We start from the raw sequence: 144,179 nt of genomic DNA on the forward strand, positions 1-144,179 counted from the left end.
GGGTGTGTGTGGGCCGCTCTTCCTACGGGCCGCTGCTCAAAGGCATCTGGGCGGAGGTCACTGAAATAGCTTTAGAACCACATAGCGTAGCACAAGCAGGACGCTAATGTGTTTGGGCAGGCTGTTTCACAGAGGAGACGGTAGCTAGGGCTGAGAACAAAAAACACCTAGGCAAGCAAGTGAGGGTTAAAACGGCATGATTAGGGCGGCAAGAAATTGAACGGGAGACCACGGACTGCATACTGTCTCTCTTTATGACTTGCAAATTAGAGTGGAAATTAAAAAGCTTGAACACAGAGATCCCCACGCCTCCCAGACACGGACAACTGAGCAAAAGATTGTCTGCAACTGTCTTTCATTAAGTGGTGTCGGGCTTTCCTTCCCGTGACCTTCACCAGTTGTTTACAGGGGGGCTTTCGATCTCCCCTTGGAGAGCAGGGTCACGAAGAGGCAAGGGACTGAGCCAGAGCAGGCCTGACATCAGCTCTGAGCCGCCAGGCCCAGGTGGTGACAGGAGAGCCTTTGCATCAAGCTGCTTTACCCAGCCCTCCCCTACAAGGCAGGCCACGACCTGGGGCTTGCTTAGACCCCTCCTTTCCTCCAGACTCGTGAGATCCACTCTGCAGCCTGAATCCCTCCGAGTGCAATGGCTAAATTTCCCTCCTTGCCACAGCAGGGAGCCCAGCTGGTGTGGTGGGAACTGAAAAGGGGTCCTGCAGGCTGGGCTGGACCCCCTAGGACCATAGGGGTGTCAAGTAAGCGCCAGTGAAGTGAGCAGAGGGCAGAGCCCCAGTGTTGCGGGGAAGAGGCACCCAAGGACAGAGCTGGAAGGAGAGCTGCCTGGAGGCAGCGCAGAATTGGCCCACCTCACAGACAGAGAGGATTTCAGCCACGCTTCTCCGTGTGTCCTTGCTGGCCCTGCTACTGCAGAGGCATCCCACCTGCAGAGCCACCTCGGAACCGGCATCTTAGAATCATAGAATGGTTTGGGTTGGAAGGGACCTTAAAGATCATCTGGTTCCAACCCCCCTGCCATGAGCAGGGACATCTTCCACCAGACCAGGTTGCTCAGAGCTCCATCCAGCCTGGCCTTGAACACTGCCAGGGAGGGGGCAGCCACAACTTCTCGGGGCAACTTGTTCCAGTGTTTCACCACCCCACCCTCATGGTGAAGTATTTCTTCCTAATATCTAATCTAAATCTGCCCTCTTTCAGTTTAAAGCCGTTCCCCCTTGTCCTATCACTATACAACCTTATGAAAGGTCCCTCTCCATCCTTCCTGTAGGACTCCTTCAGGTACTGGAGGGCTGCAGCTGCCGATCGGGAGAGGGCCGGGGGCTTCTCTGCGCCCCGCCCCCCCCGGACCCCCGGGGCTTCCCCAGTGGCCGGTCCGGCCCTGCAGCCTCCTCACCCGGGCTCCCCCGGCGCTCCGGGGCGGTGTGAACACCCGGGGTAGTGGGGTGGGGGGGCCGTGCTCTCTATTCACGCCGGTTTCACCGATACGATCGTTATTTTCTCCACAGCCTGCTGCGAGGGCTGAAGCTCCCCTTGATGCTCTCGACTGCCCGCCCCGCAAATCAATTAAACCCAGCGCCGGCAACCGGGCCTGAGCGAAACAAAAGCAGAGCCCACGCGGCAAGCGAAGCAAGCAGCCAAACCAACCCCAAACAAACAGGCGCCCCCGCACCCCCCCATCCCGCGCAGCCCAGGGTGGGGAGCGCCCGGGAACGCCCCGAAACCTGCAGCAGCGTCCCGGAGGGCGAGGGGGTCTCCGGGGGTCCTGCCCGGCCCCCCCCCCCCCCCCCCGGCCAGGTTTGGGCCGAGCTTCGGGTGCCCTCGGGGCCGGCTCTGAAAGGGGCCGTGCCAGCCCCTCCCTCCCCCCCCCGGCCCGCTCCGCCGTCTGTCTCTTTAAAAAAACCCCACTAATTTATCGTGTTTTCCTAATTACGTTTTATTTAGCTTTTCGCGAGCTGTTTGGTGTTTGGGCGTCTGGGGCTATTCCTGCTCTGCTTTCCTTTCCCTCCCTCCCCCTCTTCCCCCGCTTTGATGTCCTCTCGCATATTACACAAACAAGATCAAAAGCTGCGTTTACCACCTCCGCCCACCTCACGCAATGTTTGTTGGAGGAGAAGGTGTGTTTCGGGTCGGAACGCTGCCCTGTGGAAAGACTTACTACCGAGCTGAAACTTGGGGGGGGGGACACGGCACCGAGTACACGGACTTTAAAGCGAACCCTATTACCACGTTATTTAAAGGTCTGGTCGTGTCAGGTTTAACACTGAAGAAAAATGTTATGATGTCGGACAAAATGCTTATATTTTCCTGTGGTATGAATGAGCAGCTTGCCCTGGGCTATTTCCCCATCTCAGAGGGCAGCAGATGCAGAAAGTCCTTGGGGAGCGGATCTTTGAAATTTCATCAGCATTCATGGGTGACCTAGCCTTTTCAAGCACAATGATAGACATGATAAATCATCTTTACAACGAATTCTAATTATCCTTTATATGGCCGGGTTGCGTCTTGAAAAGCGGAAATCTAACGCTTTTCCATCTTGCCTCCAGATTTCAGCGATGGTGTCAAAAGTCTTGTGCTGTCGCTCTCCCCCGCTGCGGACTGCATTGCGTGACATTAGCCCTAAACCCGCGAGTGCGCAGGAGTCAAACTACTCTATTAAGTTACACGCTTGCCTGTATTGAACTAAATTTAATTCCTTTCCTCTCTTACCCAATGAAATTACGTGGCCCAGTGTAAGATAGGATTAGAAGTATATCATTATAGCAATTAATACTATAATGCCTCCATGATTAGTGTGCTACATTGAATTTCATGGATTTTTGCTCACTCTTGCCTAGATTTCCCTTGGGTCCTCTAGCCCAAACCATTGTATTCTTAGTAAATTAAATGTGAAATCACAGCAATATACTTAATAAATCCGCTATCACCTGTATGGTGAATTAATAAAGGAGTCCAGTGCAACCTGTACGGCATCACCTTGCAGCCTGGGATGCGCACACCGGGAAGGCCTGAGGAGATGGCAGCTGCCTGCTGTGTCCCTGCTCTCCTGCCCAACCTTCTTCCCGCTTGCAGAGCAGGTCAGGGGAGCAGAACTGTGGGAGCCCGGCACGACTCACACCAGCGCAGGGCACTGGGCGGGGTGGCGGATTCAGGCTTTTGGCTCGCTGAGGGGATGCCTCGCTACATGGTTACTTACGGAAGGGACTGCATTGCAATGCTGTGACCCCCCACCCTGCTTGGGGACGTGGATGAAATCCCCTGCCCCTTGCCGGCTGCCCCCTGCCCAGGGAGGTTCAAACCTCCCCACCTCCCCTCGGGAGCCTGTTTGAAGTGGCCCTGATGGAAATGGGGTTATTTCAGAGGTACAGTAATGGCTGTCTGGTTATCTGCAGCCGGGGCTCTGTGGCGGGGAGATAAGATATTTATTAAGAGACCCGTTTTAATGCTCGGGGATCGCTTTCAGAGGGCCCAGGAAAAATGGACTTTATCTAGTCTATTATTATGTACAGTCACCCCGTTGATGTCTTACTTTAGTTTAGACACCATGAATAAAAGCTAATAACTTTCCCTTCAGCTCGTTTATCTGCAAGACACCTGAGGGCAGTGGGGTGGGGAGATACTTGCTTTACTAGGGGTGATTGAAGAGAGACTTTCCAGGATGAGGGGTGAGGTTGGGGTTGCACAGGGACCCTCAGTGTCTGATATTCAGGGCATATTTTAGACCCAGACCTTCCCAGAGTACTTGCCAAGGGCTGGGAGAGAGGGGAAGAAGGGAGACCTGGTGGTCTGGAGGTGGCCTGGGTGCAGGGACGAGCCAGGCTCTTCTTGAGGCCAGACCAACGCGATATGAGTGCTTGAACTCGGGTTGAGCTGAAGATGTTGGGGATGGGGACAGAGGGCTCAGGGCTACCTCAGAGCCTGCCTGGACTGGCCATGCTTGTCTCTGCCTTTAGATGTTTCCAAGACTCTTTCCCCAATGCATGGGAAGGGACATTTTTTGCTCTGGGTTCTGGTGATGGGCACTGTTCTACCGCCTGCTGAGCACTTGGGCTGAAGGCCTCAGTGGGACGCTCTTTACCTGGACAGCTGATGGCCACGCCACCATTCTGCTTGAATTGCTTTTCTTTCTGCCTGCTGTTTCACCCTCCTTTTCCCATCCCCTCTTGGCACTGTGGCACTTTCCAAGCACAGGGATCTGCCAGGGCAGGGCCGTGTCCCACCTGTGCAGGGGAGGGTGGCGGAGTGCTTTGCATGAGGAGTGGTGCACAGGGAGGCAGAAGGGTGGGATAGGGTTGGTGAGGGATGAGGGGATCAGGGGCTGGATCCCCGCGGATTTCATTCCCAGATGGGGTCAGGGCCCAGCTGACACGTTGGCATATCCCTGCTCTGAAGTGCCTGTATTGGCATTAGTGAGCAGCAGGTCAAGGGAGGGGATTCTGCCCCTCTACTCCACTCTAGTGAGACCCCACCTGGAGTACCGCATCCAGCTCTGGAGCCCTCAGCACAGGAAAGACATGGATCTGTTGGAGCAGGTCCAGAGGAGGCCACAAAGATGATCAGAGGGCTGGAACCCCTCTGCTGTGAGGAAAGGCTGAGAGAGTGGGGTTCGTTCAGCCTGGAGAAGAGAAGGCTCCGGGGGGCACCTTATTGTGGCCTTTCAGGGGGCTTATAAGAAGGATGGGGACAAACTTTTCAGCAGGGCCTGTTGCGATAGGACAAGGGGTAATGGCTGTAAACTAAGAGAGTGTAGAGTTAGACTGGATATGAGGAAGACATTTTTTACAATGAGGGTGGTGAAACACTGGATCAGGCTGCCCAGAGAGGTGGTAGATACACCATCCCTGGAAACATTCAAGGCCAGGCTGGTCGGGGCTCTGAGCAACCAGATCTAATAGAGGATGTCCCCACTCACTGCAGGAGGGTTGGACTAGATGACCTCTAAACGTCCCTTCCAACCTGAGCTATTCTATGATTCCATGGTTCTGTGACTCTATAATTCAATGATTAGGAAGGGAGGCAATAAGGAAGCCAGAAAAATCCTTGCCCCTTCACTGTAAGCATCTCACCATTTCCCTCCTCCTTTCTTCCGTCCCAGAATTGCCTCTTGTGCCTGCCCGTGGCAGCTAGGTACCACCTCCATCGTACAGAGCCACCCATTAACCCACCTCCCTTGTTCAACACACAGGTTCCTCATCAGCTGGAAGCACAGAACAGGTGACCCAGTACATTCAGAGAAACTGTTGTGTCATTTTGTGGCCATAGAGACTTGAGACTTAAGACCTACTCCTCCTCTTCTCCTCTTCTCTCTTCTCTTCTCTTCTCTTCTCTTCTCTTCTCTTCTCTTCTCTTCTTCTCTTCTCTTCTCTTCTCTTCTCTTCTCTTCTCTTCTCTTCTCTTCTCTTCTCTTCTCTTCTCTTCTCTTCTCTTCTCTTCTCTTCTCTTCTCTCTCTCTTCTCTTCTCTTCTCTTCTCTCTTCTCTTCTCTTCTCTTCTCTTCTCTTCTCTTCTCTTCTCTTCTCTTCTCTTCTCTTCTCTTCTCTTCTCTTCTCTTCTCTTCTCTTCTCTTCTCTTCTCTTCTCTCCTCTCCTCTCCTCTCCTCTCCTCTCCTCTCCTCTCTCTCTCTCTTCCTTTTTTCCTTTTCCTTTTCCTTTTCCTTTTCCTTTTCCTTTTCCTTTTCCTTTTCCTTTTCCTTTTCCTTTTCCTTCCTTCCTCCCTCCCTACTCTCCTCCTTCCCCCCCCTCCCCATCCCTCCTTTCCCCCCTCCCCAGTCCCCCGCAGCACCCACGGCCACGCAGCTCCCCCGCGACGTGCTGGCCCCCGGCTGAGCCCAGGCTGCGGGGGAGGACCTCAGCGCGGCCCAGCCCGCAGTTGCGGGTGGGAAGAGCGGGACCGGCCGTGGCTGCCCCCCGCCTCCGTGAAGCCCGGCTGAACGCGTTATTCCGCTCGCTTTCACCGCGGGCGCTGCGAAGCGGGATCCCGCGTTTGCCGGGGGTGAAGCGCTTCTGTTGGGGGCGGGGAGCACACGGGAAGGGATCAGCGCTCCGCCCGGCCCCCCTCGCCCGCTTTGCCGGGGACCCCCATCCACCCCGCCCCGACGGGACGGGCCCGCTCCCCGGAGGAACCCGCCGGTGCCCCGGGCCCCAGGCTGGGACACGCGTAGGGGGCGGCCGGAGGGGCGGCCGGCAGGGAGGGCTGCCCTGTCCCCGCGGCGGCCCTCCGGGAGCTGCTTCTCGGCCCCCTCGACGAGGAGGAGCTCGCTCCCTCCCGCCGTCCTCACCCACTGCAAATAAAATTCGGCAGGGGGAGGGGGAAGCTCTGCAGAGGAGTGAAAGGCCGTATCCCCTCCGGAAAGTGCTTCACTTCTGACCCCTCGGGCTTTCTTCTTCTTTTTTTTTTTTTTTCTTTTTGTTCTTCCCCTTCCCCTTGGTTGTGTTTTTTTTTTTTCTTCTTTTTTTTTTTTTTTTGGTGCTTGTGTTTTTCCCCCTCCCCACCTGACTTGTCGGGCAGCTCTCCGCTCCTTGCGCTCACCCCGAAGGAGGAGGAGAAGGAGGAGGGGGAAAAGAAAAAAAACACCCCAACCCAACCAAACCCCCAAACCCGCAAACCCCAGCCAGCCCGGCCGCTAAGCCCACCCCGCGGTGGATGGGGGGAGGCGGGAGGCCGGCAGCGCGGGCCCCTGGCCGGCGGGCGGTGGGAGCCCCCACGCTGGGCGAGCTGATGGCCGCGGGCGGGGGAACCGGGCGCTGCCGGCCCCGCGCACCCAGCGCAGCGGCGGCTCCGGCCCCGGCCCCGCTCCCGGTCCCGGTCCCGGTGGCGGCGGGGCGCTGAGCCGCGCTCGCTCGTCAGGCAAGGTGCGCTGGGGGGGGGGGGGGGGGGGGATAAAACCGGGGGGAGAGCGGCGGAGAGAGGCAGAGGGAGGCGGGGAGGCTGGCGGGACTGCCCGGCTGCCTCACCCCGGCAGATGAAGGAGTAACTCACCCGAGTCTGGCTTTTTTTTTTTAATTTTTCTTTTTTTTCTTCCTTTTTTTTTAAGCGGTGGGAGGTGTTCGCTATTTTATCCTTTTTTTTTTTTTTTTTTTTTTTTTTTTTTTTTTCCCCCTCTGTGTCTGTATACAAATACATCGCCTCCGCTCAGGGAGCCGGATATTTCCAACCCCAAACTATGGCTTTTCAAAAATCGCTCGATGCCTCCAACGCTACGAGGAAGAACCCCAGCCTGCTGGAGATCGGCGCCTTGTGCTTGGACTCGGAGATCATCTTCGGCTTCACCAGCCACCTCCTGCGGAGGAAAGCCAAGGTGAGGGGGGTCTTACCCCAGCCCCGGGGGGCTGGCGGAGACCGGGGTGTGTGTGTGTGTGTGTGTGGGGATGTCCGGCTGCCTGCCCTGCCCCGGACCGGCTCACGGGAAGGGGGTGGCGAACTCCGCGGTGCGAAGTTGCCGGCGGCCGGGCCGTGCCGTGCCCGGTTTCAGCACCACGAACAGTCCCGGCGGCTCCGGGGGCGACCGGGGGGGAACCGGGGGTGAGCGAGCTGCCGGCCCGCTCCCGGGGAGGAGGAACGGAGCGGGCTCAGGCCAGCAGCGCGGTCCGGCCCCCAGCCCCGGCGCCGGACGGGGTGCGCACCCCTTTACCCTCCCCCCCTCCCGCCCCGTCCAGCGTGAGACTGGGAGCCGCGGGGAGCAGGGGGGGGTGGTTTGCAGCCGTTATGCGGACACGGGAAATTTCCCAGCAAGTTCCCGGAGCCTCGCGGAGCCCCGAGCAGGCGGGGGAAGGGAGCGGGGTAGTACCCCCCGGGTGCCCGCGTCTGCGCCAGCCCCGCTTCCCCGCGAGGGGCAGACGGCAGCCCCCGGGCAACAGCCCCGGTCTCTCCTCCGCATCTCCCCCCCCCAAACTTTCCCCGGGCTCCGGCCGCGCTGCCCCGAGGGGCTCTGCCCGCGGCGGAGGGGCGTCTCAGGGCTGTGCCGGGGGGGGGGGGCACACGGCCCCGGCCCTGCCCCGGGACACCCACCCGTGGAGCGGCCGACTCAGACGCGTGCCGGGACACCCAAGCCGGGCAAGGTGCCTCTTGGGGAGGGGGTTTAAAATATATCTCTATATATGTTTTTGCCCCCTCTTTGTGCTGGGCGCTGCTCGTGTGGCGGCAGACCCCGCCCCACGGTGCAGCCCCACCGCCACCCACCCGCGCGGTGCCGGGGCAGCAGACGAGCCCCCGCACTCGGCATCGCCGGGGGAAGCCACCGCCGCCGCCCCCACGGCCCGGCCCGGCCGCTCCCCTGCGGGGCGCAGGCTCCGTCCCGGGTGGGACCGGCCGCTCCCCCAGCCCCCCCCCCCCCGGCGCGGTGCCGCGGCGCCGCCGGCAGGTGTCGCTCTGGTCACGGGGACGGCGGCCGGGTTGCGCGCGCGGGGCCGCTCCGTCGGGCCCGGCCGGGTCCCGGCTCGGCCCCAGCCCGGCGCGGGCAGCGGGCGGGGGTCACGGCTGGCAGCGGCGCTTGTTGTTCTCTCGGGGGGGGGGGAACCACCCACCCCCCAACCCCGCTACAAAGCAAGCGCTAAATACACGAGCCGGAGCGGCAGCCCAGCAGACAATTAGCCGCGGACGTTAATTTCTCCATCTGTCAGGTCGATTTTCGCGTGTGGGAACATCCTGCCGCGCCCGTCGAGCGGCTCTGGGGGGGTGGGGGGGTGTTTGTGCCCCGCGGCACCTCGCATTTTCCCGCGGAGGGGGGAGGCACCGCGCCCCCTCCACCCACCCCCCCACAGTCCCCGCCGGTCCCCGGGCCCCGTTTGCCGCCAGCCCGGCCCTTTTCTCCCCGCTCCCAAGGAACTTGGGTGTCGGGGCGCGGAGGAGGCAGCCGCGGCAGTGTCCGGACTGCGCTTTGGCACTGTCCCGTAGGGTCACTATGAAAAGGCACCTTTCCCCCCCCAACCCCAAATCTGAACCCCGGCCCGCCCCGGCCCAGGCTCCCCCGCCCCGCTTACCCCCCCCCCGCCCCCGCCCAGCCCCTCCTCCCCTGCCCTCCCAGCACTTTTCCAGCTTTTTTTTGCCGCCGCGCTGCGGGTCCTTCCCCGTGCCGCCGCGGGGAAGCTCACTCCGCCTCCCTCTCCCAACCCAAAACTTCACTCCCTTCTCAACATGGGAGGCAACATCACCTAGCGCGGCAGCCCCGGACAGCGGGGACGACCCGGCGAGACCGCTGCTGGCGCCCACCGACCCCCGCCCCGCCATGGGCCGCCCGCACTAGCGGGGCGGGGGCGCATCCCCCGCTGTCATGACCGCGGCCGCCGGCGGGAAGGGAACGGGGCCCGAGCCCCGGGCGCCGGGGGTAAGTTGTTTTCCCACGCTCCTCCACGCGTTTTTGAACAATTTAATATTTTTGTTGGTTTTTTTTTCCCCCCCGGGAGGGGGGTGGGAGGCGCGCTGCCCCCGGCGCTGAGCTCCGCTCTCTCCGCAGGTAGCGGAGGGGAGCGCGGCTCCGGAGCTCTCCCCGCGGAAGAGGCCGCCGGCCCAGGCCGCCGAGGAGGAGCGCTGCGCCCGCCGCCCGCCGCCCGAGGGCGCGGGGGCCGCCGCGGGGGTCGAGCCGCGGCCGGCGCCCGGGGGCTGGTGCCGGAGCTGCCAGGCCCAGCTGGCCGAGCTGAGGAGGCAGGCGGCCCGGCTGGCTGCCGGCGGCTGCCCGCCCAACGCCCCGCCGGTAAGTGAGCCCGCTCCGCCCGGGCAGCGGGGGGGTGGGGGTGGGGGTATGTGGTCCGCGGGGAGCCTGGTCCCCGGCGGGGTGAGGGGTGCATCCCCGCGGATCTGGGAGGAGGGCAAAGCCGGCGATTTCCAGCCCGGGAGGGTTCTTCAAAAGTTTTACCATTTCACTTTACCAAAATAAACGAAACTGCGCCGCCGGACGCTCGCCCTCGGCTGCCAGAAACTTTTAAAAATAAAGAATAAATAGCGAGTTTGGGGAGAGGAGCGGGAGAGCAGGCGAGAGGCTGCGCGGTGCAGTCCGGGACGCGCACCCGGTGCAGCCCGGAGCCGCTGCCGGGCCCCGAGAGCCCCGGTGTCCGCCGAGCTGCCCGTCCCGCCCCGGTGGCACCGTTCCGGGGATGCGGGGCTGGGCGGCGGGGCCCCTTGGTCCGCCCGACGGGGAACTGCCGGGGGCGGTGGTTCAGCTCCTCCCGCCCAGGAGCCCTTCGGACCCGGCGGGGAATCGCCCGCTCGCGTCTGTGGCGCCGGGGGAAGTCCAAGCCCCGGGTGGTTTTGCTGGGCTTCAGCCGTCTGGGTGCTCGCTGGCTGATGGTGGGCTCCTGCCTGTCCTCAGGGTCACTGGGGCAAGCCGGGGCTGTGTCACTTTCCTCCAGTCTGTGCCTTGCCGTGGCCCTTCATGTCTGGTAGTGACCGGAGAACGTGCAGGAGGATGCCAGCGGTTGCCCTGAACACATGTGCAGCTTTATTTGCGTGTGTTGTAGGCATCTGCACGGCTTGTCCTTTCCATGTTTGTTTGCTGCGTGTCAGAGGTCTTTATTATTCTTGTCCCTTTGCACATGAAGCAGAGCTTCTAACAGGTGGCACAGGTGAGACAATACGAGGCACCTGAAGAGACCCCGAGGATTAGCTGACGGGGCAAAATGCAGCAGAAGACCCTGAGGTTCTGTTTCAGGGCACATAAAATGAAACGCGTGTTGGGTTTTTGATAAGGTTTGGAAGTAACGTATTGTTTTCTAAACAATGCTTATCTGGATGTTTGCAAGAATGGGGGGGAGGGTCTGAAGAGGAAGCCAAACCCTACTGACCTTCATTTTCATTCAAAGAGTTCCTGTATGATCTACAGAATTCCCATTGAATCTAAATATAGTTTTGTTTGGAAGTGCATTGTGGAGCAGCGTCCGAATGCGCGGTGAGGTTTGTATTTTCAGGCGGGATCCAGAGCCCTTTGAAATCAACAGGAGTCTCTCTGACTCGCTGGGTTGGGAGCGAGCTCTTATTTCGGCGGTGTAAGAGGTCACGTATCTTGCCTTGTTGAATTCGGGACTACTGGATCTTTTGTTTTCTGGATTGTTGCGAACGGTGGCAAGAAGTTTAATGTCCCCTTGTGAGGTGTGCACGCGATAGGCTGCTTCAGTGAGGAGCACATAAAGCCCTGTTCCCTTGCTGGGGTGGGCCTCTGCCTGAAGAACAGTGTCCTATCTGGGAAAGGATCTCTGTTATGGGGGAGGGGGGGAAGCCACTGGTGCAGGAGAGTCAGGGGGCCTTGGCCAGGTGCTCAGGTGAGGAGACCTGTGAGCAAAGGCCTGTTTGTGTGGCCTCGTTCCTGCAAGTCTCAGGGGACCTCCTTGATAAGCACTCGATGATGGGTAAATTAATCTCCCCTTTTCTGCAGGGTTTCAAAGCATGCGTGGGAAGGTAATAAAATAGTAGTCATCACTGTGCCAGAGCCTCGGCAGACCTGCTCACAGAGTTACAGATACCTGGAGTTTACTTACTGAGTAGCATACAGTAGCGTTAAATGTTTAAAATCTTTCAAAAATACACTTGTGAGAGCTCTAGCCTAATTGCAAGCTCCCCCCCCCCCCCCCCGGTCCCGGTGTAGCGAGCAGCTCCTCGGGAAGGGAGATGCGACAGCCAACCCCGCTGACCGCCCTCGGAGCGTGAGGCAGGTTGGCGGGAGAGAAGGCTCAGGGGTTCAGCTACTCAGCTGCTGCGAATTGGCCTTGCAGTGGGAATCTGATGCAATATGCTGGCAGGTTGAGCACTGTGTAATGTTTGTGCCAGAAAGCCAGCTTGCCCCCCCCATTCCTTTCTTGTTTAATTATATAACCAGGCATCTGAAAAAGCAGCTCCTCTCCGTAAGAGTTTCGTGCCCGTACAATGAAAGTCCAAAGAGTTCCTTAAAAGCTCTTCTAACATGCTGTCAGACGAAGAGACTGCTGGAGGAGTAAACACCAGAAGGCTATGTCTTGGAGCATGCTGCTCTCAGAGGATTTGCATCCTTTGCCATAATAATTAAGGGATCTTTCAGCACAGATTCAGGAAGGTTTCCACACCTGGTTGAAAACCCTTTGGAAAGGTGGGTGGGTGCCTCGGAGATGAAAGAAGGGCTAGTTTCCTGCTGTTGATACCTTTCCTGATGAAAGAGAGAAGGTGTATTCTCATGCGTAGGGCAGCTGATGAGGGATTGAATTTGCATTAGCATAAAAAGCCAACCCACTGTTTGCAGTCTGCGGGAATAACAAATCTAATTGCTTGTGAGGGCTATGATTCATACAGTTTATGTGTTGCTGTCCTTTCAATTAGACATATTTAAAATATATTTAAATTTAAAGTTTTGGTGCTCAGGTGATGTGCGCTGATTATGGAATACTGTTAGCTGTTTGTGTCTATAAAGTCTTCCAAATCTCTGTGGACAGCTGATAAAAAAACACGCCTCTTTGCTTATGTTAAAACGCTTTTAACAGTTCTCCCAAGTACAAAGTTTGCTGCACCCTGCACTGTCGATTCCCTTCTTTTTACTGCTGCTGCCTTTACAGCTTGCCACCACAGTGAGGCCTGGGTGTAAATAAAAATGTGATTTTCATCAAGTAAGGATGGAATCGAGCAAAGTTTAATCTGTAATTATTCCAGATTAGCGTTTTGGTATTGCAGTATCAGCATCAGTTGCTGGGCTGTGTACTGAACTAGTGGAGGAGGTGGGGAGGCAGAAAGGTGCCTTGTTTTATCCCTAATAAAAAGTTCTGTGTGTGCCTTGCAGGCTGTGTCCCTGGGGAGCTGGTAATGGGATACCAGGATCTCGTACCTCCAGGGTTCTGGCTGGAGTCGAGAGCAGGTTGTTGTGCCTGGAAGTTGTTGCTGTTGGCAGCTGTGGGGCAATCCATGGGAAATGGGTTGGTGGTCTCTGTCTCGCTCCCAGCTGGCAAACAGCCTTGTCACAAAACCACCACAACAATTACCGCTAATTGGCATCACTGTTGGCAGTTTCACAGGAGAGGCTGAGGAATGAATGGGGATGTAGATTAAATTAGTAATAATAATACTTAGCACCTAAAATCTTCGCAGTGCTTCACAAATGCTAATTAGTTAATTTGCGTGATGCCCCTGTTTGGTAAACCCAAATGCGCTGTCATCTCTGGAGGTGTATGTCAGAGCGGGGTGCGCGTCTCGGAAAGGAGGGGGACAGGCAGGGACTGTCCGACAGGAGAGATGCGCTCCTGCAGCTGCATCGCTGGAGGTCAACTCCGCGCTCCCTCTAGCGCAGGCAATAGCCTTAAGGATATATGGCTACCGTAAAATGGTTTTGGCTAGTGCCCTATGAGCAGGGGAAGCAAGCTCTTTTGGTACGAGGAATGCACACATCGATACAACTACATCCACTGAAGGCTTTTATACTGGTATAAATATTTTGGTTGTAGAAGAGTAATAACCATACCCAGTTATACTGGAGTAAAATAATTTTTTATCGGTACTGACAGGAGGCCAAGATCGGAGGAAGTTCGCTTTGAAAGTGATTAGCTTTGAGGATTGTGTTTCTCTGAGCCCCGTTCCCCCTGTCCCCATCCACCCTCACCCCCGACCGCCCGGTCTGAGCAGTGCGTGTTGTACCTACTGCCAGCGCAGGCAGGGGTTGGAGGCAGCGTTAAGGGGGGCAGAAACTCGCATATTGCGCGGTAGCTTGAGTTCAGTCCACTTCTCGCTGCCTGAGTTTTTGAGAGCTTCTTTTCTTCCCTGTTTTTCTTTTCCCCTGTTGCATTATCTGCGCTGCGTGTTACATGAGGCACGCCACTGAAGAGCTTCCCGGAGTTTGAGGGACAAAGGAGCGAGTGTGGGCTCTTGATTGCTGGTGGGATGGACAGTGCTTTTTCTCCAGCACCTAAAAACCTGAGTATTCGCTGTGTTCCCAGTCGACCAGGTAAGCTGTGGTTGGGTGCAAAGAGGCACGCTGCCAGCCTTGGTCTGCAGAGAGTCTTGGTGACCAGGACAGGTCATGCTTTTGGTTGCTAACGAACCATGAATCATTCAAGGGAGCTAAGCAAGTCCTAGCCCGCCGTGCCCTTGGCAGGGCTCTGTGTTACACCAGCTGGAGTTGGAGGAAGCTTGGCTTCTCTGGAAAAAAGGGGAGGATAGCAGTGGCTTTAGACACACTGTCTGCACTGATGTGTCTCAGCTGTGTGGATGCCACGCAGTGCTGCTGGATTGAGCTCCCACCACACCCGCTTCTGATCAAAGCGATGGTCTCTTGGTACACCTGTATGCGCTGCTGATTGCAGCACCTGAAGGGGAGATGAAGAACAAAGTTTTGGGAAGGGCATGCATGCACTTTCCTGTGTGGGCTTCTCCTGTATCCTAAATAAGCCCCACATGTTCCCACCAGCAGCAGAAGTAAGGAAGGATGGTTTGGTAGGATGGATGCTTTGCTCGCTGCCTTTGCTCTCTCCCTCCCTCTGCATTAATGCCAGCGATTACCTCCTTGTCTCTGATGTCTCTAAGAGGCAGCACCTTCTCTGCATCTGTGGAGCTGCACGTATGCTGTCTGGTTGACAGCAAGCTGGTACTCCCTGGCCATCTGGCTTCTGTCAGACAATTAGTAACGGGTGGGTCCTACCCATCTTCTCTCTCTGCCAGTTTGTGGAAGTTGTAGGAACTTGCTCCGAGCCATTTACCTTAATTTGAGATCATTTGACAGGTTCAGAAGCTGTTTAGGAGAGCTGGGAGCAAGGAGGATGGCAAGAAGGGCAATCCAGCCATTCTCATTGCTTTGGAAAACCAGGACAAAAGGACAGGTGTGGGATTGAGGACTGTCGTCCTGAGGTAGTGAGGGCCAGCTATGCTTTGTAATTCCCACCTTGGCCTCTATAATGGCACAATATCAGCCGACCCAGTAGCAAGAAGAGCCTGCACGGCCTTGACTGCCTGTACCGGTCTCCTCACTGTTGGGTGCTTCAGGAGCCTGGCAGAGGGCTCTGTGTCCTCAGCGTTTGCCTGCAAGCTCGCGCTTCCCTGAAAGAGCAAGGGTTCGGAGCACGTGGGGACTCCTCAGCGTTTGAGGTGCACGTGGAGTACGTCTGAATTTGTAGAAGCAACCCCTGACTTTTTTTGTGGACTTTGTCTTCCCATGCCCGTTTTTTTCTGTTTATGTCAGCTCTTTCTACTGAGTGGCGTGGTCACCTGGAATTTGAGAGTCCTGGTGACGGTTTAGAAACCCGGTGCTGTCTTGCCTAACTTTGGGGTCATCTGTTACCGAGGGGCTGTTTTTCCTTTTAAAGGGAGCCCTTTCTGCAACTGGGTTGATGTGGATAAGGGGAATTGAGTGGGAGAACTGTCTTTCACAGATTCCTCTCTAGAGGAATTCAGTTTCTAGGGCTCTTTACAAGCACTAAGTGCATCTTAAAATGTTCTATATTTAACATGTCAGAAATGTATAAGTGGAAAAGCAATGTCTTAGTTAATAAATATGAAACTACGGGGCATTTTTTTGAGATGCACGTTTAATACTTAATTTTGTGAGAGAGACTCTTGCAGAGACTTGGCTGTGGAGTGCTGCAGGCTATGAGCTCAGATGTGGATTTCAGGTACGTGTGCAGTCTAATAACAGGGTTAGTGACAACACCATGTCAAATGTGTTGACATGAGCAGTTCCCTCGTTTCAGTCAGTGCAGGAGTGCCCGTGCTAGATGATAGGCTGCGGAAACTAATGGTAATGAGCTTGCTTTGGACATTCAGGAATTTCAAGCAAGCCTTTTTAAAATACAGGGGAGCGAGATTACCTTGTGGTTCAGATGCCAAAGGCAGGAGACTTTCTCACTGGGAGATCTGAAGTGGGGGAGCAGGGACTGCACAATTAGCTGAAGGTACTGTGGTCTCCCGGGTAGCTGAGGGTAATTAGTATTGCTCCGGCTCTTTCTGTAGCTAATTTCTTTAGCACCCTGCCCTATTAGGGAAAAGGGAGGAAACATATAAACCGTTTCAAAGTCCCAGGGGGTGGAAAAGAGCATCTGCTCCTAACATCTGAGGTTACTTTGAACCTGTTGAAATATGTAGTAGCTGCTTTATTGTTTTTGCCAGGAGTTTCCACCTACAGTGATCCCAACCTCTGACTTCTTAACAGAGAGGTCGCAGGAGGCAGTAGTCATCCTCTTCCTCTCCCCCAGCCCACAGCAGCTGAAAGTGGCTGCTGCTCTGGACCTGGCACCGCACGGTTATTGGAGCAGGGGTGGCTGAAACCGCCAAGAGATCTTTTCTTTCCCAAGACCACAATCGCCCACTGTGTACATGGTTGCTGCATGGGTCTCCTGCTGCTCAGGTGCCTCACCATGACTGCACTCTGTGGGTCTGAATCCTTTTTCCTACAGTGAGGATGCTGATGTAGAGAAGAGCCTTGGATTTTCAGCTGGCAGATGAACATTCTGTTGTGAAAAGCGAGCAGAGATTTTGCTTCACCCTGGCTAGAGGAGGAGAATGTATCTGGAAATTTGTGCATGTCTTACGGAAGATTTTTCTGTGATGGTGCTCTTGCCCATCTCAAAATTGGATTACCTTCAGGAACTAGATCTATTTGGATATTGCTCACATTGAGTGTGGCAGGCAGCTATCCATTTGGGAGCATTGTATCCTCATTTTTTTATTTAATGGAAATCTGTGGAATTTGATTTGTCTGGATTTGTCTCCCTGTTCTTTGACTTCAGACCTGCAGCTCTGTGGAATAACTATTTTGTACTTGCGTGTCCGGTATATCCCCTAACAGAAGGCATCTTCAGGAAGGTGAGAGTCTTGTCTCTGCTGCTGGCTGTGCTCGTGATCAGGAACAGGTCGATTTCTTTTACAGGTGTCTGCTGGTTTTGTATGGTCTTTCAGATGAGTGGCTAATGGGGGAACACTTGGGTCTTACTTTCAGTAGAATCGTGTCTCCTGCTGCCTTTGTTACCAGGAGTAACTGCGTCCTGTTCAGACACAGGCCAGGGATGCAAGACCTGAATTTAATCCCTAGATCTTTCACCGACTTTGTGAATTTGGACAAGCTGCTTAATATCCATATGCTTAATTTCTCCTTTGCCCAGCAGAGAGAAAATGCTTCCATCTTTTGTCCATTTCCAGTTTTTTTTTTTTTGTTATGGGGACTATTGCTGTTGGCTTGTATGGATGGCATCGAGCATCACCGACTGCTGTTCGTAGTGGAGCTGACTGCTCCTGTAACATGCATAATAAAGAAGAATATAGAATACCTCAGGGACACAGAGACCAGTGAAATCTGACTGGCAAATGAACTTTCAGGTCAGGTGTCTCTATACTGGGGATAGGGGAGAGAGTTCTGGGGCTGGGGATGGGGATCTCTGCTGCAGAAAATACAGCAAACAAAGCCAGGGGCTTCAGCTAACCGTGAAAATTAGTAACAGATAGTCCTGAAAATCTGCCAGCTCACCAGGAGGGGGGTGGTGGGGCGGAGTAAAGGGACTGGAGGTGCTGCGGTGTATGTCCAGGCAAAGGGGAGCTTGCTTTACTAGCAGGTATCAGATCAGCTCGGGGAGCATGGATTAGAGCTATACCAGTGCTATCTCAGAGGGATTTATCTGTGTACTGCTCTGTGCCTCCCTATGATGAAACCAGAAAGCTGCCTTGTGGAAATGAGGTGTGGCCTCGTAGTAAACGGGAACTCTTTAGTCGCTTCAGTCCCTCCTACTGAAGCATATGCCAAAGTGTGTTATGTATTAGTTGATCTTTTTTTTTTTTTCATGTGGCAAAAAGTTAAATTTTGTAGAGGAACCCAAGAGCAAAGCTTCAAATGATTGTTCCAAGCAAGGGAGGTGGTCGGGATATGTCACTTTGCAGGAGTAACTTATTCTTCTTTAGGATGAGTTAAACTGAATGTAAACTTTTGGTATATAGTTCTTTGGACTGACTTTGCTTTGAAGCTGCATGAGCTTTTAAGGTGTAGCTGACAGATGTTCATTTTCATGTCGGAGAAGGAATGTTCAACTGGTATAAATATATCCGCCTATTTTAGCCAGCGTAATGCCATTGTTGCATATCTGTTTTATCGCTAGGAGTCTGACTGTTGTATGCATCACCCTAACATACAGTGAATCAGCGAAATCTCGGCACTTGCTCACAAAAAAAGTCTTAGGTGCGCACAATTATCCTTCTTTCTGAGTCAAGCCTTAAAATCAGTCTTTGATCAGCGTTCCTGGAGTTTGGCAGGCAGCTCTGAGTTTCTGCTGGGGCTGGGCCGGCATTACCATACGTCAATACCTGTGCAGAATTGATTGGAACACCAGACGACTGTGGGAAAATGATCAATTTTCGTTTAGCTCTTAGCAAATTTTCCCCTAATGTTGCTGGGGGATTTTACATTGTTTGGTGAATGGGATGGGAAGCCTTCTGTACAAAACTGAAATGTGATCCTTCTGGCAAGGCTGGGCATTGACGGGCTTTCAGCATTAACTGTGAAAGTAAAGCATTAGTCCTAGTTCTCATAGCATTCGAAAGATTATGTTTAAATGTGTTTTCTGTTTTACCACAACATACAATTTGTTACAGCATGGTTTGTGTCGCTGTTGGTGTGTATATATTGATCAGTGCTGATTATACTGTAAATGGGCAGGGTTTGGCTTTTGTATTTTAAGTAATTTGGGAAGTTAGATGTACTCAGTTTATGTTGTACTCTCTTTTTATTGCCTTGTGTAGTACTCACTGTATTGTGTGTTGTAGTATGTATTTACTCTGTTTAACATTGTTGCTGTTCTCCTGGACTTCACATTACAGCAGCTTTAGCAGCTTTAGTGCCTGTGGCTTTATCAAGTGCAGTTTTTTTGCAGGGATTGCCTGCTGCTTTTTCATCTTATGTGGCTCCTGAGCAGTTCAGAGGTGGTGGCTGTGCCCAGGGTACATCACGCTGCCCTCAGCAGAGTGGTACTGCTGAGTGTTTTGGAGGAGGTGAGCCTGCTGGGGTGGTTAAGGTTAATGGCACCGTGCTGGATCAGTGGTACGCCTCTGATTCCCATCCCAGAACAGGGCACTGGGAGCTGTTGTCATCCCTGGACTGTGATGTATCTCCAGGGACTCTCTGGGATGTGGCAGTTTCAACAACCGTTGGAAACATCATGAAAGTAGCTTGTACAATCAAGAAATCTGGCCATCCTTGTTTCAATTGCTTTACTAGTTTTAGGTCATCTGTAGAGGCTCTCTGTACAGCTAGGTGTGGAGTGGTGAAAGCATTCAGCTCTTTCCTTGGTAGCTGTTGAGTCCTCTTTGAGCGCCTCTGGAGAAAACATGCCAGTGTTGAGACAGACCCTCTAACACCAAACTGTCCGGTGTGGAGTGTAAAATCGACTGCTTGTATCTGCAGCCTGGCTCTAGCGACCAGTGGCACAGTTCCCAAGAGGGTTAAGAGGCCAAGAGCCAAACCTTAAAATGTGTTCTGTGCTTTGTCTGTGGAGTGCTTGGTAAATGGTGATATGGAGGTGGCTCCAGAAGCCCAGACCGCTGCCAGGCCTGGGTGACCACTCACCGGCCCAGATTGAGAGCATCCCACGTGGCCTGTTTCGTGCAAGTAAATGATTTTCAGCTGCCATAGATAGTCAGCAAAAGTTGGACAGATCTGGCCTCTGTTCAGCAGGTGAAGCTTGACTAATGATGCCCGAGCACCTGATGTCCAAATGACGGAAGGAAGGGTAGGGAGACGGTTGAGTGAGATAATCTCTGTCAGAGGGGGCAAGTAGGATTTTTCTTCCCATGTGGCGAGTATGCTTAGGATGGGTGTAAAGAGCATGCCAACCACTGCCAGTGTTGGACTGTGTGTTGTGTTGACAGAGCAGCAGTGTTGTGTTAGAGTTTTGGCCCGGATTTAGTAATAGTGATTGCTGAACATTAGGAAAAGGCTGACTCGGGTATTATTTGGGAAATGTTAGCTGTGTTGTGAGAGCGCATCCATTTTGTGTTCAACACGTGTACGTGTGTTTGTGTAGGAACCTGGCTGCTCCACTTGTGAGGACGAGTACTCCAGTAACAGAGAGGAAATGGAGTTCAATATTTGATGAAAATATCACATAATGCCTATGTGCGTGCCCTAATGCTGGGTGCATCGGGAGGGAGAGGTGTTCGCATACTGCTGCCTGGCCTTGGGCCAGCTGGTCCCATGGAAGCAGTCATTAGTGATGAGAAACAAATTTGCTGTACAAAATTTAGCCTTTGAAGGATGGAGGTGAGGCACAAGTGTCTTTGCCACTGTAATTTCAGGATAATGCTGATGCTCCGTTTCTGATGGGTGGTCAGAAGACGGAAGGGCTGGTTTGTCCCAAATATCACTTTTAGAGGAAGTGCCTTCACCTGAATATGAACTACCGGTGCTATGGAGCTTTTGTAAGCTATCTTGAAAACTATGCTGTGGGTGAAACGCAGGCCAGGATTTGGCCTGTAACTATTTTGCCTGTAGCTTGTAATTAAAGTCAAACCCAGAATCTCCAGTTAAAATGTTCAGGTGTTAGTGTAGCTTGTATAACTGTGAGTGCAGAAGTGGGCTATTTGGCTGTCTTTCTCCGAATATTTTGTTGCAAAGAAAGGCAAGTACATTTGACATTCCTCCAACAAGCTCTCACAAGGGTAATTTTGTGTGGATGATTGAGTGGCATGGAAATACTGTACGATATTGTCCTTTTGTGGGTTTTGTAAAGAGGAGATACAGTTGAAGTAATTTATAATATGCAGAGTCTCAGCAGTCTGCTAAGAGACCTTCTTTTAGCAATTGCCTTAAGAATAAAGTAAAAAGCATTTATTATTGATGTTCACATTCCATATATTAAGAAATATTTCTTCTGGTATTGTTAATATTTTATTTGTAGGCTCCAAAGGTGTGTAGAGTAAGACAAATGAGGTCGAGGAAGAAAAATATGAGTTAATGTGTTAAGTTTACATATTTTTCATTTGATGGATTTATGTTTTTTAATTACACCTCGATGTCTTGCATTGGGATCCCTGGGGGCTCTTTTTGGATTTTATGCTTATACTCTTACAAATATGAGATGCTTTAAACTGCCACCTTGTGCAGTTTTACTGCTGCTTGACTGACCTCTGGTAAAGTTACTATTCATTTGAGTTTAAAATTTGAGACCTCCACAAAAAGCTAAATGATTAGAAAAGTATTTGTGTGATGTAGAGAGTTTCTCAGCCTGCCATGTTGTGCTGGTGAAGCACAGATTGTGAATGGGTTTCTCTGATGTTTGTGTGGAAGGGTGGACTTTGTGCTCAGCATTTGCAGTTTGATCATGAGTAGCGAAACGCTGGGCTCAGCTTATGGCCTGACTGGCTCCCAGTGGGGTGTTTGGCAGTGGAAAGTAGTCGTGTCTTCGTTAATAACCCTTTGGGGAGCCATGACTAGGTTTAGGGAACAGTATTTTCTGCAATATGTTGTCCTGAATCTGGCTGTACATGTCTCTACTTCTGTCTTCAGTTACATACAACACTGGATTTTCATTTCATAACAGTTTGCATGTGGTTCTTTTATTGACAGTGGAATCAAAAACTTGTGTTAACAGGTGGAAAATGAAACCTGTTGGCGCTGTGTAGTTTCAGTTGATTTACACTGGTGAAATGAAGAGGAAGCCAGACTGCAGAACTGGGTCAATGTATTCCAAATCCATCTCTCTGTGTAGGTATGATTACCTCTGTCTACTTTTTTCCAGCACATCTCTTCATTTTTCTGTTCAGTGGGAATGTAATTACCCGTATATATGTGTGTGGAAATAGTGTCAGGATTTGTTTGGTATAACTAAGATATAGCTTATCCAAGAGGCAAACAACCCAAGCTGATAAGATTCACTCATTCCAAAAGAAATTTGCCTTGGGACTGACACTGAGCGTGAATATTCAGCCACAACTTGAGCCCCTTTTCTCAGATTTGTGCTGTATATCCTTTTATTATTCCGGTCATGGCTGCTCCTAAGCACATGCAGCTCAACAGCAAAATAGCTCTGATTTGTGCTGTAAGAATTTAGTTGGGTTTGAGCTTCTTGTTGTCAAGTCTCTTGATGACATGAAAGATATGTTATACCCAGGGCTGGCTTTTCTGACCCACCCTGAGTTCTTCCCTGAGCTTTTTATTGCTGTGAGAGGGCTTGACTCTTGTAGGATTGGGCGCAATGAAAAGTGTGGAGCAGATAGTTAAAGAACTGCAATGCAGGATAAACGCTTGACCCTGGGAAGTGAACACAAGTGAGAACACAAAGACATTGTTCTCTGAGGTGATGCACTGGAAGATCTCTACTGCTGTGTTTTCTTTTTGTTGTTTCCATTTTAATTCTTCTTGCTAGTTTGGGTTCAATCTGATTTTTCTTTCTGCTTGCCACTGGAGCAACAGCCCTGTTTGCCAGTGTTGGAAAGTAGTCCAGGGCATCCCCTGCTTTCTAAAGGCCGTACTTCCGCTTGCTTTGGAAGCGGTGAAAGGCCTAGTACAGAAGGTCGCCTTGCTAAGCATAATGGTATAGAAGTGGTTCAGCTGTGTCTAGAGGAGTGAGCTGAAAAATTACTGTAATTGTTCAACAAGAAGAAATGTAGATCCACTGTGTGAAAAATCTGCTTCTTTCTATACCTGGATAGGATTCCTTAAGTCTGTGCAAGAGTGAAGAGTTAAGGTAATTCTCCTTTTACAGAGGAGTTGGTTAACCCAGGAGTCTTGTAGCTCGGCTGAGTACAATACAGGAGTGACATCAGTGAGAGATTAGAATAAGCTTTGTTATCTTCAAAGACTGTTTACTTACTGGTTGAGGTTGTGTTTGTAGGCGGAGGTAGGAAATGCCCTCAGGCAGGCAGGAGCTGATAGCATTAAACAGAGCAGCAGTGTTTCTCCTCAAGCATCCTTACATTGCTTGGGTGCTTCTCCCAGCCTGCTGGCTGCCTCTGATTTTGTGTACACCACTGGTACCGAGGTCTTTAAGCGATTGCCAAGGTAATTTTGGATGCTAAGCACTGAACCCAAGCAGTATCCTTGTAGGTTTTGGATTATTTCTTCCATGCCCTATCGACTTTGGTTCTCTATGGGGTAATTATATGGACAGTGTGTAGCCTCTGGCTTGCTTTTTCATTGTTTGCCTATTTTTTTTTTTCCAAATTCCTGTTAATTTTCGGGGGAGCTATGCTTACAGGGTAGCTTTTGAAAGCATACCCTGAGTTAGTGTAGAATGGTGGGGAGGGAAGGGAGCAGGGTGCACTGCTTTTTAGTGCGCCTGCCTCATGGTGCGGTGCGATGGGTCCAGGGCACGTGTCGCCGTGCAGCGTTGGCTCCGCTGGGAAGCGCATGCTGGCAGGGGAACAATAAAAGTCCCCATCCAACACCCAAATGGTGTAACAACCTGAGGAATCAACTTCTGTGAATTCTGGGGCAGTATTGCTTGTATTTTTTCTCACATATGTACATCTATAAGTTTTCTTTAAAGTATTGGTTAGAGGTATTTTTAAAATCTCAGAGTTGAGCGGTGTCACCTACCCTTGGATGTTTCAGCTATTGCTTATAATCACATGGAAGACAATATGTAGTTGGTTTGGGCTTTTGGAGGATTCTTGTGCAGAGTTCCTTTTGACAGCAGTGGAGTTACTTCTGATATCCAGTAAAAAGGACAATTTGATTTGCAGATTGCTGTGTAAAAGCTGCTATAAACTTAATTTGGAGCCCACTGGGCTACATGTCCCAGATGCAAGTGTTCAGCTCTTCCATTTTTCTCACGAAAAAATTCCTGTAAAAGTGATATTTGAGGCCAATTTGTGCCCCATTGGCTTTTTTTTAAAGACAAAGCAGAGATGCAGTGTTACAGGCAGATATATTTTTGTTCCCAGCTGTTTTGAATGCTCATTTGATGTTAAGTCTTTGTTCAATCGAGTCTTATGTCATTAATGACTCTGGAGTAAGTAGGTATGCAGAGCTGGAGGAAATCCTGTTTTATACGTTCCTATTCTAGGAGAGCCTCAGAAAGACGAACAATAATGCTGCTTGGTGAGGTAATGGGTAAACATAGTAAGAAATAAAAACGTGCTTACTCCTTACTGAAGCAGAAAAATGGCTTATGAAGCATAACATTGCCTTTGATACGTGTAGATAATATGACCTCCTTCAGTCTGTGGATTAAGGCATTAGCTGGGACAGCCGAAATAGCTTCTCATAAAGAACCTGTCCCTCTGGTTGTAAAGGAGTTGTCAGCAAATGCTGATGAGAATTAAAAAGAAGTAGGAGCCCAGTCATAACCCAGTGAAGTCACTTGAAAGGCTTGCCTTGAATTCAGTGGTCAGTCAATTCTTGTCTTGAGGTGGAGGGTTGCGTTGCGCAGCTCAACACTGTTGTGAGTCCAGTGTGGGCCCTGGTTCCAGTCAAAGGGGTGGGTGGTACACAGCAAAGCTCTGGTGAAGCCTTGGGTTTGTACCTGTCCTCTTCATGGTCCTTTCAAGGTGCCGTGGGAAAGAGAAAATGGGGGCATCCCCCAGCATTTCCTTCACTCTGCTGAATGAGTGAAGTTTAGTAGAAGAAAAGTATTTGTTTTTGAGAAGAACTGGGGTTCACGTAGGAGGTCAAATTTCTTCATCAGGTTCTTGAGGAGGTCAAGGCTGGATTTAAAGCTTTTGATCTTGGTCGGTAGATGGACAGAAGATAGAAGAACAGGATGAAATTTTGGTAGCTATTTTGGGAAACTGCCTTTTTTTTTTTGAGAAGAAAATGTGAAGTTGTGTAACTTTTCCATCAGCCAGCTTCCATAGCAGCATGTGTGAGTACAGTGAAACATCTTAGCTCCAGCCTGTACGCACTGTCTGCATTACAGGCTTCCCTAGGGACCTAGGGCAAGTCAGCTAGCATTACATTTTTAGATATACTTAGCCCTTTTGGCATACACATTTTGCTCAGCGTGCAATTATAGACTAGTGAGTTGCATGCATCTATACCAGAGCCCTCCTGTTGGTGTTCCTTATATATGCACAGATTTTATGTGCATTAATCTGGTGCATACACTTGAACTATATTTCTGATCTCTCTCTACCTTCATGTTTTTGACTGTGAAACAGCAGTGTTCCCTTCTCTTCGAGTAAATAGGTAGAGTCATACTGGTGACATATTTTAAGACCACTTAGAAGGTATAAACTTATTTGTTTGTGATTTATCTTGTTTTGCTTTATCTGATTCCTTAAATGCCAGCCACTCTGAACAGTTTCTAGGATTTTCCTCTTTTATTTGGGAAGTGTCAGCTGATGAGAAGGCAGCTGGTGTGCTGAAAGCATCATTCCCTTAAGAATTTGATGTGTGAAGTGTTTAGCTGGGGAGAAAGCCCAATGACAGTTGCCCTTTTGATTTTTTACTTTTTCCCCTAGAAGTTGCTGTCTTGCCCTGGTGGCTTAATGGTAAAGAATGCTGCAACACGTTTAGCTGTGCAGTGCCTTTCAGGTCGTGAGAGATACCTGAGGAATGAGAGAGATCCCGTGTGCATAATTGGCTGGCACTTGGTTGACCTAAGCTGACGGGTCTATACATAGTCCTGATTCCTGCCCGCCAAAAGAACATCTGATGCAGACAGCTGCCGGGCGTGTGACCCCTTTTGGTACCTGGGGCGTGCGTGGGCATGTGCTTCGCTACCTGTTTGGTGGGTGTGGCTACCTCCAACACTTTCTGCTCTCCTTCGGTGCTTTTGGAGAGGACAGCCCCACCAGGAGACTTTGTCCCAGGTGGAGGGAGCTGTTGGACCGCTGATGGCAGGAGGGAGCTGCGCTGCCCGTGCTTATCTTCTGTAGAGGAGCAGATGATTGTGGCTCCCTTATGCAAATAGTGTTTCCTGGTGGAGTACTTAGGATAAGGATGTGGAGGAGTGAATATGCATTGGGCATCATAAGCTTGTAACTGCCTGGTAGAAAGTGCAAAGGGGAGGTTGCTTCAAGCATCTCCTTCCTCCAGAGCCCAATGACTGCGTTACTGGCTTCAGGATGTAGGAGGAGGAGAAACTATCCATTAACAGCTGTTTTCCAGAAACACTTGAGCTCGGAGTCTAATGAGCGTGTATCACCTCAAGTGTATCTTGCTTGTTTCAGATTATGTTGTGATGGCAGTCCTGATCATTATCTCGTATTAATTTTCTAGAGCATGATGTATGTGGATACACCTACTGCGCTCAGAGATTTCACTGCAAGATTAGAGACGTGTTTAGGAAATTAGTAACGAGAGAGAAAAGTGTAATTAAAAATGATATCAGTTTGGGAGCTCATCCATCTTCAGCCAGCTTGCTGGAAGAGAAAGGAGTCTTACACAATGTGTAGTGGTGGGAAAACAGATTTGGCTTTCTACGTTTTAAACAGGAAGGAACTATTTAAATGACAGACTTACAATAGTAATCAGGGCATTTACTTGGGAACGTGTGATCACATCTTGTAGCTGCATAACGTTGAGGTAACTCAGACCGTATAAAATTGAGACAGATCTCATGTTTGTTTTTTTTTAATGATGCCTTTGGACAAATTTTTTTTTTACTCTATTTGGACCCTTTGTAAAGTAATTGGGTCCCTGTACTGAAAGTAGCGTTCACATTTGAGGTAGTCAGATTTACATATGCTGAATATTGGCTGTAATGTTATGAGGTTGCACACTTAACAATTTATTTGTTTCCTGAGATACACAATTTTATGTGAAATGTCTTAAATTCAGAGTCTGCAACAGAATTTTAGCTCTTCATCCCCAATGACCATTATAAAATTGCCATATGCCTAAAAATGTGCTCAGCACAACTGTGATTGTTCAGATCGTGAATTTCCTCTCACTTTATGATGGCATCCTTAGTTCAGAATAAAATTATTCTTCAGCAATAGGAGAAACACCATTTGGTTGTATATAGTTCATTATAAAATGCAGTAACTTTTAAGCATTTCAAACAGTACATATGCTTTATTTGAGTTTCTGTGCCATTTTTCATGAACAGTTAACAGTACCTTGTTGTCATTTTTGTCATGATATGGCCATAAACTCAATTATCTTTCTCTTTGGTCCAACTTACAAACACATGGAAAAACTAAGCAGATGTCAGAGCAATAACCAGGTGTACATTGTAGTACTTTGCAAAGTTTTAATTGCTGCAGGGATATTTCCTAGTTAATGGATGTGTTTATTAAGCTCTTCTATTCATTTTGTCTTGTTCAGGAGTGTACTTTACATAGGGTTTTTTTCAGTCTGAGTCTGCCTGTTTTATCTAGTGATAGCCTCAGAGTAATCTTGCAGAGTGATGTGCTTTTTCAGTTATGCTGTCCATCGTGTAGTTAACAAAACTGCTGAACTGCTTATTGTCTAGAGTACTGTGTAATTTGTGATTTTTGGTAAACTCATTAAATGCTTTAGAGTTGCAAGATTGACACACGGGGTGCCTACACCCAGCTGGGCCTATGTATGTGACCAGTGTGTAAATATTTACCCATATTGCTTCTGTAAGCCCCCTGGGGGTAAGGCTGAGCATGGGCCGTGAAAAATGGTTGGAGGGCTGGAGCACCTCTGCAGTGAAGAAGGGCTGAGAGAGCTGGGACTGTTCAGCCTGGAGAAGAGAAGGCTTTGGGGAGACCTTATAGCCACCTTCCAGTACTTGGAGGGGGCTTATAAGAAAGATGGGGACAGGCTTTTTAGCAGGGCCTGTTACAACAGGACAAGGAGTAATGGCTTTAAACTAAAAGAGGGTAGATATAGACTGGATATAAGGAAGGAAGTCTTTACAGTGAGGGTGGTGAGACACTGGAACAGGTTGCCCAGAGAAGCTATGGAGGCCCCATCCCTGGAAACATTCAAGGCTGGGTTGGTCAGGGCTCTGAGCAACCTGGTCTAGTTGAAGATGTCCCTACTCGTTGCAGGGGGGTTGCACTAGATTACCTGGACTAGATTACCCGGTTGGACTAGATGACCTAGATTACTTGGATTACCTTTAAGGGTAATCTGATGCTGATGGTGGCTGTTGGGTGTTCACTTGTGAGAGATGATGGCTGTTGTCATTTGGGAGGAGGGAGAATGGGTGAGAAGGGTATGGCCAAAATGACTTGCCAAAGACCAGCAGTTCTCAGTGGTGCTTGGGGTGGGGAGCTGTTAGGTTGGCGGCCAAGGGACTCCTCATGTCTGAGAGCTGGAGGTCAGCAGCTGTCATGGAGAGTGTGGGCAGCTCCCTGGTGTTCATTATTATGCTCACCTATGGAGAACCAGCCTTCCTGTAGAAGTGTGAGGGGAGGCACAGTCTGTCTTGGCAGCCACTTTGGGGTCTGTGCTGTTGTACATGGAACGGGGAGGTGTGGATGTGGTCTGAGGATGTCTCCAGTTGCCATGTGCTTACTGCCCAGAAGCAACTGCATGGCAGGAAAAGGAGACCCTTGGTTCATGCCCTGTGCAAAGCTGCAGATTTGTACCCAGACCACACCGTGGAGCCAGGACTGGGTCTTTTATGAGCAATATTATATATTGATGGAACAATGAGAGAGAAAAGCTTTTCCCAGGAATTAAATAATTGCTTTCTTGATGAAAGGACCCAACATCTGGCTCTTGTGTTTCATGTATTTTGTCATGTAGATGTAACTGTTTGCTTTGTTCCTGGCAGTAATGTTAACTTATTAATGTATGAAGCTGTTTCCAGGTCAGTGGAAAACTGCATATAAATCTTTATTACATGTACTTGATTGTCTTTAACTCTTTATAAGTTATGATTAGTGTCCAGTAATCATATTGTGGTGCTGTTTCTGTGATTACACTGGTAGTTAGTGTGCAGTGCAATTCTGGTTTTATAGACTGGAGCTAATGTTAGCTTGATTAAAATAAAGGATAAACATCAGCCTGTGTTGTAGGGCGGTTAATTTCCTCACCTTTCTGCTGCCCAGTTTCATTGCCTCCTGCAGTTCTGAGATATGACTGTCTGCCGGCGAGCAGCCTCTGATTAAAAAGCTGTGATTTTTAATATGTGGTGCTTCCGGTTGAAGTGGAGCCACTTTCAGTAATGGTGTCTGCAATGGGAGGGAAGAAGTGGCTTGCGGCAGGGTCTTCAAGGACAGTGACTTGGCGGGGCACGAGTGCCTAGAAATGTTTTGATCCTATTGTAATGAATAGCTGCTAGTTCCTGTTGTTGTTTCTGTTTTGATTGAGTGCCCAGCTGGTGTGTGGTGGAGATACGATGTTTGGGCAGGGAAAGGAAGTAACTGTCAAAAGTGCATCTCCCTTAGGAAAGCAAGAATGTGGAGGCACGGTAGAATTGGGGTTGAAATAGCAGTTATTTTTCCTTGGTTTTCATAGTGCACTGACTATATGCAATTTTCCACATGCTGGGTAATGGAAAGTTGGCCCCAGAGGAAGTCACTTTGTAAGTCAAGTTTAGTATTATAAAATCAATCACTGTTGGGTCACTAATTGGTGTGGAAGATAGGAATTTCCTATACAGTATAATAAGTTCATTGGTTTTCTGGCAGTGAGTGTGCAGTGAGCTGTTTAACCAACGATATTCTTTCCTGGTTCTGTTGTTAACTCAGGAAAAGCATCAGGTCATTTATAGCTACACCCAAATTGCTGGTTTGTTTCTGAGTAGTAAGGGGAGGGTGGGGGGAGTTTGACGTCATGTAGAATCTACATGTGTTTTTTGAAGTTTGTTTTCATATCTTTGTGGCATAATAGTGAAGCTTGGCAGGCACATGGGAATCGTGAAGATTGATTGCTCTTGGTGTTAAGCATCTCACATCTCCGAGCTTATATCAACACAAGCCTTCTTCCAGCAGCAGCATCTGGCTCATTGGCAAGATCTGTGGACAGTTGTTCTGATCGCTCTGGAGATGCCTCTGGCTGTCATGTGGCTGCTGCCTTGGCTGTGCTGCTTTGTTATTCTAGCTGGTCCCATTTTCAGTTATTTATTTTTTGGCTTACCTTTGATTCTGATGAATTGCTCCTGAGATTGTGGTCTTGAATAAATCTTGCCTAACTTCCTCATGCAGGGACTTCCGTGAGCTGCTGAGGTTAATTTATTTCGGTGACTATTTGCTGATTGGAGCTGGAGCAATAACATCCCAGTCTGTGCCTTCTGTGCAGGTTTTCCCTGTGAATCACAGCATCAGTCTTGTGAAGTAAAGCACACATCTCTGAGCGTGTCCTGCATAATGGGTTTCTCTGAGACTAGAGCTGCAAGCGTAAATCAAATATTACCAGTCAGCGGCACACAGTCAGTGTCTGGGTTTGATGCTGAGAGTCCTGGAATCAACCACTTGGATTTCTCAAGTTGACCATTGGGAGTGGAGTTTCTGGCCCAGCTGATACAAACTGGCACAGGAGCAAAGAATAGTGTGTGTCATCTCTGGATTTACATCACCTCAAGTGCTGTCCCTGTCTGTTTCATTGTATGTTTTTTATTCATATACCTTGTACTTTAAAAACATGAATCTTTTGTAAGTACTGTGGCTTTGGAAGATGCATGGGCTCAAATAAAAAGTGAGTATTTATTAAAATAATAAAACAGCTATTTTTCATTAAATAAGCCTGTCGGGGTCACTGCTTCTTCTGGTTGAAATTAGCAGAGCTGTGATGTGCAGCAGGCTGGACAAGATGGTTATCTTCACTGGCCTTTAATGATCTGTAGAACTGCTTTGGCACTGTCCGCAATGTGAGCTGTTTGACAAGCCATCAGATTTTATAAGGATGTTAGCAAGGCATGATTACATGCAGTTTTCTGTTTTAAAATGTGTATTTACATCTGTAATAATAAGGCAACTTGGGTGGCATGTATGTTTTAAAATGGAGAGGAAAATTTACACGCTAAGATGTAACTTAACTCCTCACCCAACAGCTACAAATATGCATTTCATGGGCATTTCATGAAGCGCAGAGGCAGGTTGGTGAAAGAGTTCACTGCTGATTTGAAGTTAGGAATGGGGATGCTTCAACTTAGAGGGGGAAATACCAACTTTGCATTCGGTGTGAATGTTGTCATGGATTTCTTTAGGGCCCAGGTCTCACTCTGGGGCTGTAATTTTTCATCTTAAAAGAACCCTGTCCTCCTCTGTACTTGGCCTTTTCCAGCAGGTGATGAGGCAACTTCTTTTCCAAGGTCCCAGAACACAAAATAGAAACATCCTTTTATGTCGTAGCTTCAATTGAATGGAAACATAAATGTATCCTATGATGTTAGGCATTGTCTACATTTGTGGAATTTCTATAGAAGCAACATTAGATACAGTAAATGTTTAAAAGCCCTGTAAGTGTGACTGGTAGAATGAGCTAGAGCCTTTCATCTCTTAGTTGCTGGTTTTAATAGGATCTGGCTTGAAGGGTTTTGAAAATTGTTGCCAGGTATTTGATTGCTTCTGTGTCTTGGGAAATGAGGCTTTTTCCTGTGTGTGAGGAGCGTGAAAGGGTTTACAGAGGTATTTTTGCCAGCCATCTGTGGGCATGTCTACATATATGCGTGTTATGGGCAAAGTGAGCTTGTATCTGCCTATGTGTTTAATATGTTCGTATCCCATGTTGTAGAAGAGTTTATAAACACTGTTAATATGGCTTTCAAGATGCTCTGAGCATGGGTGGAGTGGGTTTTTGTTTGCCTGTGGGCAAGGCACATTGATTTACGTTTGTAGAAGAGAGACCTTAGGCAAAGGGAGTTGCTTCTTTTTGGTTACACCAGCCCTTTGGATGGGGAGAGGTTGCAGAGCTTGCAGGTTTCACGGGACTACTGCAGGGCTTCTCACTGTGAGGAGGGAGTGCAGGTGGGTATTAATCACAGGTCTGCTGTTGTCCTGCTCACGTGAGTGTGATTTGCTGGGCTGACAAAGGCAATTCTTACTTGTTCTGTAGGTTGAGTAGAAAATACACAATGCCTTTTGGAGCCCAGTCAGACATCTTAAGGGTTCAAGGCTGTGTACATGCTTATTGTTCACAATGCAGTATGGCCATTGAAAGGCTTGTTACAAGACTGTGTGATCAAAGGATAGCAGCCAACTTCCAAAAAGTCGTACTCTTATGGGAAGTCAAGGTACTCTCATGCAAAGCAATTGATTGATCTGACATAGGACTATTAGAAATGTTATTTTGCAGATAAGGATTATCTAATACTGTTCAGGTAATGGCTGTTTAAGAGCAACAGGACCACCAAAAACAGCAACAAGAGTATCTTACTACTACTACTACTAATCTTGTTCTTGCTGTGTTTCTACGTAGTATCTGACTATGACACTGCTAGTAGTTGATAGTCCATGATGTTGTGGTGCTAGGTGCTGAACTTCTCATCTCAAGAAGCTGTTGAAATAGGAGAAGTCTGTAAGTAAATTATAGCCATAGAACACACTGGGCTATTTTAACTTTTCAGGAGCTCTGTAAGTAACTAGTCCTTATCATTCTTTGTTCTGTGTATATATTTAGGATTTTGATATCTCTGTCCATCTGTCATTTGTGTGGGTATCTGGGGGCAGATTTTTTTTTGGTGATTATTTGTTACTCCTGAAAACCTGATATAAATGTCTTGGAGTTAGAGGAGCAAAAGGTTTACTGAGAAAATTGTTTTGAAGATGCTATGAAATGTGTTAATGACAGAGCCTCTAGAAACATCTTGGTAGATAAGCCTACAGACAGCTATGGATTCATCTTTCTCATGCTATCCTGTTACATACATTTCTGGTGTACCATCAGCAACCCTGAGATGTCTTCCATTTGTAATCTGGAATGGCTAGTTTGCATCCTTCACAAGCCCCTTTTAGTGGGCTTTGCAATGAGTGGTTTTTGAACCTTTTCAAGGAGGTAGTCTAGTTACTGCAGTGCGACTAGTACTCTCTGCTGGTTGTTTTTTTCGGTGTTCCCCCCTAATTTATCATTTCTGAGGTTTTAATCAGTCTTAATTATTATGTTTATTTCCAGAATGCTATGGACGGATAGGAGTGGTTGGACTTACACCATGTAATTTAGTCATCTCATTTTGATTGCTAAAATTATCCCCTGAACCTGTTGGGAATGAAATATAACAATTCTATACTTATCTGCAAGGGTAGCTTGAAAGGGGAATATATATGTAGTATAGTTAATGATAAAGAATGTTTGGGGTATCGTGGTGATGGGCTGTGAGTATTTGGCGAATAAGTATTCAGAGTGATACAGAGGTCACAACTAGGTCAAGAAGCATGGAATTAATACAGAAATTATGCAAGTTGGAAAACTTGCAGTGAGCAGGATAGGGTAGGTTACTGAATAGTCACCTAAGGAGAACAGTATTTTGAAGTCTATATTCCTTGTCTGTCTGTGGCACTTGAATCCAGGCAGCAAGTCTGTCTACAAATGTGTTACTCATCATTCCAAAACTAGGATAATAAGAACATAAGGCTGGAAAAGGATCTTTAGATCTTTAAAAAGTAGTCTAGCTTCCTCCACTGAAATGGGATTGCCTATGTCTTGCTCACCTCCCATGGATGTTTCTCACCTGCTTTTCAGAACCTGTCACGAAGGAATGAGATTTCTCAACGTCATTCAATAGCACTTGCTGGTATTCACTCACCTTTGACAGTTTTTTTTCGGGTGTCTCTGCTGAAAAGTAGGATGATTTCTTCTTTTCTTTCCCGGGTGGATATGGAAAGCAGTTCGTCACTAGTCTCTTTGTAACTGCTTTTCGTGTACTGGAGGACTCTGCTCAGTTTTCTTTCTTCTAAACTAAATAAACCACACTCCTTTGAACTTCCCACAACATTCTTATTTTCTAGACTGCTTTTTGTCCTATAGACACTCCTCAGATGGTCTGTCTCCATCTGCTGTTTATATGGCTGAGATCGTAGATCACCCTAATGAGATTCCATAGGAGGATCATTTGATTCTTAGGGCAGTGTCCCCCCACCTGCAGATGTACTTTAGGATCTGCATATTTATCTTTTGTTTCTAATGCAAGATGGGGCCAGCAGAGTGAGGTCAATTACTTCAATGCACCAGCATCTTATCTGAAACAAAGGGACAACCATAGACCTTACTTCCATCCAAGTCCAGAGATGCTAGAGGTGCCAGGACCTCACTTTCCAACAGGTAGCCAATGGCAGATTTGTGAATTTACTTGCTTAAGTTCCTCTGCTGAAGAGTGGTGTTAAAAAAGCCACCCAAGAATCCACTTTGAAGAGCTGCTGTGGGATGAACAGATTGGAGAGGGAGGTGGTGTCTCACGCATGTGCCACCTAGTAAGCAAAAGAACTAGAGCATACTCTTTAGGCAATGTGTGGCCTGCTTGTGGTTGAGGAGTTAGAAATACACTTTGTCAATCCTTTTCTGTTCGTCCCTGCTTGGAATTTTTTTTCTTCTTTTTTCTTTTTCTTTAAGTCCAAGCAAGGAGAAAAATGAATAACTCTAACCAACTACAGTACTGCTTAAATTCATATGTAAACCCAAGATTTTTCAGCCAAGAAGTCAGTTTTTGGTGAAGCACTTAATCTGAAGCTGTGGCACTTCAATTAAGATGAAGAATAAGCGTAATCCACTTTGTTTCTGGAGGCAGACTGCCTGGTGTGATAACTGTGCATTATATGCAGCAATTTGTAGCTTGCAAGAGGAGCACACAATGGGCAGCTCTTTGGTTGTGAAAGCTAAATCGTTTCTGTACAGTCCTCAAGTATTCATTTACCAAACAAATAATTGATAAAATGAGCAAGTGAAAGAGACACTAAGAGGGTGTGATCCAATGCCAAGCACTGGTTTTGATAGCTGATTTTAAATCTACATTATGCTAATGATGTTCATTTGGAAAATGTGTCCACTCCCTAACTCCTGCCGCTGAGTATTCTTTTAATTGGATTCAGATGGTTGGACTGAAACAGTTGTAGGGTTTGTACACAGATGTCCTGAGTGCTCCAAGCACTTTTTTCCTATCCAGTTTTTCTAAGCCAGAGTTGCTTTCACTGCGGCTGGTGTCCAGACGTTCTTGAACTCCCTCGTTAAAGGTCTGTCTGATAACAAATGGGCACGGTTCTACTGGGACAAATGCAGTTACGATCACTTAAACATGCTGAAGATCTCATTTGGGGCGTTACTCCTCTCCTAGTCCTCTGGGCTGGGTTGCTGGTCTGTGGCTGAGTTCATCAGCGGAGTCCATCTCTCCAGGCTGACCGTTGCAATTTGTCATTCTGAAAACATGGGCTGTTGCCTAAATAACTGTAATAGTGGAAACATCCACTATTTTGTTTCCGATACAAGAGTTGATGTTTCTGAGCCATTTTGACAAGGCAGCATGTTTTCTCTATAGTGGGTGCTGCTCTCTGAGTTTCATCCCTGTGCTGAAGTTCAGAGCTATGGTATCATCCGAGCAGCCTGATTAAACTCCGTCTGTATGTGGAGTAAGGTAAGCATTCAGTTTGCTTTAAAGAGAAAAGAGAAATGGTGACTTTTTATGCAGTCTAATAGGCAGAGTTTCTATAATCTGATTTACTAAGCTCATAGGCAAACCAAAATTTACTCTCTGGTTTCAGGGAGGAAATAATTAAGGATGGAAAGATATTTATCTTTTAAATAAAAGTGTCTAATTTCTATCAAAAGTTTTTGTCTGTATTTCTGAAAGGCAGCTTCTTCTAAGTGGCTGTTTCTGAAAGTAACAGCCAAACAAAGACTTCTCAGACACCATAGTATTGTGTGGTGATGAGTATGCAGCTGTTTCCCCAAACACTTGCTGCTGTTCTAAATGATAATACTTTGATGAAGGCTTAAAAAAAAAAAAAAGAGAAAGAAAAAAAGACACAATGGGTGTTGGATGATGGTGTTTTCATATGAACAAAATCAGTACTGAATTTGCATTGTGAAGTTACAGTAAGCCACAGACCCAAGAGGGAAAATTAAAGGATTACTTAAAACCAACAATAAACATGCAAATTAAAAGTCATCATTTTAAAATGAAGTCATACACTATTAAAAATAAGCACAAAATTACATACTAGTTTGGATATGTAGTTTATAGAATATACCAAATGTTAAAATTGAATGAAATTAAGAAAAACATTTTCCAAAGGCAAGTAAAATATCTGTTTAATTAGATTGTAAAGAAAGGAGATTAAAAGTAATATTTTGTGAAACAGTAATTACTGTTTTTCAGAAGTAGTCAGGTTCCTATGCGTTGATCTAAATTTAACTGTGATAGCAGATCTCTTTGGGGTCTTTTGTTTTGTTTGTGTCTTTAATTATTTTAAATCGCAGCCGTTACCTTTATTTTGTTTTCTTTGCACTGAACACACTACATGGCTGTTTGCTCCAATGCCCTGCCAGCTCGTGAAGGCAAATCTGGGAGATCAGCTCGTACCCTCTGGTTCTGCAAGGTTAAAAGCCAAATCCTTGCAGGGGACTATACAGCAAGATAACAGGAAAGGCGGCTGGAACCACTGGGAGGTGGGTTGAGGTGCTGATGGGAGTCTGAGATGTAAATAAAGCAGATTGCTCTCATTTCCTCTTTCCACTGTATTATGCATTCCAATAGCACTGTTCATCTTTATGACAGACACCTATTGCTTCAACTTTACTGCGGGCCACTGAAGTACATTAAAGTGGGCAGGAAATGGAAATAAATAGAGTTCAGCAGAGGCTGCAGAATAACGAAACATGCCGCAGTCATTTTTAGTGTGGGGTCATGTGTTTTTTAGCAGATTTATCGTTTTGCTTGACTTTTGTTAGAAAGATGGGCGCTGTTTAATAGAGACGTGGTATACTTATAGAAGTTAGAAGATGTGCTCAGATAGTTTTTTCAAACTCTTCATGATGCCAAAGATGAAAAGAAACCGGGTTGAGTCTAGCTGGGTAGAGCCAGTGGCATGTCTGTGTGCGCTGCCTCAGGTTGTGGTTAGAAACAGTACAATGGGATGGGAGATTTGAAGAAATCCTGTTAGCGGACAACGTGGGAGGTGGACCACAGTCCATTGGTTTAAATTAGTTTTGCGCTTAAAGGTAGTGAGACATTCGGGTAGAGAGACCGGCTGGAATTTGGCCTTAAAAGTGCATCTTTTTGTTTTTTAATGTGTGTGCATTTTGCTCTCTCTGGAAGTGTGGCTTGCTCTCTTGCTTATTCAGAGGGCTGTTTTCAAGGACAGCAAAGTTACATTGCAGGTTCCACATACCCTTAACCCTCAGGAGATGGGACTTCTGGTGAGTTCTGTTTTTGTGAAAGCTTTGTGTGTTTGTTTTTCCTTGATTGTTTATATTCCGATAAGGTTAGGTCAGTAAATGAATGAATTCACCACACGAGTTACTCGAAGACTTACAGCTCATATTTTCACTCCCTTGAGACAGTCAGCTACTTGGAAGCTTTTCTTAAAAAAAAAAAAAATAAAAAAAAAATTAACCATTAGCACTGTTTTTTTCCTTGATTACATTGAGCAGTCTGATTTTGCAGAGTATAGCGTTCTCTTTTTCTGACAATGACTGCTATATAGTTGAAAGCAAGGGTCAGCCTTCAAAGTATTTGTCAATATAGAAGATATTATTGGATATTTCACAATGTCATGTAAGATAAAAACTAATTTGTAAACAGCACAGCAGAAATCTGGAAAGACAATTAAGACAAAAAATCATTAACATTGATTCTTTTGCACTAGGAACATACATTCCTTTCTCCCAAAGCATCCTTTAAAAAGGTTGTTTACCTAGGTCTGTATTTAGGTATATATTTCAGTGTGACATTCAGTGATTCATCTTCTTTCTTTTTAATTATCTCTATATCAAGAATTTAATTTAATTCAGAATACTGCTCCAGATACATTTGCGCTGCAGAAACTAGAGCCAGGCAGAATTGCAGGTAATTACTGAGGACGGTTGTTGGCAATTTGACTTTCCATCGTTTGTTCGTCATCGTTTGTTCGCACTCTGTGGATAGTTCCTCACTGAAAGGATTAGGTTACAGAGGGGTGGGTATTATTTCAGGGACTTCTTAAGTGAGAATCCAGATGCTTTTCTGCATCCTCTCCTCTTGCTTAGTTTGGGAGTTAGAAGTCAGTAGCTGCAGGTAAGATTTAAAGCTTGTAACTTTGTTTCTCTTTTGCAATGGAAAAGCTCTCTCTTACTCCTTGTTAACTAAACAAACAATCTAACTGCAAACTTTAAATACTTGAGAAATTCCAGATTGAGCTAAAATTTCAATAGAATCAAAGTTTTTCAGTGCAATATCACTGACAGACTGCTTCAGATTTTCAGAGGAGTTTGGCTCCAGCAAGTTCATTTGGCGTTGCATGCTTTTGAAAACTTGGCTGTGATTTTGGTGCCGAAGCTGTAGAGGGGCTTTCCGGGGCTGGTGGGCTCTGGCCACATCGCGGTTGCTTGGAATGTGTCTGTCATTTCAAGGGCAACGGTCTCAGGCCGTAGTGTTGTACAGTTGTGCGGTGTGGGTTTTGTTTGTGTGCCCTGCATGCAGCGCATTGGTGTCCTCGGCGTAGCTGAAACCCTGCTTGGTCCTCGCTGGATGGCGCGGGGAGGCAGTGCAGCAGTTGAGGTAGACATCAGAGAGGCAAGTGTGAATTAAAATCACAGAATCATAAAAATGACAGTGTCCTTCTTTCTGTTATATGCTCCTGGATGTGTTTTCAAATCTGTGCTCCCTCGGTCTGGTTTCAGAGATAAAGCCTGCAGGCTGACTCCAGGGTTACCACCCTGCCCAGTTGAGTTTGGGAAGACTTGCAGACCGCGTCCATGTGCTCTTCCTCATGCGGGCAGTTTGCACATGTGTGTTTCATCTCCCAGCAGCAGTTTGCAGGCTGGCTTGTGTCTGTAACAACCGCTTGCTGAAAAGCACTCGTCAATTCAGGCTTTTCAGAAGATTTCTGGCTCGTATAAGTACACATAATTATCTCATACCTTGGCCTTGCCGGGGGGCTGCTGGGCTCCCCGGTGCAGTTGTCCCTAGTGGGACCGTTTATTTTACCACTCTAACAGTCTGCGGTGTTTTGATATCTCACATTTGTATGCAAAAGTTAACAAGCTGTGACTGGAATTAGGGTTTTGGTTTCTGCAGCGGGAGGGGTAGCTGTGAATGCTACATCACAGTATTTTGCTTATCCTGGTTGTTCAGAAGGTAAGAATGGCATTTGGAAAGTAGGTCTGATAAAGACAGCATAGTTAATTTATGCTGTGGAGGAATAAAGGAGTCTTCTTCGTAGCACAGCAGACTAAAGTGGTTTTGGAGCACTGTTTGGAACAGAGGCTTGTATGTTGTGTGTTGATTTTTTTTGTGCCAAGCCCTCCAGTGACTTGCAGACCCCCTTTGTCTGGCTTGCCTCTCTGCCGGTGGAGCCGTAACAAGGATGGCTTTAACTGCCTCCCCCCTCCCGCGTGTGTGTCTAACACATTTGGTCACTCAGGTTTTATTTCTTCCCTCTGTAAAACATGAGAGTGTAACTTCCACCCCAGCCTTGTTAGTGCGTGAGCTGCTGAAGCGGGGGCTCCCCGGGACCAGGCATTGTCACCAGATAGTAAAACCTCTTTAATGGGGCTGGCTGAACTTTTAAGTTATGGTTAATGCTTTTAATAGTAACTTGTGTTTCCTCTGCCCTTCGCGCCCAACCATTAGCCAGGTGTTTTTGTCTCACAGAGTGGAAAAATAAAAGTAATCTACCTCTACAGCTGGGCCCTTGGTGAGGTGCTGGAGGAGGATGGCCACAGATGCAAACTGGTATCACAGAGGCTGGATGAGGGGGTTAAAAGGCCCCTTGTAAATGCTTGGCAAAATACAAGCACTGGAAATGAGGTGGCTTTATTTTTATTTTTTACTATAAATAAATTAGAAGCTTTAAATTTGGCAGAGCATGAGCTTATATGATTTGTTCTGTGTAATTTTCAAAATAAATCAAATTTTTTTGTTCCCCCCTTTGATATGGCATCCACTCAATTTCCTTGTAACTGCAAGACAGGCCTGACTCTGATCTGCCTTACACTGTAAACTGTGTTTATGGAGCTAGAATTGGGGTCATTAATTTTTTTTACATCAAAAGAAGTCGTTCTTTTAAATGAGAAGCCTGTTTCACCTAGCAATTCGCTTTAATTGCCTATTTGAAAGTTTTGACATTTGATAGCAATTTTAAACATTGCCAGATGAGGCTCACGCAGTCGGGACCTGCAGGTGCTTCCTTGTGTGCCCAGCTTGGATCAAAGGAGTGAGCCCAGGGAAGTGCCTGGCCGCGGACGGGGCACCCGGCGCTGAAGGTGCTGTTTTCTGGGGCTGTTTGAATAGATGCTGTGTGTCAGCCGCGCCAAGAATTTGCTCAAAAGGCTTGCTCTCCCTTGGAAAGGTTTCTGTGGACCCCGGTGCTGTTTGTTTTTCTTGGGAGATAGATTGCGTGGCCTTTGTTTTGCCTGAGGCTTAATAGTGCTTGATGCACCGAGTCTTCGTGTTTTTTAGGTCTAACCAATAGCACTTTCTGCTGAAGGGTTAGAAAAAAGTTTCAAAATTTTTTTTTTTTTCCCTGACTAATATCTGTTAATTGAGTATTATCGTCTTCTGGGAGGTTTGGAGGGAAAGAATTTTCTTGCTCATGAGGGTAAGCAAATAGTACAACTTCAAAGGCGTTTTTACCAGCACCTAAACCTCAATAAAAAGAAGAGACAAAAATGAAACAGTGTCTTTCTCTTGCTTTTGTAAAGTGGTTCACTAACGTAAATGCAATTTATTGTTCAGTCAGCAGCAGGAGCAGCTTTCCGTAGCCTAAAAAGTATTTTTTTTTTTTTTAAGTCAGTAAATAAACAATAGTTTAGATTATTGCAGAAAGAGCAACTTTTGTGAATGGCTTTTGGCTGCTGAATGATGTGATGCTAGATATACTCACAATGGTTTCTGTCAACACTGTACTGTGTCTTGTGAGATAGATTAAAAACTATTTTAGAAATAGTCCAGCAGCTGAAAATGTGATAAATTCCGTGCTGCTGGCGCAGAAGTTAGGCAGTGATTTAGGACTTCATGAATTCAGAGCAAAGGGAAATAGCGCAGTTGAAAGAGAATGAGCAAAGCCAAAGTACCAATGCTAAGACTTCTTAAAAGAGTTTTGTTGATGTGGGTTGTAATTAAAACCAGAATTAGTTAGTTTTCTAATAGGGCATTACTTTCCTAGAGACCAATTGCAGCTTGGCATAAAGTAATACATTTTTAAAAATGAGTACAGATCTGGGGATACCCCCAGCATATGTTGGGTGGCTGACTTACTAGCTTTGTGTGCCCTCATTATTAACAAGCAAATTAAATATTTTCACTTAAAATAATTATACAAAGAAACCTTTGGCTGCACTGTGATTTCATTAAAACCTTAATTGTTTAGAGAGTTCAACCAGAGTGTGTGAAGTTGGGTCAGTTTTACTGCATGGCATTAGTCTTGATAGCAGATTTATAACAGGACTGGATTTAATCTCTTGACTAATCTTTACAGTAGCAGGCTTGGGATGGGAAGGCGTTTGTGTGTTTTAGGAGATAGGTAACTGTATCTCTGAACTGGAAACACAGAGCAGGGTTTTAAAATGTCTTGGCAGCTTTAAAATGGACTGGTGAGGGGGAAGGGACGGATATTGCTCTGTGGAAACAAAATAGGTGTTGCTTTTAAATCAGCTTCTTAGTGTGCACATTGTCACACCTTCACACATGGCTGTAGGCTCAAATCTATTTCTCATCAAAGCAACTGCAGCGTAAGGGAATATAGCGACCATCTGGGTTGCAAAGATCAGAAATAACAGGCTTTGCTGGCAGAGGAGCCAGCTGTGGGCAGCACCATGTAAACTGTTTTTTATGCCACTTGATTAATGATTTGTGAGGGTGAGGACAACAAAACGTTTACTAGGTCATGCACTAATTTTTGGAAATAGTTTAAAATCTAGTTTTCCTGGGTTTAAGGTGGTGGTGTGCCTTGGAAACACATTATGATATTTGTAGGTTCAGCATCTCAACCAACATTGTCCCTGAGCGTGGGAAGCACAGGCATGCTAGGTGTCTCTGAATGAGAGTTAATTAGAAGAATGAGTAGTTACCAAGTGCACCACAGCTCCACTGTTTAATTCTGATGATAATTTTCATGCTGGGTCTAATAAAAATGAATTCACTTACGGTTTATTAATTCTCTGTGACCTGTGAGTCTTTTAGGGTATTCAGAGGAAAAAAGGCTGAGAGTTGCCAGAATAAAGTACTTCCATGGGTGGAGAGCAACTCATGGAGAACTTTCGTCTTTGTCTTTCTTTTTATCTTTCTGTGTTGTTTTAACTCAGTATGGTTTTTCTGCCTTTCCCCACTTCTTTAGGACCCACGATTATCAACTTTAATTTTCGACAAGCTTCAAGTGCCTGACTATTTACAGAAAAACAGGAATGAAGGAGAGAGCAGATGCGAAACTTGTGCCACTCACTTGAATCAGCTGAAGCAGGAAGCCATTCAGATGATGCACACCCTCAGTCAAACCAGCTACCCAGAAATGCCCGACCTCCCGCCCAGCGCCGGGGCCGTGACCAGCATGGTACCCAGGATGGTCACCGTCTCTTCCCAGAGAGACCTGCCACTCATTGCTGGGCAGGTGGGCAGGCAGCCTGGAAAGTCGCCGAATCTCTTCTCTGGGACAGAGAGGAAGAAGGGACTGGGGTGGTCTCAAGGCGTGGGCGGTTTTCCGAACTCCAGCGTTCAAGTCACGGTGGCCCCCAGCGGTTTCAGCGGTGCTCTGAGCTCGGTCACCATCCAAGCTCAGCAGTACCTCGAGGGCATGTGGAGTATCTCCAGGGTGAACAGCTTCCTGCCACAGGCTTGTCTAGTAAGTAGCGATAATTCATGTGCTTGAGTTTTGTTTACGTGTGTGGATATACAGAGAGATAAAGATAAAATTTGAGATGTGTATATATATTTATCTTAGGGAGGATCAGCTAATGGTATTCTAAACCATATTTCAAGAGTTGAAGAGCTGAAAAAGAGCTTTGAACAATGTTCTGTCAGGTGTCACGAGGCATTTGCTTTCTTATCTAAGATGGTGAGATCCTTCCCTCAGATGTTTTTGCACCTATTTTCACTTCACGTATGCAGGTGATGTTATGTGTCTGTCACATACCTGGTGACCCCTTTAGAAAACCATAAAAGGCCAAGTTTATCACATATGAAACTCTGCGATCTTCATGGGATTATATCAAAGATGAACTTGACCCCCAAGTCTGACGCTGAACTTCTAAGGCTGTGTTCAGTTCAGCAGATGCTGTTGATAGACTGTGATGGAGAGCATTAATCTTCAGGTTAGATGTGCTGCAAAGCAGTTTGCTGGAAAGGAGGATGTTCAGAAGGTTGCTTCAGAGCCACATGCTTGTAAATGTCATTGCACTTGGATTTTAAGCATTGATGTTGATTTCCTGTGTTCTGTGTATATTTTAAGAACTCCTGTGGGAAATGAAAAAGCTTTGTAGAGGTGCATGCTACCTTTAAAAGCAAGTTCATTACAGATATGTGACTATCTATGGAACTGTGCTGAGAAGAAGGGTATAGTGACTGGTTTTGACGAAGATTTATTCCTAAACTGTTTTCACATGGTAGTGAACAGGGGAGTGTGAGTAATGATGAAATGTGTACAAATAGAAGTTGTGGTTTTCACTTAAAGACATTGTAGCAGATCTTGCAAGACCAGGTATGTTGGTGCTAGACAGCTTTAAATTTAACATAATGCCTCATGTGCTGTTGTATATAAACACGACCTAATATTGCTTGGTAGCTTTAGCTGATTGAGCTCTAAGATCATCAGAGATAAATATTTAAATGTGGCTGTGTAATGTTACTTTTACAGGGTGGCTGTTGTGTTTCCTTCCAGAAATATTTAAGTGTTGCTGTGTAACATTACTTTTACAGGGTGGCTGTTGTGTTTCCCTCCAGAAAAGGCCTGGAGACATGATTCCTCCCTCCCATACTTCTCTCTCATATGGAAATTTGTGAATGCACAGACATCCCACCTTTGAGGGGTCCCCATTTAAATCCAGTGAATCTCCACTGATGTCAGATCGCGCTCTCACGATTTTACATTGAGAAAGGGGAAAAAACTGGCCCATTCAGCTCTTTGTGGTTTATGAGAAGCTCCTGCTATGAGTGCTTTTCTCTAAAATTCTGCTCCATGCGTTAGGGATCACTTTGGCCAATGTAAGGCATAGGATGTTACCTTTTAATTATCTTTTAAATTCCATGTATATCACCGGAATGTAGGGGAAAAAAAGGGAAAGCTACTGGGTTGAAAAGCCTGTACTCTCTGAAGGCAGAAGTATTTCCATTTCTCATTCCTTCTCTGGCCTTATTCTTGTCTTAAATAATTCACTAACAGCCAGCTCCAGATTTCTTCCGGCTTAAACATGCTGACTGATAGATGTGGTTTTCCCTAACCACTGCGTTATTCTAAGATAAAACTAAGTTGCCTCATTTAACCTCTGTGAAGGAAAAATGTCTATAATGCAACAGAGCTGAAGTGTGATCTAGAAATATGCAAAGAAACTCAGTAGCCTGGAAAACGGTGACCTTTAATGAAAGGACAAACACTGTTAGACTGTGAGTGTTGGAGGCTGCTTGGATGTGATCTAGTCATCTGCAAGGACAGTTTAGATTTAGAAGCAGTTTTTGGAGAGATGCTAGGCTTCAGTTTGTTGGTGGTGTGGTTTTTTTTTTTTTTTGTACTTTTTGTTTTTAATTTAAGCCTGAATATCATTACTGAAGTCTCTGTTGTGGATGTCTTCCCAGATTGTGCCTTCTGTGTCTGTCTGAATTCTCCTACTGCCTTTTGTATTATTAAAAGCCTTGTGTCTAATGAAGCTGTTTGAGTGGGTGAGGCAGAAAGTGCTTCCCATATGCTTGTCCCCAGAGGAATCACAGGTGTTGAAGGAAATGGGGTTGGAGGGATTTCAGGAATTGCCTAGTCTAGCCCTTGCCTAGGACAACATCCACTGCATCCAATTCTTGTCCAATGCTCATCTCACCTCATCTTACAGTTTTGCAAAGGCTGGGATTCCCTGACTTCTATTGATTGTGAAGTTTGAACTTCCTTTCCACTAGAAAAGTTTTGTGTATTTATTTATTTATTGTTTGATTTTTGGCTGTTGTTGCCTGAAGTTGGAGACAGGATTTAGATTGAAGATTAACCCAGGAGAGAGCTGTGGACGTACAAGCTTCTTGGAGATGTCTGTCTTTAGTAACTTTTCCCGTTTTCTTTTGGCGTGAAGCTGGTCTGGCTAGAGGAATTCTGGAGCAAGAAGAAGAATTGCATCAGCAAAGACAGCATTGAATGCACTATTGATTATGTATGATGTGACTGTATCTTGGAGTCTTCAGCTCCTATTTAGGCAAGATACTGAACAAATGCAGAAGAAAAAGATGGCCCCTTTACTGGGGAATTTAAACTCTCAGTTCTTTTGACCACTCTGTAAATACCTGTTTCACTGGGAATCTGTACTTTTGCCTTGTTTTCTTTCCAGAAGGGAGTTCTTGAAACGAGTGCTGAACTCCCTGGTAGGAAACTGCTACCCAGGCGCCTTACCTCTCAGTGATTTAACTTAGTGCTGCATACAAAAGGAGCATGACTAATTTTCTAAAGATGGGAAGACAGACACAGATGAAGGCTGGGGTTCATCTCAGCTATTTTTACCTGCCAAAAAGACAGGTGTTTATTCTAAACTAATTACCGAGGCTTCCTTTGTAGTTGTGGGAGAACAACATGCACCTCAAAGAGGTGCTTTGTCCTTCTCATCTTGGATATCTTTCTTGGCTCACCTTGTCTGCCAAAAATGCCTGTGGCTTTCTGCTGGTGCTGGTAGAGCCCAGGTGGGTGATACAGAGCAAACTCTTGCATTGGCGACCAACACGGGGTGCCATGTGCCTGGTGTCTTCTGGGCAAGAAAATACACCCCAGTGTACGGCTGCCCAGCCTCAGGAGACCTCGTACCTACAAACATTTGTCCGGGATCCATATTTTTTATTTATGGCTAGTTTTAATAGTGGCGGTAGTGGAACTGTCTGCAGAGAGGAAAAAAAATTACTTGATTTCTGTTCTTCTCATCTCCCTCCCCAAACTCACATGTCTTACCTTGTAATGTCACTTATGGTTTCAAAAACACTTCTGGGCTGAATGTTGGGGGTCAGAAGTGCAGGACATTGTAAATTTTTAATATGTGTTTGGAGTTCAAGTGTGAAAATCCATTATATAGATTATAAATTTTTTGAACAGGAAAATGTCTTCAAAGCATAGTGTGGGTGCTGCTCAAACCAAAATAACTGTGGGCTTCAGGAGCCATGAAGAGGAACAGTAATTAAGGATCTGGAGGAAGGTCCACGGAGGGGAAGACTAGGATTGCAACCAAGGTGCAAAAGGTGAAGATGTAATCAGCTGCTTTACCCAAGTGGCCTGTTGTGAAAAATTACAAAAAATAATCACCGGTAGCAGTGATAAGTAGTCTGACCAGACAGCGTGCACTGTGGAGGGGAGCGCACGCTGTTTAACTGTCGGTAAGACAGGTGATTTGTAGTGGACAACTGACAACTTTAATAAATAGTTTTATATTGATGTGTTTAATTCTAGACCTGACAAGTGAATATAAGGTTACTACTCAAATGAAAAAATGTTAGGGGTGCTCAGCGTTGCCACTCAGTTTAACACAGAAGCAGAGGAGCGAGGGTAGTCCCTACATGTATTGGAATCTGACCGGACGGTAGAGTGTTAAAACCGCTGAAAATACCTTGTACACGTATTAGAAGTATCTGTATGTATTGTGGAAAAAGGTCTTACTGTATGCTTTCAGTTGACAGTGTTACTAGAATGCAGTGTTATGTACTGCATAAAAGTGGTCAAGTAGCCATGCCATGTGCTGCAGACATTCACAGTGAGATAGAGCTTGTTTTAGAAATTACTTTTTTGTTCATCTTATGGGAAATGAAAGCCTTGCCACACTATATTGCTAGTTTGAATATATATAATTGATACTGGTTATAAGGCAAACTATTGTGGCTCCTTGAATTTTTAACAGCTTCTAATTTGCTTTAAAAATACATTAAAAATGCACCGTTAGGAAATTGGAAAGTTGGAGCACTGGAAAACTGAAAGTGTCTTAAGTAAAACTGTTAAAGCATATGTATATAAAATTGTAAATTTGTCAAAAGTCCAATGTACATCCTTGAGAGCGTTCAAAAATTTAAAGTTAGGCATAAGTTTATGGCCTGGTTTAGTGAGGTTCAGAGAGGGAGGATTCACCCACAGCGTGTGTAAATGGGTGCATATACTCTAGAGTTACAGGAGTTACGTTCATTTGTTTCGTGTGAAAGATTCCCAGTTATTTTAGTCACAATTCAAGCTTTCCTGTAGTTCCTAGGAATAAGTCTTCTGCTAACCCTAATGTAAACCAGATGGATTCATCTGAGGGTAGTTCAGCTTCTGACGTTCCTTAAATCCTCTTTGTTTATAGAGAGGATGACTTACATTTTGCTTAGAGGATGCAATAAAAAGCTGACACTGGAAAACAGAAGAAGGAGAAGATTTACTTTCCAGCATTTACTTTTTTACTTTGATGAATGTCAAACCAAATGGATTTTTAAATTAATTTTTAAAATCCTTCGTGATAGCTTTCTCAGTGACCTTTTATTAATACAATGCATGAAATATACTTTGTAACAAAACAATTAAAATATAGTGCTTTGACCATAAATCCCACCAGTGAGACAGCTGAATGACTGAGCTTTGGGACATTTGTCAGACTCCACGTATAACATCTTGATTCTGCAGAAGTCAGTAGCAAACCCCAGACAGGCGGTGGGGCCAAGGCTGCACAGAGGCTTTTCTGTTTTCCCTTTAGCTTAGTGGTGGTGCTGTTACTGCTCTTGTAGAGGAAGTCCATAGGGGAGAGGGGGGGTGGAGGAAATCTTCAGTGTTGGTCACTCTCTGTTACAAGTCTGAACAGCAGAAGGAAACCTTTTAATCCAAGTGACTAAATGCTTGTCTCATACTAACCTAATTCATAGTCCTCATGGAAAAGACCTTTCCTGAGGCTGTTGTGTCTCAGCTGGGCAGTAATGCCTTGCGTTGCACTTTGCTGCCTTAGCAAATGCAGAGGGAGAGCTGTGGTGTGGAGGACGATGCTGCTGTCAGCACCGTGCGTTCAGAGTTGGCGAGGCCCTGGCCCAGCAGCAACCAGCTCAGAGGGTGTGGATTGGCAGTTCAGCCTTGAACACTCCGATAAAAACGTAGTGCTCTGGTTTGTGTAGTTGCTAAGGTCTTTGGACTCTGTTTTTCTAGATTGCTCGCAGTGTAGGATGCTGAAGGTGAAGATGAAGTTACTTTTTAAAGTATCCCCAGGTATCAGAGTGACTTAGGAAAAATGTTAAGAGTTGACAGAAAAGGTATTGGCTACAAAATGGAAATGAGCATTTTCTTAGCCATGTGCAGGCTAGTTGAAGGGTGTGGAGTGCATCTCTTTATGATGTGTGTTTGACACTTCTGTCGTACTGTTGGTTTTACAGTGGAGGACAGGGTAGCTGTTCTCAGGACTCAGACCCTCTTGTGGCTTCAGTTACCACCTGAAGCCAGTTCTGTTGATCCTTCACCCCTCTATGCTAAGCAGTTGCTATTATAGCTCTCCCAGGGAAACAAGTCCATACTTGCCTTTGTTGACAATTAAAGTCAACAAGCAATAATAAAGAATGTTGGCCCAGACTTCACCTGTACTCATCAGGGTAGATTTAAGACAAGCAGACTTTAATGATTATGTGCAAATGAGAATCCACAGGATTTACCTTTGGCCTACAGGTCATTCTCTCATCCAGCAAGTGTATCATAAACCACGCTAAGATAAAAAATCCCCTCCTTTTTTTACCCCAGATATTAACATTTTCTACTCTTGCCTTTGAACTAGTTTCTTTGGGATGGCCTTTTCTGTTCATTCCATGCACTTTCAGCTTCTTTTGCTTCCTGATGGTCCATTTATACCGTGCGTATGCTCCACTATGAATTTGCCAGTGAACTGACTGTTAATCAACGCATCCCAAGCCACCCCAACACTACAAATCACCTTACAAGAAAGGCTTATGCTTTTTGGCTGGAGCTCAGAGGCATCATCCAGCATTTGAGAAAGACTCTATATAGCTGATGTAGAAGTGCTTTTGTAAGGCTACCGTTGCTTTGCGCTGGTTATGTTGCTTGTTAAGGGTGGGCTGCAGCTTCAGAGGTTAATGCAGCCGCGAAACCGGATAAATTCAGGCTGAGCTCAGACCTTAGCCGTGTGCAGGCTGGTGGAGAAAGAGTCTCTGCATACCACATGAAAGGAACTGGTTTGCACAGCTGGATGCAGGTGTGGATTGCACAGTCGTCCTGCTTGTGTCAAATAGGATTGAATGTTGTACATTTTTTGGAAAATGCTTTGAATTTAACATTTGCTTCATGGGCTGTGTACTGGAATGATGGTGTATTGAGGTTGTGGGACTTCACGTAGTCAAGCTGTGCGCAGTGTGAGTGCTGCCAAAAGCATCTCCTGTTGTTTTGTGGCATGAGCGGCTGAGCAGGTGGCAAATATTGATGCTCTTTGTTACTTGCAACTAGAATCAGCAAAATGCCCTGGGTGGTAGCATCTGAAAGGAGGTTTAAAAAGCATCAATAGAAAATGTATCTACTTTTCTGTTTCAGCACTTGGGAGAAAATTTATGATGTGTAGATAGAGTTCATAGATGTTTTAAGCATTTCATATGTGTGTGTTTAATGGAATGGATTGCCACTTTACTGAACATAGCATCAAATCAGCTCTGTTAATTGAAAAAGATTTTTCACATTATTGCTAATGATGTGACACAGTTTTGTTAGAGATGGCACATAAAATAGTGCTACTTGAAATGACATTAATATATGCCTTTAAATTCCTTTTTTCCCATTTACGTGCATTATTGATTTTATTTCATTGTTGAGGAGATAATGGATTTATAATTAGAATACAGTCACCGTAATCAGTGACGAGATTATTAGACTTATAAATAGAACTTTAAAACTACGATGAGGTAATTTCCCAGTGTAGCGAAGGATCAATAATTAGAGGTTTGCTTTGAATCTGAAAGCAGTACTTGTAAGATTCAAGCGTGAAACCCTTCTAGGCAAGTGAGTCCATGTAAATTATTATACAAGCTGATGTTGTGGTTAGGCATTTTCCAGAGTTGACCTGTTATTATTATTACTTTTGTTTGGTGTGCAAATGCTTATGAATTAATTCCTCTGGGTTTTCATAGCTGCCACTATCTCACAACTGGACGAGTTTGTCCTTTTCTGGTACTTTAGTTGAAGGAAGCATTTGAAAGGTGCCACAGGCAGGAGTCCATTGCTGTTTTTTTGGTGGTGTTAGGCAAAGATACCATTCAGAACCTCCCCCCTTTTACTTCTCTAAAGTCACAGTGGTAAAGTTTGGCAGGGCAGTTGGCTGATAGGGAGGTAGACAGCAGTGGAAGGGTGAAGAAGGGGAGAGCGACCCTTGTGATACCTAGCTTGGGAAGGGTCTGGATTTAGTTGGTCTGTGCAGAGCAGCTAGGTAGACATCCCCTTGAGTCTCACCAGCCTCTCCTGATGACTCAAGTACCCTTAGGCCCTATAGGAGTAGCGCAACCTCCTGTTACTAGTTAAGCTAAGAAAGACTCTAGTGAAAACATTGTATGTGAATGATAAGAAAGTAAGCAGAAACCTACTGGGTCTGAGATGCAGCCCATCTAGTCCAGGGGTGTCTCCAGCAGCAGAGGTGTGTGTGCCTCCACAGCCTTCTATGTCAGCAAGTTCCACGAGTTCACTATCCCAGTGTAAAGCAGTACTCTCTTTCAGCTTATCCACCACCTCCATGACTTTGTAAACCTCAGTCAGGCCCCCCTCAGCCTTCCCCTCTCCAAATGAGAGTCTCAGCCTCTGTCATCTCTCCTCCTGAGGCATCTTGACCATTTACTTGCTTGTCTTTGTTATTTCCCTTACTCTACTACCCCTGTCTTAAGATGCAGGACTAGGACTACACCAGGTACTCAGTGTGTGGACACCCTCCTTGTTCTTTGTGCCCTGCCTTGTGATGTCCAAAATTTGTTTGGTGGTTTTTTTGGCCGCTGCTACATCTTGATTTCAGAGGAACTGTCAATGACCCTTAGATCTTTCAAGTTGTAACTGCAAGTTTTGAGTTCAGCGTTGTTTAGGAGTTGTTTAGGTTATTTTTCCCTAAATACATGGTCTTATCTATGTCAAATCTCACCTGACACTGCCTTGCCAACTCACATTTCAGAAGATCTTCTGGACTTCCGCTTTACTGTCATGGCCCTTGGCTACTTGAAAGAGCTTTGGGACATCTACAGGCTTGCAGATTTCACTCCAGTCATGGTGACTCATGACTGTCTGTGCATCTGGGCTACACGGTTCCCACATGGGAAGTAAACAGCGGGTCAGCAGGGAACAGCCACAAAGAAAAAAGAGTAGCACCTGCACTGCTCCATCCCTAATTTGGGACCTCAGTGTCCTTCAACAATGATAGCATGGTCAGAGCTGTGCCTGTGTTTGTGAACTTAATGCTGCTTCATGAGCTTGCCTGTAATTGAACCTTGTTCTCTAGATTCGGATGTACTAAAGACCCAGTTTTCCCTTTGGATAATGAGGGTTTGTAGCTCTTCAACTGAGATACTAGTCAATGGGTGCCTTGCACATGGTAGCTGTCAGGCAGATTGATCCCAAGGGATGTTCTCTTTAAAGTAGTTACATGTAATATGTAAGCAGTTCAAACATGATTGAAAGAGAGATTAGATATGACAGTCTCTGTCCACCTTTGCCTTTATTTGCTGACTTTATATGTCAATCATTATAACAATATAATGATTATAATAAAGTTGTAAGACTTGTAATTTCCTGGGAACATGGTCATTCCATTTTGCTGAATAGAGACTAATCAGGGCACAATGAGATTTTGGTTGAGTTGCCGAAAGTCATGAAGAAAGTTTGTTGTGGAGTCAGGAAGGCAACACATGTTCTCCCAATTCAACACTCTGTACATGTCCCGTGTTTCACTGCTGTTTGAGACACATCTGGCCTGTGGAAATCAGTCCTAATGAAAAAGCATTTGTCCTCTTGTAGGAAACCCAGTCCTAAGGTGACAGCAATTTGCATTATTATGAGCTTGTTAATGAATTCCTTTGCTTGCTCATACCAGCTTCTGACAAAAAGCAGGGATTCAGCTGTATTTGTCCACTTGAATAAACAGTTCTTTTTTAATTTTGACCACAATGGTAAATTAAAACACCTTGAGCAGTACACAGCTGTATTTTTTGGCTTTGGAGGCTGTAACTATTGTAATACATGTCAGCAGGGAGAGCTCTGGGCAACGCTTTCTGATGCTTGCCTGGAGGCATTAGAAGAAACAGTTCCTCTAGCCTGGCTGTTTTAAACCCACTGCAGTCCCAGTTGGAGAGTGTTTATGTGCAGCAGGATCTACATCCTTCTTGACAGCCCTTTTCCATGACCTCCTGACTTTTGAGGTGGTGGGTTTACATGTGCAGATAGGAGGGTGAAGTTTGTGTAACTGGTAGTCAGATAGCTGCGAAGAAGGTGGGGAAAAAAAAAAAAAGCATCGCTTGGTGGCTCTTTTGGTTCCACTGTCCCGAGTGGCTGAAATGTGAAGTAACTGGTCCTTTTACAAGGGCATGTAGTGATAGGACAAGGGGTAATGGCTTTAAACTGAAAGAGGGTAGATTTAGATTAGATCTAAGAAAGTTCCTCACCATGAGGGTGATGAAACACTGGAACAGGTTGCTCAGAGAAGCTGTGGCTGACCCCTCCCTGGCAGTGTTCAAGGCCAGACTGGATGAGGCTTTGAGCAACCGGATCTAGGGGAAGGTGTCCCTGCCCATGGCAGAGGGGGCTGGAACTACATGATCTATATGGTCCCTTCCAACCCAGACCATTCTGTGATTCTATGATTGTTGCCCAGTGTCATCTTTGTGCTAGCAGAGCCCTGGCTGCAAAGACCTTCCAGCTTGGGAACATGGGCAGGCTGAAGGAAGGAATGGGTGTTCTGTAGGTGAAGGAGGCTGCACAAGACCTGCCCAAAACCTTAATAAATTTCTCAGAGACCGAGGAGCATGGTTTAGGAGAGATCTTGGGCCAGGGTGAGATCAGGAGCCCCTGGTCAAAGGGGAACAAGCTGCCTCTTCTCCATCCTTGTTCTGCCAAGAGCATCAGCTCCGGATGCAGCTCGGTGAATGTGCCCTGTAGTTGAAGGTTGAGGACCTTTCTGTGCGTGAAGCACAGACTGCTAGTGATTTTTGGTGATGGAGTTCCACACCCTGAACCTGTCTTAGTAATTCAGATATTAATCAAAAAAGTAAGGGCCCTGAGGTTGTCTTTGGATCTCCTATATTACTTTCCAGTCTGTGACAGTAGACAAGCCCTCCTGTTTCTATTTATTTCTGCTTCTCTGTGATTTTTCTCCTTCTGCCTCATCTTCAGAGACAGAGAAGAAGTCAGGCATTAGCAGCTCTTGTAGCTGAAAGCCTGTTTTGGAGGAAGGGATATTAACGCTCTGTGTTTGATTCACATTGAACGTGAGATGCACATAAAAGTCTGAAACTACAGGTTTAGGTGTTCTTGTTACCACATCACAGCTGCAGGTTATAAAATGACTGCAGTGGTGTGTTGTAGTTATAAAATGCCGTAGTTATTTTGTAATGAGCCCCGGCAGAAACATTGACGAAAGGCAGTAAAAAGTTTATCTAGAACATGTTTCACTTCATCCTGGCATATACTGCACTGTTAACTTTACATAAAGCTAGGCAGTCTGAGGAGGAGACATTTCACATAGAAGACGTATGCAGGACTTACCCACTCTTACGGGAAAGAAAGGTTTATAGTGTGAGCATTATCCAGATAGAGATTTACGTCAGATTTGTTCCAGTTAGTGACAGTAGGTCATAGAAGTCTTAGCATGAATCATTTAGGGGGAAAATTATTGTTTTATTATATACAAACTGTAGATTTAATATATTGCAAAATCATTAGATCAAGCAGTTTTTACAGTTTAATTGGCTGTGATGTTCTGGTCTGAAAGGGGAAAATAGTAAGTTAAAGCAAATTCTCAAAGTTCTGTATGTCTGCCTGCTAGTCAGAAAGGGGTAAAAACAACTTAAAAAATCGCCAGGAAAGAAGCCCCATTACAGACCTAGGCCTAGTGTTGCTAGAGCTTCACCTGCAATTCATGGTTGAAGCCCTGCTGAATGCTTTCATTATGGGACCAATTTTTTAAAATAAATTGTATTGAGTTCTGACTCTGATTACGCAGATGTATATGAGACTCACTGATGCTTTTATAATTTTCTCCATTCCCTCTTCTGTGAATCTGTCCTTGATACTTAAATTTAGACATCATACCTGATTACTTTCTTTTGCAGCTCTATCCAACTGTCTGGTTTTCTTTTACCATTACAGTGCTATCCAGAACTGATCTATTTTTCTCTAGATTTTCATATTTCCATGTTCTTCTTGCCTGTCACCAGGCACATATTTTGCATGAATTACAGAGACAAAGTGGCAGCACCTAGCTTGACTTTTTTGGATCCCTAGACAAAGGTCAATGTCCAAAGGATGGAAATATTCAGGAAACTGGAAACTTTATGGCTTAGTTTTTGGCTTTGTGCTTCAAACTTGTAAAGAGCTTGTCGGGGTTGTAATTGTCCTTTAGATGGTAATGGCCCGACAGCTTACTGTGTACCTGGAAATTTAATCTATGATCAACTTCTCTACAGTGTGATTTTTGGACAGGTCTGGATTTTTTTAAACCTGGGCAGATGTTTCCTGCCATCTGGTCACAGCAGGGAACCTGTGTGCTGGGAATCAGGGACAAGGCAGGGGATGCTTCTGCTCTGCCCAGCTCACCTCCACAGCCCGAGTATGTCAGATCACCTCTGTCTCTTCCTGCGCTCTCCACAGCCTTTGGCCATATTAACTGGGAACACCTTGTGCTGTAATTGCTTGTTGTGGCCCTGCCACATCCAGCTTTGCTCCAGCATCCTCAGGACAGGCACTGGGACCTGGTACCGAAACCCTCCTGTCCATGGTGCAAGCACTGATATGAAGCACCAAGACACTGGTCATTCCTGCATGTGCAGAACGCCTCGTGTGATGTTTTCAAGTGTTGTCCTTGCTGTGCTCTCACTGGTACTGGTTTTCATGTTCATCCCTCTGGATGCGGAGACTTATGACACGTTAAATATTCAGTGCAGTCAGTAACACTTTAGAGTGATAAGGTTGTGATTTCTGTGTTTGATCATGAGTGATTTATGGAAATTTAGCAAACAGTGAAGCACAGTTCCCTCTCAGCTGCAGACTGGAGTCTGCTCCCTATGCTTGCATGCTTAAGTCGTGCAATGTTGCTCCATTTTTTCTAGAGAATTGTATTTTCCACACGCAGTCCCCAGAAGAGCATGAGTTGAGACGAGGGAGATGCATGAAGTAATTCCTGCATTTAGTTTAAAAGCAAAGCCCCCTTATCTTATTCATACCCCTTCAGCAGCTGTAAGCGACACAAGCGTAAGTGACAAATGAGTGCCCAGAAGGGTCCCATCACTTGTCTTTAGTTTTCCCGCCTCAGGGCAGATGACTTGGATCTCCTCATACCTGAGTCCTCCTCATCAGCTGAGACATGTAGCTGTCTCAGGAAGAGCTGAATATGGTTGTGCTGGAAAGTATTTACACTTTGGATGGTGTAAGCAGTTGTTGAAATGAATGCTAAACTTGGAAGAACTTGTATGCTTTTCAGCTTCTCACCGTGCAGCAAAACTGATGTGACCTCTGTGTTCAAGAATACTAATTGGGTAATTGAAGACTTTATGAAAAAGATATGGGTTGTCTTCTGCACTAGTCTTCTGATAATTTGATCTTGCTTGTGTTACTTCACTTTTTCCCCCTTTACAAGAATCGATGCCTTCTCCTTGACTTCCCCACATCCTCTTTTCACGCACAGAACTGAGAATAAAACTTTCAAAATTACCCAGAAATTACAGTTTGAGTTTTCAAAAGTGTCTAATGTGAGAATGGCAATTTACAGACATCCAGCTTAGATATGGTGGTTTAGAAAGTATATTAACCATCTGCTATCTGAAATACCAGGTTTGATTTGGATATTTCAAGTTAGATGCTGTTATGTCCACAATCATTGGTGTCTTTTAGAAATGTTTGTAAGTTCTTGTAGAAATAAAAAAGTGATTAAAAAAGCATGTATGTTATACATTGCTCATATTTTTGTTAAATATGAATAGCTTTTACAGGGATTGACCCCTCAGGAGATGAACAGTGTGTTCAAAAAGAAAGAAAACCCTGTATGCTTAACAAATTCTTGTCAGTTCTTAGAAATCTGTTACACTTTGCTGTAAAATCCACTGAAGTTTCATGCTAACTCTACACATTTCATCTTTAGCTTTTGATTATGCTATCATTTAAACTATGCATTAGTTAAAGTATGAGTGATTAGAACCATGTTGGTGCTTCTGCCTTTTTTCGGGTGTTTTCCTTAAACACGTGATTTGCTTTGCTTCGAAGTCCTGTTGTCTAATATAGCCCCTGTTGAAAGGGAATGGAAAAATATGTCTTAGGAATTCATACTGACCCTGTAATTTTTAGTCTGAGACAACAGCACAAGTGACAGAGTGTTATGCTTGTGTTCCCAGCAGAACATATGCAACTATTCAAATGCTAGTGTTAGCCTGCCAGTGGCTGCTGGTGGGGTTTCCTTCTCTTGCTGGCCACCATGCCACTGGCCGCTGTGCATGACAGTCCCTTGGTGTGCCAATTTGTGAGCCCTGTGTACTGGCTCCAGAGTTTCTGGTGTAGATTTCTTAGTCTGCAAACTGCTAAGCCTGTAGTAAGCTCTGCGTGTTGTTAGTGCTTTGCATCAGTTCGTGGTACTCAGAAGTTCAGATGTCACATTTGGATCTTTCCCAGTCTGCATTGTTTTCCCCATGCCATATGCTTTCCGTGGCTTGGTATAGGTCAAGACCGCACATATGTCGCTTCGATTTGTTAATGCTGAAGTACCTGCTCGTATTGCTGGCATACCATTTTTTGTGCCAGTCTTAACCTCTGGCAGTGCTTGATCACTGCCTTTTTGCCTGCATTGCTAAGTCTTCTGAGACATCTGTATTACAAAGTGAAGGGTTTTGCAGAGGGTTATTCAAAGTTTCCGGTTAGGCTTCTAGCACGAGTAGCTTCGCTAGGATTAAGTTAATCTGCGTGAATATTCTTCTGTTTCTCAGCCTCAGTTCTCTTAGGTGAGCTTCATAAAAATACTTTTTTGTGTGGCAGTCTATGGTAAAGCATTAGTCAGCCACTCCATAACACTGATAATAGTATTAATCTTTAAAGAGCAGACCTTCAGAAGAGCTGGGTGCACTTTCTTCTTGTTGGCTTTGCTGGGAACTGGGAATTCACCACTCAACCTATGGGAATGAGTCCAGATGAAACTCCAGACAGCCTTTCATGCACCGGTCGAGCACTGCTCGGTTGGCAGAGTTTTGTTTTACTTGATACCTAATAACCGGGTTGCCTCAGTTCTCATGAGAAAAATTGTTTGGGTTGTCAGTGTATGAGAAAATAGAGGGTGTGTATGTAACTGGGGAGGCCCTATTACCATGTCTGTATATTTGTAGTTGTAAAACATGATCTATGGCAACACAAAATTTAAAATTTGGTGGCATCCCAGGAAGTACTTAATTGCTTTTGTGCTTCATTACAAGGCTGTCTCCTTTTCTTGAATTTATTTTAGCTAATTAGTTGGAAATGTCAAAGTAGTATTTCAGATGACAGAAACATCATATATTATAATACGTGAAGCAATTAACTCTTTTGACAAATATTTATTGTGGTGTCATCTTTAATTAAATCTTTAGTACTCCTAGACATAGAGCAGGTTCTTCCGAAAAGAAGGCCTTCCCAGCACTGTCAATGAGCTGAGCATTTGACTGATGGGACTTAATTGAACTTGGTACTGGAAGAATTGGTGGCCTAAGCATGAAGACATCGACATGACACAATTTCACAATACAGATGTCTGATATTTTGGCAAAATCCCCAAACAGTTACTCCCCCCTCCACAGTCTGTCTCATATACCGCAGATGTGTTATGTTGGAGAGGGTGCATCTCCAGTCACTCCTGTTCTTCCACTGGAACAGCTTGCAGGAGACAAGAATGCCGTGTACTTATGCTGCTAAGATAGATAATGCTGAAAAGCGGGTCTGTAAATACGTTTTAAAAAAAATCAATTTTTTTTATTTAGTTTGTGGGGTTGTTCATGTGGAAGCGTGTTACAAATGTGACCGTTTGGTTAGTTCCTCTTAAACAGATAGGTCTTGTAGATGATGTGCCACTGAGAAATAACTCCTGACAGTTATAACTGAACCAGATAAACAGTTCTGCCAGCTCCCAAATAACACTGTAAAACAAAAGGCTTCTGCTTATCGTTTTCCATTTCTTCATGCCTGTCAAACTATTTAACTGTGCATCACCCATCACAGGGATCTTTGTGTTATTCTGATTGTCTGCTGCGGTCATGTTTTTTATCTTCTCTGTTGCAGGACCTGCTGTGGTACTCTTGTCTGGCTGTATTGCTCCTCAGCTGCTGCTGATCTTCACCTTCAGCCTTGCAAAGACACGCTTTGGAAGTGCTGGATTGTTCCCTGTCATGGACATTCAGCAAGTGTATTAACCTGTACATATGTTTTGATTTTTTCAGGCAGAAACAGCACCAGAAAGTGGCCGAGATGGTCCCAATGTTCAGATCAGCTCAGGGCAGAACAACTCCGATCCCACAGGAGCAGGCAGCTCAGCAGCCTCCCAGAGCCTGGTTGCTCCAGATGGGGTCTCGGCAGGTACCTCAGCTGCGGCTTCATTCTTCATAAGGTAGTTTTTCACCTTTATGGTTTGTGTAACTGCTCGTGGGCCTTCAAAAGTCTGTGAAATGCTGTTGAGTCTCCTTGCCATGGGTAGAAGGTGTAGCGTGTGATGCTGGTTGCTGAGAAGTGGAGCTGGTCACCTGGTCATGACTGTGGCTTTCCGCTGCCACTGGGGAGCAGAGATGTGATGACCCATTTCTCTCTCTGGAGGCCTGAGCAGGAACCTCTGTGACCAAAACCCAAGAAAATGTGTGTTGGTATCTGTCTAGTCTTTAATAGACACTTCCATCTGTAGCAAGTCTGTCGTTCTATACATTTCCTTGGAGCAGAAGCTCCAAGGAAACATCTTTTTTTTCTTTCCACTCAAATATAAATAAAAAAGTTAGACTTTTGTTCAGTAGCATGGCCTGTGTGTGCAAATAAAAGTTTTTCCATAGTTGGTAACAACAGTTAAAACAGTTTAAGACATTCTTTTTTTTTTTTTTTTTTTTTTTTGAGCAGTGTCCTGGAACATTCTTGGGTCTTATAACAAAACCGATATGTTAGTTTTGTTTGTAAAATGTTTGTTGTAATTACCAATCTTGATTAAATGCAATACGCTGTCAAGCAGATGGTATTTGAAACAACAAAATTCAGGGCTTTGTACTTGCATTCCAAACTTCTTTCTTAATTCAGAACTGAACATGTTTTGAGACAATATTGAAAAACGTATGTCTGTGAATGACGTTAAAGTAAAATTTATGCACTGAGTGAGGGTTCTTCTTATCGTGTAATCATGACGGTAATTGTATTGTTTCCATTTCCTTGATCTTTAAAATGTTTTGCACCATTAAAAAAATTACATTTGCTATAAGTTACAATCTGACCTCAGAAGGTGCTCAACTTCCCACGTCCTGTTTTTTAAAAGAATGTAGTACAATGAGCCTGAAGCATTAAGTGCCCACATATCACACAGTCTGTCTGTACACAAGGGGCTGGGAAATGACTGCCCCAAAAGTGGCGTGTGCAAGTTAGTGTTTTGTGTCTGTACTAAGTGCTGCAGGTTTAAAATCAGCACAGAGAAATGGCTGCCTACAGAGCATGATTTGTTTCATTTTAAGGTAGGTGTCTGAAATCAGTGGGAGTGGAGAGGAGGGGTAAGGGGAAAAGCTCAGACATCTCTTTCCTTGTTTATTTACATGAGTAAGGACAGATGAATCCTCTCCAAAGTAGCTAGACTGCACAGCAGCACAGCTTTCATTACTGTATTTCATATTGTAGGTATGAACAGTCTGGCTTGGCTTCATCTACTCTGGATTTATTTCAGTATGAATCTGTAGGTCTTAAGCAAATGTAAAGACTGTAACTTTCACTGGGGAATCCAGAAAATAAGATACCCCCTTTGGAATCGAGAGAAAGAAATCGGTGCCTAATAATATGAAAGAAGATCCAAAATCTTTTCTCCCAGTGATGTTTCTGTCACTGGTCAGGAAAACTCAGTTCTGGTTTTATTGTGAAGTGACAAACCCTTACTAATGATTGTTGTTGGCTTGACTCAAAGATTCTTGAAGTCAACAGCAAGACTGTAAATGACATCATTGTCTGTTGGATCAGGCCCTAATTGCTTCTCATGAATCTGTTTTTGCCTTGAGTGAATCAGAGTTTTATAGCTTCAGCAGCTATGTGCTAGCTAAACCATTTTAAAACCCATTAGTACTTTGCTTTTTCCCTACCCATGTTTCCTCTGTTCAAAACTGATTCTCTTCAATTTTTTAATCAAAGAACAGAGGTGGTTGAAATTTTTTTTGAGAAAGAACTTCTGTTTCTTTTTTCATGGTGGTTGTTGGAGAGAGAGACTTAAATGAGAAATTAATTTTTTCCTTTAACAGTTATCAGTTATCTGAATTAGTTTTGTAGCATTTTTATGGTCTTTCATCACACAGCTGATTAATGTATTTCAGCATTAATTTCTCAGTATTCCAGATCCCATCTAAGAATCTCAGGCTTTCCTAAAAGCAAGCATTCAAGAAACAAGTTCAGTTATGACTGTGATCTCGCAAAGGCTGGGGGAGAGAGCCATTATTGATCCCTGGCACTCATAAACATGTTGAGCAGGTCCTCAGGTAGGTACTGTTGCATAATCCTGGCCAGGCTGTTCCACCACCATTGGCATTCACCTCCCGAGAGTCTCCCTCTCCTGCTGCTGCTCCTTCTCTTCTGACTGCTCCTGTCATGAGGACTTTATGGATCAAGATTTTCCATGTGTAGTCTTCCTCCTGCCCTCGAGCCGTGCAGTCCTCACAAGGAGGGGAGAGGAAGAGGAATAAATCTTCTGGGATGAGTGATAGATGCTGACAGAAACTGGGGTGGAAGCAGCTTATCTAGTGACCACAAGTACTGGGATATCAACAGTTTTGACTGTTTTTGTTCAGTACTGATGGGGTATCAGGCTTCTTTGCTCCAGCCTTTCCAGTTCCATCTCCTCTTTCCCTTTTCACCATCCATCCTCAAGCATGTTGAGGAAGAAGGTCATCCCTGCCTTGAATCCTTTGTAGCAGCATCCATTTCTCTGTCCTTCCTCTCTCTGTTCGTCTAATCCTCTCTTGACAAGCACCTAGAGATGAAAGAGGACCCATGGTACTAGTGTTATGCTGTAGTCCCTATTCATTGTATTTGCTGATTCTTTCCTAACTGTTCTTCGCTACTCAGCCACTTAAATTCTGAACTTCATAGCAGGGCCAGTATGTTACTCATGTTATGCAGAGCCTGGCGCGTTTTGTTCCTTGTTCTCTACTGGAATAAATGCAATTAATATATCGATAATCACAAACACACATGCATTTGTTTTTTTCAAGTCATTACCCTCTCTTTGACCAAATCTACTGAGTACCTCCATCTTTGTATGAGCCCTTTTGTAAAAGGGTTTGTGACTGGGACTTTAGCTCAGGAAAAGTGCTGTTTTGTTATAGAAATAAAGTAGCTAGGCAAAAATATGCATATGTGTTAACATTCAGTGTATTGGGCTGCAGCGTTAGTTACTTTGGAAGACAAAGCCTTCATAGGGTGCTTGTGGAAACTGCATCTGTGATTTCCGTACCAGTAACAACACTAAATACAGATTTTTTTTTTTCTTTTTTTTCTTTCGCTTCATAAATAGAAGCTTCTAGTCTTGTTCTTCATGAAACAGCGTTAACTGTGTTGGTACAGGTCCTAGCACAATTAGCTTCTGGGCCATGGCATGGTTTCCTGGCAGCAAATAAATGTCTTTTCTATTCGATGAAATAACACCCTTTGACTCTTGCTTGTGGGCTGTCTTGTGCCTGGGAAGGGAGGAGGTCTGTGCAGGTTTTTTTCATTGGTTGGTTAATTTTTTACTCCAGTTTGTTCCCTGGTGAGAGTCATAGCTTTGTGTTTGTAAGGTCACAAACTCAAAAATACCATATAGAGAGTTCATGTCCTCACCTGGAAAAAGATAACTAAGAGCTGCAGCAAAACATTTATCTGGTGGTAAGGAGTACCCATGGTTAAAAGAAGTATCGTGAAGATAATCTTTGCAGTGAATGCATTGATTTTGTTAAGCATATGTGCAGCCCAAATCTACATATTCGTCCAAAGCTTATTCTCATTTGAATGTCATATTTAATTTCTTTAAGCTTAATTACATTCTGCTTTAAAAAAAAAAAAAAATTACTCAGTTCCTAGAAGTGCAGAGTGTCTAGCACGGAAATGCTAAGTATTCAAAATCAAAGCCAAATATTAGAGCCAGCAGACAGAAGCGCATTAAGAAATTAAATCAGTTTTAAGCTTTTTTTCCTCGCTCTGATCTGTCATAGAAGGAAGAAAGCTTTGGTTAACTTCAGACGGTGTCACACAAGCAAATTGCAAGACATTACCAAAGGACCTTCTCAGTAGGTCACTGACAGAATGAGAAAGCTAGAGCAAAATGTGTAGCTCATGGGCATGGATGGCTGTGAAGCAGCTCCCAGTTTACCCTTACAATGCAGGAGGAGAAGTTTAATCTTGCATTCTTCAGATTTAAGAAGAATGTAGCTGGGCTTTGAGTCCCTTGGTGTGGAATGAGCTGTGCTTTGCTTAGTGCTCCACACTTTACACCTGTTTCTAGGGTGTTGGGTTTTTTTGGTGTATAAGGAACCTGAATAAACTTTATATTACTAAGTGAAAACATGTGAGCCCACAGAAGGGTCCTACAACTATGCTTGCAACTAAGTAAATATTGGCTTACTGTGGTATAAAGCTGTATAAGCTGTTGGGTTTTTTGTCAACCAGACACCTGGGGAAGAGAGGAAATGATGTGTCCAAGATCAGGCAGGAGAAAGGCAGCGAGGAGGAGGAGGAGAATGAGCATGCACTTGGGGAGAGGTTAATGGGCTATCTGCCAAAAAAAGAAAATACCACTCCCTTGGGAGGAGAATCAAGACCTTGAGAAATTGAAGCCGTCACCATTAATGTGCCATTTCTGCCTGTTGGTGGCTGGTGACAGTGGTGGCAGCAGTGCCGGTGCTGCTGGGTGGGGGTACGGTGTTTCGGTTTACAGCCTTGGTGCACAAGGGTGAGCTGGAAGGAAGGTCTGAGCAGTAACAGGGCAGCTACGGGGAATCAAAGCTGTTTAAAAGAAAGTATGTGTAAGAGCAAGTAAACCTGAGCAAGGTTGAGTAGAAGACAAACAATGTATGAAGTCCCCCTTCTAAAATTTTAATCTTTCTTGATGTTGGGTTGTTTTCACATCTTTTCAAACTGGTTTGGTCACGGGGTTGCACTTGCTGCTGTGGGACTGCTACCTTTGAAGCAGGGAAATAGCTGTATGGTTGCAGCTACTTTCCCTTGCATCTGCCTGCTTTTGTGTGATGAATTAGTCAAATGTAGCATTCACTAGTTTTCAGGTTCCAAAATTATTTGCAGTATTGCTGGGCTTTGCTACATTAAAACCATTTAAGTTAATAAATCTGGAGAATCACAGTGGTGAATCACACCATTATCTTTCCGCTCTCATCATATTCCTGCATGTTTGGCAAAGCTGTGTCAATTCAGACATGGCATAAACATTACACATGATATGCTTTTTGCAAGCAGCTTTTCTTAACAAGATATATAGTCTCTGAGTAATGTAATTGGACATCTTAAGGGTGAAAATAAGTGTAGTTGTCTTTTTTCTAGATTCAGGATATTCTATCATATTTTAATGCCTGTGAGTTGTGGATTAAAGAATCTAATTATTCACTAATGAGCAGTAATGGCACATATAAACCAAGGGTCACTATCCTATTACAGGCACCTGATGGTTCACTGATAAGCATTTGGTCATTAGATTGACCATAAAATATAGTCAATAATTGAGATTGCTCATAGAGCAGACACCTTATCAGCTTTAGGCATGGTGGGACAGCTTGTCAGTACTCTGTGTACTGATTGTGCTGTGACTGAGCATATGATTAGGGTATTGAAGCAGTCTGTATCTAATGAAACTGCAGGAAAGGCATAGCAATATTAGCACAACCACTAAATGACTAATGTGTTTTTGTTCCAGGCCTCAGACACTTCAATTAGTTCCAATAAACTCTGATCTAGTGTAGCGGTGGGGAGAGAATTCAGATATTTTGTGTACAAGCTTTCATTACACTAGTCAAAATTTGTAATGTTTCAGGGACAAATGAAATCTGTGTGGCTTTGAATGAAAAATGATGGAAATAATAAAGGCTGTCGTTACCATTTTTACTTCATTATGTTCAGTTTTATTTTTGCATTTTTAGATGTGAAACACTTTCTGAGACAATATCGAGTGTCTGATTTAAAAGATGAAGCTGACAGTAGCAAATTAGATATCCGCATATTCTGCTTTAAGATCCATTCATACAGTTCATGTAGGCTTGTGCATATAGATCTAAACTTAGAAAGTGTTCCTTAGCATTTTGTACCATATGGAACATTTGTCAAATAGTCTATTCTTGAAGGCTTTTGTAGAGATATTGATTTTAATGTGGTTCAAACTGTTGCTGAGAAAATAGCCTCAGAACCTATTATTATATGATTTTTTTTTTTTTCTGTGAGGATGCCTTAACTTTCATAAATTATTTAATATGGTGAAGGATGCAAAATGCCTTTTGTCTTCCGGAACTGCTGTTCAGGCTTCTGTGATGTGACCTTGGAAAGTAACCATAGAAACATGTTAAAAGCATCAACTGAAAATCACTAGTTCGGTTTGACAGTGATGCAAATTCTGTGAAGGAAGATTATGATGTATTAGGAACACTTGAGGCATATATTACTGCTAACCTGTTAAACCTGATTATTCCATGACTATCAGTACTTTCAGAATTTAATGCAGGGGAAACAAGCACAAAAAATGAAACATACTTTTTTTTTTTTAGTTGCCATGTTTAAGATGTTTCTAGCTAAATCACTTCAGCCTGTCATTCTCTGTCCTGTTAAAAGCAAGAATTATGTTTCTGCTAAGCTCATAATGTAGTTCACCAATTCTCTGTGTTTAATAGCTGTAAACTTTTGCCCTGTACCCTGCTGGGATGCACTGGTATCCTGGCTTTGTGCAGAGCTGGCACAATTTAAATCTCTTTGACAGATAAAGTGGATAACTGGGTTATGAATAAGTAGTAGTTCACCAAAAGGTGAAGAAAACGTGTGACTCGTTGGATCCTGAGTTAGACGTTTTTGTGCTGACCCGTGGTAGTTAAACTAGTCTGTGAGGTAGAAACAGAAGTGCTTGCTAATAGTTATGCGTAACTGTAGTAAATTCTTGGTGAATGACAGGTCAAGGGAAGAAGTGGAGTCGGTTGTTATAGCTTCCTCATTAAGCACAACCCACACCCAAGAAATACTATGTTGAGGTGATGTGGGAAAATGACATTTGAATTAATTACCTAGGAAAGTGGGGTTACCAGCTCTTCCCGATTAAGACTGCCTTGCTGGCAGATATATCTAAATCCCACGCATGGTTTGTCCCTGCTTAGCAGTGTTGTAGCAGTATCACAGGAGCTGTGGGTTGCTTCAGGGATATGATGGCCTGCTGGCATTGATGCAGCTGAACAGCTGCTCGGGGCATCAACCCTTCTTTGTTAAATGCCCCACAATGCCCCAGTTTCTCTTGCTACCGTTTGATCTCTGTTGCAAGCCAGACAGGAAGGGTGGCTGAGCAACCTGTGGCTTGGGGGAGAGCTACAGGTGTGCAGATGGAGTGGAGCATCCAGCTGTTTCAGGGGGAGCCAGGTATATAATTAGCCTTTTCCCCTTAATGACTCCCTCTTCTGAATCTAGTGGGCTGGAGAAGCCTGATCCCTGCAAGGTGTCCTCCCCACTGCATGGTGCTGGAGAAGGAGATGTCTTCCTGGCCCGCTTTTTCTCTCTGCATGGAGCCGGGGAGAGTGAGAAAGCTCTCACGCAGATGTGTAAATGTAGACAGAGCGGGTGCCACCAAAGGGCTTGCCTCGTCTTGCCGGTGCCATGCCATGGCTGCTGGAATGTGGTTGCTAGCTGTCACCGGAGAGTAAACATGACCTGTGTGTAGCACGGCGCTTCGCGGGGACAGGAGACAGGGCAGGGTGTGCAGCATTGTGCAGTATCTTGTATCGTCTTAGGGCAGCTTAAGCTTTCCTAGTTGCTGTGGCAGCATAATACTGCCTATAATTAAGGACAAACAAAACAGTGTATACTTTAGGTATATCCTATTTCACCTTAGCCCATAAGGAGGATAAATTGGAAGATAAGCCTGAATTTAGTAGGCTTTGTTTTTGGAGACAGAAATGACTCTCAAGACAGCATGTTTAAGAGCAGAACATCATTACTGGTATCATTGCTAATGCTGCACCATACATTTACACAGTGCTTTATCAGCAGATGGTAAGCCAGGCTCCCTGCAGTGAAGAGCTCATCCGTGATGATGATGAGACTGACGGGGCAAACAGAGATGAGACACACAACTGTTGTTCAGCAAGGAGGTAAAGAAACTGGAGTAACTGAGAGGAGAGGAAAGGTAAAGTTTTGCACACTGGCACTGCTGAGTAGAGCACTGCTGAAAGCATGAAAAATGTCCTAAAGACCATTAGATTTATGATTGGGATGTGGCTGTTCAAGTAGAGGGGGGAGGCACTGAATGATCAGCCAAGGTGGAGAGCGCGTGGTGAGAATGTGAGAGCGCCTTGAAGGGAATGGTGGTGGTGACCAGATGAAGCGGTGTTGGGCATTTAGGAGGTATTGCCTTGGAAAATGAGGCTCCCCGGTGTAGAGTGTTAGGGATCAGGGTATGAACAAAGAAGACGTCATGCAAGGCATCGATGTCAAGGAGGTGTTTGGAAGAAGCCTTATCTGGATAGCATAGGCCACAGTGGTTGTATACGAGAAGGCTGGGCTATGCTAGAGGTGGCAAAATGAAGCAAGGAGGGAGCCTGGTGCCAACCAGATTGGCAGGAAATATGAAAAGGAGGAGACAGTGAAGGGGAGGTGGGGTGGAACCCCGGATTTGGTGATGTGAGAATCTCAAGGTGAGGTTGAGATTTTGGAGAGCATGTTCTAGGTGTTCACTCCAGTTTTATCGCAAAAACAGAATAGGGACACAACTAAACACTTGCAGTGTTTCCTGATGACCAGATGTCTAAAGATCTTTACCACCTGAGGCTGCTCCTGAGGAGGGCTGATTTTTGTCAGGTCCTAAGTGCTGTGGTGGAGAATATAGGAGGTTCTGGAGCACCAGTGGCAGCTCCTCCAGGAGATCTAGTGACTTTCTGAGCAGCTCTAGGTGGATCGGTGCAGACTGCTGCTGCAGCAGTTGGGTTTTGGATTAGCTCTATATTCTGAAGCATTCATGATGCCAAGGAGGAAGAGCAAAGCCGGATAATTTCAAACAGATGTGCTCACAGGTAAGTCAGAAGGGAGAATCTGTGCGTTTAGAGCCACCCAAGTTTGAATTTATTTGTGGGGATAAATGGTGGTCAGTGGAAGGGATTTTAAACTAGGGAAAAGTCTGAAGTATTTGTGGATAAACTTGGCTGGAGTCATGCTGATATTTATTCCTACTTTGTCCTCTCTCTGATATTCTACTTTCCTTACCTTAATATTTTCTCTCTTAATTTAAGGATTTTCATGTGATCATTTCTATATTTTTCTCATTCATCCATAGTTGAATGCACATGATTATTCTGTTTTCCTGAATATGCGGAATCTCACTGTTGTCTAGCTACCAGAGTCTCTTTTTCCCTTTGGCTTCTTCCCATCTTTCTGCCCTTCTCAGCTTGTCAAGAGGAGCAATTCTCTCGTCCCCCTTACCCCCACCCCAGCCCTCCCAGTCTGCCTGTTTTTTTGGTTCCGGGACTCCTGAACGGCAGTGCTTGCTCTGACTCCAGTATTTGGCGCTCCTCAGCTAGGCAGCAGTGGCAGCTGTGCTAGTGGTTTTGCTACAGTGGGAATGGAGCATTCCATAGGTAAAATGATAACAGTGACTTTCCTGTGGGGATGTAATTTGACAGTTTGCACCTGTTTTGCAACTTTATTAGTGACTTTCAGACTCTTCCAGTAATGTATTTAACTATTTTAATACTTTAAGACAAACGCAGCATGCGAAATAGTAACATCAGACTGATATTTAATTGAATATTTAGTTCTCATGGCTCACTTGCAGTCACTCTTAACACTCAGTTTACTGTGTGTAGGATGTGGTTTGCAGGGCAGATGGACTTTCAAGTGACAGTGTCTCTATTCTGAGCTAGACTGCTTTTGCTTGCTTGTGCTTGTGGCAAGATAAGACATCCCACATTATCATTTATAACAAAAATGAAATGTCAAGCCAAAATAAGGCACCAGCACTACAGCTGCAGTGCTTGATCAACTGCAGGATTACTCTGAGGGTACTTTTAAATTCTCTGTGAAAGAGCAGTGAATTTTGGCTTTCTAAAGCTTCCCTTATCCTTCCTGCTAGAGGATGGAAGATGTTTCTTTTGGCAGGACATTTCCAAGAGCTTAGCCATTACCTCACTCAGCATCAGTTAGTGCTGCTTTGCTGGTCATCACAGAGTGATGCTCTTGGGGTTGCTTTCTGCTTTGTTGGGCTTTTCGTGTCCTCAGTGGCAGAGCTCACTTATTAAGAAGCACTGCCTGGTGGGGTTTTTACTGGGAGGGTATGACTCAGTGGAAGTTAATCAGCATAAAATGAATCTAGTCCAAACATTATTGGTGAAGCTAGTTGGAGTCCAGGGCAAGCTTCAGAGTATTCTTTGGTAGTGTGTCTCAAGCAGGTCTTCAGGAGTTGCTCATTTCTGCTGAAATTTGGAGTTAACGTCTTTGTGTCAGAAATAGTCAAATATCTCTGTCTGCATTGGAGGAGGAACATGCATCTCGCATTTTCCTGCTAAGTGCTGTTTTAAATGGTGCTACAATTTCAGCTTATTATACCTCTGAGAAGTATCATTCCAGATCTGATGTCAGTTAAATAAATCACACGAATGCTGGGCTTGAAGAAGCCCACGTGTCCCTCCTCTGTTTAAAAATAGTCATTGTGGGGGCATATGACTTCTGTACTTGGGTGATTTCCACTTCGTCATTTAATATTATCAGTGACCATTTAACTCACTAACAGTAGGAATAAGTAAATGCCCCCCTGAGAAGTTATTTGCTTGGCAGTGTAGGTGTCAAGCCTTTGACTCAGCATCTGAAATACAAGCCAGCTGAAGGGGGAATGGATCCTCTGTGGATTTTCTAGAAGTGCACTGAAATGTGGGGCTGAGGGAGATGGAGGTGATGAGAAAGGTATGTCTGTGGGGATGGTGTGTTGGGGCAAAGGAAGGCAGCCTGAAAACATAATCCACCCCAGAGCTTTTATGATAAAGAAGCCTTTACAGTCACAGATGCTAACTTGTGTTCAGATTGCAGTATGTGTCTGCGAATGTGAAAATACTGGATATCCACCTCGTTCTGTCCCCCTCTTTCCTGTCTGTTTGCCTGAACCTTGTGCTTCAGATGAACCCCTTGTTAGCCATGTGCTTTATTTCATTCCTCATGCTTTCCGATCACAAATGTGCCCATTTCTTCCCTGGAGCAGCCTGAATGAGCAGAATGCTTTTGCTTTTCGTACCAGATCATTTTTGATGAATAGCACGGAGTGCAATATCCTTTGTAACAAAAATAATTTATTGCCTGGCAAGTCATTTTGATACTGACTTCTTCCTGTATGCCGGGAGCTGATATTGCAGGGCAAAATTTTAAGTGATCTTTTTAAGTAATTACTTTAATAATGAAGGGCTAGTTACTATCATGGTTTGTGTTTCTTTACTTTGTAGTTTAAAAAATGTCTTTATTACCTTTTCTTGGTAGAATACAAATGAGACTAGAATTTAATTTTCCTCAACCTGACTGTTTCACGAGTCTATGTCTCTCTGGCAAATAAGTCCCAACTTTTTTTGCCGAATGAGCATGCTGAGATTGATGTGGTTCTGCCTGCTTTAGCTCAGTTAGTTCATGAAACAAGGTGAGGAAATATTTCTGGCATTCAGGTAGCTGTATTTTTTGATACGTAGCTATGTATGCTGTGTGCAGCCTAGGAACTGACATATTTCTATATTAGGTGTTGACAGTCTTGCTTACATAAAGATTAACCTACACAGGTTTTCAGCAGTTTGTCATATGGTACAACTGTAAACAGCGAGTATGGAAGTACAGCAATATGTTCATCTGCTCCTTGCTTTGTTTAACATCATTAGTGAACAGAGCTGGAAATGGTATATGGCAAGCGGCGGTGACTAGCTGTTATTCTGGTATATATCTATAAAAAAATCAGTTCCTGAACCCTGGTCCTGGCTGCTGAAGCAATGTTCTTTGGCCAGAAAGTGTCTTAAATCTGCAAGCTGAGGAGAATATGGAGTTAACGTCACTCACTACAATTTTGTAGGAGTGACCTGAGAAACCTCTGGTTTGGGAGAGCAGGAAAAATGATTGGAGTGTAACAGTCAGCGCTTGTGAAGATATGCCCATAGGTGTTTCTTAAACCTGGGGTAAAATTACAGAGAAGATATGTGAAATTTCCTTCTTAGATTCCTGCATGCAAATAGCTGGAATGCTTGAAAATGGATTTGTTTGGTTGCGTCTGTTTAAATAATCATATGTGGCTGAGAGGAGGGATCAGCTCTTGGGTCTGTGCAGCATGAGGAAGCTCTTTTGATGTCAGGGGTACCCTGCAGGTTTATTTTAACTTGCCATCTTCCAGAGGTGGTCTTGAGTTTATCCCAAAGTGAATTTGCCTGGTCTTTCTGTGTGGTGCCTGAATTTGTGTGAGTTAGAATCACAGAATCACAGAATGGTAGGGGTTGGAAGGGAACTCTGTGGATCATCTAGTCCAACCCCCTTCCAAAGCAGGGTCACCTACAGTAGGCTGCACAGGACTGCGTCCAGGCGGGTCCTGAATATCTCCAGAGAAGGAGACTCCACAATCTCTCTGGGCAGCCTGTTCCAGTGCTCCGTCACCCTCAGAGTGAAGAAGTTCTTCCTCATGTTCAGATGGAACTTCCTATGCTTCAGTTTGTGCCCATTGCCCCTTGTCCTGTCGCTGGGCACCACTGAAAAGAGTCTGGCCCCCACCTATTGACACCCACCCTTGAGATATTTGTAGGCATTTCTAAGGTCCCCTCTCAGCCTTCTCTTCTTCAGGCTGAACAAGCCCAGCTCTCTCAGCCTTTCCTCATAGGAGAGATGCTCCAGTCCCCTTATCATCCTCGTAGCCCTCCGCTGGACTCTCTCCAGTAACCCCTCATCTTTCTTGAAGTGGGGAGCCCAGAACTGGACGCAGTACTCCAGATGGGGCCTCACTAGGGCAGTGTAGAGGGGGAGGATAACCTCTCTCGACCTACTGGCCACACTCCTCTTAATGCACCCCAGGATGCCATTGGCCTTCTTGGCAACCAGGGCACACTGCTGGCTCGTGGTCAACCTGTCGTCCACCAGAACACCCAGGTCCCTCTCCGCAGAGCTGCTCTCCAGCAGGTCCACCCCAAGCCTGTACTGGTGCATGGGGTTGTTCCTCCCCAGGTGCAGGACCCTGCACTTGCCCTTGTTGAATTTCATCAGGTTCCTCTCTGCCCAACTTTCCAGCCCGTCCAGGTCTCGCTGAATGGCAGCTCAGCCTTGTGATGTATCCACCACACCTCCCAGTTTTGTGTCATCAGCAAATGTGCTGAGGGTACACTCTGTCCCTTCATCCAGGTCATTGATGAAGAAGTTAAACAAGACTGGGCCCAGTACTGACCCCTGGGGGACACCACTAGTTACAGGCCTCCAGCTAGACCCAGTGCCGCTGATGACAGCCCTCTGAGTTCTGCCATTCAGCAAGTTCTCAATCCACCTCACCGACCACTCATCCAGTCCACACTTCCTGAGCTTCCCTAGGAGGATGTTATAGGAGACAATGTTGAAAGCCTTGCTGAAGTCAAGGTAGACAACATCCACTGCTCTCCCCTCATCTACCCAGCCAGTCATGCCATCATAGAAAGCTATCAGATTGGTCAAGCATGATTTCCCCTTGGTGAACCCATGCTGACTACTCCTGATAACCTGCTTTTCCTCCACTTGCTTAATGATGACCTCCAGAATGAGCTGCTCCATCATCTTTCCTGGAATGGAGGTAAGGCTGACTGGCCTGTAGTTCCCTGGGTCCTCCTTCTTGCCCTTTTTGAAGATTGGAGTGACATTGGCTTTTTTCCAGTCTTCGGGCACCTCTCTTGTCCTCCAGGACCTTTCAAAGATGATGGAGGGTGGCTTAGCAATGACATCCACCAGCTCCCTCAGCACTCGTGGGTGCATTCCATTGGGGCCCATGGATTTATGGGCATCCAGATCGCTTAAGTGATCTCTCGCACAGTCCTCCTTGACCAAGGGAAGGTCATCTTTTCTGCAGGCTTCATCTCTTATGTCCAGGGCCTGGGATTCCTGAGGGCCGGCCTTGGCACTGAAGACTGAAGCAAACAAGGCACCCACCTCATTCAGCAGTGGCCCCACATTACCCCTAGTCTTCCATATTCTGCTGATGAACTGGAAGAAGCTTTTCTTGTTGTCCTTTGCCAGATTCAATTCCAGGTGGACCTTAGCCTTCCTCGTTGCATTCCTGCATGCTGTGACAACATTCCTGTACTCCTCCCAAGTGGCTTGTCCCTCTTCCTCTTTCCACATTCCATAGAGCTTTCTCTTCCGTCTGAGTTCTGCTAGGAGCTCCTTGCTCATCCATGCGGGTCTCCTGCCTCCTTTTCTAGATTTCTTTCTCAGGGGATGCACCAATCCTGAGCATGGAGGTAGTGATGTTTAAACAGCAACCAGCTTGCTTGGACCCCAGCTGATTGCACACTGATTGGAGTCTTGGCTATTGCTCACTGCTGCATTAAGCCTGAATTCTATACTTTATGAAGACAGGAGTAGACTAGAGGGAGACCAACAAGAATGGTCAGTAATCAAGGAAACTTGACCTGTGAGGAAAGGTTGGAAGGATTGGGACTTCTTCATTTGTAAAAGAGAAGACTGAGGTGTGGTAGTGGTCTTCATACAGAAAAGGTATGCTGCAGCACAAGGAAATGCAGTCCTCTGCATGTATGCTGGAGGGGTGGGGAAAACAAGGAACAGAATTCCAGCAAGGCAGACTTATGAGAGACATGAAGTGTAAATTTTCTAACAATAAGAATAGTTAAAAACTGGACTTGGTTGCCTTGGGAGGCTGTGGACTTGTTTTCACTGTAGATTTCTAAGAACAAGTTGGACAAATATATATTGGGAATATATTAGGTAAAGTTCATCCTACCATGGAGCATTGGGAAGATGTAGATAACCTCTTAAAATCTCTTCTGGACCTGTCTTCTCTGACAACTGTGGGCAAATGATGTTCCTAATATGTCAATGTAGCTCATTTTTATTTCTGCATTGCTGATTTTAATAAGAGATAGTAAGAGAAAATTAAGAGGTCACACAAAGTCAGAGGCTGAAATTCAAGCCTGAATTGCAAGATTACGCTATGTGCAAGAGGCAAGGCGTGAATTTAATCTCGTATTGGAGATACTTTCTCTCATAACGTTGCCTTCGTAAGATCCACATGTTATTAGATGTGGTCTGACATTTTGGAATGTTTCAGAATAATGGTTTTCTATTGAATCTTTATTACCATCACCCATTATAAAAATGCTGTTGTTTGAGGCTGTGCATTGTGATCCAGATGAACTAATTATTTATTGAGGAAGTTGAACCACTGAAATAAGGAACATTAATTGTTTGTTCTTCCTGGCAGTGCTGCTTGACAGCATTGCTGGGACAGCTATGCAAACAAAGGTTAGGTGCTGTACTTGTGTAATGGTACTAAAGTGGGGAAAGCCTTTATATCTTCCTGAAGCTGTATATGCATCACAGGAACCTAGTAAGCTTGTTCTAGGGGGAAGAACAGACTATAACCTCAAAATTTAATGTATACTTTATAAGTGACTCCTTGGACAAAATTTATTCTAGGAGTACAGATGGTGCCTGTCTTTTCCAAACCTTCATGACAGATCTAGACATTCTCAGTTTTCTGTTTAAAAATGGCTCTTTCTGAATCAAATTTTATTTTCCGTATTGAATGTTGCTAGTGGAAATGGATACATTATTCATTTTTAAGTTTACCTGGGATTTTGGATAGAAACTGTACTGTTTCATTGTGCTACCTTTCTAATTTTAGAACCACAAATCAAACAGTAATAGCAATAATGAAAGTAATAATGCCAACCAAGTTTATTCTGTGAGCTGCAGAAGGCTTGGGACAGAGTGCTGGAGGGTATATTGTAGGACATCCGTCTATTTGTTGTCTGTATTGACGAGTAATTAAGGAAACAATAACTGGAACTGCAGATACAATGACAGACTGTGACTTTCCCACTGCTTCCTGTGGAGCTGGTTTGCAGTGGGAAAGGCTTGGGATATGGGTTATGTGGCAGAGGAGTGATGTTTTTTTGGGCTGGGAACTTGGAGAGTTTGGAAGAGTCTTGCTTTTAGAGTAGACTGATTCCCAGAGTAAACCTGTGTCCAGAATTTTGTAAGCTTTGCAGAGGGTTCAGAATCAGGGTAAAAACTGCTCCCATGATGTCTGTCAAGGTCAAATCAAAACTCTTGAGTAAGTGTACTCTTGAGTAAACTCCAAAGTTCAGGATATTTAAGGCTTGAACTGTATAATTCTTTGGCCTTGACCCCTCTCTGTGAAGCCCTTAAGCATTCTCACAATATGAATAATGACAGTGATCCCTGAAAGATAAGGCTGGTTAATAACACTATAACTATTAATATGTAATGAGTCATGCTGAAATGAATGTGCAGAAGTTTTTTTTCTTTTATTATTTTTGTCAGTGGAGCTTAATAATGGGAAGCAGAACTCCCAGTTCTATGTCTGACTTGTGGCAGTTTGTCTGTAAACCCACCATGTCAATAAAATCCTCTGTATCTCTCTCGGTTGACTGATTTCTAGTATGTGTCCCAGAGTATGTTTCACATCACACTTCCTTCTGAAGCTTAATAAATTCCACAAAGTGTTAAGCAATAGTTTTATAATTTTGCATAGTTATAAAGGTTTCAAATCTAGTTTTCTTTTCGTGGAGAAATCATGCCTGGAAGGCACACTGTTCCTTAGGGATTTAAATAGTGCTGTTTACTTTCACAGCTATAAGGTGCCGAACGTGTAGAGTCAAAGCAAGCTAGAAGCATCTTGCTGTGCATCAGAATATCTGAAATGTCATGTTAAGCTCATAGACAGAATTTAAAATAAAAAAATGTATGCTTCTTTTAATGGGCAGGCTTTGTAACTACTGCTGTTGCACAGTCTTATTCCCTAGAAGCTGAGCATTACGTAATTGATTGGGCCATGCTTTTCCTCACTGGTCTCATCCATGTATGGCAGAAAACCTAGTAATCTGTAAATTGTGTGGAGGAAAGAGCAAGTTAGAGACTGTCCCTTGTCATTTGCTATGTGAGTGCCCCTACATGTGCCGTATATCAGTTTTATTTTCTACCGTGACTCTAAGCTATGAGAATAGAACTCTCCAGAGCATCTTAAAAGACATCTTCTATTAAAGGTGGAAAGAGTTAAGCAAAATGTGGACAGTAGATCTCACAGCCAGAGGTAAAAATAATATACATGGGTGTCTCTCATGCTTTAATTGGAAGAGAGGCATAATAGTGTGCAGCTTAGGTTCCCTTGCAAGAATGTTTTGTAGAAGAGTGCTTGGTGGAGGTTGAATGGGGCAGGCAAAGGTAGGGGGAAAGCATCTGTCTGTGTTAAAGCTGTGACAAAATACTTGGAAAATGCCCAGAAAAACAAATGACTAACACTTGAGTTTTGCACTGTATTCCCTAGAGGTAATAATTTTCCCTGTGAAGAAACAGAAGTTGATATTGGAGAAGGTCAGACAGCCACTGTGGTGCTGAAGATGGATGTGAGGGCCTCCTGTGCAAGATTAAATTTGAGAAAAAGAAGCAAATCAGGAAATAGGCATGGCACCTGATTAGGCTCCTGTGGAACGTGATGTGATGTGAGCCCGACTTCTGTCGTTCTGGTGCTAGCCAAAAGGGGCCCAGTTTGAGAGCTTTGCCTTCCCTGTCTTCATAGGACAAATTTGGCCTGAGAAAAGGACTACTAGAGAAAAAAAGACTGGAAACTGTGGTGTAAATTCACTAATGGGTTGTTGGATAAGGACTGCAGAAAATCCAGCACTCCTGAGTGTCTCAGAAGTGGCTCCCTGTAAATACATACTCTCATGAATTTTACTGAAGTAAGGAGTTTTGTGAAGTTGGATTTTGTTTAATTTAGTTGGGCCCATGTCCAAACCACCCTGGCCTGTATTTTGGCCTAATGAGTACTTGGCTGGGATGCCATCAACTGCATTGCTGGTGCTGTAAGAAGTGCACAAGGATTGAGGAGTCCTTATGTGGTGCTCTTTGCCTGGATGGGTCCAGGAGCCCAAGCAAAGCATATGAAGGCTGCTGCCCAGCTGGCTTTTGTAATAGTGTAGTTGAAGAACTGACTGTGCTTTTTATAGGAGCTGAGGATGATAATTATTAAATTCATATTCAGAGTCTACAATTTGGTAGTGATGGTTTGTTTTGCCTAAATTGCCCTGTTCTTTCCAGTAGACCCTTAACTGTTCCCTTTTAGAAAAAAAAGAAACAACAAAACCCGACAAGCTGTTTGATACTGCTGGTACAAGATGTCTGTGACATTCCAGCTCCAAAAACAACCTCATTTTAATATCAGCAAAGTAATTCTGTATTCAAACACAGAGAAGCTGTAATTAAGCTTTGTGCAGTGCTACCTCAGAAGAGATGCTTTTTAAATGTGAACCACATGCATCATTATTAGTGCAGTTGGCCTGTTGCCCATCAAAGCACTGATTATTTTCTACAACAGCTACTCCAGTTCCTTTGCATTTTCTGTTTCCTGTTATCTTGTGTGGACATCAGCAGTCCCTTTGTCAAATTTCTTAGTAAAATCATAGCACTCCAGACTCATAGGAAGGGGATTTATCAACACTGCAGCAGTTAATTACTTTAGCTAGCATATGGCACTGTCCTTTGAACAGTGGAGATGCAGAAAGTGTGTGGATACTGTTGGAAGTGGATCACTTTGAAAGTTGTTCTGTCTTGGTGGGGAAGTTAAGACAACTAGTAATGGATTTGGTATCTTCTGTCTTCTTTTTGAAGTGGTCCAAAACTGTCTTACTGAGCTATTTTGAGAGATGTTGTACTTTAAAAAGGCTGACTTGTCTGTTTATTTGTTTATATATTTTGCTTAGCTTGGCCTTTTTGGGTGCATTTTCTCATGGAGTTGTTAGTGCTTAGTTAGGTGCTTGAATACACAATTCCTGAGTAAATTTGTCCTTTGTATCTCATTCTCTTTCACGTATGTTTCCCAGAGGAGCTCCTTCAGCCAGATCTGTTGAAGGAATAATTGTTTCATCAGGATTTAATGCATATGTTGATTGCAATTTGAAGACATTCTCTTGAGGAGTTTTCATCATTTCAACAAGGGATCGTAGCATGTAAACAAGGAAATAAACATTATCTTTCATATTAATCAACAAGATGATTAAATAATAACCACAATTGTTAATTGGTACTTAGAGATAGAGGGTAATGACTGTCTTGAGTTCGACAATGAGAGTACCAACAGGTAGAGACTCTTTTCTGCACAGTAAACCTGCACGTAATTTAGGAGGCATTATGGTTTTAATGTGCAGCTGCAAGCATAGTGAAATTGTGCCACTGTTTGCCTGGTGTCCTATTTCAGGCATATGTTTTCATACTGAACGAGGTATTAGCAAGGGGATTTGAGATTTAGGCAGCTAAATCAGTTCTCATTGCCACCAAAAATGCAGGGTTCTGTGTAAACCCATGCTTGCAGTGTCTTGCTTTGCTGTGGGATGCAGTTCCTGCTGGTTTCAGGATGCAGCAGGAGTCAAAAGCTGCTTCTTTCCTTGGAGGCAAAAGTCCACTTTGTCCCTCACAAGACAGTGGCTTCTGGGTCCCTCTGAGTTTGGAACTAGGGCCTGATTTTTCCATCACATGAGGCTTTGTCTTTTTCTAAATACTGCAGTGTTTGCAGAGGTTGAAGGAAGAATGTAGGGGGTCTGCATCTCTAGAAGCTGATGAAGTAAAATGGTCCAGGAGTTTAACACTCGTTCGGGAATATAGAGCACAATATTGGGAATTTTGGTGAACTGTATGGAGAGTCCTGCCCCTTGTATGGACTAGCTGTCTAATCTTGACCCAAGTGAGTAATTTTGCTCCTCGGACACAACCAGTTCTTTGTACTGGAACTCATTTGAAGGAAATACTGCTGCTGGAAGAAACCATGCAGCCCTCCTGCTCATGGTGTTTATTTTTCCTTCTAACCTACCATAAATATAAGCAAAGGAAGAGCTTCCTTCTCTGATGAGCTTACTAAGCTGACTTGGCCTGGTGACTAGATTCATGGCAAGGTTAGGGGTCTCGATTTACCCTGAATTAGGTATGACAGCAAAGCGTTGCCTTAATTTCTCCGTATGTCTCTTGCTTATAATACTTAATAGATGCTAGTGCCAGTTTGATGTCACTGAAAAGTACATGGAGATCCTGGGCTGAAAGTTGTGATGAAAATATAAAGTAGCCATTGTATAAAGAGACTTTTTGTCATCACGTATTTGTAAACTAATTTGTCCAAAGTGCATTTATATCACAAGCATGGATCAGAATAGTGCTTTGTCCCCAGAAGACCTGATGGCATCAGTAGCATGCTCTCAGGTTGCCCACAGATACTGGCAGTTTAACACTTTGCTTTTTTGCTGGCTTAACAGTCATGCAAAGTAATGTTAAAAGACAGCATGTTGGATACTTTTTCGATATGTATCTGAGGGTGGGATATCTACTGACAGTCTCCGGGTCAGATCACACACGTCTTATTCAGGTGGCAAAGCTCTCCTTGGCTTTGACAGAGCTAAGATTTCACCCTCACTGCCACCCCCAGTTGCCCAGCATGTGCTCACTAAGACACATATTTCTTCTACTTAACTCTGCAGGGTGATTTTTTCCCATGTGGGTTTTGATGTAGAGTTTCTGTTTTTGTTCCTTGCTGTACTGTTTGATGTTGCTGATGGGGAATAGCAGAAAAACTGATAATGTTCCTATTCTTATTCACAAGGAAGAATGTTACAATTTTAATTGTATGTTTTAATTTTTCCTTCTTCTTTATCTTTTATGTTTTGAAATTCTGCATTTGAAAAGCAGGATCATTATCATTCAGTACATTAAAGCATGTCTTTTTAATAGCTTTCCCTTTTAATATGAAAGAATGGAATTGAGGAGGAAAAAGCAATCTGTCTTTAAGGAAATTCTCTGTTATCCAAGGTTTTTCAGTGCAGCCAACAAGAGAGGATCTTGAGCTCAGCTGACTTGGAGTGTTATTCTGTGACTTGAGTAACTTGTAGAATACAAAGAACCACTTTCATAATGTTATCACCAACAAAGTCCATCTGGTCCTGCTAGTGACAAGGGGATTATTTCATGTTTTTATTACGTCAGTGAGATTTTAGCATTTTAGGATTCAGCTGTCAAGCTGTTGGAGGGAAAAAGGAGAAAGTTAGATTATAATTGAAACTCTGTTGGAGGAGAAATTAACTGAATATTTTGCCAGTAATTTTTCTACCATATTTCCTTCTATTAGTTTCCTGATGGTTTGTCCTTATGAAATCAGATTAGAAGGCGATAGCTTGATTTGTTAAGCAGGCAGTGATGGCAATGAGCATCTGTTTGTCTGGTCCAGAGTCCCATTAACACCTAGTAACATTGTTCTTTCTTGCTATTACTTTTATACAGAGCAGCACAGAAGCTTAACCTGTCTTCGAAGAGAAAGAAATACCATCCGCCCCTGCCACACACACACGACTTCTCTATTTACGCTACTAACTTTAGTGGCATCCTGCAGCTCTGTCCTCCCCCAGCACCACCATGCCTTCTGAGAGCTGTGTCCAAAATCAAGGACAACCCTGGCATTGGAAAGGTAATTTTGGATTTTAATTTTTTTAAAAATAGTTTTCTAGATTAATTTTAACAGGGCTGGAAGCTTTCAGCCTAGAACAGAGTTGGATAGGCTCAAGGGAAGGGTATTGGGATACAGAGTAGAGCCACATACGTTTGGATGTGCCTGAGAGCTACTATCGCCTGTTGACTTTGGAAAGAGCTGGCAGCCTCACAGCAGATTCAGTGCTAGAGCACTGGCTTCCTTGCAGCCAGTTAACATCACTGACAACAACATTGGCAAAGGTTGTTTTGTCCTTACTCTGTTAAAGTGAGAGACAAAATTTCCTTTGACATCATGAGACCAAAACCAATGCATGTACAGGCTTCAGCTGGAAGAAGGGCATTGCCAGCAAGGTTCAGCCACTGATGCTGATACTGTTTGTCTGCTGGAGGTTAAGGAGATGCATTGAGTGAGCTTTGTTTCTGTCTGCTTCACATGTCGTTGTAAATCAGGAGTATGGAAATGAAGTAGCAGGAGAGAAATAGATGTCTCTCCAAGTTCAGAAATACAGCACCTTTAAAATTGTAAAATTTGTTCTAATTTTACTTAAAATTAATTAAAATACAACCAAATTATTTAGAGCTTTATTCATATTTATAAATGTTTAATCACCCACATGACAGAGTCTGAATACTTATTTACATAGATTACAAGAGATTAGCATTTGAAGATAGAATTGAAGTATGTAATGTGCACTGGAGAGCTAAAATATGCACCTTGAGTAACCATATAAATCGGCATTAACATAAAGAGATTGTCAGCCTAAATACCTATAGCTGACACTGTTGTTCACAGAGAATACTTTGTATTTCTTAAGTCAGTGGGTTTGTGCCAAATGGAAAACAAAGGAGTAATTGGGGATGTTTTAAGCAGGTGAAAATCCACAGGTGAAAAGGTGGTTTCTTTTGTTTTTCCAGTGTATTAGAAAAGAAGATGTAATATTAAATGGTGGAATACAGCAAACCTGGCACAGGAATTTACAGATTCGCATGTGGAGGAGGGTTTGCTAAGGAACACCATTTCTCTGTGTGTTTTTTAGCAGAGCCCATTAGTTGTCCCTGCCTCTTCTCTGTGAGACTTAACACTTGGCCGTGGCACCAGGAATGACAGGGAGGGTGGCATTTCTGAGGCTCTTTGCCTTAAGACGACCTTTAAAGCATGCTTGTATCTCCTTGTGCCTGCAGCTCAATAAAACTGTTGTTGTACCTCATTGCATTTGTGTGCCTGCAGCTATGTGTAGCCAAGAGGCTTCAGCCTTATTGCTATGCTTTGAGGTGGCCAGTGGAGCTTACCAGGATGACTTGTGCCTCGTGGAAAGCTCTGGTGTATCTGGTGTCTTCAACAGATCAACAAAGTCTAATAAAGATAAAGTGCATGATCCCAGAGGGCAGGAGATTATATGCCTTGGGTCATGTGGTCTACCTATGTTCTTCATTAGTGAGCACAGCAGAGGGCTTTCAAAGGGAAGAGCTCTGTGAGAATGCCAAGGGGCATGGCAGGACCTTGAGCAGCTATGCTGCTCAGCTGTATGACCTTCTGCTCCAACGTGGGATGATATCTGTTACGTGTTGGCAGTGGGGTGATATTTCTCTCTTGCCTGGCACACTACACCAAGAATTTCCAGTCTTTATGGATCAACAAGCTGCAGTTGACCCTCGGATATCTCTGTTGTTTAGCTCTTAGCTGAAACCATAATTGAATCACAGAATCACAGAATGGTAGGGGTTGGAAGGGACCTCTGTGGGTCATCTAGTCCAACCCTCCTGCCGAAGCAGGGTCACCTACAGCAGGCTGCACAGGGCCTTGTCCAGGTGGGTCTTGAATATCTCCAGAGAAGGAGACTCCACAACCTCCCTGGGCAGCCTGTGCCAGGGCTCCGTCACCCTCAGAGGGAAGAAGTTCTTCCTCATGTTCAGACAGAGCTTCCTCTGCTTCAGTTTGTGCCCGTTGCCCCTTGTCCTGTCACTGGGCACCACTGAAAAGAGTTTGACCCCATACTCCTGACACCCACCCTTCAGATATTTATAAGCATTTATTAGGTCCCCTCGCAGCCTTCTCTTCTTCAGGCTGAACAAGCCCAGTTCCCTCAGCCTCTCCTCGTAGGAGAGATGCTCCAGTCCCCTCACCATCACAACAGATACTGTTTGTCTGGGCCCAGGGTTCCAGCCATGTCCTTCTCACCATGTACTTCTTGACTACAATTTTGTAGAATTGTGTGCTGTGCTGGAGACGATAAGAGCTCTCTGCTAATTGAATCAGCCCTTTAGTTTTGAGATAAGATATAGACCATCCAAACCATGATGGGGAGTGCTAGTTGCTGGTTTTAAAAGCTCCTCAACAAATAAAGAAACTAGGCATTTTCTCTGATCCACAATTTAAAATATGCAATACCAATTAAATGCCTCTCTTAACTTATTCCTCTTTTGCAACTTTACAAATTGCACTTTTGTCTATATAAAAAACCCTCCAGCAATATAGCTTTATTAAAAAATGATGAGTCAGCACAAAGGAAATCTCATGTATCCCAATTCTTAGAACTTGTGGTCAAAGGAAAAGTGTCCGTCCTGTATTGGTGTTCTTTTAGTGCTAAACACTTATAGTTTCACCTTCTCTGAGCAATACCAAGTAGCTTTTGGTAGCATTTAGCCCCCTGTGCAGTAAGGTTCTCCATTATAATTTTCTCTTCACCAACTTCTGTTGGTCAAGATTTAGCCAGCTAGTATCTCGTTATGAGGATGATGGGAATAAAGTAATTACCGTTGTTCCTCACTGCTTTAAGCATCATAGCAATTGAGAGAACAGTCAGCAAACACCAGCAGATGTGCTGTGGTCCTCTGTTAACTTCAGTCCCTCCTAACAGCTTTTTGCTTTACACTTCTGGTTATCTTTTTCCTCTGCTTTTTCTTGCAGCCTGTCTAATAACAACTATGTGATACACATAGGGGACAGAATCAGTGTTGGATTCTGGAGTCACTTTTTCCTACCGCAACATCTGTGACTGGTGCTGGTGCTCTGCTTGGTTTATGTGTTCCCAGGTTGGCGCTGTCCCTCAGCCTGTTATTACTGTGTGGTTACAGTGGATTAAGCAGCTGGTGGGGCAGCCGTTTCCTTCCTCAGCTCCTGGCTTGCTGCTGCTTTGTCCATCACAGTTAGTTATGATGTGGAGGACTGGTTCCTTGCTGGTTTCTGCTGTACAGGTAAGAAGGTAGCAGTTCTAATGGGCTGCCTAATTCCCACCTAACTTCACCTTGGTAAGCCGAGAATGACCCATTGAGGACCAGTCCTTATTCTTCTCAAGAGGGCGATTTCTCTGAGCACAGGTAGCTTGACAAGTTTCAGTTTCCTTCTTGTCAGATGGTTTCTCTCAGAGCAGGACAGGATTCCTTAGAGAAATGTGCATTTTCTTGCTGCGAAGGGGCTGAAGAGATGAAATTTAAGGAGAAGGCTGTAAGTTGTGTGAGGATGAAAAACAGAGTAACGAACTGGAAACATGTGAAGTGTCCAAGATACTTCAATGGGAGCTCCCTTTATGAGAGGCTGAATAGGTGAATGATACGTCAACTGTGCAGACATACTGTTAATTGTGAGTAAGGCCTGAATACTACAACAACTAATTATTATCTGTAATGATACACGTTAGGTAGTCCAGTTTCTTTTGTAAATCTGCTAAAGCTTAGGGCAAAGTGCATGTTGAAACATTTACAGTGAGCAATATGACTGGCTTTCTGTATTTCCCCTGCGATGGTAATTCTTAACATTTTTTTTCGCCTCACTGATGCTCAAGGTTGCCTTTTAGCTGGTATTCAATACATTACAAGAGACACAGGAACAGAATGTGGAAAATGTGATGTCACTTTGGGGCCGAAAGGAAAAAAAGGGCTCCAGAGGCAATCTGGAAGTACAGTGTCGTAAGGCTGACTTTCAGAGCAGGCAATGAGGCAAAGTGACTGAAACAATAATGAAGATAGAAATTAGCAGGCAGGGATTAATGTGATATAGCAGGGATCAGTTGATGGAGCTTTTACAGGTGGAACACATACGTTAGCTTTCTGTGGAAGAGTCAGCGAGCATTTGAATAGGGTTGGTCTGGTTGATAGAGTGTGTGTGGATTTTGAAAAAGGTTTTGACAGGTGCCCGGACCTGGGTTTCTTAAAAAAACCTAAGCTGCTATGTATTCTCTAGTGGTTTAATAACTGGTGGGAAACAAAAGGCCAGATTTCACACTAGAGCAAAGTTAACAGTGGTGTGGTCTGGAGGTCCATGCTGTTTGATGTCTTCCTAAATGTTTTGGATGAGGTGGTGAAGCTGCGTATTCAGAGCAGGCAAACCTAAAACTGGCTGTGAAGACTTGGAAAAAGATATCACAACACTGAAGTTACTGGGTGGATAAAGAGACAGATGAACTTTCATGCTGATTAACACAAGGTAATGTACATAAGAAAAGGACTCTGACTATGCATGCACAAATCATAAGCGGTAAGCAAATCAGGCAAGACCGTAACCCATTTTACCAGCCATCGTGGAAGCTACGGCATTAGGCTTGTTATCATGAGTCTGATTGCTAAAGAAATGCTTTCCTGACTATTCAGGAGACAAGAGGATTAAGAGTCTTTAGTTTTAGGGGGGCCTGTAACAGTATGTGATATAAATAAATGTTCCTCTTCGGGCTCATAATGCTTAAATAACAATTCTTCATTGATGTTTTTTTTGTTTACTGGCCTTCTTCCCTGAGGTAATAACTTTAAAGAAGTTTAATAGCAGGTGGTAGCAACTGAAGAAATGTAAAGATTTCCCCTCCTCCCGCATGTATTTATCTCTATGTTACCTTCTCAGAGGGGAGCTATTGCTGCAGCTGACCGAGGGATGGGCTGGATCCTAAGAACCCAGCATGCAGAAGGAGCAGCAGAGTGTGTTTTGCTGCTGGTACAGATCTGGACCCCAGTAAGCCTAAACCTTTGGAAAAAAGACCTCACCAAATGAACATCTGTACCTGGAATTTTGCCTGCTTTATTTGATATGCACTTTCAAAGCAGCCCTACCATGACTGTTGGCTTGTCCTGCCAAAGAAACTCCCTTTGGCCAAAGCACTGATTCAGTGGAGAGCTTCCCTATTCATTAAATTCTTTTCTTTGGTTTCAAAGTTAAACACATGAATAAGAGTTATTCTGAACTGGGTGAAGGGACAGTTGAATCTAAGGAACTGATCGAATTGAGCATCAGCAGCATCAGGACCATTTTGGGTGTTTCTGTGGTCTAGAATTGGACAGGTCCTGTCACTGGCTTTGGGACCTTGTCTTGAACCTGTGAACTCAGTGGACATTCGGGGGAGGGAAGACACTTGAATTCTTGCTTTTTGTAAGCTGCATGACTATAGCAAAGGCAGTAACTGCATTGTGAGAACTGCTGGAGGAGGCAGGAATGTGAAAAGACTGTGACGGCCTTTTCTTGCACTTGAACTCAGTTATTGATTATTTGAGCCCAAGATCTAAATTTATTGTTAATCTCACATCATCATCTCCATGCGTATTTTACAGTTCTGCTGTGCTGAAATTTCTGGATGGCTTTTATGGTTGAATACATTCGTTGTTAGAGACTTACTCCAGCAGAGAGCCTGTATGTATCTTTTGTAATTTCTATTTATAATTTCCCATTGTTTCAAGTACTCTCTTGGAAGGTGGGAAATAAATGTCTTACTACTTTCTTTTACATTTCACAAATACCATTTTTTTCCCCTTATAATAATTTCAGCAGGTGTTTGTGGACTTGTCCTGTGATACAAATCTTTAATTAAGCATTTTACTTAATTTTCTTTACTAAGAGTGCAAGATGTTATACACTCTCACAGGTGCTTGCAGGGTTTGTCAATTTGCAGGAATACCAAGCAAGGAAAAGATTTAAAAAAAAAAAAGTTAGAGCTGCAGGTCTGTCTGAGGCCGGTGCTTCATATAATCAAACTGTCATGCACAAAGGAAAATCCCATTACCAATGCAAACTGGATCCTGAGAGGAATTTTGCTCACTACCGATAAATGTTACGTAGCAAATTTCATACTTTTCTCTTGAATGTGCCAAAAACATCAGAGTCCAAATCATTTAGCTGAATTCTCCTTAAAAGGCAATGATCCAGTACAGTACGATTCTTGTAACTGAATCATTTTTGTGGTCTCTCTGCGTGTTATTAAATTTAATGTCAGAATAGTAGGAAAGACGTCTGAAAGCCATTTAATATTGTCACTGGAAAGAAGTTAGATTATGCTCAATTTCTGACATTAATGTGCTACTTAAGATAATTTATCGTATTGTGGTATTAAAAAAGACATCCTTTTTACAGTGGCTGCTGTGTAGCATTCTAATTTGCTATTTAGCATGGTAGGAAGCCTTTTTCATGCAAAATGTTTTTTCTGGGGTTCTGTTCAGCTCATTCTTTATAATACTGCATCACTTAGAACAGCAACTTTAAGTGCTTGTCTCTTCTAAGGATCCTGTCAATTTTTTATGTTAGAATGACAGAATCCTCCTATGTGAAACAATTGAAGTGGAGCATTTAAAGAGAAGCTGAATTGTCAGACATATTTTTTGGACAGGTATATACAGACTGGTCTCCATTTATGTGTTTTAGACATTTACTTTCATTTATTCTTTACCAAGCCATAGCTAAGGTACTGCTAATATGATTTACTGATCATGCAGGGTTTTCTTAAGTGTGCTGTATGTCCCATTCTCTGGTTCTTATGCTAGTTTGATGACGGATAACAAATAGGTACTTAATTTTGTCATCTTTATTGCTGCTTGTTTCCTAATGACTAGAGTGTTATTTCTGATATAAATCATGTATCATACTAAGTACTCCTCTATCGATGTATGTAGTCCTGTATCAGCCAAGGTACATACATCTCTGCGGAAATGCCTTGAACTGCTTAAGCAAAAATGTGGAAAAATTAGATAAAAATACGTAAATTCTTCTACTTTGTTTTCACCTTTACAAATGAAATAGTTTTCTTCATGTCTTCTGGGAGCAGCGAATCAATTCTTCTTTAATAGAGTACAATACAGAAGTGATTTTTTTTTTTTTTTTTAGGTTCTCCCAGGGGAGCTAGATGGTCTATGCTGGCATGGCGATTTTGCATATAAATTTGCCATCCGTTGGTAGTGGCAGTATGTGAAAGGCTTGTAAAGAACTACCCACAGTAAACCAATTTAGCAAGGGTTATATATCTGTCAGTTACAATTAAATCCTTGAAAAATATTGGCTCTGAACTAGGACTTTTGTAATTTGATTTGCACTGTAGTTGAAAAATAAGTGATTTCATTGGAAACTGGTCTTCATTCAACTGAATGTGAATTCTTTGTAATTTCTTGCTGAGAAATCTCAATTCAGAATGGTGGATGTCTAAACATAGTTATTTAATTAACCTGCTGTTATACGCCATTTTGTGAACATTGGACAAAATTAACTTCCCGGCTGCATGGTGCCTGTCAAGGATGTGTGTTTCCAGGGAATATTTAGTGTCCATTCAAATTTGATATAATGACATTTATTGCTAAAGACCAAATTGCTTGTTCATTTAGGGATTATAATACTGCTGTAACCTATAATATGACCAGCATTTTTAGAATGGATTCCAGTATAGTGCCAGCACTTTCCCAAAATACAGACAGATAGTCAGAGTTTATTTTAGTAACAAAGGCTTAAGCACATGTATTTTAAAATTTTACATACATTTTAATTAGTTACTTCTATTTTTTCCTTCTCATTCTGTCTAATTTGAAACTTCACAACTCTATAAGCATCAAATGCTAACAAAGCATCACTTTAAACACATGAACATTGCACATCCATTGGTTTTAAAGGAGGTACCATGTGTTACAGTTACGCCTGTGCTAACATACTTGGCTGGGTTGGGGTCTTAATTTCCTCAGCATTCAAAATGCCATCAAGTCTAGTCGTTACTTAGTGAATTAGTGGAGTCTTCTCTGTCTATGTGTCTCCCCAAATTAAACAGCATAGAGTATTTGGCACCCTTCACTCCACTGAAAGATGAATGACCAACTTTCTGAGATACACGTAGTATTTTTTTTTAATTTGTTGTCTCAAACATGTAGTAGACATCTGTGATAGTCTTAGGAACAGAATTCAAAAATCTGGTTCTTTAAGTGGGAGACGGTCCTCCCCCTTTCTCTGGTCTCAGAGTTTATAGCCCTTCCATCTCTTTCGATTACAGGATAAGAATCAATGTGAACCTGACTGTCTCAGTCTCCTGGCTGTTTCTGTCTAAAATTGTGTAGGATTGTGTCATTCTCTCTGTTATCACTGACTCTTTTCTCTACAAGTTCAGCCTTGGATGTGATTTCTTCTGGGATGATGTATGCCTCACTGGTCGTGGTGGTTTTGTGTTCATTGACGCATGGCTTAGCCATAGGTCTGTTCAATTCAGCATATCCAAAATATATGGGCTGTATTAGACAAAACTGCTACCTTGCCGCTACCTTGCCTCTGGCCATCAGTTTCACATTCATGCCTTGCTGTCAAAGAGTTGCTTTGAAATTTGGGTTTCACGGCTTTTTGGTCTGTCTCTTACTTTCTCCAAACCTGCTTTCTGCCACTGACATATGCTTGATGTTCTGCACTACCTTGACCAGCCCTGAAGGCAGCCCATTATTTTGGTTGCTGTGACTCTCCTGTCCTGTTCTCTTCCACTCCAGCTGGTTCACTGTGCAGGGGAAGGTCTGGAAATCACGAGTCTGCACAAAGGGGGCATGTGGGGCTGGCACTGATGGAGAACATCACAGCACAGGAACAGCGACTGCCATGTGGTAATGGGGCAGAAGGGGACTTCTTGTGGCCCTTACATCTGAAATGGGATAGATAGTAGCAATGGAAGAGGAGGGCTGCAAGAGGTGGAGGGGCTGGTACCAGCCAGGATGTACATCCCTCAGTTTCTCATATATTTCAGTGTTTAGGTCAGAAGAGTTAAATATGCATCTAGATTTGACTTTCATAAGGGTCAAAAATGTCAAGGTCTAGAGTTTTGGCTCAGGGCTCCCGTAAATTACTAATATTTAAGTTTACTGTATGGATCTGTGGTTCTCTAGTGGTCTCATCAGATGTTTCTAAAACTGTATGGGGTTTAGCCCCAGAGTCCTCCACATAGCCATTGTCCTCTACACAGGGGGCTTTTTTTACCTTTCTCACTTTTTTCGAAATCTGTCCTTTGCCAGTTTGTCTCCCTTAAAATTCTTTATGCGTGCATGAAACTGGTCTAATTTTAATTTTTATGCTTCAGCATCCATCTATGGGTGTGCCCTTACATAGCTGGAGCAAATGAGTTCTAGCTTGCAGATTTTTGCTTTTGTAGCCTTTCTTTTCCCTGACTTCCACTGTAGGCTGACTTAAAAAAAAAATATAAAAAAAATTCCTTGATTGCTATGAATATCTCTCTCCCGACCTTGTCCGTGAAGGTTAAAATCATACCTATTGTTGTGCTGGTGGGTGGGCCTCTGACCTTAAGCCACTCATTTCTAGGGCTTGTCAAAATTAGGTGCTTGTTTATTTATTTTTTAAACTCTTTATCTTTTAATGGCATATTCAGGATGTATTTGCCATCTTCTTTTCCCAAATGCTTTTGATTTTAATAGGGTTTCCTTCAGCAATTCTGCTGACCTCCTGATTCCTGCAGAAACATGAATTTGGAAAGTTCAGCAGCAGAGTGTTAACCCCCAGGTGTACAAAACCCACCAGATTAGTCAATTAATGAGATACTTCAGTGGTTTGCATGATTTAGGCTGTCTTCAGGCACTGAGAAAAATGTTAATAATGTGCAAGTATTGTGATGTTTGTTTTTCTTGTATTTTTATTTGCAGAAATTGAACTCAAATACAAACCTATATGCTTTTTTCTATCAACATCCTCATTAAAATGGAGCCTCTATCCAGTATTTAATGTTGGTATGAATGTCTGTGTACAAATCCTTGCATCTGTGATGATAAACTTCCACTTGGAATTCTTCTTCTTACTCTGCATCCTCCTGTGACATTGAAGAAGAAATACACAAAAAGGGGGGAAAAAAAGAAGTTACTAAAAATCTCCAGTTCTAGCGGGAAGAGTCACCCCCATCACAGGATGGATTTGCCATCGTAGCTCTCCTTAGGGAGTCTAAAAGTGGTCAGGGCAGAGATGCCCTGAGCCTGTGATGACTTCTCTGGAATTGCCATATTTGTACTGTCTTTCCTTTCTTGGATTCTTCCCCGCCTCTTCCGCGCCCCCCCCCCCCCCCCGCCTTCCTTTAAGTGCTCTCTTTTTTCCCAGTCCTGTTCTTATTCTTTCAGACCTGTCTTATTCTTCCATTTCTTCATTCATTCTCCTCGAATTCCTTTTCTTGTGTTTCTTTGCTTTGTACAAGTGTTACCAGTAACTGGTACCGCTGTGGTTGGAATTGACCACCAGAAAGCTGGCCATGTTGTTGAATAACTACCCACAGAGGGTGTCATCCTGAGTGGGCCTGTTATTGCACTGAATTCTAATAATTCATTTTCATAAACAAAGAAAAGTGTTAGAGTGCAGTGCAGGTATTGCTGCTTTGCTCCCTAGTTATGGGCCAAAGTTACTTTAAGATTTACAGATTCCTGTGTTTTCTTGAATCCTCCCCTCACTGCAAGGCCTTATATCTGGATGATTTCCTGCACTGCACGTTGCTATCTCTACAGGAGATAGAGCCTCACCTCCATCCCGGGAAAGGTGATGGAGCAGCTTATCCTGGAGGTCATCATCAAGCAAGTGGAAGAAAAGAAGGTTATCAGGAGTAGACATCATGGATTCACCAAGGGGAAATCATGCCTGACCAATCTGATAGCTTTCTACGATGACATGACTGGCTGGGTAGACGAAGGGAGAGCTGTGGATGTTATCTACCTTGACTTCAGCAAGGCTTTTGACATGGTCTCCCATGATATCCTCCTAGGGAAGCTGAGGAAGTGTGGGCTGGATGAGTGGTCGGTGAAGTGGATAGAGAACTGGCTGAATGGCAGAACTCAGAGGGTTGTCATCAGCGGCGCTGAGTCTAGTTGGAGGCCTGTAACTAGTGGTGTCCCCCAGGGGTCAGTACTGGGCCCAGTCTTGTTTAACTTCTTCATCAATGACCTGGATGAAGAGTTAGAGTGTACCCTCAGCACATTTGCTGATGACACCAAACTGGGAGGTGTGGTGGATACACCAGAAGGCTGTGCTGCCATTCAGCGTGACCTGGACGGGCTGGAAAGTTGGGCAGAGAGGAACCTGATGAGGTTCAACAAGGGCAAATGCAGGATCCTGCACCTGGGGAGGAACAACCCCATGCATCAGTACAGGCTTGGGGCGGACCTGCTGGAGAGCAGCTCTGTGGAGAGGGACCTGGGTGTCCTGGTGGACGACAGGTTGACCTTGAGCCAGCAGTGTGCCCTGGCTGCCAAGAAGGCCAATGACATCCTGGGGTGCATTAGGAGGAGTGTGGCCAGCAGGTCAAGGGAGGTTATCTTCCCCCTCTACACTGCCCTAGTGAGGCCTCATCTGGAGTACTCTGTCCAGTTCTGGGCTCCCCACTTCAAGAAAGATGAGGGGTTACTGGAGAGAGTCCAGCGGAGGGCTACGAGGATGGTGAGGGGACTGGAGCATCTCTCCTACGAGGAAAGGCTGAGGGAGCTGGGCTTGTTTAACCTGAAGAAGAGAAGGCTGCGAGGGGACCTAATATACGCTTACAAATATCTGAAGGGTGGGTGTCAGGAGGATGGGGCCAGACTCTTTTCAGTGGTGCCCAGTGACAGGACAAGGGGCAATGGGCACAAACTGAAGCATAGGAAGTTCCATCTGAAGATGAGGAAGGACTTCTTCCGTCTGAGGGTGACGGAACCCTGGAACAGGCTGCCCAGGGAGGTTGTGGAGTCTCCTTCTCTGGAGATATTCCGGACTTGACTGGACGCAGTCCTGTGCAGCCTGCTGTAGGTGACCCTGCTTCGGCGGGGGGGTTGGACTAGATGACCCACAGAGGTCCCTTCCAACCCCTAACATTCTGTGATTCTGTGAGAGCATGCCTTTTGTGAGAGAACTAGAGAAAGAGACCCAGGAGAAGATGCAGTTAAGTTGATCCTTAAGGCAGGAACCATGCTGGCTCTATAGTACATTGCTTTTTCTGCAGTACTCATCCCAGAAGAGTACTGGGATGAACATCAGAGCTGAGAATATATACCTGTCACTTAAGATTGGTCCTGAAATGCAGGAGGGCAAGAAGTGTAAGAATAATAAAAAGTATAACACCAAACCTTTGTTTTACGTGCTTAGAAGCATGTGCATGTACCTGGGATCTGCCTGTGCTTAGTTTTTGCTGTTGCTAAGGGACATGTTTGAGTAATCTTTGTGCTTGTTGGTACTTTCGTGAGCATGTCCACTTCTTTTTGGAGTGAAGTCAGAGTCTGGCTCAGCATTATGGATGAGTATGACACGTTATAACCCTACAATTTCTAGCAGGTATCACTTACAGATAGATTTAGTGGGCAGAGAAACTAAATTTGAAATTGGTGTTTTTCTATTCTGCAAATCAGCTTTTATACACAAAACACTAAAAGAGGAACTCCCTCAAGCTGCTTTTCTCTGCCCTCTCCCATCTGTCTTGAAAGCTCACTTCCACTATAAAAACGAAGATGACCCTCGAGGCCTGTTAAATTTGGGATCTGATCCATTATGGGAAGCTATTTTAGTATCTTTCTGCTTCAGAGAGGTGGTCTCAAAGAGCTGATTTGACACATAAGGTTTTTCTGGAGGTGAAGCCATCTTTGTGTTAGGAGGAGCAAAGCTCTGATGGAGGTAACTTGCTGTTTAGGTCAGGAGCAAACCAATTTTCCTCTTATCAAAGCTCTGGCTGCTATAATCTAATAATAGGTGGAAGAGAGAACAGAAAGGACTGTTTAGAAAAGTGCATTGAAAAGAGCATATATTTTAAAATTCATTTTAATCAAGTGACCCTGAAGTGGGCATTTGTATTTATATATATATTTAGCTGTGTGGTTTTTTTTTTGTTTTTTTTTTTCCTGAAGGAGGTTATTTTTCTGAGCACCTTGGTAGCATGTCAAGGTTGAGCTAGTAGGCTAATACACAAAGCTGGCTTCGTGGAGCTTTTATGGGGAAACAGCCTTGAGTGTGTCACCTCTGATGCACTTTGCTTTTGAAGCACCTGTTTCATTTATTCTAAGGTTCGCTTATTTTCTGGGACTGTATTTTCATATTCATATTACTATGAAAGATGAAAGAAAAGAAAGTGTTGAAATCGGGGAACTGCTTAAGTCAATAGGTAGACGAAATTGCTGCTACCTTTGGTGGAGCCTCCTGCGGTGTTTACTGGAAGGGATGGTTGTTTCCTAACCTCTTTGTTTAGAAAAAATGTTGGAGAAAAGCTTTTGTAGCTGCTTTCTGGAAAATGCTTTCTGTGAGGATGCTTGAGTAACTGTGCAGGGATGCCTGTGGGCAGCTTAGCCCCCATAGAAAGTAGGACCTGGGAAAATGAAACGATTGAGGACCTAAATGAAATCTTCAAATTACCCACCCTCCCTACTTGATACAGGCAGGGACAGTTCAGCATGGTGCTTACCGCTGCACCCACCCCTCCCCTGTGGATTATCCTGGCTTGGGCACTGCATTTCACTTGCACCCACTGGGTGCAGGTGTGTATGCCATCACCTTTTCTTGTCTGGGATGAAAGGCAGTCCTGGAGGGTGGTACAACCTGCTCTGGTCTTGATTCGTTGCCTGCGTTTCCCATGTTGTGCTTTGCTGAAGTAGTTCTTCAGCTTTGGTTCTTCCTTTGACGTTATTTCTCTGGATACGGGAGTGATGGGGAAGTGCTGGCTGCAAAGCCCATTTTTTTGTAAAGACAAAGAATGTGTCAGTATAAGAAGTGCACACCATTTTAATGAAATAATATTCTCAGAACATAGTAAATAGGAGTCAAATTTTTCTGGCAGATACAAGGTTAAATTTAGCAAGAAAAAGTTCCTGACAAAGAGATCGTTCTTTATCGGAGATGCGTGCTTTCCAGCCCATCTTCCCCATGCAACATCCAGCTCAGTGCTAGAGGTGGGCCTGGCTCAGACCAGCAAGTGACTGCGTGCTCTGGGTTTGGAGGGTTTAGAATCATAGAATCATAGGTTGGAAAAGACCTCTAAGATCATCAAGTCCAACCATCCACCCAACACCACTAACCATATCCTGAAGTGCCACATCTACACGTTTTTAAACACCATCAGGGATGGGGACTCAACCACCAGCCTGGGCAGCCTGTTCCAGTGTCTGACCACTCTTTCAGTAAAGAGATTTTTCCTAATATCTAATCTAAACCTCCCCTGACACAACTTGAGGCCATTGCCTCTTGTCCTATTGCTAGTTACCTGGGAGAAGAGACCAACACCTGCCTCACTACAACCTCCTTTCAGGTAGTTGTAGAGAGCAAGAAGGTCCCCCCTCAGCCTCCTCTTCTCCAGACTAATCAGCCCCAGTTCCCTCAGCTGCTCCTCATAAGACTTGTTCTCTAGACCCCTCACCAGCCTTGTTGCCCTTCTCTGGACATGCTCCAGCACCTCCATGTCCTTCTGGTAGTGAGGGGCCCAAAACTGAACACAGCACTCGAGGTGCCGCCTCACCAGTGCAGAGTACAGGGGCACAATCACCTCCCTACTCCTGCTGGCCACACTATTCCTGATCCAAGCCAGGATGCTGCTGGCCTTCTTGTCCACCTGGGCACACTGCTGGCTGATGTTCAGCCAGCTGTCAACCAGCACCCCAAGGCCCTGTTCTGTTGGGCAGCTTTCCAGCCACTCTTCCCCAAACCTGTTAGTGTTGCATGGGGTTGTTGTGACCCAAGTGCAGGACCTGGCACATGGCCTTGTTGAACCTCATACAGTTGGCCTCGGCCCATCTATTCAGTCTGTCGAGATCCCTCTGCAGAGCCTTCTTATCCTTAAGCAGATCGACACTCCTGCCTAGCTTGGTGTTATCTGCAAACTTACTGAGGGAACACTCAATCCCCTCATCCACATCATTCATAAAAAAGTTAAACAAGACCAGACCCAAAACTGAGCCCTGGGGGACACCACTTGTGACTGGCTGTCAGCTGGATTTAACTCCATTCACCACCACTCACTGTGCTCGGCCACTCAGCCAGTCCAGTGCAGAGTACACTCATCCAAACCATGGGCAGCTAGTTTCTCCAGGAGAATGCTGTGGGGAACAGTGTCAGAGGCCTTACTAAAGTCCAGGTAGACAACAGTCACAGCATTTCCTTCATCCTCTAGGCGAGTCACCTGGTCATGAAGGAGATCAGGTTGGTCAAGCAGGACCTGCCTTTCATGAACCCATGCTGGCTGGGCCTGATCCCCTGGTTGTCCTTCACATGCCTGGTGAGCACACTCAGGATGAATCGCTCCATGAGTCTTCCCCAGCACCGAGGTCAGACTGACAGGCCTGTAGTTCCCAGGATCCTCCTTCTGGCCCTTCTTGTAGATGGGTGTTACATTGGTAATCCTCCAGTCATCTGGGACCTCCACTGTTAGCCAGGACTGCTGAGAGATGATGGAGAGTGGCTTGGCCAGCTTCTCTGCCAGTTGCCTCAGTACTGTTGGCTGGATCCCATCCAGCCCCATAGACTTGTAAGCATCCAGGTGGCATAGCAGGTTGTTAACTGCTTCCTCCTGGATTATGGGAGGTTTGTTCTGCACTCCTTCCCTGTCTTCCAGCACTGCGGGCTGACTACCCTGGGAATAACCAGTCTGACTATAGAATCACTAGACTGAGACGAAGAAGGCGTTAAGTACATCAGCCTTTTCCCCATCCTTGTTGGCAATATTCCCCCTCGCATCCAGTAAGGGATGGAGACTCTCATCAGCCTTCTTTTTGTTGTTGACGTATTTGTAAAAACATGTTTTTGTTGTTCCTTACAACAGTGGCCAGCCTGAGTTGTAGCTGGGCTTTTGCCTTTCTAATTTCCTCTCTGCACAACCTAACGAGACCCCTGTACTCCTCTTGAGTCGCCTGCCCTTTCTTCCATAGGTGGTAGACCCTCCTTTTTTTCCTGAGTCCCAGCAAGAGCTCCCTGTTCAGACAGGCTGATTATCTTCCCTGCCAGTTCGTCTTGTGGCACATGATGACAGCCTGCCCCTGTGCCTTTAAGACTACCTCCTTGAAGAATTTACAGCCTTCCTGAACCCCTTTGCCCTTCAGGACTCTCTCCCAAGGGACCCTCTCAACCAGCGTCCTAAACAGGCCAAAGTCTGCCCTCCGAAAGTCCATGATGGTGGTTTTGCTGGCCCCCCTCTTAGCTTCACCACGAACTGAGACCTCCACCATTTCATGGTCGCTAAGCACAAGACAGCCTCTGACCACCACATCTCCCACCAGTCCTTCTCTGTTAGTAAACAGCAGGTCTAGAGAGGCACCTCCCCTGGTAGGCTCACTTACCAGCTGCATCAGGAATTTAGCTTCCCCACACTCCAGGAACCTCCTAGACTGTTTCCTCTCTGCTGTGTTGTATTTCCAGCAGATGTCCGGTAAGTTAAAGTCCCCCATGAGAACAAACGCTAGCGATTGTGAGACTTCTGCCAGCCTCTTGTAGAAAACTTCATCTGCCTCTTCATCCTGGTTGGGTGGTCTATAATAGACCCCCAGCAGGATGTCTGCCTTGTTGGCTTTCCCCCTCATCTTTACCCAGAAGCATTTGCCTTGTCATCACAATCGTCGAGCTCTATACAGTCGAAGCAGTCCCTAACATACAGTGCCACCCCACCGCCTCTCCTTCCTCGCCTATCCCTTCTGAAGAGTTTGTAGCCATCCATCACAGCACTCCAGTCATGAGAGTCATCCCACCACATTTCTGTGATGGTGACCAAGTCATAGCTGTCCTGCTGTGCAATGGCTTCCAGCTCCTCCTGTTTATTGCCCATGCTACGCGCATTGGTTTAGATGCACTTGAGCTGGGCTGTTGATCTCACCCCGACACTGGCATGCCACACCTGGGATCATCTCTAGTGAGCCGGGTTGTGTCCGCTTCCCCCTTTGAACCTAGTTTAAAGCCCTATCAATGAGCCCCGCCAGCTCGTGGGCAAGAATCCTTTTCCTCCTTTGTGACAGATGGACTCTACCTGTAGCCAACAGGCCCAGTGCTGTGTAAACCTCCCCATGATCAAAGAAACCAAAATTCTACCGATGGCACGAGCCTCTGAGCCATCTGTTAATCAGGTGAGTTTTCCTGTCCCTTTCAGTGCTCTTCCCTGCCACTGATGGGATTGAAGAAAACACCACCTGCGCCCCTGATCCTTCAGCCAGTTGCCCCAGTGCCCTGAAGTCCGTTTTGATGGCCTTGGGACTTCTCTCCATGATCTCATGACCACTAACCTGCATTACCAAGAGGGGGTAATAATCAGAGGGCTGCACCAGACCAGGGAGCTTCCTAGCAACATCCCTAACCCGGGCCCCAGGGAGGCAGCAGACATCCCTGTGGGATGGGTCTAGTCGGCATATCGGGCCCTCTAGTTTGCCTAGTAGATCTGCAGCAGAGGGGTTGCTATCTGTCACTCCCAAATTAGGTGCAAGTGCTGTGAAAGGAGTGGGTGTTTTGTGGGTTAGGAGTTGCATTGCAGAAGATGAAGCCCCTGACGGGTGCTCTGCAGAGTACGGTTGTAAATTGTTCCAGCTCTGCTGGCTGTGGTGCATTAAAGCCATGGAGGCTCCTCACCCGGTGAAACTAGATGGTTAACACTTGTGCTGTGAAAGCTGTCTGGTAGTTGGATAAGGAGACAATACTGTTGTTTGGCTTGTTATTGAAACATTTCATACTCGTCATGGAAAGTCACCCTGGCTGAGCATTGCATTTCTCTTATGCTTGATCTGCTGGGCAGAGCAGAACTGAAGATCAGCGAAGTGATTCACTGCACCTGTAATAGTAATTTACTTCAGTGTAAGATGTATAAAACACTCTGGTTCTGACCTGGGAGCATTTCATACGGATAAGTGGTCGTAAGTGGGTGTGAGACAATATTTCACTGTTTTTCAAAGTAAGAGTATGATTTCCAGGAAGCCTAAAAGAAGCAGGTGTGCAGCCTTCGCTGAACTATAGTGAGACCCAGTCTCTTGGCTCCCGTAAGCTGCTTTGGAAATCACAGCCAACATGTCTGAGCCCTCTAGAAATGTTGTCTTAAAATGCCATGTGTAGGAAATTGGCATTTGCAATGCTGCAATAGAAATGTACTTTGTGAGTGGTTTCTTTTCAAGCTTTTCAACCTTTTAATGCTTTTTTTTCTTCCTTTCTGTCCCATTAAATCTGCAACTAACCACCGAAGAGCCTAGAAATGACAGCATAAAGGCGTCTGCCTGGGAAGGCTGTAAGAGAAGCACCTTTTTGTCAGAAGAATATGAACCAGGAGTTGAAAGCTTCTAGATTTAGTTCCGTTTGAATGCACTAGCTGTTTGAGCCTTGTGTTATTCAGACTGATGTTCAGAGTGGATTGGTTTGTGCTTTCGGTCACATTAAGTACTTGAAAGGTAGGAGACGAGAGTTTCCTTTGCTTCAAGCATGGTATTACATCTTCAGTGGATTATACCTCCAGATCAGACATTGATAAATTGAAATGGTAAAACTGAAACAGAGTCAACTGAAGGGACAAAGTGCACCTTTAAAAGATGGTTCCATGAAGACCCCCAGGTGGAAACCAGGCTGGAAAATCTGGCTCTAGTTTTGTCTCACGGTTGTTTAGACACACCTAAATATTACAAATGAATGTGTCATGGGAGAGGAGTGGGTATGGGAGGAATGCTTTGCATGCGTTTATCTGTAGCTGGGAACTGAAGTTGTTGCTTTCTTCTGAATTCTTGCAGGTGAAAGTGATGGTAAGAATTTGTCCCTCTCAAGGAGCACATGAAACATCAGAATCCATGTCCTTCCTAAAGGTAGACCCGCGAAAAAAGCAAATCACATTTTATGATCCAGCGGCAAGTGGGCCTTCCAATGCAGGTCACAGGAGAGGCGTTGTAGCTGTCCCAAAGATGTTTGCCTTTGACGCAGTTTTCCCCCAGGATGCTTCGCAGGTACTGGAGTCACTCGAGTAATCCTCCTGAGTCTTCTCATGGCCACTGCATTTGGTTGCCTTGAGAGTTCTTTCTGGTTCTGGGGAATTTTATTTGAATGAGTTGCCTTAATGCCTGGAAAAAAACGTGATAATTAATAGACAAGTGGGTAAATTCTTACATTTTCAGTTTAGTCGAGATGTAAAATTAAGGAGTAATAGCTGGGGAGATGGATTTGATGACTAAATTATCTTCCTGCATTTTCTCTTGTTAGGGAAAGACACACAGCCAATTTGAAATTCACTTTTCCATCCAGTTATGTTTTAACCCATTTGATGTCATTGAAATAAAGTCCTTCCCCACTGCTTTCAATGAGAAATGAACATGTGCTTAACGTTAAACTAAATGCTGCTGTTAGGAGAAGAGATACAGCTAACCTTGTGGGATTGCTATACTGAAAGAGTTAGGGAGCTTTTATATTTTCCTTGCCTTTTCCAGTGTGTTTATACTGTTTTTTTGACTGATTGTTTTATCTTGATGGTGGTGCTGATGGTGCGTGTCTTTCTCTTCCCTACAAAAGGGTGTATTTGTACAGTAGTAGCGTCAGATGTGAAATGTGATACACAGATAGGATGGCTGGTATTTGAGAGCATTGTGGGCTGCAGTATATTTAGTGAGACTGGACACCTGAAATACCCTTCTGAGAAAAATCTTGGGTTCAGATAAAAAATCCTAGAACAACTTCAAAAAGAGAAAAAAAAATTAAGCCCATCAAATAGGGCTTGATGAAAGAAAAATAAAACACAAAACATCCAAAGTGAAAAAGATGTATTAATGTTGAGAAAACATGACAAGATCTAGTTCAGAATCCCACCCTCAGATCTTCTTCTAGGATTTTGTTTAGTTTTTTGGGTCCCAGGCTACAGATATGAAAATGTCTATTAGGTCCAAGTTCTAGACAAGCGCTAAAGATGGAGAATAACCTCCCACACAGGTCGGTGCCTAAAGCAATGTAACCATGCCAGGAGGCTGGTGTTAAGATTCTGCATAAGCAGAAATGACATCTTTGTGCAGAAATAAGCAACAGTGATCTTGACATTAGTCCAGAAGTGGAAGTGGCTTTTTCTTACTTGTGTTGCCAGCCCTGCTGCAAGGTGGCTAGTCACAGCCTGTTTCTCTGCTGGCTTTGACACCAGTCCTTCAGGTTGTCGACCCCTGGTTGGGGCTAGTCTCTTGCAGGTCCTTCTGGTGGGCCTGTTGGGTGGCCTGTTTGTGGTGTTTCTGGGTGACATTGGCCAGTGCAGCCACTTCTGTGCAGGCGTCTTTGCTTGAGGCAGGCTTGCTGCGGTGCACCTGCAGACACAGCCTTATCATTTCACTGTAGTTACATATTTACACCAACCCTCTCCCCTGCCTGCAGCTGCCGTACTTAATAGACCATCTTATTGTATATTTGAAACCTTCACTGACGTGGATAAACTGGTTTTAGTACACTAAAATATTTTTGTAAGTTCTCTTTATTGATGATGATGTTTCCTCTGGAAGAGGAAAATGTGATACTATGAAATCTTATTCAGGGATCTTAATGCATTTTCTCCAGTATAAATGTCTTTTTAATTCCTGTGAGCACTCTTGAGTAGCTTAATTTCAGTGGAGTTGCTACTATTGCTGAATAGCCTTGGCTAAGCTATTATACCAGCAGGAAGTCTGGTTGGATAGCATTGGATGCTACATTAGTCGTGGAATCAATATTCCAAGAGAATTGGTTTAATAGAACTGAGAACTATTTTAGGCTGTAGTAGCATATTTTATTATTTTTTTAAGATAGCATAGTTACTAAAATAATAGGACCAATGCCATAAAAATGGGGAGAATATTGCACCTCAAAAATATTGAGTCATTCATTTCATTGCAGAAGAACAGTGAAAACCGTAGCAGTATATGCTCTTTTACTTATTTGTCTCCAATCTTTCTTTCAGGCTGAGGTATGCTCTGGAACAGTAGCAGAAGTAATCCAGTCTGTTGTGAATGGTGCAGATGGTTGCATATTTTGCTTTGGTCATGTCAAGCTTGGTGAGCTCCCAAATTCGTTACAGTTAATTACTATGTCAGTCTGGTAATTACATGCTGTCAGCTCCTGGAACAATAAACCTGGAGTATATGAATAGATTAGAATTTCTTTTTAATTAGCTTTGCAAACTTATCATGGTTTATTTCTACACTGGGATTGTAAATTTTAATTTGAAAAGGTAAAACGTAGCATCAGATTAGCTTATTCAAGAGCAAGTTTATATAGGTGCACTATGATGAAAATCTAAAGATCAGAGATGTTTATAATGCTAATTTGCTGTGGGTCTGAGTTACAAAAACTGCAAAACTAATTGAATAAATAGTATTGGATTAATAATTAAATACTTTGCATTTTTGCATCTGTTCTTTCCCATTATCTGTGCAGCACATGGCATTGCATGTCAGGTACAGTGATGATATGAAGAGACACCGTCTTGTACAAGAAAGGTGAATTAAGTTCATGTTTGTCTTTTCATTCTAGGCAAATCTTTTACCATGATTGGGAAAGATAACTCCACACAAAGCCTTGGTATCATCCCCTGTGCAATTTCTTGGCTCTTCAAATTAATCAATGAACGTAAAGAAAAAACTGGGACTCGTTTCTCTATTAGAGTATCTGCTGTGGAGATCAGTGGCAAAGATGAAAACCTCAAGGATTTGTTAGCTGAAGTAGCCACTGGCAGCCTTCAGGATGGCCAGTCTCCCGGGGTTTATCTGAGAGAGGATCCAATATGTGGAACCCAGGTATAATGGATATTGCAACGTAAATTTTTCTAAGCCTTTCTTCTGCCTTTTATTTCCTGTTATCTGACAAAAATTATGACAACTTTTAAGACAGTAAAAAAAAAATTGATTGCTTTTAATTTATAAGCCCTTCTCCCATGGTGTACATATTTGTTTCTTTTAGTGCCCTAGAGATTTAGCTAGTTCAGCAAAAAATAATAATAAAAAAATGCCCCTGTGCTAATTAGTCATTTTCTTGTTTATATTCAAGCTTCAAAACCAAAGTGAGCTAAGGGCCCCAACAGCAGAGAAAGCTGCCTTTTTCCTTGATGCTGCAGTTGCTGCCAGAAGTACCAGCAAACCTGAATGTGAGGAAGAAGATAGGAGGAATTCACATATGCTCTTTACTCTTCACATATACCAGTATCGCATGGAGAAGAGTGGCAAAGGAGGAAGTATGAATCTTCTTACCATATTGTTTATTTTTTAAATGACGTGGGTTTGGGTTAGTTTAAACAATAATTTGCAATAAATTAAAAAGAAAAAAATGAAGTGAACCCTCAACCCGTTTGAGTCACCTTTGACTTTGGTAGCTGTGGATAATATCTGGTTTCCTTCCTATTAATATTTAATTTGGTAATTATCCCATGCTGTATTAATTATTTTCTTCATTTGAATACATGTTGAGTACCAAGTTTGGCTTAAGTCCATACAAGAATGTGATGTACAACTGTTTTTCCCCTTTTTGTTTTAGTGTCTGGAGGACGCAGCCGTTTGCATCTCATTGATCTAGGGAGCTGTGAAAAAGTGCTGAGCAAGAGCCGAGATGGAGGAGGGTCTCTGTGTCTGTCTCTCTCTGCCCTGGGCAATGTAATTTTGGCCTTAATTAATGGTGCTAAGCATGTGCCATATAAGTAAGTGAATTATTATCTGCATTATCTTAAATTTGTGGCTGGTGTTACCTTAGCAATGAATTGCATCAACTATTTACTCTTTACCTAAGGTGAAGTTAAAGGAAGTCCTGTCAGAGAGGAGTCTGTCTTCTTTTAAGGTTGCTTCCGTATTACAGATACAGATATCCATTCATCTACCTGTCTATACATATACATACATACATACAACTTTTAAAATGTCACATAGTAACCTGAAATTCTTAATTACATGGCCAAAAATGATATACATATTGCATAAGTATATATTGGTATGTACTTAAGTTGGGTGAAATTTTGGGAGGGGTTTGATTGTTGAAAAAAAGCAGGGGAAAAAGGCCTGAATGTTTTCTTTTCTTCTATCTTTTCTTTGTTTCCTGGGTTTGGAATTTAGACTGATCTCAGCAAGCTGGACATTAGTGAACCATTTCATCAAAATTTCATAGGATTTTCTCTCCTTTTTCCAAATTTAAAAATTATATTGAAATGTCAGAAAATACTAGAGGGTTTATCAGGTATGATCATCAAAGTTTATTTCTGTATGCCTTTTTGAATGATAATCTTTTCAATTAAAAAAAAACAAAACCACCACCATGTTGCACATTTGTTCAGCAGAAGTGAACATTTAGGTGTGTTCCTGTGTGGAGTCTACTTGACAATAATATTATGTCAAACACACCTGTGGGGAGCCCAACTTAAAGACAACAGCCACATTGTAAACACCCTTACCAGAACTTGGCCTTCAGTCCTTGAATTTAATTGCTGCTTGTCTTCATGCACTATAACTTTGTGCCGTTGTTATCAATCATGTCATTTCACATATTTATCTAGCGTTGCATCTCAGACAGGTGTTCTTTCTTTCTGTATTAGGCAGGAAAATAATTTCCTCAGGCTAGTTGCGAGGTTTGTGGATGGAGCAGAGGATGGATGGGTTAGAATAGGGAAGAGCAGTTCCTCAACTTTGTCACCTACCATGGTTTAATGAGCAGACATGACGGTAGTTCCCACACATTGGGCCAGCTCAGGGGGGGCGATAGGAAGCAGCCTTCAGGGGAGCCCTGAGGGAGAGACGTCTTGGAGACCAGTGGAGGACAAAATGTCACCTATCTTGTCAGCTTTGCTGTCCATGGCGGAGGACTCGCATCACCAGGAAAGCCTTCAGAGAGAAATTCTGCTACCCATTTGCTATGTCAGAGCAGAGCACAGCCAGCAGAATGGAAACTACATTAGTTGGGGTGGCACTGATAATATATTTCTGATATCTAATGTTGCTATATTTGTTTTGAGATTTCTTGCCATTTCTGTTGACTTATTTTTCCTTATTACCAAAACTGTTTGCATAGAGCTCACAGAGCTTAGCTATCCAGGTACTAAGTCTGCTCAGCTAAAAATACGGTACTCATGAGCTTTTTGGGTAATATGAGCTAAACCTGAGATAACTAAACTAGTTATCAATCAATTATTTTACAGTTGTCTAAGTAACAAACAAAATGACTTGTTATACTGCAGATACACAGGCAAATAAATAATTAAAATACTGGTATCTTTGTACATTTAGACATATTTTAAGTGTGGTCGAATAGGAGCATATTTCTTATCTACATGTAGCATACGTGCATATATCGTATAAGAGTTGAAAGCACAGCTTGTGGTGTGAAAATCTGCAAAAAAAGACTGTGATTTCTTTAAACCATCCTAGTGTTCTCATTTGTTATGCAGGGACAACAAGTTGACAATGTTGTTGAGGGAATCACTTGGGAACATCAACTGCAGAACTACTATGATTGCGCATATTTCTGACTCCCCAGCCAATTACGCAGAAACTCTCACCACCATTCAGCTTGCATCGCGAATCCATCGAATGAGAAAGAAGAAATCCAAGGTTAGTTCACAAACAAGCAGGAATTAATTCATTTGAAAATGAGTTTTCCTAACCTCTCAGTGGGGGAACATGGGATTTCTCAGCGGTAAGAAGTAATACAAAATGCATAAAAGCTCAGGAGAGGAACTAACAAATGACTTGGCACTGAGCCATCATCCCGCCCCCAATCCTTAAGCCTGAAATTCCCTTCTTTTTGTTCCAAACACGTATTCTTTCTTTGCTTATATGTGGAACTATCTCAGAAGCTCCTATTCATATTAATTAGAAATGAATAAGGAAGGAACAGAAAACTGTTGAGGAGAAAGAATGCATAATATTTAATGGAAATCATCTGAAGAGGTTTGATTGTTATACTACTTCTAGTACAGTAAAAATCTATGTAGCATGACCTTGTTATTTTAATTCACACTCTAACATTTTTCCCCTAGATGTAGTTGTGATAGAGTACACAAAGCATGGAATATATAGCAAACACGACTTTTAAATCAATTATATGTACATATATATACACTTGTATATCAATTAATATTAGCAACTTTTCCTTTATTGATCATCTGCAGTATGCATCCAGTTCATCCGGAGGAGAGAGTTCATGTGAAGAAGGACATGTCCGAAGACCACCCCATTTGCGACCGTTCCACCCACGAACAGTTGCCCTTGACCCTGACCTTCCTGTCCTGAGTATATCTAGTGATCCTGATTATTCCTCCAGCAGTGAACAGTCTTGTGATACTGTCATCTATGTTGGTCCCAATGGTGCAGCTTTGTCTGACAGGGAACTGACAGATAATGAAGGTCCTCCAGAGTTTGTTCCCATAATCCCATCCCTAAACAAGAAGAGAAGTAAAGACAATTCTGCTATTGGTAGGAGTTCTGACAAGGACCATTTTAAATGCAACACTTTTGCTGAACTGCAAGAAAGGTTAGAGTGTATTGATGGAAGTGAGGAACCCATCAAATTTGCTTGTGGAGAGACCTCTCTTGTGTCCAGTTGTAGTCCGGTCCATGGAGGTACTGAAAATGCACAGTCTAAGCTGATAAAGGAAAAAATATCTTCTCCTTCTGGAGGATTTAAGAAACCAGTTCCACAAGAAACTGCATCTCCCAAAAAAGGACATAATCTTCCTTTCCAGGCTGTTGCACCAACGGGTGGCAATGGCAATTGTAATGAAAAGAGCACACCTCAGTTGAAAACAGAGCTTTCCAAGCCACAGAGCAAAGCTGACAACAAAATAATAGACTCGATACTGGAGGGAGAGAGAGAGACAATCACCGATTCCCTGCAGTCCTCAAGGTGTAGCCCTTCAAGGAATCCAGAGCAGAATAAGGTCACATCTGAATGTGTCGTTAAGGAAAAGTCCTTGTATGTGAAGAGACCCTTGCCAAGCCCAGCACCTCCACCTCCGCAGCAGAAAGAGCAGGTGCTGAGCTCCAAAGCTGAGAATTTGGAGCTGGACGATAGAAATGCAGTTCGGACTCCTCCTGTGGGAATGAGCAAGCAGATGGGAAACAAACCTGAGCAAAACCCTGTAGGAAGCACATTCCTGGTCGGTAGCAACGCCCAGAATCAGTCAGGTGCGATAGAGGTACACAGCTTCAGGTCAGCATTCAGAGGGAAATGTTTTGATCGGGATATACTAACCACCACGGTGACTTTGCAGCAGCCTGTTGAGCTGAATGGAGAGGATGAGCTTGTTTTCACTGTGGTGGAAGAACTGTCCATTAGCGGAATTATGGATAATGGAAGACCTTCCAGTATCATTAGCTTTAACAGCGACTGCTCCCTTCAGGCCCTTGCATCGGGTTCAAGGCCGGTCAGTATTATCAGCAGCATAAATGATGAGTTTGATGCTTATACCTCACAGGAGACTTCTACTGGTGTAAATATTGATATTGTTGTGCCCTTTGCTAAGGATCACTTTACGAGCAGCAGACGTTCCTCCATCAGTTCCTGGCTTAGTGAAGTCAGCATCTGTACAATCGAAAGTGATGGAGCCCAGTCTGTTGACAGTTTTGTCGCACAGTCATCTTATGGCTGTAATAAGTCTGAGGAACCTTTCAACTTGGATTCATCCCATTTATCCGTCCCCCTGAAAAGCGCTCTGAATGACAGTGGATTTTGCTTCTCTGAACTGGAGAGTGAGAGCTTGAGTTCCAGCAAGCTGTCCTCAGGCATCAACAAAAGCCCTCAAACCTCTGAAACAACCAAAGCATCTCAGATAAAAAGTGCTTTTTGTGTCACTGATCAGCCCATAAAAATAAAATTTAGTAATTCTCATGATACGCCTGTGATAGAAACAATACATTCTAGTCTTCCTAGGAAAACAAAAGCTACCTCGTCTCCAATCCACAAAAATACTGTCCTCGGCTATAAAGAGCTGCAGAATCCACATGGTATATTTGAAGATCCCTGGCTGTTGCGCACCGATTATCAGTTGGAAGCAAAACCTGCAGACTCACTGCTGTCTCCAAAATCTCATGCATTTGGTACTGAGAAGCAGCCAGGAAAAGCTGCCCAGTATTTTGGTGCAGCATCCAGGCCAACGAAGTCGCAGACTATGCTCGCCTGTTCGCAGAGGGTTGTGGATGGTTGCGAAATGGCCTGCAAATCTTCCAGCGGAGCTGTGAAGAAATCAGAAGTTGCAATGAAGGTGCCACAGCTGAAGAGAGGAGCCACCACGCTGGGAGTGATGCCAGTGTCGCATGCTAACAGTACTTTATCAGAGGCTGTGAACCGAGGGAATTCAGATACTCCCTTGGCCACTGGCAGCTTGAAATCGTCGCTTGGAAAGAAGAGCGCACCACAGAAGTCGACCATGTTTCCCAGGCCAGGTGGGCCAACACCTCCAACACCTCCTGTACGAAAATCGAGCCTGGAGCAGAAACCTGTTGGTCTGGGTAATGGTGGGGGAAAAGCCTCTGGCCTGGACTTCACCAGAACTGCCATGCCAAAGGCTGAAGACGAAGCAGATTTGCGGATGAAAGCTGGGTCTTACTTCAGCGAAAGTGCCAGCAGCAAAATTAACCTGAAGGGTGACCACTCTTTGCCCAAGATGACGTCCAGCTTGAAGGCGAAGGCATCGAAGAGCGAAGCCATGCACCGTTATGGGAGCCACATGTCCCTGGAGAGGTGCGACAGCCTGACATCGGTTGGATCCAAAGCAAGCGTGGCGAGGGAGAATGGGAGCGCCGGCAACAGCCGGGCAGGGCGCTCCATCCCCAGGCTGGGGGTCCCCCCTGTTGCCTCCGGTGTGGGTTTACCGCCTCCCTTCACTGCCCCTGCCCCCAGTAAAAACAGCCAGGCAAAACCCACAGCTAACCAGAAGGTGCAAGTGAACGGGAATAAAAACCGGGGCCTTTCTGCCAGTGGGTCAAAGTCTCTCAGTTCCTCTGTGAAGTCCCTGGCGCAGCCTGCAGGGAAGGGCTCTGGCATGGCCCCAGGTGGGAAGCCAGCCCCTCGCTCCGTGCAGCCCATCAGTGGCAAACCTGGCCGAGGGACCATCATGGGGACCAAGCAGGCCATGAGGGCGGCCAACAGCCGCGTGAACGAGCTGGTGTCGGGCGGCTCCGCCAAGGTGGGCCACTTCCGAGGCTCCACCGACTCCGACAGCGGCAACGACAGCGGCATCAATCTCAGCGACGAGAAGTCGCAGATCCCGGTGCTGCCGTCTCCGTACAGCAAGATAACGGCACCCCGGCGGCCTCAGCGGTACAGCAGCGGGCACGGCAGCGACAACAGCAGCGTCCTGAGCGGGGAGCTGCCGCCGGCCATGGGGAGGACGGCTCTGTTCTACCACAGCGGGGGCAGCAGCGGCTACGAGAGCATGATTCGGGACAGCGAGGCCACCGGCAGCACCTCCTCGGCCCACGACTCCATGAGCGAAAGCGGGATGTCGTCGCCGGGCCGCATGAGGAGCCTCAAGTCCCCCAAGAAACGGTCAACAGGTAAGAAGGGGAAGGTGGCCAGGTGTCCACTGGCTCTCCACTGCGCCCCTGAGGACGGGGGGGTTTCATGGCATCTCTGGCAGAGAGGCAGAGAGGTTTGGGGGAACTCGAAGCAGGGAGGTGGACTGCCTGCGAGCGCTTGTGTGTGCACGCGTACCGCTGTGACAGCAGCTGCTTGTCATCTGACTTCAAAGCTGCAGGTGTGACACAGGTGCTGCGGCGGAGTGGGTAGGAGAGGCCCCGGTAGGAGAGGCGCCGGGTGCCCCAGGGCGCCGGCAGCCTCCCTGCGAAGGAGGAGGCAGCAGATGGCCGCCGGCAGGCGAGGGGACATGCCTTCCTCCCTCAGCAGGTCGGCAGCGAGCACGGCACCAGGGCGGCCCAAAATAGGAGGGTGTTATGGATGGGTTGGGAAGAGTGAGGGTGCTGGGTGGGCGCTGAGGAGTTTTTTAGGAGAATGAAGTGAGTGTCAGGGAAGACGGGTGAGAGAAGGGCAGTGAGGAGAGGGGGAGCTCTGCCGCCAGGTGTCTGTGAGGCATTTTCAGTGTGATGGGCTGGGACTGCTGTTTGCGAACAAGGGAACAGGCCTGCAGGGGAGGGGTGTTTGGGAATTAATGAGGATTGCTGAGTGTGCGTTAGGTTACCCAAAGGTAGCGCTTAGGGGCAGAGCAGTAGGGTGCGTACGTAAGATGCAGCGACTCTTACGGTAATGCTACAAGCTAATTGCAAAACTATTGTATTGCACAGTAGTAGTGTTTACATAAAGAAATTTTAGGAGTCTACACGTGGATACTGTAAGCAATAGGAAACCAGTTGGGGAATTGCTCAGAAGAGGCGGCTCTGGCTCATGTTCTGTGCCAAGGCAGACATGTCTGACCACGCCATCGTGCAAAGGTGGGTGTACGAGAGCCAGGTCCCCTTTCCTGCTCTCCTGTGCCTTTCCTTATTGCTTTTGCATGTGGTGCTCATGTAGCTGCTGCTTATTGTAGCCAGCTTCAAAATCAGGCTCGTATGACTGCTGTTACAGTATTCATGTTTGCTGATCTAGGTTGAAGTTCTGTAGCGTCGTAAAGAATCGGTGGCAATTGGTGCCGTGTAGCTAATGACCAGCAGCCTCATTCAGCAACCTAAGCATACTGACTGTTGGAAATATAGTAGGAACTAATATCAGCAATGCGCTGAATCTGAGCTTTTGGTTGGAAAGCAGTAACTGCAGTCCCTGTAGACGCCCATAATGCTCGGTTCTGGCAGTAAAACCAAATGAGTTAAGCTGATGTAGATCTCATGGTGCTTTCTGGTCAAAGCAACTGAGTTACTTCAGCAGGTGATATATCATTTTGGAAACTTAGTGCACCATTTGCTGCAGTTCGCTTTCCATAGCATGTCAAGCTCTTAAACCTTTCCTACAAATCAATATTAACAGCTGTATAAGTTGCACACATATTGAGAAGGCATTACCCACTGATGGATTTGTATTTGGTTTTGCCCCAGGAAATGCTTAAAAGGTCTTTAAAAATGACAAACTATTTCTTTTTCCAATTGAAATTGCTCTATATCAGTAAATTATGTATTACTTTTTTGGAGTGCTGTAGACTTCGAGACAATCGTGTGTTTTATACATGAAATGAGATTTCCTAGGAAGTTCATGAAATATTTCTTACAAGAAATGTTTGGTTCAGACCCATTATTGGCCTAAAACATACTGTAATCTTTGCAAAGTGTTAGAGATTCTTGGAGTAGCTTACGTCGCTCCAAACTGTGTTGGAGTCATGCAGTCTCTGTATTTAAGGACAGATCCTACTCTGATATAAGTCAGTGGAAACCTTGTCCCCTTATCCTGTTAATTTTGTCCTTGGAGAAATGACATTGACCCTGGCTGGTACAGTGGAAGGATGTGAAATTTGTCTGCTTAGTATACGTGTTTGACCGCATCTGTTTGGTGTCCTCTTCAAAGGGATCCTGCTGTCACCAAAGTGGGTACAGGATCAGAGTTACATCACGTAATGTCAGCAGGCAGGACTATAGTGATGATTCAGGCTAAATGAACTGAGGTTGTGGAAACAATCAACAGGTGTTGTAGAAGTAGAATTCTTTTCCAAAACATTCCTGTTGGGATTGTTCTGGTTACTTAGAAATTAGCAAGGATGCAATTAAGAATTAGGGATGTTTTTCTTAAGAATGTGTGAAGCAGGTAGCTCTTGAGGTATCTATGGAAGTGTGTTGCTCTTGGGGGTACCTGCTGGGATTTTGTCTCCATTTCACGTTGAAGTTTGTGACAGGATTTACTTGAAAGCCTTAACTTGCATTTAACTTTCCTGTAGAGGTCTCAGCCCAGAACTTACTTTGGTAGCACTGTTCTCTGAGCAGCACTGTCTTGTCTATTTGATGTACTCCCTTTTTGTGAGAAGACCAGGAAAAAAAAAGACTCCTTACCTCTGAGTTGGCTTTCCATAAGAGGAAGAAATTAGGCACTCAGTTTATTGTCACCAGTCACCCAAAAGCTGCTTATACTCTTATACTTACTGCTACTGTGTGACGTTTCAGCTTGCTCCTGGTGGCCTTCAACCCTCCTATATGTATGTATGGGTTGGACTGCAGCCTTGTTAAAATTGCCTGTCCAGCTCTATGCATGTACTTATCCTTGACACATGTAGTGTAAAGGTCAGCCTTTTGGGGAGAGAAGAGAGACTTATAATAGCAAAAATTGCTGGACACTAGAGTGCCAACTATTGTATACAAAAGTACCAGCATTTCTGAAGGACATAAGTCAGTCTCTGCTTTATGAAACTTGAGCCCGAGTAGATGCATCAAGGTGGCATTATGCTGTTAGTTTGTAAATCTGCGAGCCCTCCTGTTGAGGAATTGGTGAGTTTTGTCATGCTCTGAGCTTCTGAAGTGCTGCTGCAAATGGATGGTGATTGGCCTTGACATTAGAGGTGGCACATTGCATCTTGGTTGGTTGCTGCCTTCTGAGTGCTGCCTAATCCCACACAGTCATTGAAAACTGCTGGTATTTAGCACCTTAAATTATTGGTAGCAGTTCTGGAGGGAACTCTTTGCTCTTTGCAAAGAGCTAATACAGTGAGAGGGATCTTAGATAGCCTTGCTTGGCTTTTAACTGGAGGAGCAGGACATTTTCCAGACTCTGCCAATGTCAGCATTGGTAGAAAAAATAATCCGGGCAAAATATTTTTGCGAGGAGAGAATAAAGAACTGACGCTCAGACATCTGCTCTGGGAGAGGAACTGCTGTTACTCCCATCCGTGAACAAAGTGGAACATACTTTGTCAAGGTGGTGACTCGATTAGCAGCCGGAGGGTACTCTACTAAAAGGAAAAGATCAAGAAAAGCATTTCTTGCTAAGTATCCTGAGAACCTAGATCTTTCTTCAGTTCATTCACTGAAGTAGTCTGATAGTCTCTTAGAGTCTGAGGAATGCTTGTCTTTTGTATTTTAGGTCTCCAGCGTCGTAGACTGATTCCTGCTCCATTGCCAGATGCTGCCTCGCTAGGAAGAAAACCCAGTGTCACTGGCCAGTGGGTTGATCTACCACCTTTGCCAGGCACTTTAAAAGAGCCATTTGAAATTAAAGTTTATGAGATAGATGATGTGGAACGATTACAGCGACACAGACAAGAGGAAACTGAGGTCAGCACATATTTTACAACAACTGTAGACAACTTAAATTACAGTATACAGGCAGAATCCTTGCTTGAATGGTGTTCAGGAAATTGATTGCAGTTAAAGCATTATAATTATTAATTTTACAATTCATATGTTGGGGTACCCTTAACACAGAGAATGAAAATGATTACTGTCTAAAATTAATTGTGTCTAACGTGAGTGATGGTGTAAATGGAAGTTACCAATGAATACATTATGAGAAGACTTTATAATGTTAGCCTGGCTGATGAAACCTTACAGTCTCTCTCAACTATAGGGTCATTAACTCTTTATGTAAATGACAGGGTTCTATTAAATCAGGGATGCACTGAGTTTAATTTACTTGTAATTGGAAAACACTTCAGCTAATTTTATTTTGGAGACCAGAATTCTATATTCTTCTGATGCCTTTTTCCCATTTCTTTCATAATAGCCTTTCCAGGATGTTGAGAAGGTAGGAATGCTTTTAAGAAAATAAGAATTAGTATGTTTCAGGATTAAATGTAACTCTCACGTTATTGTTAGGCTGTGTTTATCATTTGCACTGCTGGAAAAAAAATCCTTTACAAACAGTAGTAATTTCAGAATGTATTAGAGATGTTTGCGAATTCAGAGATGTGCAACAAATGCTCGAGTGATATAGCATGCTGTTTCTCTACATTAGAATCCATTAATGTAAACTTCAAATGAGAAAAAAAAAACCAACCACAAAAACAAAAAAACACCAACCCCACAAACAAACAGAACAACCCAGCTGCTAACTTTTAGAACTAATGAGCTGGGAGCAATTTGTGTCCAGCTGTTGGAGGTCAGCTCATAACAGGCAAATTCATGAAATGGTCTTTCTGTGTCTTAAAAGGGTCTAATGTATTTCCATACCAAGCTGAAGATACTGGAAAGGCGCCAGCAGCGAATCAGAGAAGTAAAGGCAAAGCATGAATTTCTGAAGGAGGAGTTGGAAGAGACAAAGCGCAGGTTGATGATGGATCCAAATAAGTGGAAAGAAGACTGTAAGTACTTTGCAAAAACAGCAGTATGGTCAGCGTGTAACCAAATTTGCAGCATGCGAGCAATCCCACTGAAAAAGTTAAGCGCTTGCTAAGATCTTTTGCTGAATCAAGCCCTAAAATCCTCTGAATCCATTTGTGTTTCTCTGATACGGTGTTTGTTCAGTGCTGAGTAGTGCCGGAAATGAACAAAAAACCCCTCCAAACCAACCAGATGAGAACGTCAAAATAGTGCAGAGACTCGCTGTGATGCTTATTAATATTAAATATTTATATAACATTTTATTATCCTTCTTTCAAAAGAAGGAAAACAGTGTTTCCTTATCCATGTTATAGCTGGGACACTGAGGCATGAGATTTGTTCACAGACTGAGTGCTGTGCTTAGCTGGAGCCTCAAAGCAGAGTTTTGCGTCTGCTGAACAAAGTGAAAAAAATGTCTTAGTTCAAGAGAAATAAAATTGAAGTCTACGTTATTGGCTCCGTTGTGGCAGAATAATGTTTTGCTGTGAGCTGTTTCTCTTACTCACTATTTCTTTGTCTTACAGTTGAAGTGGATCCGGGTCTCGATAAGGAGTCACAGGAATACCTGGAGGCACTGGAACAAGTGACAGAGGAACTGGAGCAGTGTGTTAATCTGTGCAAGTCGCATATCATGATAGTGACGTGTTTTGATATTGGAATAACAGATGCACAAGATGGAGTAAGGGAAGTGGAGGTTTGAAGAGAGGTTTTTCAAGGGACTGAAGGAAGTGAAGCTGGATCGTCTGACATGAAGAAATAAAGAGATTAAGTAGCTGGGAAGTGAAGGAGAAAAGGTGAAGCCTAAAAAGCAACAATGAATGTTGTAAGAGAGAGAAACAGCTGAGGGATGGGAATGTTCATAAATCATTTGGTGCCTCAACGTGACCTGAACTGTATAAAGATAAAAGTAGGATCAAGTATTGCTTCTGCCAGAGGGAAGCGAAGAAATTTTGTACAAACCAAGATGTTAATTAACAAACAAACAAACACACAATGGAAGTGCCTTTAAAGTTAATTTGATTTTCATTTTTGTATTTGGTGCTAGAATTGAAGCCAGCAAACCTAAGCAGACCACAAAATGTATTCCTACAAAAAATTTTATACTGTATAGTGTATTTATGACTATATGTAAAAAACAAACAACATTGTAGCAAAAGCAATAAGTAAATTATGTTTTCATACCTGAACTTGCCTTCTTATTTCATAGAAAAGCTGTTTTATGTAGCAGAATTAAAATTGTATTATAATTGTTTTCTTGGTTAGGGTTCAAGATATTTTTATGAACGTTTATCTATTGAAAAGGCATATTATGGCATTTTGAGATGATTGTTTTACTTTCAGGCTTTGTATTATTACTTTTTCAGATCAAAATAAATGTTTGTTTTCCATTTTATATATACGTATATAGATATATATTAACTGCTTACCTACTTCCTTGGTTACTAACCTCACTTATCACAGACCTGGTCTTGTTGGAGTTGTAAACTTGATGTAAGGAAGTCTACAAAGGGCACTGTGGTTTGTTTTGGTTTTCTTTTTTCCTCTCTGACTGCAGGAATTGATAATTATGTTTATTACCAAAACCATAAAGCAAACAAAAAAAGGAACAAAAATTTTTTGTAAATGTTAAGTTAGGTCCATATTTTTATATAGTTTTGACTATAAATATAGCATTTGCATTTTGAACTTTTAAGACAAATAGTATAACTTTTTACAGTTTTTCTAAGGAAGGCAAACCCTCAGGATCAAGTTTATACATGCTGCATGAGATTTGTGCTTTTTTGAAGGAAGCCACTTAAGTGTGGAAACTATTGATAAATTGTTGCCAAACAAATACTTTTGAAAAGGTTTAATAGTGTATGTAATACCACATTTCATAATGAATCATATTTTCTAATCATCTTCCTTTTTATGGTTTTTTCAAATCCTTTGTACAAATATGTATTATAACAGCTTGCTTCAGTTTTTATCTGTGAATAAAAGATACATCTATTGTTACGATTTCTTCTTGCTATGTACGTGACTAATGTTTGTAAGAGAGAGGATGGCCTGTGGTACGTGGTATTAAATGTCATACTATATTATCTCTTTGCCCAAGAGAGATAACTGGGAACAGAATTTTGACATCGGTCGTCATAAGCAGAGAGAGAGACAAAACACCAAAGGGTAAAATAAATAGCAAGGATAATACTTAAATTCTCCTAGCAGTTTATAGTTTACAGAGCAAAGACCTGCGGCTCACTTGCGTGTTTTCCCTGATGAGACAAAGCAATTAAAAAATGGGTCTAAAACCACAAGAAATCTTTAGGAACTGGAGCAAGCCCTGGGCCCCGTAGGTCTGTCACAGCAAACGACTCCATTCATTTCTTGCTGAGACTGCTGCATTTGCGCTCTGGTTAGACAGTAGCTGTGCATGGTCTTTCTCTCCCGCTGATGCTGGCTGGAGTAACTCCAGGCAGATTTAATGTAAAGCTAGTGCTTCTAATGACACCATCTCGAGCATTTCCCAGCTATTTGGCTGAATGGCCTGTGATATGTGAAATTTTTCCCTCCCTTTTTTCTCTCTCCTTATGTAGCCCTAACAGCATGGCATCCAAGCAACGAGTCCTCTTACCCTCATGAGAGGCCCGTGAGAGGGAGGAAATGCTTTCCTCCTCCTTCTGCAGCTGTGGAGAAGTGGGAGAGTGAGAGCAAGAGTTTGATGCTTAAATATCTTTGTGACTTTGTATAGGTTACAAAGGATGGCCTGCTCTTATCTACCTCTCCGGGATTTCTCCCTGGAAAAGAGTGCACCATGTTTGCTTACTGGCATTTGGCACTGCGTTGAGTTGTGGCAGGGGAATGTGGCATCTAGAATTTCTGGAGGATCCCCTGGCTGAGATCCTTGAATACCAGATGTATTTATTAAGTTGTAAATTCCTGCTATATTTACTTCCTGTGTGTGTGTGTGCAAAGTCAGTTCTTCCAAAGATGGCATCAAAGCCATGGAGCGATTCAAAACATTGTGGGTTTTTTTACAGAGCAAGGATCAGATAAATACAGTCGAAAGAAAAAAGGGAGCAGCGTGCAGAGGGATGACTGTGTCTTAGCAAAGGGGAAAGCCTCCAAACGAGGAGGGTGAAGGAGAATATGTTTGTGGGGACCTCTGCACTGGGGTGTTAGGTTTTGTGTTGGTGCCGTTATACTGACCTCTGGAGACGCACATCTCGGTGGTGCTGCTGTGAGGTGGGTTGACCTGTGGTAGCCTCTGAGCCCCAGGCACAGCAAGGCTGGGCTCACAGTCTTGTCCAGGTTGCCTGTAACCTCCTCTTGAACGTACGCAAGAGTTTTATTTGCCAGCCACTTCATCCTCTCCTCAGAGCTTGTACTTGTTTCTCCCGCACTCTGGCAATATTATAATCCTCTGAAAGTAAGATCAAGCCACTAATCATCCATCCCACTTTTTATAAACCTGACAATTTGTTTAAATATTCTGCTATATAGTGTTTGCTGATCAGTCATAGAATCACAGAATGCTTTGGGTTGGAAAGGACCTTTAGAGGACATCTAGCCCAACCCCCCTGCGGTGAGCAGGGACATCTTCAACTCGACCAGCCTGCTCAGAGCCCCGTCCAACCTGGCCTTGAATGTTTCCAGGGATGGGGCCTCCTGTAGCTCTCTGGGCAACCTGTTCCAGTGTTTCACCACCCTCATGGTAAAAAGTTTCTTCCTTCTATCTAGTCCAAATCTACCCTTCCTTCGTTTAAAGCCATTACTCCTTGTCCTGCAATAAGGTCTCCCCGGAGCCTCCTGTGGGCCAAACAGCCCCAACTCTCTCAGCCTTTCCTTATAGGAGAGGTGCTCCAGCCCTCGGATCATCTTTGAGGCCCTGTTTTTTCCTGTATCCTTTGATATTTTCTCCTTAGTTTGTAACTATGGTTATGTTTTTCACAAAGTACCAAAAAAGATGTTTCAAGGCTGCTTAGTTCCATGTCAACATGGCAACAGCATGCATATTAAATGCATTTAGCCTCTGGCTTGGTGACACAAAACAAGCCTGAGATGCAAAATAAGGTGAGGCACTGATGGATGAAATAGCGGGCTTGTCCCTATGCAAATTCTGGCCTTCACTGGTAGTTATGGATAGCAAATTATCTTTCATATCAAGAGCTCAGAGCCGTAATACTCCCTTCTTTTTGGTTACTTTTGCAGTTCTTTCCAGTTAAAATTTATACAAATATATGCTTAGTTTATGATTCAAGCCTATTTTTAAAAAGGCTTACTTATATAAGGTTACAAATGATAATGGCAAAATGAAGCTCAATGCTTTATTCCATTAATTTTCTATTGAGATTTAATGATTTAAGAGAGACATTAAATCATATGGTTGAAGAAGTGATCTTGTTGCATTTGTTACAGTATTAAATAAAACCCGCTGGTGTTGGAGAACTGCCTGAGTTACTTTTGGCAGGGCTAATTCACATGAGAATTCTTTCTCCTTTGGTTGCAGATGTTCCTGTGAAATCCCTCACCTTCTCCTTGCTGGGGCAACCCTTTCTAGGTCCCTTGATGGCCCAGTCTACCAAGCAACTCACATCACGGTTATTTCCTGGCAACAGGAAAAAATGTATTGACAGCTGCTGTTTATTTAAACCAATGCAATGGTGACTCTAAATAAAGCCTAAAGATTAAAGTTCAGGAAGTGGGACATAAATTCTCTTTTCTTTAAGTCCCACCTCTCACCAGCTTTTACTAATCAGGACGCCAGAGGTGAAGTTGCCTGCGTGTGAGGGACAGGGAGAAGAGAGGTCCCCACTGCTGCAGTCACAAGGTCAGGCACCTTTCAGGAATAGATGAAGTGTGGACTGGACCAGCAATCAAGTGAGAAAGCGAGACTCTCATCTGGTGACCAGGGACTCAGGAAAGCGAGGAGAACTTTGCATTCTGGACACGGCCTCCAAGCTTACTTTTGCATTTTCCCATCCAGTGGTCATGGTCCAATATATAAAACTGCTCCTGGGAGGCTGGAGTTCAACTCACATGTCAGAATTTGCGAGGTGGGTGGATGAGTTGGAGCTAACCATGCACTAAGCAGCATACATCTGTGGGAACATTGCTATATTGCTAGATACATTTGGAAATGCAGTTATTACAAACACAGATTCCCTACAGAGAAATAAGATGGTGGGTAGGCGAAAATTCATTTAATATATGTGTAAAACCTTTTTCCTTACAGTGCTTCTGGCCTAACCAGTTCCAGCTAGGGCATTTCTAGGATGCTCTAACTGCAGTAATTGAAATGTCAGTACTAAAAGAGAATGCAATAGAAATAGGAGATTATTTGTTCTTTTCTCAGCATGCAGAATGTGTTCCATTTATTTCTATTTCAAGGTACCCATGTATTCTGTTTCTAGTTATAAACCCACGTTTTCCAGTCACTTGCATTTTATTTTTAAAGTTGTGTGTGGAACATAACTCCACAGGCAGCTGTTCTGTATTGTGGCTATAGGCAGCGTTTAAAGCAAAAATGTTAGCTGTAAGATGTCCTCTGTATCAGATGTCCAAGCTGGCAGAAGTGGATACAAATAAAAAATGGTGCCATGGCTGGGCCCCAGTTCACTGGAGCACTTAGGCACCTGTTTAAGCAAGCAAGTAAATCTGGTTTGTATCCAGCAAAACACTCCAATTTTGGCTTATAGCCCATTGACTTGGATTCTTTTGCTCCAGGGCTTCAGATGATGTAAATTGCTTTAGCGGTGGTTCAGTGGAGCTACGCTGAGTTTCACCAGATGAAGATCCTGCTGAAAATATTTTACTTAGTGGTATTTGGGAGAAAGGAAAGAATAATTCTGTTGATGTGCAATAATATCATGAGTGCAAATTAGAAAGCAGAAACTGCCTCCCCGGCTGTTCCTGTGTGTAGCATCTTGTGGCTTCATGCAGAATTTGACTTGCAGAAATCTGTGTGTGGAACACATAGAATAAGATCTAACTCTTGACAGTGTAGGTGTTCAGAGAGATTTGTTATCAGAGCTGCAGGGGAACTGCCTGATAACGGGGTGTGTTTGGTACGGCAGTAACCTTCCAACAGCTTACATAGGAACCCACCATTTCACTCATTGTTTCCCTTCCTAACACTGCCCACAAGCTGGGGTGGGGGCAGCAGGAACGTGTTGGCAAAAGGAGCGCAATCTTTCAGAGCAACACGCTCAGGGACTCTGGTTGATGCACACTTCCTCAGAGGCCTCATTTTATCTTTTTTTAGTATGTCTTTTGCTTCTGATTGTTGCATTCAGTGTGATACAGGCTATTCTTGGGCATAATCCTGTGGCTCCTGGATGAGAGGGAAGGGCAGCTGTTGCTTGGCTACATCTTGCTGGGGGATGGACAGTAAAGAGATGCTCATACAGCATATACAAGTAACATTTCTGCCTTCCATCCATTGCATCAACATGTATTCAATAGTGCATTTGTATTTTTATATTAAAATATTCTATAAAGATTAGGACCTTATTCAAATCTAAGTGGTAAGGAGGTCTCTCTCAGACAGCTTTTGTTTGGTTAATTAGTCTTTCAAGTGGATGGCCCAGGCCCTGGTATGAGCCAGTACAGCTTCTTTCTGCAAGGATTTTGCTTCATTTATGTCTTTAATGCAAACATTTCCGTGGCAGCTTACTATCAGGTCTGGCAAAGGAAGGCAGCAACGCACACTGTGCTGCTTGGTCTCCCTGGGACAGCTGAAAGAGCTTGTCTTGACTTTTGCAAGCATGACCTTGTCTTTTACTAAGCCTGAATGGATCTTTGCTGTCGACTTCAGTAGGGGAAGAAGCAGGTCATTACTCCTGGCATTGCTGGCGTTACAGCAATGTTATGTGGCCAGAAGCAGCAAAGCCTTCAGTCCCAGGGTAGTGAAAAAGCAGGTTCATGCCGCTTTGTTATCTGGCTCTGCTACTCGAGGTCAGTGGATTGCTTTAGATTCTGCCCTTCGGAGTTTCAGGGACCTAATCAGAGCTGCAGAGCTCTCGACACAGCTCACGTGACTGTATTTAAAGCACATTTTAATTGATCTGACCTTGTATGGGAAATACCTTTAGAGTCCGAATGTGCTGTTCTCTGGGAGGCAGGCGCAGTGCTCCAGGGCACAAGCAGTAGAGAAAAAAACGGACGTTTTAGAGTTTGGCCTTTGACTGGAAAAACTGACTTTTAAATATTGGCTCACCGAGACCTTTCCCTGCATCTGTAACAATGACACTCCATTTGTCAGCACCTGGCACAAATACACTTACAAATGCCCCTTGTTTTGAACGATGCCACTCATTTTGTTGTACATTACCATTTAAATGAGTTACATTTGTACCTAAAGGCTTCAGTCTCACGGGGCTAAGTGCTGTACAAACACAATATTTTAGCCTAAATAGACAGGGTGTGCAGGGGAAGGACAAAATGGACTACTGTGTTTCCTTCCAAACTGAGCACGTAATGGTTCTTAAAAATACGTCTCTCTCAATGTCCCTTGCTGAGTACGGAGGAGAACCTTCAGACGCGGCAGCTGAAACACTTGCAGACAGGCTCTGATGGGATGCCATTTTCAAACTGCTCAGTTTTCACAGTAAAGACATGTTATTTGCTTTGAATGATAGGAAATGAGCTTCAGCTTTTGGGGGAGAAACAGAAGGTGGAAAAAGTAGTAATGTATAGAGATACATCCATAAAGAAAGAAAATGCCGGTGCCCGGACTATGCATGTCCTTGCAAAAGCTGTGCATTCTGGGCAGCCACAAAGGGGTGGCGAAGAATGAGGGCAGCAATGTGCTGCACCTTCCATCCTCCCCATGTTTATATCCTTGGTCACATCTCTGCTCAGCCTCCTCATAACCAAATAATTTCCAAAGCCTCTATGTATAGCTTTGATGTAGCAATTTTATAAAACACTTTTGCAAACACAAGGTTTCCCTGTTTTCTCATTTTCCCAGTTCTTAATGTTCTGTAGGCCATTGTCTGTTCTTCTGACTGCTGCCTCTGTGGATGCCTCGCTTGGTCCCTGATTTGCTCTTTGATATCTAAATTATCTCCACCTTTTCTTCCAGCTCTTCTTTACTGATATTCCAGTTTGCCATTAGGTGTTGCGCAATGTGAGCTGGCCCCTGCCAGGAGAGGATACAGCCTGAGAAGGGTTGGCAAAAGGAAAGCTGCCTGATAGAAAAACTGGGAATGGACACCTCTAGGACTCAAACACTCAGCTGTATTGGGGCCAGTGAGGTTATGTTTAGAATTGGACCAGCAGTGCTGATATGCACGGCTGAGACATTTCTTAGTCATCTTCACATATAATAGGTCAAAATTTCTTCTGCCTGAACTTCACTTAGCTGTGCTTGTATTTACACCGCATTTGAGAACTGCTCAGTTTTGTGTCATACTTTCATCACACTGTTTGGCATAGACAATAACCTGTAATCACTGCTAAATCCAAGGTCAAAAGATAGAATTTCACACTGGTAGGATTTTTTAAGATTATTTTTTAGGCAACTACTGAAATAATGCATGTGCCCCACATATCCTTACTCCAAAGAGCTCCAGCCAGACAGCATCTCATCTGTATGAGATTTCTCTGTAAGATATCCAGTAGGCTGCTGGGCGAAGTGTTGAATGTAGAAACTGACTATTTTTCTTGGTTTACATGTCCAGAGCTTATTATGTTGCCTTGTTAATCTACCATTTGCAAAAAACAAAATGCAGTGGATCAGTAAACTAAGGTCTGGTAAATTCATGGGGTGCCCTGAAGCTTTCAAAAGCCCCGTGACTTTGGAATAATTCACTTCTCCAGTCTGGATGTTGAAGTTACTTAGCAGGGTTGTTCTTGATAGACAGCTGACCCAACACAAGCCAAGCTCTGAAACACCATGGAAGCATTAAACCTCAAAGACACATCTCATTTACTTTTTTTTTTAAAAAAATCAGAAACTAGGGAAGCTATTCTGATTAACTCTGTCAGGAGGGACTTTCAGATGTAGTGACAGAAAACTGACTGGTTTGCTATAGAGACAAAAGATCCCTTTGCAGGTGTGTAAATTGTAAATGCAGGTTTGAAGGCTTCTTAAAATTTACCCCTCCATAGTGCTCATGGTGTGTGAGATTTGAGTCATTGATGTTGTAAGACCAGTTAATATAACAGATAGGTCTGTGTATGTTGGGAATATGGCCAGGAATTTCAGCTCTGTATGCACCAGACATGCAGCTGTGCAGTCCATGCCCTCCAAGCACTTTCCCCATCAGCAGTGTTAATAATCAGATTGGAAACGAGCACAGCAGTCTGACAGCACCATATGCAAACTAACTGGGAACCTTTGGAAATACTAGCACCCTGCCTTCCCTTCTCTGGCAAAATCCTCTCTCTGCCTCTCGCATATACGCAGTTAGTTAACAATTTTCCAGCTGACGGCAAGTGAGAAGATACAGGGCTGCTCCCGGCACTCGAGGACAAGTTGTTGCATGCATTGCAAGTGGCCGCCGCTGTGTTGCTATTTACACGGAGCTCCCGACACTTCGCAAGGGGTGATTTAACTGCAATCTCCCACAGCAACAAACTGCACAGACAGTAGTTCTGCTATTTGTATATAAGTTTAAAATGTGACAATGCTTCAACAAAGCCACTGTGGCTTTGTGTTTACAGATGTGTTGCATCAGCCTTGCCTTTGTAGTGCTATCGTCGTATCAGAGCAAATGGCTGATGTGTTTTGCCAGCCTGCGGTGCCTTGGCACACACCCTGCTAAGGAACCTGTTGTTGCTGTTCATTTCTGGAGTGCACACGTGTAGGCTGGGGACAGCGTCAGTGCATGGCTGAGCAATTCCACTGGCTGACAGAAGTGTCTGTGGCAACCAGACTATGATTCAAGTTCTCCTGCTAGTTGCCGGTCTTTGAAAAGTCCCAGGTCTAGTTTTAGCAATGTCACAGATGTCAGTGCCAGTGTGGCAGGGGCCTGTGGGCTACCTGGAACCTGTCCAGTTTTTGTCTTTACTGCACTGCAGTTGCTGTTTTTTGTGAGCGTAACCACTTGATGTCAAGGTGGGAGATGTGTTAACATTTACATGCATCGGATGACGATCACTCCCCTTGCCCAGAGGGGTGTGAGGCCTATGAAGAAATAACAGATTTCACTGTGCGTTTGGAACAAGGAGTGAAAAGGCTGTAGTCTTTTTTCGCAGCTCTTCTGCACACAGAGAAGAGAGCGGTGACCATGTGGAAGGACTCAACTTTGAACTGTAGCCAGCTGAAGTGATGGTTTAACAGCCCTGGCAGTGTGCTGGTGACTCACCACACCTAGCAGCAATCCAACAAGAGCTGGAGATTTGCTCTGTGTAAAGACAAATTGCTCTTTTGCCGCATGTTTTTTGCCTTTTCTAAGATGCATGATGAACCAAGGACAGTACTAAGATGTTTCATACCTTAGCAAACAGGTTTTTTTTTCCCCCCATTTTGTCCAAACTTGAACTTGTCCAGAGGCCTTTGAATAGAAGCAGTTTGCTTTTTATATTGGGTGTTTCAGACATGTTCTGACTGCATCATAAAACGACAATAAGAAAAGTGCAGAAGAATTAGAAGAGAACCTGCGGCTATTAGTAACTATCTTTGAGCTTATTGTTCTCTCTTAGACCAGTACCATTCCCACACCCACCAGTAACAAACTATATTAATGCAAGAGAGCTTTGCCCCATGGTTCACACTTCAGGCTGTGCATGGTATCTGGCAGGGGAAGCAGTGAAGCACGATTTCTTATGGACTTATGAACTTGTCCCCTCCATCCTCTTCCACTAAAGTCGTGCTCCTGACATGTTCCCAGTGACAACCCCAGCAAAGAAAAGGCAGTGTGTGCTGTGGGCAGTGCAAAGCAATTCACATGCCAGCTGCCTGGCCAAGTGCTGCCACGGTGACAGCAGGATGCCTGACTTGGGTGTGCCCTTCCCTTGGTGGAGGAGTTAGTGTCCTCTGTCTCGCTGCCAGTTTTCATGAAACCCTGTGGTAATGTAATTATCACTGAGATTTCTGCCCTTGGTCAGATTTGTTTGATGTTGGCCAACACTCCTCCCAGTTACTGGGGATAAAGGGAAGAGTGACGAGATGTACAGTGCTATTGAATAAAAACGGTTCAGCAGTTAGAGGAGTTCCTATGTGCAGTATGAATCTAAATAATTTGCTTTCAAAGCCGAGCATGGTATTACAACAGAGAAATACACAAAGAAGCTACACACTCCTGAGTGATTCAGTGACTTCTAGTCCTAAACCTGAGGTCATTCCCGTAATGAGATACATCTGAAATAGGGTTTTGCTTCTCCCAGTAAATAACGCCTGTCTCTGCTTCCGGGAATGAATTGTAAGTAGTTGAGAAGACAGGATATTGGTGCAGCCAGTTGATCTGTGTTCAGTGGGGTTAGAAAAGCTCAAAATAACTGTTTGGGAATTTGCTTACAAGGATTTTTTACAGGTCCATATTCTGGTTACAGATTACATCGGCACAGCTTTACCTCAGAGCACACTCAGGTAAATTTAGTTTGTCTGTACTTACATCAGTATTGATGAAAAGAGGATTTGGTCCTTAGGCCTTCACTCAGGAAAGCACCTGTGTTTAGAAAGGGTGCTTACACACTGGCTTAACTCACCGCCATGCTTCAGAAAGCACTCTTCTAATTTACGGGCTTGGTGTGCATTATTGAATGGTAGCGAATTAACTGAAGGTGAAAACAATTCTAGCACATTTCTTCAGCTGCTGGCAATACATGTAACTCCATTGTCTTTAATAATGAGTGCTAATTTTGCACCTGTTAAGGACTTGATATAGAGCAGTTGGCAGTGCTGTGCCTTCTGGGGTAGATAATGAGTCATGTTGTGTCTCTGAGCCTTGGCTTTCTCAATTGCTTGTGCTGGATGGAGCTTTATGAGGGTGAGATGTGAATTTTATTTGCTGCCTGAGTCTTCTGTTTTGTTATTCTGCCTCTCCCATGTTGCTAGTAACCATATAGGTGACTCTTCTGGGAACATGCAACCACTGTATTTTGACTTGCACCCTTGTGTAAATGGATTGAATGGCTTTCTTGACCTGTGTGATTAGTACTAATATGAGGAGAACATTTAAAAACAATCTTGGCCTGGAAGTACCTTTGTCTCTAGAAGTGAGGGCAGCCATGACTCAGTTTTGTAGAAGTTCTAGGAAGATTTTTTTGAAGTCACTAATTGTGTAGGCAATCTGCTGTGGTGGGGAGGGCTGAAAAATGGTAGGTATTGTCTTAAGTGTGTGTAATACATTTTTTTTTTTGTGACTGCAGCCTTTAATCACCAGTCTTGCAAAGAGAGGCATCTGTTTCTGAATTTAAGTAGCTGAAACTAATCAGACTAATTCAAGTCTTTCTGCAGTAGGCCTAACTGATCAACCTAATATCTTAGCAAAAAAAAAAAAATTGTTTATTAATGTTGCTTTTTACAGTAAGGAAAATGATGAGTCTTTTAATCACTTTGCATGGTAATTTTGCAAGCTGATGTAGAAATTTGTTTACAAAATACACCTCTTCTCATTTATTGCTACTTCAAAGCCTGCACTCTGCTTAAAGGGAAAAGAAAGTGCTGATGTGTGTATTTCCTACCAGAGTTTTCTTATTCTTGTAGTAGTGCAAAGAGTTATGTTAGTTTGAAATAAAATTTAGCCTGAAGCAGGGTGAATTCTTCCAGTGTAAATAAGTTGTCAGTCTGAACTGAAACATCTAGTCTGAGAAGAGGTTTTCAGTTAAGCCTTTTCTCATATTCCTCTGGCATGCCAAAATATTTTGGTTTTGGGGCTGAGCACCCTGCTCTGAAGAGAAATCATTAGTATATTTATTTAGGTGCACAGTGCCTAGCACTCAGTATATTTTTCAAACACGGAAGCAAACTGTTATTGGAAGAGTGCTACTGAGGGTAAGGTGAGGAAGAGCAAAGGCGTGCAAGTCACTGAGGCTAGTAGGTAGTAGACTTGGCTACTAGCTCCTCGCTCTGACTGTTCGAAAACACACCACGTCTTAGAGTTACCAGTCTAATATTGCTTGGACCTGCCCAAACATCTTGAATCAAATGTAGAAATGTTATTTACAGGACAAAAATGTGCTTCTGAGAAAAGGATACTCATCCTGTCACAGTAAAACTAGCAAATCTGAATTCTGCTAAACTTGCCTCAGGTAGGAATTCACTGATGTTTTTACAATTGGATACTGTCACATTCCTGGGGAAAGCTGATGTGGACTAAATGATTCATTTTATTATACGCACAGACACATTCAGGCAGAAAACTGGTAGCAACAAAATTGCATTGCTTTGCTTTGTGAACTTGTTAAAATAAGCTGTTTTATTTGCTGGTGTTGAAAGCTAGAACAAGCCTTGCTTACATCTTCAGATAAACCCTGACATTTCACACAGGCCTCAACACTGGGCAGATTATTAACCCTTGAGTGAAGTTACCCTTGACTTCAGTGTAACATGCAGTGAAAGTTATTAATATACTTCAGCCTTTAGCTTAATTAACATTTGCCTGCTGTATTAGGGAACAGTTAACATGCGCTGAGGGCAAAAAAACCCTCTGCATTTCTGTTCAGCAAGTGCCTATGGGGCCAGACCTTTTTCTTAAAAGGTATAGAATAGCCCTCCTCCTCCTACTCTTGTGACAGTAACAGAAGGAGAGAGGAAACTATAGTATTGAGCATAGTAATGAAATAATGCCTATTGTTTCATAAGACTGTAGTGGAAAACGACCAAGGTAAATAGCAAGAGTAAGCCAGTGGGAGTTAACCTACAAAAATCTGGCACTACAGTCAGAAACACATGGCAACTTCCATCTCACTTTATTTCACTTAGTTAATATTTTGCAGAGTGTTGGCAGTATAGTGCTGATCAGTACTAAGATCTAGTCCACTAGCTAAACAAACCAACATCTTCCAAATAACATTTAAGCATAGAGTCATCTTGATTTAATGTCATGAACATTTGTTACAAATCTTCTCATCCTTTCCACTCTTATCTTTTACAAAGACAGTACCATAAGGTTTACAGGATGTATTTGGGATGTTTCTTCACTCCCAGAAGACATTGTAACATAAATAATTTTACTAAATTATGTTACTTGAACGCTCCCTTTGTACTTGTTCTTTCTGATCATGTAAACAGGATAGCACATTGCTATCACTGCAATGGTGGTGTGAGATATCCTGATATCGCAGATGTTGCCACAGCTCAAGATAAGTTTCATCACTTAGAAAAAAATAAATACTGGGACAGTCTCGGACACAGCCATGGTCCTTTCATGTGGTTTGCTGTTTTTCTGTTGATCATGTTGTTGGAAGTGCATTATAATGTAATACTGGGAGGAATTGTTACTATCAACTGCCTGATCTATAAACAAGTAGTGATCCAGTTCTGTTTAATATCTTTATCAATGATCTGGATGAGAAGGCTGAGTGCAGCTTCAGTAAATTTGCAGATAACACCAAGTTGGATAGTTGCTTGAGGATAGGCTCTGCAGAGGGATCTGGACATGCTGGACTGATGGGCTGAGGCCAACTGTATGAAATTCAACCACGATAAGTGCTGGGTCCTGCACCTGGGTCACAACAACTCCATGCAATTCTCTAGGCTTGGGGAAGAGTGTCTGGAAAGCTGCCTGGAGGAAAAGGACCTGGGGGTGTTGGTGGATGGCTGGCAGTGTGCCCAGGTGACAAAGAAGGACGATGGCATCCTGGCTTGTATCAGGAATAGTGTGGCCAGCAGGAGTAGGGAAGTGATTGTGCCCCTGTACTTGGCACTGGTGAGGTCAGGCCTCAAAGCCTGTGTTCAGTGTTGGGCCCTTCACTACAAGAAAGACATTGAGGAGCTGAAACAGTTCCCAAAAATGGCAATGAAGCTGGTGAAGGGTCTAGAGCAGAAGTCTTATGAGGAGCAGCTGAGGGGGCTGGGGTTGTTTAGTCTGGAGCAAAGGAGGCTGAGGGGAGATCTCATCCCTGTCTCCAATTACCTGAAAGGAGGTTGTAGCAAGGTGGGTGTTGGTCTGTTTTCCCAGGTAACAAATGATAGGAAGAGAGTAATCGGCCTCAAGTGGCACCAAGGCAGGTTTAGCTTGGCTTTTAGGAAAAATGTTTTCCCCAAAAGGGTTGTCAAACATTGGAACAGGCTGCCCAGGAAAGCGGTTGAGTCACCATCCCTGGAGGTGTTTAAAATATACGTAGACGTGGCACTTAGGGACATGGTTTAGTGGTGGACTTGGCAGTATTATGTTAATGGATGGACTTGATGATCTGAAAGATCTTTTCCAACCTAAATGGTTCTATGATCTAGTGATATTTGTTAAATAACTGTAGCATTCTGTTATGTAAGCTGAAATAATAGGAGGCTGCTTGGGCACTGGAGTGTTTGATAAATTTAAACAAGGGGCATCTTATAAGCAGAGACGCTCAGAGGGGCTTTTCTGAAAAGCACAGAGCCTGGGCAACTGGTTAGTTGTTGGCTTTCTTTTGCATATGCAGTGGCAGAAAGCTAAAGAAGCTGTTCTAAAGATGGAGGAAACAGAAGGAGCATTTGGGGAGACAAAGTAAGAAAGGCAGACTTTTGGTTTGTAGTAAAGTAGTTGCCTGCTGCTGTTTGTTCCTCTGGTGTGCTGGTGGCAGGACTTGGTCCGTGTCTCCTGTAACTAAGGAGCACTGTACCAAAGATGTTCCTACCCAGCAGTATGTTTGCGGTGATTGCAACTAAATGGAGCACTATCTCCCTTGTTATTTCGTTGCAGTCTCTACTGTGATTGATTTTTGCTGAAGTGTGGATATGAACAGGACTTGTAAATATGTGGGAAGACCCTTTCCACCCTCAAACAATCTGATACGACCATCCTTCCTGCAGAGGTGGCATGATAATTGTATTCTCCCAGACTCAGCAGTTCACAAAAGCATGAGGTAAGAAACTTTTTTCTACTCTGTATAAATTATGATGTGTATTTTGAAAGTCAGCTCGAACTAAATGTGACTTTTCCTACCTATCTTCTGGTGTGCAGCTATTTGCTGAAAAGTAACAGCTTTTCTGACACAGGAAGCATGAGGCTGTCTAGCAAGAGCACGTAATATAGTCCTCATCCTACTCTAATACTTGTTTAATAATCTCTCAAGGCTGAGTTGTGATCTCTGACCCAGAGATGCCAAGATTGGACTAATCTTGGTGTTGGAGAGTAGAAGCAGCTTTATACATAAAATTCTTGTTTTGTTGGGATTTTTGCAGTCTCCCTTTAAGTGATTTGAGGTTGGTATGTGTGTCTAGAACAGGTGAGCTTAAACTTAAAGTTAAGCTTTATTATGGTAAAAAATAAAGCCTTTGGTAAAAAAACCTACACTTGCATGGTTGATTCAGCCTTATGCATGTGCAAACACCTGAAGCGATGTAACTGAAGTTATAATGTAAGGATATTGTGCTTACTCTGTATCCTGTATAATGGAGGGATGCGATTACTTAAGGGTCTTTCTCTCTCCCTGCCCCCCACTCCAAGTTCAGATCTTCTACCTGAATCGAGCATAATAGTTTTGAAATCAGCATTTTACACCCTGCTCCACTAAATTCCTTTGTGAGGAAGCTCTAATCTGGATATTGCTTCATAAGTCCAGTACTGTCTGTAACAGCTAAGGTTCATCAGGTTTTTCTTGCATACAATATTTGTTCATGTGTCACATAAATTTAAATCCAAACATTTAGTTAGGGTGTTGCAAAACCTGCACACCTGAATGGTTGTTTACAACATGCTGTGTAATGCATGCACTTTTTTCCACAGCTTAGTATTTCCTTTGCTGGCTAAAGCTGTCCTCTGCACTACGAGTCTATAAATATTAGAGTAGTGCATGTGTGTTTAAAGCCAAGATTGCTTCTTTTACATTCTATCCAGGTTAATCCATTTTGGTTAAATTTGTTAGCCCAGGCATTGAGGATCCTTCCTATATACAGCCTCAATAGATTCTGCAAACATCTTTTTGTAGGGATGCTGACAGAGGAGTATCTGATTAAGGGGTAAATGGAAATGAAGATGTACTTAAGACAGTTCTAGCCATTGCTTTTGGAATAGTTCTGGTGCTGAAAAGCTTTGAGAGCAGTAAGACCAACTGGGGGAGAATTGGGATCTGGGGACACCTAAATATATATCTTGCTTTGAACACGGACACTTCTTCAGATTTACTTTTATAAGAGATATGTAGATTCTTAGGCTGAATCCTTAGTGGAGGTGAAGTAGTATGGCTTTACTGAAGTCAGACTGACACTGCCTCTACAGATCTGTGTTTTAAACTTTAAGTCTTTTTCATCACTTTGCAGAGCAAAACGGGTGTGCTTTCCTCTAAAAGTCATTGTGTTCTCTGTGGAGCTTCAGTCATGAGCAAAGAGAAATCTTTCCATTTAAATAACTACAATTTATATTGATAATAATATGCTGAATTCTATACCATTCCATCTCAGAAGGATCTTAATACGTCCTAGAGTTTTGGGACACCGTTTCATTTGGATGTAGTAGATGGATGTAGATGTCATGGGGTCTTTAATTTTCACTCCTTAGATTCATTCTCCTTCTTTCTGATTAATTTCTCTATGGGTTGTCTGCCTTTTACATCATGGTAAATGGAGTGCAGGGGGGAGGGAGATGTAATGTTTTATTAGCAGCCTCTGTTTAATGTAACTGTGCTAGTCCTGTGAACTAAATATGCTATCAAATGTAATTCCCTTGAGATGAACAGACTTGCTGGTACTGGGAGAACTGTAGAAGAACATATACAGGCTATAGAGGAAAGCTTGAAAAGCCAAATCTTTTCCATACCCTTTTTTCTAAGCCTGACCTAGGGATTTTTTCTGTTAATCTTAAATCTTGCTTTCGTGTAGAGAAGGAAAGATATTTCAGTGTATAGTAAGTGTTTGAGAGCTGATTGAATGAAAAGGTTGAAGCTAATATGTGATATGAATTGCACTGCAGTGGCTCTGGGAACACGTCAAAGAAAGGCTGAAATCAACACAGAATATTAGGAGCCTGTATGCACAAGTTGTGTTCTTTTATTAAGTAAGTTTTTTAATAAGTCTGAAGCACAGAACCAAAGGAACTATGAAGTCAAAGCCAACATCACTGCACTATACCTCTGCTTTCACACCTTTAATTCCATAAGGCTGAGATCCATATTGCTGCTTCTGTAAATTGCTGGTCACTGTTTCCCCCCAGTTAGTGTGATATGGGGTGGTGGTATTGGTGCTGAAGCACACAGGAATGAATGCTTATTCTATAGCTTCTCTTCATTGGGAGAGGTTCGTTGAGCTGCATGAGCGCTTACAATTTTTTCCTCCAAATCTTCTGCTATATTACCTGTGTGTCTGGATGCCTCAGCTGCCATGAAACAGAAGCTGCAGAATCACAAAGGATCGTAGTGCAGTCTATATGGCACTGATAGACATGAGCAGTAAGTTGTGATGTGAAGTTACACTGCACTAGCATGAACTTGCCCACATTCCTGAGGCTCCAAGACTTCCTTGATGTGAAGTCATTTTATACTTCGAAAGAAAGGGGGTAATAAGCTGCCTTGTGTAAGGTGCATCTGCACTGGGGGTGGTGTGTAAGCTCCTTGGATTAAGCTGTGCTTTAGCTCCTATTTCCTAAGACTAAGCATTGGCAATTTAGAGAGAAGTTATTTTTCCCTTCTTTCATGTGGAAAACAACACAAGTACTTTGCTTGTGCTGTGTGGCTGGGTTACTTTGACACTTTCTCTCCTTATCTAAGGAGTTCCAGATCTTGCTCCTGTCTAATTAGTTTCACTCACTTGTACTAGGGATGAACCTGGAGATATGTGGAAGCATGCCAGCCACAAAACAGGAGATGTATGGGAAAGAAGTGACTTCAGATCTCCCAAGCATCTATCTGGTGCTTAGCTATTAAGCAGTCTTTGTTTTCATTACTATAAAGAACACTTTGAATCTGCCACAGATTGTTTAAGGGATCTGAAGAAAGACACTTAGCTTCTCAATCTCTATTTACTTCTGCAATGTATGGTACAGTAAATACATCTAACTGGAATATTATGAAGCTTGTGGTGATTAGTAAGTGTCCTTGAGAAACCTGGATGCAATATACCATGGAATGATGTAACAAAGGTATCTTTACTGATCAAAAAGTGATCACTTTTAGAGGAATCTAATTGTACATGAAAATTTGGTAGCTGGTATCAGCAGAGTTCATTGCCCAGAGACCTTGCTGCTTCATAAACCAACAATTTGAGTGCTATATTGATAAGTCAATTTTATATTAACCAGATGTGTAGCCAGGGACTTAGCACATACTTAGTGCTTTTAAAAGAAAGGTGGTGTTCTAAAAAGAACTGGAGATCTTTTCAGTATCTCTTTTCTAGGTAGAAGGGAAAAGGTAATGCATACAACTGCAACTTCGAATTGAAATTTTGAAAATTAGGTTCTGCATGTGATATTGAACCTGAACCTGTGACCTCTCCATGCATACCTACCTGTCATGTCAAATGCTCCACTAAAAACCCCATCCTGCTCCACACATTAATTTCTTTAACACCATGGCTTCCATTGATCTATGCTTTCCCTGAGCCACCTGCTGTGAAGGTATTGTGGCCTGTAGGGGAGCATATTGGCAATTGTTACAGTTTTATTACAAAAAGGCCTGATTATTGAATGGCATTTTGCTGGGGGTGTTCCAGGCACTCTGCAGAAGAACTCCCTCCATGCAGAGCTAGAGACATCTGTGGTCACTGACACATTCACTACTTGCTTTTTGCCATGTATCCATTTTTCATCCTTGGAATTTTCTGTTTTTTTTTGTTTTAAAGGCTGAGACAATAAAATTTCTGAGGAAGAGCTGTGCTTGCTTCTCACATGTTGAGATTTCTTCCTCAGTGGATACTAGTGTTTCTTAGCCCCTTGTATATTCATCCAAGTCCTCAAAGAACCCAATTCTGATTTACTGTTTATGTTCCTCCTGGGAAGGCAATGGGACCTGCTATACCTTCTGCAGTCAAACTGCTGTGCTGTTGTCTTGGGGGAGGAATTAATTGCTCTTCAATACCTTTGCCAGTGACAACACCTGCGCAGGACACACATGTGTCCCTGTGATGACCTGGTTGCTGTGGTTGAGGCACAGCTCCTCTGGCAGCACACCTCGGAGTGAGATGGAGGTATTGTGCCTAGTCAACTCTGAATCATGGTCCAAGTGACTGGATTCTGTTTAGTGCCATGGATTGGAACAACCTTTGGCACAAGTTTGGGGAGAAGACCGGAGTCATGCTTTCTAACTGTGTGCGTTGGAATACCACCTTCTGATAGCCTGACCAGGGAGTGCTTGTTCCACATGAGTTTGACCCTTAGTTCTTCCATATACATCCATGAAGTCACAAGCTACTGGAATATTTTATTTTCCTGTTCTGACAGTGTAAGGGACACAAGTCACCAGGTCTAAGAAGTGGGGTCTTGCAGTGGTGATCTGTTTGAGTAGGGCATGAACTGCTCTGTGCTGGTCACCACTGCTGCCACCAACTATGAGGCAACTGGAAACAACACTAGCAACCCACCATGGGCTGCAACCTCAGCCAGTTAGAGTGCATGGTATCCCGGCTCAAACATATTTAAACAAGAAACATTTCTTAATGAAGAAACTGCTTGTGCCATCTAGACCTCCTGTGCTGCCCATCATCTTGGTAGGTAATTTTGAGTGTAATGTGCTGAAAATAAGGCAAGTTGAGACTGGGGAATGGATGCAATAAACTCTTCATTTAAAAAACACACACACACAAAACCAAACCCCCACCACGTGATGTTTGTGTATCTGTATCCTTGTCTCAATGCCTAAATTAGTGATCAGAAATGTGTGCTATTTAGTAACAAATGAAGTAAAATTCCCTGACTTGAGAGTGTATTTTATGATGACAGGCAGAATAGTTAAAGCTGGAAAACTTATTTTAAAAGCGTGCTCCAAGATCACAAGCCTCTGAAAATGAGTGTTGGGTGCTTAGAGGAGCTTTATGAACATGCTTTTGTTAAATAGCTGCTCTGATCTTGCTTATTCAGTCTTTAAATTAATGTGTAAAAGATGCCCATAAGCAACCAGCAGCAGAATTGACTGTGATTAGATGGATTATTACTATTACTCAGCCCAACAAGTTGCTATATGTTTTGTGTACTCAAGCAAATTTTGCTGTGCAGACAAGTGGAATGATATGCACATGGGCTGACATAAAATCCCTCAAAATATCCCAGGATTAGATAAACAGACTTATGGAGTTGAAATAGAAATGAATTGCCTGTGTTTCTAAATTAGAGGCTTTCTGACATTTACATATACAAATAGATTCTATCTCAAAATGTTCTGTTTCAAACAAGCATCGACTCAGTTGCTCCTTTTCTCCCCATGCTGGGAAATAGGAGCTGATTTATCAGAGCATCAAACTGATTAAGAAGAGATTATGTGCTGTAGGGGCTCATTTAAAGAGGTCTTGGGATTCCACTGGGTTGCTGTGTTCAGGTGAATTCATTTCACACAGTAAAAATTCAATCTCTTGGCTTGAAAATTATTTAACTCTTTCTCTCAGGGTGAAATGACAAGGAAGTTCTAAGTTTTGAAGCCATGAATATTGCAGAAGCTGTAAGGATCCCTGGTAATAAAGTAACCTTGGAGGGTCTGCAGCATATGATGCAGAAAAGACTTTGCAATGTGGACCATAAGCCAGGTTGTGTAACCCAACGCTTCTTTCTGTGGTTGACTGATCTGGGCTCTGAGCTCGTGCTCTCTTTGGGAAGGATTGAGTGCTGTTGTTGGACTCGGCACTGCCTGCCTGCTTTAAACAGTTACCCAAAGGATGGCAGTTGGGTTAAGGTGGCAAGCCTTTCTTCTGTAATTTCTGGAGAGCTGTGGAGCTCAAGTTGAGGTGGGAGTCGAACACTAATGATGAAACATAAACCTGGCTTTGAAAAAGGTTCTAGACCTATGGATTTGTCAGCTGAGATACAGCAATTGTACTACTGCCCAGGGAATCAGAGGGATAAGACCAGGAACATATTGGGAATGAGAGGGGAACTAAGAGGCCCTGGGGTCCTCTCTGCCCTCTTGGAGCCCCTGAGGACTTCGTGTCCAGTTCGTTTCCAGACCTGGGGTTAGGATGACAGCTCTAGATCTTATTGTGCTCTACAGAATGTGTTTTAATATCTGACAGGATTTTTTAGATAACAATTTATTATTCATTGTCTAGGTGGAAACAGATAATTGATCTCCTTACTGCAAGACTGGAAATGGCCATTAAGACAAATCCTTATTTCATAATTTCCAGGTGTTCTTTGGGGAAACTTTATATGGCAGGAAATTTAAGCTATGAGTCAAATAGTTACAACACAAACAGGATTATTTCAATCAAGGGACCTTCTTCTGAAATAAACTATAAAAATATAAGAGAATACTTTATTTCCTCTTTAAACTGTTGTTCAGGAAAGCACTTAATCATTTTAAGGCTCACTGCCTGCAATGTGACTTACACACATGTTTAAGTGCCTTACTGACTACAGGTATATTCCCAGTGAGAGGCAAATACTTATTGACTATGTGCCTTGCTCCACAGGTCCCCTACCTGGTCCAGATATGTATAAGCTACTACAATACAGTAATTTTTAATATTTTTTGATTGGTATTGTATTGGAGCCTGGTGTACTGCTGCTCTGACTGCTGGGTTTGGGCAAGAGAGGGAAAGTGTTGTAACCAATGCAGCGGCACTTTCCCTACTCTCCCTGCGTATAGGATAATGTATTTGCTGATGGCAATTCCTTGGACAGGTGATAGCTGGGGATCAAGAAGGCATAAATTATGTGAAAACATGATAGAAATACACTGAAATGCTGTGATATTTTTTATACAACTGTATAGAGAGGCTGGATCGTATTGTTATTAGAGTAGCATCTGCTGAACGGGTTGGGAGGGTACCTGTGTAATGGCGATTTTTGTCTTTTCGCAGTGATTTCTGAACAAGTTTACAGAGGAAATAAAGCATCCTCGTGTATTTTCATAGTCCTGTAAGCCCTCTCCAAAGCTGTTTGTTTTCACACTATGCTGTGCTTGGGAAGCCTTGTGGCTGAGGCCACCCGGGGCTGTTGTGAGCACCCAGTGAGGGAGCAGCCCCAACTAAGTGTAATCAAAGCAGAGGAGGCAGAGGAATGGTGGGAGATGAAGGATGTGTGGAAAGACACATCCAGGGTGCCAGGTCATTTTTACCTCTTCCTCGAGCCATGAGCTCAGGTTTCCCTGCACATACTCGTGTGCCTCCTGCACAAGCTTTTGCCTGCATGTTTCAAACACATGTTCTACTGCATGCTGCATAAATGTGAAACCAAAGTCTAGGCAAAAGCTTCAGAGTTAATGGCCCTGAAGAATATGGCAAGTTGAAAGTGGAACTTTCTTGCTTGAGACTGTCCCTTAACACCCTAGTGCAGTTTGCCATGTTGATAAAGATACTGAACCAAAATAAAGACAACAAATGGCACTTGCATAGCCTGGAGAATATCCGCTCTAATCGGTAAAACCTAGCTAAGTGGTTCTAATGTCTAAGTTAATTTTCAATCATCTATTTAAAGCTTGCAGATCAATGTATTTTAACTATATTGCATGCTATCAGTCAAAAGTAAAAACAAATCTCCTTTTTGAAAGATTAATGTACTTCATTTGTAAAAAACATATACTTAATGTACAGGAATTTTGATTTTTCTGAGAGCTCTTTGAATGCTTGCTGAAGTAAGACTTCCATTTATATTATATTAGACTTGACAGAGGGGGGGGAAAATGAATAGCCATCTGCTAATCAGTTTATTTCTTATAATGAAAACAAATCTGCAATTTTCCTAATCTGAAGGGCATAGAGCTTTGCAAGGAGCCAGTTACTTGCTGTCCAGGGAGTCTGCTTTCATCTTGCACAAAGTAATTGTTTGTGGAAGAGCTTGATTGTAAAATGTTGCTGCTAAGCTCGCTGTGACTCTGTGCTGCCTGAAGTCATAAGTATCACTTGTTAGAGACCGCTAGGTGCAAGGCCTATAAAAACAGGTATCGGTTAATATGGTTATAAGGCTCTATACCCAAGTCCTAAGCCTGCTCCCCTTTAAATGCCATGCAGGTGTTAGTGAACCTAATCCAATAAACCCTGCTGAGAAGTAGTGCACAGCACACTCAAGGGGTATGGTAATGTGGATATGGAATTTCTAGAGCTGTGGGCAGGCTCCAAGAGCCTCAGTTTGAGTCTTAAGATGAGAAAAATTGTAGTCTGGTTCCCTCTTCCACCGCGACTTGTCTAATGCTGCAGAAAGTACGTACCATAAACTAGGATCTGTGCCTGTTGTGCCGTGCAATGTCTGAGGAGTGTGAGAGTAAGCTCTTGCAAATCCTTTTTTATTTTAAGAGCAGTGTGGGGTGGAGGTTGTTTTTCCCTGAATGTAGTGGCTTGTAGCATGTTAGCAGCAAAACTGAGAAAGTTCTTGCTTCGAATTTAGGGTTGCGATATGGGGTGGAGGAGACAGTTGATCTGAACAGACAGCATGTGTCAGTGACAGCTCCTGTAGGCAATTAATCTCTCTGCACAAGCACAAAACGTATGTTCTCATAGCTATCTCAGCCTTATGGTAGAACGACTCATAGACCTAAAAATCTGTATGAAGGTGCTAGTGAGAGATGAAAATATATGTATTGAAAGTAATCCTTACTAATGTCTAACTCAGTTAATGATGCTTGTATTGAAAGATATCAGTGTTACTGTCAGGCAAATAAATAATGTCAGCTTTAAGATGCTTGTGGGCTGTTAGACTGACCAGCATCCTGGTGCAAGTAAAATTTCCAATCTGAAAGCACTGATGAAGGGAGGAAAAAAAATTGCCTTGCCAACATGTTGGTAAAGGGAATAATTTTCCTTGCTAGCATCCTGGAGGAAGGAACTCTTTTCTGTCTGTGTTAACTCTTGCAAAAACTATTTCAGCATGTAAAATGTGCATGCTGAACAGTGACAGTCATGACCTTTTTATTGCTGCTGCTCTGTTAAGCCACAATCAAGTGCAGGAGCTGGCAAGGTGTCTTCTCAGATGAACCAGACCATGAATTCTGGCTTAGATCCTGGAGACCAGCTGTAAAACTTAGTCTATATGGAACTGGTACTTGTGAGATCTGTGCCGGTCCAGGGTTGGCTTCCAAGCTTCACACAGGCTTGAGCAGATGGAAGGGAGTGGGGCCCCAGGAGCCCACGGAGAGCTTGGAGAGGACAGGACAGCAGCAGCTGGGAGGGACGTAAGATCAGACAACGTGCTCCATAAAGTTTTGGGTGGAGAAGTTATGTGCTGCTGTTGAGTTGTATGTTGTGCTGCTTGCTGCTCTTGAATCTTTCTGCTATGGGTATAAATCAGCAATCCCAGTTTTCTGTCAATTTAGCATGATGATGACAGTGAATGTCCCAACAAATAAATGCCTAGCTGATGAATACTGAGGAGTGAAAAATAAAACCCTTACAAGCAGACTGATACCCTGTCTGTTTTATTTTTTTTTTCCCCTACTGCTCTGGCAGAAAGCAAGTCTTTGGAGCAGGGACAGTAACTCATGTCAGAGTTGGTAGCTTAGTGCATCAAGCCTGTGTGAGTTTAGCAGTGCCAGCTGGACTGGGTCTATTATAAGACTGTGGATGAAACTTGTGTTTTGACATAAATGGAGAAAATAACTGTCAAGTTGGAATAGAAATATGAAAGCTCATTTTTATGTTGAAAGGTTTTGGAGAGCTGCAGTTTTGTGACATGCTCCCTTTCCTGTTTTCCCCAACTTTTGGGCTGTGGTGATGTTTCCTACATGGAATTTGCATTGAGGGTGCAAGGAAATGCATTTCTCACTGTGAGTACAGAGGCGCTCACAGGCACTTGTTACAGAAAATTTGTAGTTAAGCAGAAAACTGTGGTCTTGGAAGAATAATTTTACAAGCAATGGCTTCTGAGTATTGAGCAAAAAAGAAAGTGCTAAGTCTGTGGGAGGATACGGGATTTATTAGAGACCTTGTTAGAAAGATGGTAGCCTGTTTTCATGTGTGACTTCCCTTCTGTTTTTGTTGGAGATGAGATGGACTTATCAATGATATGACATGACCTTAAAATCACAGCATTTTTGTGTATATGTGGCTTTTCAGACATTTGCTTTGTTTTGAAGTAACTTCTCAGATTCTTCAGCTCCTCGGGGGGGGGGAAAAGAAATTCTTCATTCATGGTAAACATAAGCTGCTTTACATTTGGAAAGGCATATATGAGTATTTGGAAGCTAATGTAGATCATCCTTTCAAACATGCTAGGGTTTGTTCAGCCTCTCAGCGTCAGTGTATTTTTTTGTGTCCTCTACTCTGTTAGATGCTATATAAGCAGAAACAAGAGCTTTGTGTCAATTTATATAGGAACAACACTGGCTAGGACATCATGCACTGAAGTAATGTGAAGTACTGTGGCTTTGTGCTTTGGTGTGTCTGGAGTGAAGCCCTTTCTGTTCTTTCGCCTTTGATACCCAGTTTTAAGACTTCTCTCATGGCTGCACTTGACGTAACATGAATGCAGCCATTCTCAGGATCCCTGTCAACTCTCCAGGGGGTTTCTCTCCCTTTCCTACATTTTAGGCAAGAGCTGATGAAGGAACTATCATAGAAAAGAGATTTCCTGTTAAGTATTTATTTGGAGTGAAGCTGAATCAGATTGTGTCCAAATAGCCCTGAATTTTAGAAGTATCTTTCTTAAAAAAAACTGAAATGCATGGCTTTCTTCTCTTCCCCTCAGTGAATGAACCAAGAGCTAGATTCATGTGCAGTCTAAGTTTGCCTGCAGCTTTTAATTTGAACTGCTCAGCTGATGTCTCTTGCTGACGCTATTTTCCTATAGTCTGCAACACACTGATGCTCATGTATATGTATTTCACCATGAAACTTACAGGTAAGGACACAGACAGGGGTGCAGTAAACATTTCCATAGAGGAACAGACCAGTAATTACTGGCTGAGAAGTGACTCGTAGATTATACGCGTAGAAACGAATTCAAAGAATGCAGTTCTGGCTCTAACACATGCTCCATGTACGTATGCTTAGTGACTTTTTTAGGTTTACTGTCACCTAATTTTTTCAAAACTGTTTCGAAGAGTCTGGTAGGTGAAGTTTCAGAGGTCTTTGAATTGCAGCTGCAAGGAATTTCACTGCCACACCAGTTAAGATCTGGTAATATCTTTAGCTAGTAAAAAGGAACCTCGTAAGGAGAGGACTGCATCAGTTTAATGTTCGTACAGTAATTACCTCTTTTGGGGTGACATTTAATAGACTGAAGTTCACTACTGTTCATTTTATCCTTTTGTGTCAGGACTGCTGGAAAAGAACGTGTACTTAACATTTTGGGATGTGACAAAGGAGGAGAAAATTATACCCCTTGGCTCTGCTCTTTTGATCTTGTATTTTTACCAAGGTGAAAATGTAGTATATGTCAGAAGCTAGCTACAAAGTACATCTAGACAATTTTTGTTTTGGACTTGCAGAGAAATTGGTCAGACTGCAGAAGCATTTCTTTTGTGGAGGAGAATTTTTCTGGCACCTATCCATCCTTTCCTTAAACATTTGTGGCTAAATAGACTATGCAGTTACTTTGGAGCAGCCAGTAACTCAGCTGATTTTGGTGATATTAGAAGTAGAGCAGAGATATTCAATCTACATTAAATCCCATTATACCTGGATTTCAATTTAATGTCTAGACAAATTAAAGGATTTGTGACTTGTTTTATTTTACAGTTTCATATGAAAGCAATATCAACATATCCATGATTTTTAAATGGGAATAATGAAGATGTCTGAAGAATTTTAATGCGAGTACAAGCCTCAGTTTTAACCAGTGAAAACTAAGACCAGTGGCATTTACCTACGTTTTTTTTATCCCTCTTCATTTTAGTATTTGAGAGTGGACAGGAAGTGGGGGTTAATAACAAAATCTAAGGTTTCTGACACCTGGGGAGGATATGGTGTTTATGAGACACAGACTAACAGTGTCACGCGAGGCATCATGGGGAGCTACCAGTAGAGAGGGGAATTATATGCAGCCTACTCCCATACTGTGAGTTTGTCTACTGGAAAATGAAGGTGTAGACATACAGGAGAAAAGTGAATCCATTGTGTCTTTAATTTACACTAACATATGTAAAACTTCAGATACATTTCTCTGAATTTTTTTTCTACCGCTGAAAACCTTCTCATGAGGCAGGTAAGTCTTCATTTTTAAAAAGCAAGAAATCTATGCCTGAGGAAATATAAATAGTAAAAGGTGAGAGGAAAATGGGCAAAGAAAACTTGGATGCTGATAACAATGGAGCTTGAGAGGCATGGTTAACAGCAATCTCCCCTCTTTTCAGACACCCTGCAGAATAGCGGGCAGCTCTTCAGGGAGGCTGTCTTGAGTTGCTGAGAGAAATGAAGGATGGTTTCCTGCAAAAAAGGCTCTTTCTTGGATGGTCCTGTGAAAAGTGAAGCTTTACTGTTACTCTTCCAGTATATTGCCAATAAAGATGCTGAAATAATTTTAAAATGTCTCTTAACAGTTAGACTCTTGAAATGCATCATGAGTCAGGATTTGCATGGAGCAAAAGAGGGAAGAATAAGATTATTTGACCAAATTATCTGATCCTAATTGATGGGGGGATTCTCCTGAAATCACTAGTTCTGCTGCTAGGTATGGGTCTGGCCCATTTGTCACTGCTTTTAGAATCATAGAATAGTTTGGGTTGGAAGGGACCTTTAGAGGTCATCTAGCCCAACCCCCCTGCAGTGAGCAGGGACATCTTCAACTAGATCAAGTTGCTCAGAGCCCCGTCCAGCCTGACCTTAAATGTTTCCAGGGATGGGGCCTCCTGTAGCTCTCTGGGAAACCTGTGCCAGTGTTTCACCACCCTCATCATACAAAATGTCTTCCCCGTATCCACTTTAACTACCCTCTTAGTTTAAAACCATTATCCCTTGCCCTGTTGCAACAGGCCCTGCTAAAAAGCCTGTCTGTATCTTTCTTAAGACCCACTTTAAGTACTAAAAGGCTGCAGTAGGGTCTCCCTTCAGCTGCCTTTTGTCCAGGCTGAACAACCACAAGTCTCTCGGCCTTTCTTCGTGGGAGAGGTATTCCAGCCCTCTCATTTTTGTGGCCTCCTCTGGAACCACTCCAGCAGATCCATGTCTTTCCTGTGCTGAGGGCTCCAGAGCTGGACACAGGGCTCCAGATCTGGACACAGGACTCCAGGTGGGGTCACACCAGTGTGCAGTAGAGGGGTAGAATCACCTAGAATCATAGAATGGTAAGGGTTGGAAGGGACCTTAAAGATCATCTGGTTCCAACGCCCCTGCAATGAGCGGGGACATCTTCCGCTAGACCAGGTTGCTCAGAGCTCCATCCAACCTGGCCTTGAACACTTCCAGGGAGGGGGCATCCACAGCTTCTCGGGGCAACCTGTTCCAGTGTTTCACCACCCTAATGGTGAAGAATTTTTTCCTAATATCTAATCTAAATCTGCCCTCTTTTAATTTAAAGCCATTCCCCCTTGTCCTATCACTATACAACCCTGTGAAAAGTCCCTCTCCATTCTTCCTGTAGGCCCCTTCAGGTACTGGACAGCTGCTAGAAGGTCACCCCGGAGCATTCTCTTCTTCAGGCTGAACAGCCCCAACTCTCTTAGCCTGTCCTCGTAGGAGAGGTGTTCCAGCCCTCTGATCACCTTTGTGGCCCTCCTCTGGACCCATTTCAACACATCCATGTCCTTCCTATTTTGAGGGCTGCAGAGCTGGATACAGTACTCCAGGTGGGGTCTCACGAGAGCGGAGTAAAGGGGCAGAATCCCCTCCTTCGACCTGCTGGCCATGCTTCTCTTGGCTCAGCCCAGGATGTGGTTGGCTTTCTGGGCTGCAAGCGCACATTGCTGGGTCATGTTGAGTTCTCATTCACCAGCACCACCAAGTCCTTCTCCGGGCTGCCCTCGAGCCACTCTCCACCCAGCCTGTACTTGCATTTGGTATTGCCCGAACCCACGTGCAGGACCTTGCACTTGGCCTTGTTGAACTTCATGCGGTTCACGCAGGCCCACCTCTCCAGCCTGTCAAGGTCCCTCTGAATGGCATCGCTTCCTTCCGGTGTGTCAACCACACCACACATCTTGATGTCATCAGCAAACTTGCTGAGGGTGCACTCAGTCCCACTGTCCATGTTGCCGACAAAGATATTAAACAGCACCGACCCCTGAGGCACACCACTCATCACTGCTCTCTACCTGGACATCAAGCTATTGACTGCAACTCTTTGTGTGCGTCCATCGAGCCAGTTACTTATCTAACAAGTGGTCCATCTGTCAAATCCATGTCCTTCCAATTTAGAGACAAGGACATCATGTGGGACAGTGTCGAATGCCTTGCACAAGTCCAGGCAGACAATGTCAGTTGCCTGCCCTTTGTCCACCAGC

At 44.0% G+C, this 144,179-nt stretch overlaps 1 protein-coding gene across 1 annotated transcript; it reads left to right on the plus strand.

Moving 5' to 3' along the window:
• The first annotated feature begins 9,282 nt into the window (after positions 1 to 9,282).
• Positions 9,283 to 115,641, plus strand: KIF26A (kinesin family member 26A). Its single transcript, XM_075426974.1, has 15 exons — positions 9,283 to 9,336; positions 9,466 to 9,702; positions 42,192 to 42,692; positions 58,655 to 58,821; positions 80,148 to 80,331; positions 99,237 to 99,446; positions 101,405 to 101,498; positions 101,977 to 102,239; positions 102,490 to 102,673; positions 102,973 to 103,132; positions 104,867 to 105,029; positions 105,590 to 108,974; positions 112,429 to 112,619; positions 113,494 to 113,644; positions 114,188 to 115,641. The coding sequence occupies exons 1-15, from the start codon at positions 9,283 to 9,285 to the stop codon at positions 114,361 to 114,363; spliced, it is 6,120 nt and encodes a 2,039-aa protein (XP_075283089.1). The 3' UTR covers positions 114,364 to 115,641.
• The last annotated feature ends 28,538 nt before the right edge of the window (positions 115,642 to 144,179 follow it).

This window comes from Opisthocomus hoazin, chromosome 7 (genome assembly GCF_030867145.1).
Source record: "Opisthocomus hoazin isolate bOpiHoa1 chromosome 7, bOpiHoa1.hap1, whole genome shotgun sequence".
In the NCBI taxonomy this organism is placed as follows: domain Eukaryota; kingdom Metazoa; phylum Chordata; class Aves; order Opisthocomiformes; family Opisthocomidae; genus Opisthocomus; species Opisthocomus hoazin.

What these genes read in the sequence shown, in the direction of transcription:
- KIF26A (XM_075426974.1), top strand. Translation starts at nt 9,283, where the DNA reads ATGACCGCGGCCGCCGGCGGGAAGGGAACGGGGCCCGAGCCCCGGGCG. An exon ending in TCCCCCAGGATGCTTCGCAG is followed by an intron (nt 99,447 to 101,404) that starts GTACTGGAGTCA and finishes TCTTTCTTTCAG; the next exon opens with GCTGAGGTATGCTCTGGAAC. An exon ending in CCCCAAGAAACGGTCAACAG is followed by an intron (nt 108,975 to 112,428) that starts GTAAGAAGGGGA and finishes TTTGTATTTTAG; the next exon opens with GTCTCCAGCGTCGTAGACTG.